The sequence below is a fragment of the Bos indicus x Bos taurus genome, chromosome 9 (assembly GCF_003369695.1).
Source record: "Bos indicus x Bos taurus breed Angus x Brahman F1 hybrid chromosome 9, Bos_hybrid_MaternalHap_v2.0, whole genome shotgun sequence".
Lineage (NCBI taxonomy): Eukaryota > Metazoa > Chordata > Mammalia > Artiodactyla > Bovidae > Bos > Bos indicus x Bos taurus.
Genome location: NC_040084.1, coordinates 22,091,902 through 22,236,080, shown reverse-complemented (window position 1 = coordinate 22,236,080; position 144,179 = coordinate 22,091,902). Strand labels below are relative to the sequence as shown.

General features: G+C 37.7%; 1 protein-coding gene across 3 annotated transcripts; it reads left to right on the top strand.

Annotated features, from left to right (window-relative positions):
* The first annotated feature begins 37,915 nt into the window (after nucleotides 1-37,915).
* On the top strand, nucleotides 37,916-132,919 carry IBTK (inhibitor of Bruton tyrosine kinase). 3 transcript variants are annotated; one of them, XM_027551000.1, is made up of 29 exons: nucleotides 37,919-38,284; nucleotides 50,971-51,661; nucleotides 56,566-56,662; nucleotides 59,852-59,976; nucleotides 64,070-64,180; nucleotides 65,786-65,956; nucleotides 67,821-67,938; nucleotides 68,028-68,208; nucleotides 70,212-70,335; nucleotides 72,805-72,982; nucleotides 75,797-75,971; nucleotides 77,199-77,798; nucleotides 78,770-78,856; nucleotides 79,671-79,753; nucleotides 79,836-79,873; nucleotides 80,310-80,406; nucleotides 88,690-88,791; nucleotides 91,237-91,354; nucleotides 94,149-94,209; nucleotides 102,009-102,130; nucleotides 103,991-104,103; nucleotides 106,281-106,429; nucleotides 108,370-108,533; nucleotides 109,579-109,671; nucleotides 110,211-110,354; nucleotides 120,630-120,779; nucleotides 130,286-130,357; nucleotides 130,753-130,885; nucleotides 131,632-132,919. In XM_027551000.1, exons 2-29 carry the CDS (start codon nucleotides 51,155-51,157, stop codon nucleotides 131,761-131,763), a joined length of 4,245 nt encoding a protein of 1,414 aa, XP_027406801.1. In that variant the 5' UTR covers nucleotides 37,919-38,284; nucleotides 50,971-51,154; the 3' UTR covers nucleotides 131,764-132,919. The 3 variants fall into 3 exon arrangements, with proteins under 3 accessions (XP_027406802.1, XP_027406801.1, XP_027406800.1); XM_027550999.1 differs by having other exon boundaries at nucleotides 75,794-75,971; XM_027551001.1 differs by lacking the exons at nucleotides 130,286-130,357; nucleotides 130,753-130,885; nucleotides 131,632-132,919 and adding an exon at nucleotides 126,943-128,018 and having other exon boundaries at nucleotides 37,916-38,284; nucleotides 75,794-75,971.
* Nucleotides 132,920-144,179: the final 11,260 nt, after the last annotated feature.

Genomic DNA, 144,179 nt, shown 5'->3' with positions numbered 1-144,179 from the left:
ATTTGTCATTATGTGACTGGCTTATTTCACTTCACATAATGTCTTCAAGATTCACCCATGCTGTAGCATTTCTTGTGACAAGATTTCTAGTGACAAGACTTCTTTCCTTTTTAAGACTAAATAATATTCAATTGCATGTGTATGCCACATTTTGTTTATCTGTTCATCCATCAATGGATGTTAGTGTTGCTTCAACTTCTTGACTGTTGTAAACAGAGCTGATACATACATGGATGTGCAAACTTCTCTTTGAGACCCTGCTTTCAATTATTTTGGAATTCTTTTGGATCTATACCTAGATTTCTGGAGCATATAATAGTTCTATGTTAAATGTTTTAAGGAACCACTGCTGTTTTCCAGCTGCACCATTCTACAATCTCACCAACTGTGCACAAATGTTCCAATCTCTGCATATCTTCACCAACACGTTCTATTTTTTCAGTTGTAGCCATCCTAATATGTGTGAGGTGATATTTCATTGTAGTTTTGATATGCATTTCTCTAATGATTAGTGATATTGAGCAACTTTTATATTCTTGTTGGTCATTTGTATATTATCTTTGTAAAAATGTCTCTTCAAGTCCTTTGCTTATTTTTTAAAGAGTTATTTGTTGTTGTTATTATTGTCATTGAGTTATAAGAGTTCTTTATATTAATGCCTTATTAGATGTACTATTTGCAAATATTTTCTCCCATTCTCTAGACTGCCTTTTTAACTGTATCCTTTGATGCACAGGAGTTTTAAAGTTTGATGTAGTCCCATTTGTCTGTTTTTTATTTTGTTGCTTGTGTTTTTGATATCACATCCAAGAAATCATTGCCAAATACATTGTTAGGAAGACTTTCCCCTATGTTCCCAAATTCTTCTGGGAATTTTATAGTTTGGGGTAATACATTTATTTTTTATTTATTTATTTGGCTGTCAGGTGTTAGTTGCAGCAGGCTGGACCTTCGTTGCATCATGCGGGATCTCTCATTACAGCACTCGGGCTCTCTAGTTATGGCACGCAGGCTCAGTCGTTACAGCAGGTAGGCTCTCTAGTTGTGGTACATGGGTTCAGCTGCCCCATGGCATGTGGGATCTTAGTTCCCCGACTAGGAATCGAACCTGCATCCCCTGTGTTACAAGGCAGATTCTTAACCACTAGATCACTAGCGGAGTGCCCAGGGTATTACATTTAGGTCTTTAATCCATTTTGAATTTATTTTTGCCTATGGTGTAAGATGATGCTTCAACATCATTCTTTTGTATGTGGATATCCAGTTTTCCCTGCACCGTTTGTTGAAGAGACAGTTTCTCATTGAGGGTTCTTGGTATCTTTGTCAAAGATCATTTGACCATATGCAAGGACTTATTCCTGCCCTGCAGTTCATTTTTTAATTCACTGAGGTGTCTATCATGATTACGTGACTTCTTTGTTCAGTTCAGTCACTCAGTCATGTCCGACTCTTTGTGACCCCCATGGACTGCAGCATACCAGTCTTCCCTGTCCATCACCAATTCCTGGAACTTGCTCAAACTTATGTCCATTGAATCAGTGTTGCCATCCAACCATCTCATCTTCTGTCTTCTCCTCCTGCCTTCAATCTTGTATAGACTTCTTTGTATAGAGGCTAAATAGATGCCTGGCCTCTTGTGTCAGTCTACCCTGAGTAGAAGTGCTCTACTATTTACTAAGTGTGTGATGCTAGACAATTTACCTTGCCTGTGCCTCACTTCTTTATCTGTAAAATAGGGATAATGGTAGAGTACCTCCCTCAGGATGGGATTGTGAGAATTAAATAAAATAAAGCCTGTAAGAAAATGTCTGATACATAGAAACTACTCAATAAATCTTAGCTATTATTATGTCTTAAATTTGCTTCTCTCATAATTTTACTAGAACACATTCAACAGAGTTATAGTTCCCTAAGGATATTCAGATCATAGCAACGCCCTCAATTCTAGATACCAATACTATTCATGCCTCCTGTGCATTTTCATGATGCACCAACATTCAGGGGCTTTTTTTTTTTTGGTTCACTGTGTGGCATGTGGTATCTAGTTCCCCAACTAGGGATCAAACACATGCTCCCCCACAGTGGAAGTGTAGAGTCTTAACCACTGGATAGCCAGGGAAGTCCCTTTCTTTCATTATTTTTTTTATTTTTTGGTGTGCCACACAACATGTGGGATCTTAGTTCCCCAACCAAAGATCAAACCCACATCCCCCCTGCATTAAAAGCATGGAGTCTTAACCATTGGACTACCAGGGAACTCTCCATTTTTGTTTTTTTGTGAATTCCACAGGACCACTTTTCTTGCAGCCTTCTACCTGTCCCATACTTTCCCTGAATATAGGAAATAAAGAATGATCAATATTGGAAAAATATAAAAGAAGGTAAAGGTCTCTGTGGCTTCTTAAAGTTGGTGTTCAGTGTGTATTGATCCATGTGCCTAAAATAGATCTGAAAAGGATCAGAGACTTTTCTTCCTATTCTGTGTCCACTGTGAAGTGATGGAGGTGAGGTCCCAGGTGGGAGGGGTAGAGGGGAACCGAAGCCCTTTGGTACAGCTGAGCTTGAAATTGACAGGAAGCTGCCACAAAAATCTGCCTGGTGGTTAGGAAGCTGCACTGGCCACTTCCTTACCTCACTGATAACTGCTGCGTGAATATGGAGGGAACAAATTTAGGTTAAATGAATGTATTAACCGTGCTAGCAGCAAAACAAGTCAGAGCAAAGAGGAAAGTCACATAAATCTAAGCAAAGGTGAGAGTTAACACTGATTCCCTCCCGTGTGGTTTGGCACAGCTTGAGTTAACTGGGTCTCTCTACCTTCCATTCTTTTCAGATTAGTTCTTTCTGTTAGAACCAATGTGCTTTCCATTATCTTTTGATCTCGTTCCCTTTCCATATTGAAGATCTCTGAAAATCCAGAGGTATAAATGTTGTTTATAAAAAATTTTCTTGTCCCAATATCAATGTAAATTAACCAGCTGTGCCTTTGATATCACTGTCAGCTAATCTCAATATTAGAAAACTCAGTTTTAATTAAATTGATAGCTATCTTTGATTTACATTATTTCATCCCAGAAGTCAAAGTGTCAAAAGTGGATATTAAACATTAAGAAAAACTTTTTTTCTCATTATACTTAATACAGTACATATCAGTATGTGATTATCAAATATATTAGAAGGTTAATACTTTTTAAAATGGAAACGGAAATGGAAGCCCACTCCAGTATTCTTGCCTGGAAAATTCCAAGGACAGGGGAGCCTGGCAGGCTAAAGTCCATGGGGTTGCAAAGAGTCGGACATGACTGAGCGTACAGGACTCTTTTTTACAACCTTGGAACATAATGATTGCATTGTCAGAGAAAACGTTCGTGGATATTTTAAAAGACTCTAAATATAATTGAATATTGTTTTTGAAATGGGTAAAACTTCCGGATTATTCTAGAGACTAGCAAGGCAAGATGTTTTCTTCACTTTTCAAAAGTTTTTCTTATAGAAATAAAGAACGTATATCCTTTATGAGAACTTTGAGAAAGTCATGTTTAATATCCCATCTAAAGGGAGCTTTGGAGCTGGTTGGTTCCACAAATTCTTTGTTTTTTTCTTTCAATATTTGTTTATTTATTTGGTTACACTGGGCCTTAGTTTCGGCATGCAAACTCTTAGTTGCAGTATGTGGGATCTATTCCCTGACCAGGGATCGAACCTGTACCCACTGCCTTGGGAGTGCGGAGTCTCAGCCACTGGACCGCCAGGGAAGTCCCCACAAATTCTTTTAGTCATAATGTATGTCCTTCTCAGCATGTCCTGTCCACCCCCATCCTTCATCACTAATATATACTGGAGGTAGTTTTTCAAACTCCTGCTTCCTTTGTCCACATCAAAAACCTCTGTCCCCAGATAAAAGCCGGTGAGATGAAATGGAACGTGAAACCAGCTTGGACTGTGCCTCTTGTGAACTCTGTGACTTTGGGCAATTACTTCATCTCTCTGACCTTTCATTTCCTCCTTCATGGGATGATTCAAACTTCATGAAGTTTGTTGTGAGGATTAAATACAATAATACAGAGTGCTTACTAAGTCTATGTTCTTATTATGAGCATCTCTTCATTAAATTCAGCACCTCTGATGTCTATGTCAGTCTGATGAAATTCTTGTGAATGAATTCCTCTTTATTTCCAACATTTTCTTTTGTTCCTTTATTGCTCACCTACTATGGACCAGATACAATGATAGCTTCTGGTGATCCATGAATGAATAAGAGACAGACAATTCAAGATGCCGTTAGAGCAATAAATTAGGAGTTTGGGATTAACATATATATACTACTATATATGTACAAGGATATGTTGTACAGCACATGGAACTATACTCAATATCTTGTAATAACCTATAATGGAAAAAAATCTGAAAAAGTATATATATATATACACACACATATAACTGAATCACTTTGCTGTACACTTGAAACAGACACAAAATTGTCAATTAACTGTACCTCAATTTTTAAAAAGTGCCCTCAGAGCCTCCCAGCTGGTGATAGTAGTAAAGAACCTGCCTGCCAATGAAGGAGACATGAGATGTGTGTTTGATCTCTGGGATGGGAAGATCTCTTGGAGGAGGGCATGGCAACACACTCCAGTATTCATGCCTGGAGAATCCCAGGGACAGAGGAACCTGAAGGGCTACAGTCCATAGGGTTGCAAAGAGTCAGACACGACTGAAGCAATTTAGCACACACACACACTTTCAGAGCAGTAGAGGAGACAAATAAATGCTATAAAAGCCCCAGAATGGAAAGCCAGAGAGTAAAAGAATTCTTTTTAAAAGAGAAAATGCTTGAGCTGCACATAAAGGGGAGAGAATGGGCAGCTCATGGTGTCTCCTTGGGTCTCTTTCTTATGAAGAGAGTGCCCAAGTTATCCAGGAATTTCTGGGCTTCAGTTGAAACCCTGCCTTCTTCTGATGGCCTCCTTTCTCTGAAAACCTTCTGTAAGGGCTTCCCTTCCAGGTGGCTCAGCTGTAGAGTCTGCCGGCAATGCAGAAGACCTGGGTTTGATCCCTGGATTAGGAAGATCCCCTGGAGAAGGGAATGGCAACCCACTCCAGTGTTCTTGCCTGGAAAATCCCATGGACAGAGGAGCCTGGTGGGCTACAGTCCATGGGGTCACAAAGAGTCAGATGTGACTGAGCATGAGCACTTCTATAATAGGACTGCAACACAGAAAGGATAAGTGTCTCCTCTTCATGGGGAAATAAAGAAAGAAAAATGTTGTCATTCTCTCCATACATTTCTCCATTTGTCTAAGTGTGCAACAAACATTTGTGTCAGTGAAGTACTGGGCCCTGTGCTAGATGCTGGGGATTCAAAGAGACAAGAAACTCAGCCTAGAGAGAGAGAGAAGTGAGGTTGTTGCTCAGTTGTGTGAAATTCTTTGCAATCCCTTGCAATCCCATGGACTGTAGCTTCCCAGGCTCCTCCATCCATGGAATTTTCCAGGCAAGAGTACTGGAGTGGCTTGCTATTTCCTTCTCCAGGGGATCTTCCCAACCCAGGATTCGAACCCGGGTCTCCCACGTTGCAGGCAGACACTTTACCCTCTGAGCCAGAGAGAGAGAGAGAGAAAAAATCAAAATGGTAGTCTGTCTATAAGAGCTCTATTGGAAGTGTACTCGGGGGCGGGGGGAGCAGTGCTGGGGTGACCGGTTTTCCCAGTTTATCTGCTACTGTTCCCATTTTGGCACTGTAAATCCTACATCCTAAGAAGCTGCTCAGTCCTGGACAAACTGGGACAACTGGTCAACCAAGCTCCTAGCCACAGAATAGGGCCCCCTGATGCAGCCTGGGGTAGGGCTGGGAGCATAGTCACGTTAGAATTTGATGCCGAGCATAAACTTAATGAAATACCAGATGAACAAGGACACAGGGAACATTTGTGAAGGGAATGAATTTAGCATGTAGGAACCAGATGACACTGGATTATGCTCAGGAAAACCCCAGCAATGTGCAAACAGTCCACGTGAAACCATCCCCAGTACGTTTATTAACCATAAAATTTATTTTTTAAGCTGAATCTGAATAATTGACAGGAAAATCTAAGTTCCCTGATTTCTTTTTTCCAGTTGCTTGTGCCCTGTAAATGCTAGATCAGTTCAATCGTATTCAACTCTTTGCAACCGCATGGACTGTAGCCCTCCAGGCTCCTCTGTCCATGGGACTCTCCACGCAAGAATACTGGAGTGGGTTGCCATGCCCTCCTCCAGGGGTCTTCCTGACCCAGGGATCGAACCTTCATCTCCTGCAGCTCCTGCATCAGGCAGAGCCACTGGGGGCAGAACTTCATAAATTCAACCCCACTGTTTGTTCATCCCTGTGCCTCTCTCTGCTCCCCTCATCCAATTTGTGTTCCCATAAAATGCAATGTTCACATCTCACTTCTCAGCAAAAATATGAGATGTGTTGAGTGAATTCACATTAATAATATTTTAGCTAACAACACTGCAAAGAGCTCCACAGACCATTTACCAAGGAAACTAAATTATTTCAAATGCTTGTGTCAAAATAAATGAACCAAGGCTTTTCTGATGTAGCAGCCTAACATTGTATTGTGGGTATAATAAACACAGCTCCCCCCTCTCCAAAATTCAGCAATTCTTTATTAGGTTCTTTCTTCATTAGGGCAAATAAAACATGTTCTCCTATGGATTTTTCCATAACTTCTAGTGGTGGAATAGGGCATCTCTTTACTAAAGTAATTTAGACTAACATGAAGCTCTTTTCTAATAATAAAAAAGTGTCTTTAGAATAACTTAGAATTATTGCAAATGATAAGCAGAATTTATTAAGGTTATGAATCAAAGAGAAATGCTGTGTTGTTGTTGTAATTAAAGAAAAAAACTTTTAGAGGTTAATCTTTTCCCCCATATTTTGGCTTAGTGATTGAGTTCAGGTTTCCCCCCCCCACCCCGCCCTCCTAATGGGTTCTCTTTGGTTCCAAGGTATTCCCAGCTGCTGAGAGTCACAAATTCTGCCTGAATAGCAGGGTGACCTTTTCAGAGAGCAGCCAATGTTTGTAAGCTCAAGTACAAAGAATACCAAGTTTACTGACTCTATCCTAGAGGAAGAAGAAAGCTCATTCAAACCAGCTCTCTATCACCCCCTACTCCCATCCCTACCAGTCTTCCAACTCCTGCATCTTCATCCTGCCTGACCTTACTGGACCAGTAGAGCAGCCAGCTCCAGGGATGCCATAATTCACTCAGGCTCTTTGATGTCTTTAAAATTCTGTCTCAGTTTCCACTTGTCTTTTTTGGGCAAAGAAGCAGCATCTGGCACCTCCACTCTGTGGAATGTGGCTGTCTGCTCCTGGGAAAGGGGATCAAGAAGTAGCCATCCCGGGTTAGGAAGGCAGGTGACCTGGGTTATGCCTGTCCACTGCCAGTCTAGTCTCCCAGGTTACTTTTGGTCTGTATCTGGCCAGATGTCCTCAATTCCCCAGGCCTGAATACACTTAACCTTGCTTCTCCAAACTGCTTTGCATTCCTCACCCACCCCTAGATCCTCTCCATTCTCAGCTCCTAAAAAAAAAAAAAAGAAAGAAATCACAGACACTGCAGTTATCACACATCTTTTGACTGTTCATCACAGCTTTGCATGCTCCTTTCAAATTGTCTCTTCCTTTTTTCCCCTTCTTTTTAACCTCCCAATTCTGCTTTTTGGCAAACAACCAAAGATTTCTCTGTGCAACTTAAAAGAAATATTACAAGACAAACCTTCTCTCGGTAGAGAGCAATGGAATGATTTGCATACATAATCTCTTCCTGTGTCTCCTGCTAGCTAGCATGGGCCTTTTCGTCTCCAATCCTCATGGTCTAACAAAAGAATACATTACAGCACTACTGATGGAACATTACCCTGACAATCTTCTGAGGCACTGGGAGTTTTAATGGAAACCAAAGAGAAGTCAAGATTAGACAATTTCTTGTAAATGTATTTCTTTTTTCCTATATGCCCTCTCACGTATTATCAATTTTCTGACCTTCTTATTATTCAGTTTCCTAGCTGCCAAATAACACATCTAAAGCTGCTTTTGAGCCAATCTCTCATCAATGGAACTGTACTTGCTGTTAGAGAATTAAACTATTGGCAAATTGGTTATAAGGTGTTTAGGCTTATGATTTAAAGATTTAGTTAAATTAATAAACGATAGCAATTTCAAGGACTGAATGGATGCCCTTACTTAATATTTTGCCTCCTTCCGATTTCGTTGAGATGGGAAAAGTGAAAATGAAGGTGTCTATATAGTGCCATCTAGTGGCATAGATGTTTAAAAGGTCTGGAGAAGGAAACGGCAACCCACTCCAGTGTTCTTGCCTGGAGAATCCCAGGGACGGCGGAGCCTGGTGGGCTGCCGTCTATGGGGTCGCGCAGAGTTGGACACAACTGAAGCAACTTAGCAGCAGCAGCAGGAGCCTGGAGGGCTACAGTGCATGGAGTGGCAAAGAGTTGGACACGACTGAGCAACTAACACACACTTTCATTGAGGGACTGTTTAAATGAACCTAGAAAACAATTGCTGCTATTAGTATTAGGGTCTGATTTTTAGAAACTCCACACTTGATTCTAGTTTTGTTTTACCTCCTTTGGGGATATCCAATCATGGGGGCCCTTTTTGGCGTCATTGAGAAAGTTTTAATCGGCTTAGTGGAGAGCCAGAAAAACGCTGGAAATCCACAGGAACTGCTGCTCCACTGCTGGTTAAACTTTCTTGCCACTCCACTTCTGATTGCAAAACAGATTCTGCTGAGAAGAGAAAAATGTTAATAATCTAAGAAAACAGCAATGATCATACCACTGAAAATACAAAGATGCTCTTCTCTTCCAACTCTCCTCACTTAAACCTATTGTTCTTAAATGCTAACTATGTGAATATATACAAAGGTTTAATCAGTTATATTTATGAAAGAGATACGCTTTTACGCAGATAAGACCAGAGTTTGAAAAGCTGGCCTCCGCTAGCAAAGTTCAAAATTAATAAATATATTGAAAGAAACATATATAGAAAGAAAGTAAAAATTAGAAAAATGAAGCCAAATCAGAAACTATGGTCTAATTTATTTGTGTTTCCAAGCATCTGCATGCCCTTTTGAAGACTAATCTTGCATTTGGAATTGAGGCGGGCTTTGGTTTGTGGGCTTCTTCCAAGACCAGAATTCTGTCTTGACCCAAAGTACTTCTGGCTTTCTCAGAGGGCTCTCCTCTGGTACCAGCACTGAGAAGCTGATCAAATCTGCATGTGTCAGTCATCACGTGCTTCTTAGCTGCTGACCGAGGTTGGTTCTTACCATGCTGACCTCAGAGACCTCAGATGTGTTTCTCAGGCCCTCTTCCTGTTGTGCTTGCTTTCTTTCTGTCTTGATCTTGTGGATAAACTGACGAACACGAATGTAAACTGAAATATAAGACAAGCTGTGCAAGTCTAAAATGTTTTGAATAGGAGGTACTTGAACGGATGACTCAGCCCTCATAGAATGTCTGCTGAGATGCATATCTGTTGAATCAGGGTCAAGATCCCTAATTTCCCCAAATATCCCATTATCGGGGCATTTCTTCTTAAAGAAGTTCGGTCTACATCTCATTGTTCCCTGACATTTACAAAAGGACATCTTTGGTCTTAATCTTTTATTTTTTTATTAATTTATTTTTAATTGGAGGACAATTGCTTGACAATGTTGTGTTGGTTTCTGCCATACATCAACATGAATCAGCCAGAGTTTGTACATATGTCCCTTCTCTCTTGAATCTCCCTCCCACCTCCCACTTAATCTTTTCTTCATTGACGTACTGTTAACTGTGAAAATGAATATGACGAAAATGAATGTTTCAGGATAGAGGCTTTTAGAACACGGATTTTACTATCATTTTGCCATGTTAATTAGAAAGAGCTTAACTAAATGAGGTACACCTGTCTAAATTAGTTTTCAGTTAAAAAGGACTCAAAACCTCTGTTCTGAATTTTGGCTAAACTACTATCGAATTTGCCTTTTCAGAAACAGGATGCTGGTCTCTTGATCTCTGTGGTTTTAGAATCCCTCTACTCCCCTAACTCAAAGGTTCCCCTTTGTTGATGGCATTAGCAGCAGTCTCATAATTGCTGGTTAGAATTGACATGCGGTGAAGTTGAAGTGGTTGTTGGGCAAGTTGCTGTTAAAGAGTTTTAAATTAAATACCAGTTTGGTATCTGGTATTCTTTGAAAGGGCCAACCTTCCACAGCAGGAATTTTAGTGTAAGAATGCCAAGCCATGCTCACTTTTTGTCTCCCTTCCAACTCTCTCCAGTGGTGCCAAGTTTATTATGGGTTAGAAACTGAGCAGGATCAAGGGCTTCGTTTCTAAAATGTAATCATTTAATGTGCATATAATTTTATGAGGGCAGTTGAATTATTTCATAATTACATAACCAGAACATGGCACGATGCAAAGTTGTGATGAATGCCCTATCTTACAACCCTAAATATACCTCCCCATCCTCCACCCCCACCACCCCTGCTTCAGAAGTCTTAATCAAATCACATAGGGAGATTCAATTAAACTAATAATAGTCTGTGTTGGCCTCTCTTTCTCTTCTCTCTGTGGGCATTAACTCAGAGTTTTCCTGGGCATATAGGAAGAAAAGCCTTCCTCCTGTGTCCTTTTGGTTTCTCTTAGTGCTTGAACTTTCCGGTAACCTATTAGACACTATTTTATGCTGCTCTTAAAAGTAGAATCATGAGGGACTTCCCTGATGGTCCAGTGGTTGAGACGCCCCCTGTCAATGCAGAGGGTGTGGGTTCAATCCCCGGTCAGGGAACTAACATCTCATAGGCCGATGGGTGCAGTCAAAAGGCTGAAAAAAAAGTTAAATCCTGAGACTCAGTAGTAAGATGCTCCTCTAGGAATCTCTCTCTCTCTCATGTGACTGGAGGAGACATAGATGCTAAGCTGTGGGCTTCATGCCCTCCCTGTGAAATAACTTTTCTCATGGAAACTGTTTGGAACACAGTACTGGGGCCCTGATCTGTTTCTGGCACGTAATTTTATTAATGAAAAAAAAAAAAAGCACCTAAAACAAATTCTTGCTTGCAGTAGTAGAAGATATCTACTGAAGAGAGTGAGCTGGTTTAACCAGGAACTAGAGCCATTCTCATTAAGGTTGTTCCAGTTTCGTAAAACTAGAAACAAGTTGTGTTAGTTGCTCAGTCGTGTCTGACTGTTTGCAACCCCATGGACTGTCGCTCACCAGGCTCCTCTGTCCATGGGATTCTCCAGGCAAGAATACTGGAGTGGGTTGCCATGCCCTTCTCCAGGGGATCTTCCCTACCCAGGGATCAAACCTGGGTCTCCCACATGGCAGGCAGATTCTTTACTATCTGAGCCACCAGGGATCAGTTCAGTTCAGTCACTCAGTCATGTCTGACTCTTTGCGACCCCATGGAGTGCAGCATGCCAGGCTTCCCTGTCCATCACCAACTCCCGGAATTTACTCAAACTCATGTCCACTGAGTTGATGATACCATCCAACCATCTCATCCTCTGTCACCCCCTTCTCCTCCTGCCTTCAATCTTTCCCAGCATTAGGGTCTTTTCAAATGAGTCAGTTCTTCGCATCAGGTGGCCAAAGTATTGGAGTTTCAGCTTCAGCATCAGTCCTTCCAATGAATATTCAGGACTGATTTCCTTTAGGATGGACTGGTTGGATCTTCTTGCAGTCCAAGGGACTCTCGAGAGTCTTCTCCAACACCACAGTTCAAAAGCATCAATTCTTTGGCGCTCAGCTTTCTTTATGGTCCAACTCTGACATCCATACATGACTACTGGAAAAACCATAGCTTTGACTAGATGGACCTTTGTCAGCAAAGTAATGTCTCTGCTTTTTAATACACTGTCTAGCTTGGTCATAGCTTTTCTTCCAAGGAGCAAGCATCTTTTAATTTCTTGGCTGTAGTCACCATCTGCAGTGATTTTGGAGCCCCCACAAAAATAAAGTTTGTCACTGTTTCCATTGCTTCCCCATCTATTTGCCATGAAGTGATGGGACCAGATGCCATGATCTTAATTTTCTGAATATTGGGTTTTAAGCCAACTTTTTCACTCTCCTCTTTCACTTTCATCAAGAGGTTCTTTAGTTCTTCTTTGCTTTCTGCCATAAGGGTGGTGTCATCTGCATATCTGAGGTTATTGATATTTCTCTCTGCAATCTTGATTCCAGCTTGTGCTTCATCCAGCCCTGCATTTCTCATGATGTGCTCTGCATATAAGTTAAATAATCAGGGTGACAGTAAACAGCCTTGATGTTCTCCTTTCCCGATTTGGAACCAGTCTGTTGTTCCATGTCCAGTTCTAACTGTTTCTTCCTGACCTGCATACAGGTTTCTCAAGAGGCAGGTCAGGTGGTCTGGTATTCCCATCTCTTTCAGAATTTTCCACAGTTGATTGTGATCCACACAGTCAAAGGCTTTGGCATAGTCAATAAAGCAGAAGTAGATGTTTTTCTGGAACTCTCTTGCTTTTTCAATGATCCAACAGATGTTGGCAATAATCTCTGGTTCCTCTGCCTTTTCTAAATCCAACTTGAACATCTGCAAGTTCACAGTTCATGTACTGTTGAAGCCTAGTTTGGAGAATTTTGAGCATTACTTTGCTAGCATGTGAGATGAGTCCAATTGTGTGGTAGTTTGAACATTCTTTGGTGCTGCCTTTCTTTGGGATTGAAATGAAAATTGACCTTTTCCAGTCCTGTGGCCACTGCTGAGTTTTCCAGATTTGCTGGCATATTGAGTGCAGCACTTTCACAGCATCATCTTTTAGGATTTGAAATAGCTCAACTGGAATTCTGTCACCCCCACTAGCTTTGTTTGTAGTCATGCTTCCTAAGGCCCACTTGACTTCCAGGGATAGTAATGGTTTATTATTTATTTATTTGTTTGTTTGTTTTTGGCTTTGGGGGGCCTTCATTCCTGTGCGTAGACTTTCTCCAGTTACAGTGAGCGGGGTCTACTCTAGCTGTGGTGTGAGGGCTTCTCATTGTACTGGCTTCTCTTGTTGCAGAGCACAGGCTCTAGAGCTCTCAGGCTCCCTAGTTGTGGTGCACGGGCTTAGTTGCCCAGCGGCACGTGGGATCTTCCTGGACCAGGAATCAAACCCGTGTCCCCTGTGTTAGCAGGCAGAGTCTTATCCAGTGGACGACTGCTGCTGCTGCTGCTAAGTCGCTTCAGTCGTATCCAACTCTGTGCGACCCCATAGACAGCAGCCCACCAGGCTCCCCCGTCCCTGGGATTCTCCAGGCAAGAACACTGGAGTGGCTTGCCATTTCCTTCTCCAATGCATGAAAGTGAAAAGTGAAAGTGAAGTCGCTCAGTCGTGTCCGACTCTTAGCGACCCCATGGACTGCAGCCTACCAGGCCCCTCTGTCCATGGGATTTTCCAGGCAAGAATACTGGAGTGGGGTGCCATTGTCTTCTCCGAGTGGAACACTAAAGAAGTCCTATTAAGCATGTCTGTGATTCCAAACATATATTTCTAGAATGTCTAGGTTTCTTATTAAAATTTCCTGGGTTTTATGGACATAATTAGGAAATAAAAGGACATTTCATCTTACTAGACAGCTTCCTACTCTGAGAGCTCTCAGGAACCCATGACCCCATGTTATAGTTCTTATCCACAGGGGTAATTTTATGCTTCAGGTCCTAAAGAGAGGGCTTCCCTGGTGGCTCATTGGTAAAGAATCTGCCTGCCAATGCAGGAGACGTGGATTTGATCCTTGCGTCAGAAGATTCCATGAAAAAGAAAATGGCAACTCACTCTAATATTCTTGCCTGGAAATCCTGTGAACAAAGGAACATGGCAGGCCACAGTCCATGGGGTCTCTAAGAGACAGACATGACTCAGCGATTAAAACTACAAGTAAAGAGAGGGTGATGGATGGATAGGGAGGAACATAAACAGATATTTGTATCTTCACGGCACTAGACTAGAACCCAGTGTCTATGGTTGTATTGTCTTAAGAGACAATTTAGCTATGTATTTTTAAAAAGGGGGGAGACAGGGGGATTCCTGTATGTTGGGGACAGGAGTAAGGCAGATGTGTGGCCAGGAAATGAGAAGGAAGGACAGATATGATGGGCTCCACTGGGAAAGCCATCCAAGCCTGCTTTAGACATCAGTCTCTGCTGGAAGAGACCTCGGTGTGAGGCAGTATAAATGCTGCTGACAACCTGGGCCTGAGGACTCGGGCACCAGGAGTCTACATGAGGTGCCTACGCTGACTGTACGTAATGCTGGGGAACTAGACAATCCGCAAATGGATCCACCTGTCTGGGAACAAGAGCTCTCTGAGGTCTTGCTACCACTGTGTACAAATTACAGTGCTGTAAAATAGCTCAAAGACACTGAAAGGCCCAGGGACCCAGTGATATGAACTAATTCACCTAGTTTCTCATTGGTGTCACCCAGATCTTTTTGGTCCATTTCAACATCTTTCACAATTTTTTCCTACACTGGCAATCATGGAAATAAGAGATTGTTTTCTGATGCTCCCCTGAAGCCTATTCATCCTTCAATTCGTTTACAAATAACTCAATTTAGAAGTTTATTCTGATCTTCTCAATTGATTGTAGCTCTCTCTTATATTAATAGCTCCACAATTCCTTTGTCTCTTTCTCTCTGTTTTTCTTAAATATATATATTTTTAATTTTTTATTTGGCTACACCGACTCTTAGCTGTGGTGCTTAGGATCTTTAGTTGCAGAATGTGAAATCTTAGTTGCGGCTGTGGGATCTAGTTCCCAGGCAGTCAGTCAGTCAGTTCAGTCGCTCAGTCGTGTCCACCTCTTTGCCACCCCATGAATCACAGCACGCGGAACAGGGATCAAACTTAGGACCCCCTGCATGCGAGGGAGGTGGTGGAGTCTTAGCCACTGGACCACCAAAGAAGTCCCTCCCTTATTTCTTTTTTACGGCAATATTTCATTTTACCACCCGTAAATGAAAAAATTAAACCTTTGGAGTGTGGGCTTTATAATGATTTAAATGAACAGAAGTTCTTCATGGTCATCCCTATGAGAAGATGAGAAGATTTTACTATGATTTCCTCCAGTGAAATTAGAAGTTTAGAAAAGTTTTTCCATAAAAAATGTGAATAAAAGTTTTTTTTTAAGATTTTTAAGAATACCTTTTATTTTTTGAAGTTCAGGTTAGATCCTGATCATCAGTTAATCATTTATGGATTGGTATTACCTCAAAATCATTTTTAGGTCATTCAGTATATAAACAGAGTTTAAACACTGCCTTCAAAACTAGAAACTGGGACCCAGTTTCTAGTTTGCAATCTCAAACTGGGATTGCACTGGGACCCAGAAGCAGTTGGCATCCTTGCATAAAAGACACTGGGTACCAATCATTTATTCACTAAAGGGGTCTAGAATCCCAGATTAAATTATTCACAGTTTTGATTCAATTAGCTTTTGATTCAGTACCTGTGTCTTTAATGACAAAGTTATTCCAGAAAAAGTTGAGCCCTGGAAAAGTTTTACCTAGCTGAGATTCCCCTCAAGGGTTGATGTGAGTCACACAGTACTTACACTGGCAAATAAAACCACAGTGCATGTCTGCTCCCTGCGGATTTTAATTTGCAGCAACAATAAGCTGCAAGTAATGGGCCTTAGGTTAAATGGTTGAATATAAAGTTCAAATCAGAATTAAAACATCTTGTCTTGAAAAAGATGAGGTAAATGTCAGAGGCCAAATGTTCTGAGCAGCCTTACAAAAATGACAGCCCCCACCACAATCTAGATAGGGGCGTCCCAGGTGGCTCAGTGGTAAAGAATCTGCTTGCCAATGCAGAACACGCAGGTTCGATCCCTGGGTCAGAAAGATCCCCTGGAGAAGGAAATAGCAACCCACTCCAGCATTCTTGCCTGGAAAATTCCACAGACAGAGGAGCCTGGTGGGCTATAGTCCATGGGGTTCCAAAGAGTGGGACACAACTGAGCGACTGAGCACCAGCATCTTCTAGATAACCTGGGTTTATCTCCCCCCACAGATTATCTTCGTATGAATCTTTTCACTTGAATTAGTTCTTTCAATCCAGTTTGTACCTTGCACTCACAATCCCAGGGGAAAGGGACAGCAAATATGACCAGGAGAAAAAATTAAATTGTCAAAGCATGAATTTGCCAATCAAGTTCTCCCCTTGGGGGTACACTTGCATCTCCAATACAGTGATCCCTGCCTTTCTCCCTTTTATTTTTTCATGCTTATGTTGTTGTACTTATTCATTCATATTTATTTAGTCATTCCTTCAACCAACGAATACCTGTTGGTGAATCAAGGTATAGAATAGAATCTAGGCTGTTTCTTAGTGGAGATGCTATTGGCATTTTGGGAGAGAAAGATCTTTTTTTTTAATTTATTTGGCTGCACTGGATATTTGTTATGGCACACAGGATCTTTAGTTAGAGGATCTAGTTCCCTGACTAGGGATTGAACCTGGGCCCCTGCAGTAGGCACTCAGAGTCTTAACCACTGGACTGTCAGGGAAGTCCCTGGGGGAGATAAATCTCTGAGATAATTCTTGTGCTGGACTGTCCCATAAACTGCAAAACATTTGTCATCTCTCGGCTCCATCCACAAAGCAGTTTGTTCTCACTCCCTGAATATCCTAACCCCACTTCCCTTTCCAAACATTGCAGAAGAACCTGGGTATGATGTCTCATGGGAGGGGATCAGGATGAAGAAGACAAGGTCATGGTCCTCAAGAAGTTGGCAACCTCATAGAAAAACAGATGAGTAAATACGGTACAGCATGACACGTGATATGAGAAAAGTAAACACAGACCAGTGGCTCCCAGAGATATTCAAGAAGGCTTCCCAGAGGACAAAATGTTTGAGCCATGTCTTGAAACCAAATAAAATGCTCGAGAACAAATAAAAATGAGCTAGATGATTTCTAGGCATCACAAGAGGTCCAAAGATCATGCCAGAATTCAGAAAAGTGCTTTGAAAGAGCTACGAGCAAATTCGTCATGACTGGTGCATGGAATTGGAGTTGGAGAGGGCGTGACTAGTAGGAGGTGTGATTGCAAGGAGGGTGTCCCAGGCTAGGCTCCAATACTTAGACTTTATCATGGGAGTGACATCATTAGATCTGAATTTCAGAAAGGTCACCCTGGAAAGGACTCTGGGATATAGATTAGACGAAATAAGACTGGAAACAAGGAAAATCTTTTTTTTTTTTTTTTTTTTTTTGAGGCTGCTGGAGTAATTCAGGAGAGAAACGAAAGGTACTTAATGGATTTCGGTGAATACATCTATGGATACAGTAAGGGCTGCCAACACCCTCCAGCCAAAGACCACCAGGTACATATGTTTAGTTGAACAAGTTGGTTTTATTACTCACTGCAAAGGAATGTGAATGCTCACCATGAGGAACCAAGGGGTGTTTGCATAAGAGCATGTTAGAAGGAACCTATTTATTGGATTTGAGCTTTATTGGATTAATTGGGTAATTTGGGGGAGAGTGTAGGAAATGAGGGGTTTACTCACTACCAAAAAGTGGGGGCAATTCTATGCTTTGGGTATCTCAATAAATTATATCAGGAGGGTGGACTAGAGGGAAGATTGTAAGGAGGTAGTAGTCACTCTCATTAGCTGGAGGATGGTGATGATGGGTATCTTGTGTATTGCAGGGACCTTACTTTTGTCTCATTTTATTATGGTTTCCACTGTGTGAAGACTTCAAATGTTTGGCTGTGAGGGCAGATAAACAAGGTAATAGTTCAGTGGCATTAGTTGGGGTGAGTTTTGTTTGTTTTTTGAAGAAAGATACTTGATCAATAAGCCGAGGAGAACTGCTCAGTAGAGAGTGAATTGTGAAGGAGGGACAATAATGCAATGAGAATCCAGCAGACATTAGAGATCACACATTTTCATTTATGAATTATACATAATTATTTAATTTCTTCTAGTAACACCCATCAGTCAAGATAAAGGGCAGTGGAGGACACCTGCTAGTTACTTCTTTAGTATTATTTCCCTCTTTCTAGTAGCTACTGATTTCTAGTTGGGATCCATGAGATTCTAGGGAAACTAATTCCCTTTCCAGCACCAATATGGAAACACAGAACAGAGTTTAAGATTATCAGTTTATCTGAATTACCTGGCCAGAGTGACTGGCTCAGTAGTGGGCACACAACCTAGGACTTTTACCATGAATGCTGGGACACATATTTGTTTTTTCCCTGCTGGATATGATGGAAAAAAAGATTATTTCAAAATTTTAGAATTGTAAGGCTTAAGAGTACATCATGAGAAACGCTGGGCTGGAAGAAGTACAAGCTGGAATCAAGATTGCCAGGAGAAATATCAATAATCTCAGATATGCAGATGACACCACCCTTATGGCAGAAAGTGAAGAGGAACTAAAAAGCCTCTTGATGAAAGTGAAAGTGGAGAGTGAAAAAGTTGGCTTAAAGCTCAACATTCAGAAAATGAAGATCATGGCATCTGGTTCCATCACTTCATGGGAAATAGATGGGAAAAGAGTGGAAACAGTGTCAGACTTTATTTTTGGGGGGTCCAAAATCACTTGAGATGGTGACTGCAGCCATGAAATTAAAAGACGCTTACTCCTTGGAAGGAAAGTTATGACCAACCTAGATAGCATATTCAAAAGCAGAGACATTACTTTGCCAACAAAGGTCCGTCTAGTCAAGGCTATGGTTTTTCATGTGGTCATGTATGGATGTGAGAGTTGGACTGTGAAGAAGGCTGAGAGCCGAAGAACTGATACTTTTGAACTGTGGTATTGGAGAAGACTCTTGCAAGTCCCTTGGACTGCAAGGAGATCCAACCAGTCCATTCTGAAGGAGATCAGCCCTGGGATTTCTTTGGAAGGAATGATGCTAAAGCTGAAACTCCAGTACTTTGGCCACCTCATGCGAAGAGTTGACTCATTGGAAAAGACTCTGATGCTGGAAGGGATTGGGGGCAGGACGAGAAGGGGACGACAGAGGATGAGATGGCTGGATGGCATCACTGACTCGATGGATGTGAGTTTGAGTGAACTCCAGGAATTGGTGATGGACAGGGAGGCCTGGCATGCTTCAATTCATGGGGTTGCAAAGAGTCAGACACGACTGAGCAACTGAACTGAACTGAACCACTGAACATGTACAAGTGGGATAAAATAGATCACATACCAAGGAGCAGGAACAAGCATGACATCTGAATTCTCAGGAGCACTGCTGCACACCAGAAGGTGATGGAGCGGTGCCTGGCCTGAGAACAAAGGCAACCCCAAGGAAGGCAACCTGAAATGACAAAGAGAAGCTTGATGTTGCTCACATCATTTGCACTCTAAGATGAAGCCATGTTGGAAGGCAGTTTTACCTTCGGTCTTCTCAGTTCAGATACCCTTCATTATTTACACAAGTGTGTGTTCATCTTCCTGTTACTTGTTATCTTGTCTCCAGCATAACTAAGGTAAGGAGTGAAGAAGGCTGAGGTGTAGGTTGACCCAGGATTACCACTGAGTTTGAGGCAGGCATGTGCCCCAAGAATTCAGGGAATTAAAAGTCATGGCATCAGTTCTAATGAGGTGGATGAAACTGGAGCCTATTATGCAGAGTGAAGTAAGCCAGAAGGAAAAACAGAAATACAGTATACTAACGCATATATATGGAATTTATAAAGATGGTAACAATAACCCGGTGTACGAGACAGCAAAAGAGACACTGATGTATAGAACAGTCTTATGGACTCTGTGGGAGAGGGAGAGGGTGGGAAGATTTGGGAGAGTGACATTGAAACATGTAGAATATCATGTAAGAAACGAGTTGCCAGTCCAGGTTCGATGCGCGATACTGGATGCTTGGGGCTGGTGCACTGGGACGACCCAGAGGGATGGTGTGGGGAGGGAGGAGGGAAGAGGGTTCAGGATGGGGAACACATGTATGCCTGTGGCGGATTCATTTTGATATTTGGCAAAACTAATACAATTATGTAAAGTTTAAAAAATAAAATTAAAAAAAAAAAAAAGATTCCACGTATAAGTGAGATCATGTGGCATTTGTCTTTCTGACTTACTTCACTTAGCATAATGCCCTCAAGGTCTATCCAAGGTAGAAGTGTTGCAAATAGCAAGACTTCATTCTTTTTAAAAACAGAATAATATTCTACTGTATATTATACCACATTTTCAAAAAAAAAAAAAAAAAGTCATGGCAAGGGACTTCTTGGTGGTCCATTGGTTAAGCATCTGCCTTGCAGTGCTGGGGATGCTGGTTGAAAGATCCCCAAGTGCTGCAACTAAGACCCTACACAACCAAATAAATAAATACTAAAAAAAATTTAAGAATGAAAGAAATGAAACACATTTTCTTAAATGAAAATATTTAAGAAAGAATGATAAATGAATGTAGACTCCATAGTCTTAAAAATATCTGGTCTTCCTCCACTAAAATTTTCCTTTTTTCTGTCTTCTTAGGGCCAACGTCCATATTTCTCATGCTATTATCTAATTTAATTAAAGTCAAATAAAAACTATAAGTATTGCAGCATTAAATTTTGTGAGAATACAGGAGTCTAGTTTCCTGTTTCTAGTCCTTGTTTCTAACACCCCTATATAAAATAAGGGTGGTAACATACCCACAGGGCTTCCCAGGTGGCCCGAGTGGTAAAGAACCCACCTGCTTCGGCAGGGGATGTAAAAGGCACAGGTTCGATCCCTGGGTCAGGAGGGCATGGCAACCGACTCCAGTATTCTTGCCTGGAGAATCCTACAGATAGCCTGTAGAGCTACAGTCCATGGGGTCGAAAAGAGTCAAATGTGACTGAAGCGACTAAGCACAAAAACACACACACACACACACAGCACTCATCCATTCACTTATTCAACTTTTAAAAAGCAAGACAAGGCAAAATGCAAGAACGAGCTCAAGTGAATTTTACAGATGGCAAGTGCAATGGGATTTGAGAGGAAGTAGAAGGCAATCTGTGCAGTTCAGCTAATGTGGGATGATTAGAGGAAATTCCCCAGGGCTCCCTTTTCTCTCATGTAATCCGTTAGCATGACAGGAGGCAGCAAGCTTAGTCTGTTTCTGATGTGATGGATGAGGAATCTTTTACTGGCTCTGTGACCTTGAGCAAGTCACTTAACCCCTTAGAGCATCATCTTTTTTATTATAAACCTTTTGATTGTAAGTCCCTACTTCTTTCTCAGGATTTATTGCTGAGAAGCAAAATCATAATCAGAGACAAAGGATGTTAAAGTAACTTCCAAACTGGAAAACACCAAAGAAAAGTAGGCAATGATGATGATAATGAATGGTGGACCTCAGCTGGTCTAGAGGTACCGTGACTATGATACTATTCACTATGTTTTGCTTTGTTTTTGTCTTTGGTCAAAAATCTAAGTATCTAATGGTGGCAGTTTTAGAAGACTTAAAAAGAACAAAGCCATGAAGAAGAAATTGCTACACAAGTTGTAACATGTACCTCTCTGTCATCTCCATTTGGGGACAGGTCCATTGGGCAACGATGTAAATTTTTAGGAAGTGCTTATTCAGCTGCATTTTATCCACAAACCTAAAACTGGGATCAGGAAACAGATGGACACTGACAATGACCTTTTCTGTTTGGGACCAAAGAAAGCTTCCATTCAAATGAAGTTGTTCACATGGCTCTGCTCTTGTAAACTTCATAAGTTAATTTCTTCTTGCTCAGTTAAAGGCTGAGCAAATTAGGAGCCAATTGCCAACACCAGCAAGGATCCAAATCCACATGCACATTGAAGGTAAAGCAGTCATAAGGGTTATAGGGGAAATGAGGTCCTTAAGACCCTGGCTGTCTTCCTCCTTCTTTAACTTAGGCCAAGATAATTTCTCTGAGTCTTACTTCGGTTTTCTGAACTATGTGTTTCAGTCTGTTCTCTTGCTTTCTCCTCTGGTCCTGTGCCGGTCTTCTTGTCCACTCCTGATCTGCTTACAGTAGAGGGCAATTGTGCAGCTGCCTTTAATATCCCCCTTTCAGAGCCCTCACTTAACATTGTGCTTAAAGGCAGGAAGGAGCTTCCCAGGTGGTGCTAGTGTTTAAGAATCCATCTGCCAATGCAACAGATGCGGGTTTGATCCCTGGGTCGGGAAGATCCCCTAGAGTAGGAAGTGGTAACCCACTCCAGTATTCCTGCCTGGAGATTCCCGTGGACAGAGGAGCCTGATGGGCTACAGTCCATGAGGTTGCAAAGAGTCAGACACAACTGAGCAACTGAGCACAAAAGCAGGAAGTTTTCCAAGGCTTAGTCTTCCTTCCATCTGAGAACCAGGATGGGTCACTCAGGGGGTTTAGGGAGGACCGTGCCGCATAGCGTGATTGAGCTATAGAAGAAAAACCCACATTCTGGACATGGAAGACATGCCAAAATTCTGGTTTCTTTGGGATTTCAGAATAACAACCTCAGAAAGGGAGGGCCACCGACTATTACAAGTTCCAGTCCTCTCTGCTTCTAGAGGTAACCAAGCAGCTACATTCAGGCTCAAAACAAAGAAATTCTTGAGGGATATTGTGTAACCTTATTACATTATAGCCTGATATCAATTTCTCAGTGGTTTCAGTGGGTAGAGATATGCTTTAGGCTTTGTTGATCACCCTTTTAAATCTCTCAGAAAATTAAGATATGCAATTGAAACCCTCAGAATAAGAACCAGCCAGCATTCAAAAGTGCAAACAACAGAGCCTGCATTGTCTAGTTTAAGCCTAAAAGGAATGTATTAAGATGTTGGGCAACTTATAATTTCTGAGAGAACCTTTATAATCGGGTTTACAGGCTACAGGGCCTGTAATAATTAGGCTACTGGGTTATCCAGTGAAGACTGTATCTCTCTTGCTTCTGGACAGAGGAAAGGAAGCTTGTTCTTTTGCACTGTCAGTGCTGAATATGCAACTCAAGTTCTAGGACCTTCACCCTTTTACCTTTGAAATCTGAATGCTTTTTCTTTTTAAACTTTATTTCCATTTCTTTACTTTTTAGAAAAGATATTAATTTTTTATTTTTCAGTAATTATAGATTCCCAGGAAGCTGCAAAAATAGCTCAGGGAAGTCCCTATACCCTTCACCCAGTCCCCCCCACCCACCCCCGCCAATAACTACATTTTATAGAACTATGCTGTGCTGTGCTTAGTCCCTCAGTCATGTCTGACTCTATGACCCCATGGATTGTAGCCCACCAGGTTCCTCTGTCCATAGGGATCTCCGAGCAATATACTGGAATGGGTTGCCATGCCCTCCTCCAGGGGATCTTCCCAACCCAGGGATTGAACCCAGGTCTCTCTCATTGCAGGAGGATTCTTTACTAGCTGAGCTACCAGAAAAGCCCTTATATAACTATAGACTTGTGCACAGGTCTGTGCAAATGTATAGACTTTTTACTGTCTGAGCCACCAAGGAAGTCCAAGAATACTGGAGTGGGTAGCCTAACCCTTCTCCAGGGGATCTTCCTGACCCAGGAATTGAACCAGGGTCTCCTGCATTGCAGGTGGATTCTTTACTAACTGAGCTACCAGGAAAGCCCTTATATAACTATAGCACAAACCAAATAAGGAAACTCACTTGGTACCATCCATGGCCCTTATTCAGATTTTATCACTTTTATGTGTGAATTCATTTATGTGTACGTGTGTGAATGTGTCTGTGTGTACCGGTCTGTGCAAATGTATAGATTCGTATAACCATCACTGGAATCAAGGTACAAAACTGATCCATCACCATAGAAATTTTCTTTGTGCTATCCTTTCATAGTTATACCTACTTCTTCCTGTGGCTAACCCCTGGCAACTATGAATCTGTCTTCATCTCTATGTTTTCATCATTTCAAGAATGTTAAGTAAATGCAGTCATGTATGATATTTTAAGATTGACTTTTTTTCACTCTTTTCACTCATCTTATTGCCCTTCAGATCCATTTAGATTATTGTGTTAGTTAAGAATGAAAAGTTAGTTCCTTTCCATTGTTGAGTAGTATACCAGGGTATGGATATACCATAGCTTGGGATATACCATAGCTTATTGAACAATTCACCCACTGAAAGATATTGTGGTTGTTTCTGGTTTGGAACTTTTACAAATAAAGTTGCTTTGAATATTCACGTAGTTTCCCTGATCAACTTTTAAACCAAGGTCTTCCTCACATTGACCCATTGACCCATTGGAGGTAGATCTGCTTGATAGAACCCAGAACAGAGTTTGTGCCCAAGGTTCCTAACAGACCTGCCTTATCGTCATTAATCCCTATTGGTCATTTAGTACGATTAGTATAATTTCAAATATATACAGATCAGATCAGATCAGATCAGTCGCTCAGTCGTGTCTGACTCTTTGTGACCCCATGAATCGCAGCACGCCAGGCCTCCCTGTCCATCACCAACTCCTGGAGTTCACTGAGACTCATGTCCATCAAGTCAGTGATACCATCCAGCCATCTCATCCTCTGTCATCCCCTTCTCCTCCTGCCCCCAATCCCTCCCAGCATCAGAGTCTTTTCCAATGAGTCAACTCTTCACATGAGGTGGCCAAAGTACTGGAGTTTCAGCTTCAGCCTCAGTCCTGCCAAAGAAATCCCAGTGCTGATCTCCTTCAGAATGGACTGGTTGGATCTCCTTGCAGTCCAAGGGACTCTCAAGAGTCTTCTCCAACACCACAGTTCAAAAGCATCAATTCTTCGGCACTCAATGATTTTAACATATACAAACTAGAAATACATAGAGATTTTAACATACACAATAATTATGTACACATACAATTTCTAACATACACAAAGTAGACAGAAATGTAAAATGAATACCCATGCTCATCAATGAACTTCAACAATATCGTGATTCTGCCATGTCTTTCACTCATATCTCTACCCGCTCTCCCTACAAACACTCAATTATTTTGAAACAAATCCCCAAGCTATAATTTTATCTGTGAATATTTCAATATGTATCTCCAAAAATGAAGAACTTTGAAAAAACATAACTAAAATGTCATTATTCCAATGTCATACTCTGGGTTCCTCCAGAAACTCGTAATATACCACAGACTTGAATGCAAATAGTCTGAGAGGAGGAGCCCCAGTAGGGAAAAGGAGGAAGTGTAACGAAAAAGGGAAGGCTGTAAGTTAAACATGGATAGAAAGCTGCTCTGGTAAGCATTAACTCCTCAGCACCTGAGACAGTCAAGGGCTGGCCAAGACTTCAGCAAGCAGAGAAAGCCCTCAGGGAAGAAATGCAGATGCTGACAGCAAAATTCTGGAGAGCATGCACCTTACTAGTAAAGGTGAGTGACTATGGGACCTGGGAACTTATCCTACACAGGCATAAAAACAATTAACAAGTAATCAGCCAGTGTTCAGATTTCCCCTAGTGTCTCATCATTTTTAGCATCTTACGTGTTCAAATTATGATCCAAATCAAGTTCATACATTGTAACTGATTTATACAATTTGTTTGAAAATTCAGACTAACTAATTTAAAAGATTTCTTTATTTTTGGCTGTGTTGGATCTTTGTTGCTGCGTGCAGGCTTTCTCTAGTTGCAGTGAGCAGGGGCTACTCTCGTCGCAGGGCATGGGCTTCTCACTGCGGTGGCTTCTCTTGCTGCAGAGGTCAGGCTCTAGGACACTCGGGCTTCATTGGTGCTGCTTGTGGGCGCTAGAGCTCTGGCTCAGCAGTTGTGGTGCTTGAGCTTAGTTGCTCCGCAGCACGTGGGGCCTTCCCAGATCGGGGATGGGACCTGTGTCTCCTGTGTTGCTAGGCAAACTCTTAATCACCTACACCACCAGGGAAGCCCCTGAGTTATACAATTTTTAAGTCAATTTTCCTCTTTTTATTTTGAAAACTTTAAATCAACAAATTTGGAGGAGTTTTACTGTGAACAACAGTAAACATTTTTAATATACTTCCCTTATCATATATCATCCTTCATCTTTTTCTCCAAATTATATTTCTTGATACATAGTAAATAGCAGGCATTAATTTACACTTAAATATGTTGGCATAAAACATTGCTAAAGTTCATATTGTTTACTATTTTTTTTCCTCTTGAGGTAACTTTTAAACAATGAAATGCACAAATTTTAAGTGCCTATCTGTTGTCTTGACAATGCATACAATTTTGTAATCCACAGCCCTGTAAAGATACAAAATATTATTTTTTACCAACTTGGAAAGTTTTCTTGTACCCTTTCCCAGACAATATCTATCCCTAATTCCTCAAAGGCAGACACCCTAACCTAATGTTGTTTATAATGTTTTCTTATTTTTCCTTCTAATGTTTGTAGGATCTAGAGTGATGACTTCACTTTCATTCCTGATACTGGTAATTGGGGTTCTTATTGAGAGACAATTACCCATGGGTCTCTGTTACCTGAAAACTAGGTTTACTTCTTGGTGGATATTGAGTCAAAAGACACAACCAAGCCAACGAGTGGGAGAAAGAAGAATTTATTACTTGCACCAAGTAAGGAGAATACCAGGGATTGCCCCCGAAGCACTGTCTCCCTAAATAGCAAAATTGCCAAGGGTACATGTATATTCAACAAAGGGATTGGGATGGCATATTCATATTCCTGAAGGGGCTTGAGCAGAGGAGAATTCAGCATAGAACTGGGGCAGCGGTTAAGAGAGTCCAAGTTTGGCTGACTGAAGCAGTCAGGAGGATCAGAAAAGGTCAGCCTTTGTCATTCCCTAGGTTCCAGTTGATCTGGTGGTTGAAGGCTGGAGGGAGCTTGAATTCTGCAAAGGAGCTCAAGAATGCCTCAGGCTGCTGCTGCTGCTGCTGCTAAGTTGCTTCAGTCGTGTCTGACTCTCTGTGACCCCATAGACGGCAGCCCACCAGGCTCCCCCGTCCCTGCAATTCTCCAGGCAAGAACACTGGAGTGGGTTGCCATTTCCTTCTCTATGCCTCAGGCTAGTCATTACCATTAACTGGTAGTCTTTATAAGTGATTTATTATCTCTGCTATTTTCACTTCTCTTGCCTGATATTAGTCATTTAGGCCTGCATTCTTTCGTTCCTTAAAATAATCACTGAGCCCTGTTGAAGGATGAGCACTGTGCAGGCTTAGATCACAGAAGCTTAGGCCCCAAATGGCTTCTCTTGTGTCAAAAAAGCCTTACCTGGTTCTCTGTCTCCAGGAACCCCTACCCTATCTACTTATATGTCTTCATGTTTCTGCACATCTTGTGAGGAGGACACTGACAGCCTTTGTCCTCCACTGTCTTCTCAAGGTTGTTGTGTTGGTATAGCAAACAGCCTTGGTAAATAGCCATGGTGGCTTTCTCTGGAGCAGAGGACACAATTTTTTACTATTTAGTATAATAAAGGCAATTTCTGTTTCAGGGATAAAAACAGACAGGTCTACTTGCAATATATTTTAAAATACTGTTTTCCTTAGCTTGGAGTTCCTTAGCTGGGATGCTGACTCACTAACATTTGCAATATCTACCTGGGCCACTCTGTGTCATTCTTGACGGATTTGGGGGCCAAAGTGAAACCGTGTACCTCTGATTGGGAGTTGAAGCCACTCACCAGGACCTGAACCCAGCCGAAACCCAGACTGAGATTGAAACCCACAGTCTTTTAACTGAGACCACACCAGGTCTCAGGACTTAATGAAGCTCAGGTTCTTGGTGTCTCATTGCAAAAAGAATTCGGTGAGAGACAAAGTGATAGGTAAGAAGTGGATTTATTTAGAGACAGACACGCTATACAAACTGAGTGTAGGCCATCTCAGAAGGCAAGAGTGGCCCTGAAATATGGCATGGTTAATTTTTATGGGGGCTTCCCTGGTGGCTCAGACAGTAAAGAATCTGCCTACAATGCAGGAGACCTGGGTTGGGAAGATTCCCTGGAGGAGGGCATGCCAACCTATTCCAGTATTCTTGCCTGGAGACTTCCATGGACAGAGGACCCTTGCAGGCTACAGTCCGTGAGGTTGCAAAGAGTTGGACATGACTGAAGTGACTTAGCACAGCTTACAATCCTTCTACTCATTAGCCTATGAAATTACCCAGCCTATAAAAATGTGCTGTATACTGTGCTTAGTCACTCAGTTGTGTCCAACACTTTGCAACCTCATGTACTGTAGCCCACCAGGCTCCCCTATCCATGGACTTCTCCAAGCAAGAATACTGGAGTGGATTGCTATGCCCTCCTCCAGGGGATCTTCCCAGCCCAGGGGGCGAACCTGCATCTCTTATGTCTTCTGTGTTGACAGGAGGGTTCTTTACCACTAGCACCACATAGGAAGCCCATCATGGTGGGTATGTCACTTAGCTTATGCTGCTGCTGCTGCTGCTAAGTCGCTTCAGCTGTGTCCGACTCTGTGCGACCCCAAAGACGGCAGCCCACCAGGCTCCCCCGTCCATGGGATTCTCCAGGCAAGAACACTGGAGTGGGTTGCCATTTCCTTCTCCAATGCATGAAAGTGAAAAGTGAAAGTGAAGTCGCTCAGTCGTGTCCGACTCTTAGCGACCTCATGAACTGCAGCCTACCAGGCTCCTCGGTCCATGGGATTTTCCAGGCAAGAGTACTGGAGTGGGATGCCATTGCCTTCTCCGTAGCTTATGCTAATGTATTACTGCTGCTGCTGCTAAGTCGCTTCAGTCGTGTCCGACTCTGTGCGACCCCAGAGACGGCAGCGCACCAGGCTCCCCCGTCCCTGGGATTCTCCAGGCAAGAACATTGGGGTGGGTTGCCATTTCCTTCTCCAATGCATGAAAGTGAAAAGTGAAAGTGAAGTCGCTCAGTCATGTCCGACTCTTAGCGACCTCATGAACTGCAGCCTACCAGGCTCCTCCGTCCGTGAGATTTTCCAGGCAAGAGTATTGGAGTGGGGTGCCATTTACAATGAGTACATATTGAGGTTCAAGGTCCATCAAAAGTTAGATCTTCCACTATCTTGAATCTAGTTGGTTCTAACTAGTTTTTACCATGTCCTGCGGCTTTGTCATTCTTTTTTTTTTTTTGGTTGTCCTGGGTCTTCATTGCTGCACACAGGTTTTCTCTAGTTACAGCAAGTGGGGGCTACCGTCTAGTTGCAGTGCACGGGCCTCACATCGCTGTGGCTTCTCTTGTTGGGAGCACAGGCTCTAGGCACATGAGCTTCAGTAGTTGCAGCTTTGGGGCTCTAGAGCATGGGCTCAGTAGTTGTGGCACACGAGCTTAGTTGCTACATGGCACGTGGAATCTTCTTGGACCAGGGATCAAACCCATGTCGCCTGCACTGGCAGATGGATTCTTACCCACTGTACCACCAGGAAGTTTACTGTCTCATTCTTTGAAAGGTTGTGCCCTGCTTCCTTCCCTCCCATTTCAAAAGGAAGTGATGCAAACATAAAGCTCATTCCATTTGCTGTGCCATGAACAATAAAGTCTTATCTCTGGCCTAGGAATCCCATTAAGTGTGCCAGCAACCCTGAAACTGTGATAAGCTAAATAGTTAGCTTTCTAAGTACGGTATAATTTCAAGCCTTTGAAATTCTTGTCAGTTCTCAAATTTTACTTTTTTCTGGATAACTAACTCTGGGTAGGAGTTGGTCAATTTTGCTAATCTTTTCAAAGAGTAATTTTCAGCTTGCTACTTTTCTTTACTTTTTTATGTTTAATTGAATTCTGATGTTATTATTATTTTCTTCCCTTTCCTCACTTTGAATTCACATTGCTTTTCTTTTTCTAGCTTCTAAATATGGAACCATAAGTGACTGATTTTTTTTTTAATTTTTAATTGGAGGATAATTGCTTTACATTGTTGTTGGTTTTTTCCATAAAACGTGAATCAGCCATAAGTATACACGTGTCCCCTCCCTCTTGAACCTCCTTCCCACTCCCCACCCCACGCCACCCTATAGATTGTTATAGAGCACCAGCTTCAGCTCCCTGGGTTATACGACAACTTCCCACTAGCTATCTGTTTCACACATGGAAATGCATATGTTTCAATGCTACTCTCTCAATTTGTCCCACCCTCTCCTTCCCCTGCTCTGTCCAGAAGTCTGTTCTCTAGGTGCTTGATTTTTGGTTGCTCTTCTTTACTAACATAAGTATTAAAAGCTATAAATTTCTGTATATGAGCACTACTTTAGCTGCATCATACAAATGATATGTTGTATTTTTATTTTTGTTGTTCTGTTTAGTTACTGAGTTGTATCTGACTCTTTTGCCACCCCATGGACTGTAGCCCACCGGTCTCCTCTGTCCATGGGATTCTCCAGGCAAGAATACTGGAGTGGGTTGCCATTTCCTTCTCCAGGGGATCTTTCCAACCCGTGATCAAACCCAGATCTCTTGCATTAGAAGCAGATTCCTTTTTTATATGAGCTGAGTAATATTCTGCTCAGTATATATGTTCCACAGAGAAGGCAATGGCACCCCACTCCAGTACTCTTGCCTGGAAAATCCCATGGACGGAGAAGCCTGGTAGGCTGCAGTCCATGGGGTTGCTAAGAGTCCGGCACGACTGAGCGACTTCACTTTCACTTTTCACTTTCATGCATTGGAGAAGGAAATGGCAATCCACTCCAGTATTCTTGCCTGGAGAATCCCAGGGACAGAGGAGCCTAGTGGGCTGCCGTCTATGGGGTCGCACAGAGTCGGACACGACTGAAGCAACTTAGCAGCAACAGCAACAGCATATATGTTCCACACATCTATATCCATTCATCTGTTGATGGACATCTAGGTTGCTGCCATGTCCTAGCTATCGTAAATAGTGCTGCTATGAACATTGGGGGTCCATGTGTCTTTTTCAATTATAGTTTTCTCAGGGTATATGCCCAGTAGTGGGATTTCTGGGTCATGTTGTAGTTTTATAACTAGTTTTTTAAGGGATCTCCATACTGTTCTCCATAGTTGCTGTATCAATTTACATTCCTATCAACAGTGCAAGAGAGTTCTCTTTTCTCCACATCCTCTTCAGCATTTATTGTTTGTAAATTTTGTGATGATGGCCATTCTGACTGGTGTGAGGTGATACCTCATTGTAGTTTTGATTTGCATTTCTCTAATAATTAGTGATATTGAGCATCTTTTTATCTTCTTATTGGCCTTCTATATGTCTTCTTTGGAGAAATATCTGTTTAGGTCTTCTGCCCATTTTTTAATTGGGATGTTTGTTTTTCTGATATTGAACCATTTGAGCTATTTATATGTTTTGGAGATTAATCCTTTGTCAGTTGTTTCATTTGCAATTATTTTCTCCCATTCGGAAGAATCAATATTGTGAAAATGACTATACTACCCAAAGCAATCTACAGATTCAGTGCAATCCCTATCAAACTACCAATGGTATTTTTCATGGAACTAGAACAACAACAACAACAAAATCACAATTTGTATGGAAACAAACAAAAAAAAGCCCTGAATAGCCAATGTAATCTTGACAAAGAAAAATGGAGCTGGAAGAATCAACCTTTCTGACTTAAGACTATACAACAAAGCTACAGTCATCAAGACAATATCAAGACACCAAGACACAAAAACAGAAATACAGACCAATCGAACAAGATATGAAGTCCAGCGATAAACCCAAAAACTATGGGCACTGTATCTTTGACAAAGGAGGCAAGAATATACAATGGAGAGAAGACAGCCTCTTCAATAAGTGGTACTGGGAAAACTGTATCCAGTTTCCTAAGACCATACCCAAAAATAAACACAAAATAGATTAAAGACTTAAATTTAAGGCCCCAAACTACAAAGCTCTCAGAAGAAAACATAGGCAGTACACTATTTGACATAAATCACTGCAAGAGCTTCTTTGACACCTCCTGGAGTAATGGAAATAAAAACAAAAATAAACAATGGGATCTAATGAAACTTAAAAGGTTTTGCATAGCAAAGGAAATGATAACCAAGATTGAACTGCTTTTTTTTTTTTAACATTAAACTGATGGCCATGATAACTCATTCTTGAACAAAGCTGATCTAACACATGTATTTTCTGCTCAAAGCATCTTTACAGACTTCTTGGGCTTAGGAACACTTCAGCACTCCATTTGGGGGGCGCGGAGCACTTTAAAGAGCAAAATCATCCATAAAAAGCACAAGAATGCAAAAAACATGGCAATATATAAAGACACCTGTTTGCATCCTGAGAGTTAAAACAGGAAGGCAGAGCTTTGTCTCGTCTGATCCCATCTGGAACGTGCTGAGAACACCTGCAATAGGTGACTCAGAGCTTCCGCTGCCCTGAATCCCTGAATGGGTGTATCCCTGAATGACCGGGAAAGCTCTGAGTACTGATTTAGGGGTTACACATAAATTTTAGCCCATTGGTGAATTCACAAATACGAAAGCTGTGAAAACTGAGAGTTGACTATATTTCCTTGAACATTTTCTGTTTTTCATGTTCTTCCTTCCTTCCTAAAATTTTGTTTCCAATTGGCAGCATTCCCATTGAAGATCTTTAGCATCTCTTGTGGGCCAGTTCTGATGACAGTTACTTCTCTTACTTTTTGTTTCTCTAAAAATATCTTCATCTGCCTTCATTATTGAGGGACAATGTCCGGGTTAACAGTTTTCTTTCTTCTGCTCTTTAAAGATACTGACCTACTGTCATTGTCATAGGTGGCGCTGTGGTAAAGAAGCTGCCTGCCGATGCAGGAGACATGAGAGATGCTGGTTCGATCCCTGGGTCGGAAAGATCTCCTGGAGAAGGAAATGGTAACCCGCCTGGGAAATTCCATGGACAGAGGAGCTGGTCGGGCTATAGTCCATAGGGTCACAAAGAGTGGAACACAACTGAAGCGACTTAGGACACACACACATCATCTTCATGGTTTATGGTGTGAAATCCATGGTGATTCAAGTCATTCTTCCTTTTATATAATACTACATCTTTCTTGGAGTGCTTTCTCTTCATCTTTGGTTTTCAGCTATTGGACTATGATGTTTCTGGGCATAGCTATCTTTGAATTTATTCTGCCTAGGTTCTGCTGAGCTTCTTTCAATCTGTAAATGTATATTTCTCACAATGTTAGTTTTCCTTTAATATTTGATGATTCTTAGTTTTGTGCTCATCTGTGCACAAAAGAGATTAGAACAATATTGTTTGTGGAGGAAGCGCTGTCTGTTGTGGGGAGGAATAAGACCTGTAGCCACACCTGAATACCTGTCTTGCTTTAGGGGTATGAGGAGAGGATGGGTCATGTTGCTGAACAGGAAGAGCTAGTAGGTAGTGCTGAGGTATAAGTTTCCTGATTACTCCAGGTTTCACCTTCTGCATGGCCACTGTCCTCTCTTTTAAACTGAAGGCCCTATATTCTACCTGGACGCAAATATCCCAGCTGTGCTCATTGAAGAGGGAGGCTAAGGAAGATTCAGTTAGCTTATCTGCTCCTGCTGTGATAGTCCAGTTAATCACTTTGCGGCTTAGTATGAATTTCTTTCTGCTCCTGACAGCCACCCTGGATGTGGAACACTTTTGGCACTGCTGTTGTCTTTTGTAGCAGTCCTGTCTTGTTGTTTTGGGGCTGTTACTACTTTCTACTGTCCAATCCAGCCTCCTATCCATCTTTCAGAGAATCCTCCTAAGTTCTGGACCATCAAGAGCCAACGTTCTTATTTTCCAATGCACTCACTTGTGAATTTTAAAATTCAATTTTAAAGATGCTTTTCCTGCCAGGTCTAGAGATTTGTGGCATGCAGTATGTGCCCAGCCTGCATTTTAAATCCAACCTGTTTTTCTTCTCCTCCTCCCCAATCCCCTCTCCTCCTCTTCCTCCTCCTCCCACTCCCTCTTCCTCCTCCTCCCACTCCCTCTTCTTAAAGAAACAGTGGTGATAATCTGATTTAATCACATAGTTAGGCAAAGAAGGAACACAAGCAAATCTAAGTTAAGGTGGGCTGAGAAACGAGCACTACAAATTCTCGTAGTAAAGGGGGAATAGAGTTTGTCCTGATTATAAAAGAATGCTAAGCTTGACAAATCCATAGATTTGATTTCTCACAATTTTTGTTGCCTCATGTAGGCTGTGAAATGGTCTTGAATTTCTCCAGTATTTGCCTTGAATTTTTGGGTTTATTGGTGGACTCTGCTTTCAAGCTTATGTATTTCTAAAGTTATATTCAAACACTGCCATCTTGTGGGTCATTTCTTGGATCTCCCAATCCCACCTCTCAAACTCGCTCATGCAAATATATTCATCCAGAAGGTTTCAGGGACATCAACGTTTGTTAGGCCCACTAATAGCAGTACTGAGATATATATGAAGTCATTAAACTTCATAAGGCCTTTATGAAGGAGGTACTGCTAAGCCCGTCAGAGGTGAGGAAACTGAGGCCTAGAGTGGTTGTATAATTTGCCTTAGGTCTCAAAGCTGGTAATAAGAGAAGTAAATTTTTATATTCAGACAGTTTGCCTTCAGGACCTTTGCTTGTACTGCACCCACATATAAAACTAATAAATCTAAAAACAACCCAGTGTGACACAGTAATATGAATAAGCTATAAAACTAGTAGAGAAGCAAGGATAACTGTTAGGAAAGGGCATCAGGGAAGGCATCACATATTTGTGAGGAGGTTGCCTCCTCTAAGTGAGAATTAGAAGGATAATTTTACCATTGGGAGGACGCAGCAGAGTCCATAACCCCTGGATCTAATAGTATAGAAACACCCTCAGTTCAGTTCATTCGCTCCATCGTGTCCGACTGCGACCCCATGAACCGCAGCATGCCAGGCCTCTCTGTCCATCACCAACTCCCGGAGTTTACTCAACCTCATGTCCATTAAGTTGGTGATGACATCCAACCATCTCATCCTCTGTTGTCCCCTTCTCCTCCTGCCCTCAATCCTTCCCAGCATCAGGGTCTTTTCAAATGAGTCAGCTCTTCTTATCAGGTGGCCAAAGTATTGGGGTTTCAGCTTCAACATCAGTCCTTCCAATGAAGAGTTATATAATTTTATCTGCCACTGTACCCTGTCTTCTTTTGGGAAACTACTTGTCATTCTGCTTCAATTATTTGTTGTTTAGTTGCTAAGTCATGTCTGGCTCTTTGTGACTCCATGGACTGTAGCCAGCCCAGTTTCCTCTGTCCGCGGAACTTCCCAGGCAGGAATACTGGAGTGGATTGTCATTTGCTTCTCCAGGGGATCTTCCAGATTCAGGGACTGAACCCATGTGTCCTGCATTGGCAGGTGGATTCTTTACCACTGAGCCACTATAGAATTCTAATAAAAGCTGTCAGTCATGATGCCCTTATGGTTCACCTAATCTGAGACAATATCAGGGTACATCAGGGGCCCTGAGATTTTTGTGCTTGAGGCAGAGGGCTCAGTGCTGTCTTCCCCAGTGGCAAAGCTGAGGTGGGTGTCAGAAAGCTGCTTCCAGCCAAGCGTGCTTACCTGGAAGGCAGTTTGGAGTAAAAGAAAATCAGGTCAAACAAAAAAGTTCTCATCATCTGTAGGCCAGCTGCATTGCTGATCTCCCTGTAGTGATAACCACTCTTACAAAACCTGAGCAGGTCTGGGTTATGGTTCATTGCAACCATACAAATTCTGATATTCTTTTTTTCTGTCACCAGCTGAAGTAGGGGCAGTACTGTATTCCTTGTGTCTGTACAACTTCAATGGTAGCACAATACATTCTGATTATGAAGGATAGAACAATTAACATGAGAAAAATCGCATTTATGGAGTTTATTGGAAATGGTGTGGTTTAAACATCTCTGCAATGCTCTGTCTTGGTCTCATCTCAAGCTCCATTCCTGACGCATGGACTATTTTCCTACTTCTCTGCCTCTAAATCACTGTAATCTTCTAAAGCCATCCTTAGATTTCTTGCTTTAAGCCTAATTTAATTTTAAAAAATTGTTTCTTTTTTGGCCATACCATATGGGATCTGGGTTCTTAGTTTTCTCACTAGGAATTGAAACCAGGCCCTTGGCAGAGAAAGCACAGAGTCCTAACCACTGGACCACCAGGGAATTTCCTAACCCTACTTTGGAGATTCCAGTCAACTATTTTTCTAAACTTCCATTTTTTTTTTAACTTAATGAAGTAACTTTAATTATTGCAAATAAAAATGACAAATTCAAAATGATAGAAATTAACAATCACCAATAACCCACCACACAGATAATAATTGCTACTAGTATAGTTCTCTCTCTTCTTTCTTCTATGTGTCAGCACAAAAGAGAGTTTTTTTTTTTAATGGCTAATTTTGATCTCTTCCTTCACTAACCTCATCTCCAATGCATTTTTCATTTCATTTTCCTAATCATTGCAGTATTCCATCCTGCAAATTACCAGTATCTTTGAAGACATCTAATCTTCCAGGGAAATGGGGAGCAATCTCACATCCCTTGGCTTGCAGTGTTCTTTTTTTCCTGCTTCATCTTTTTATTATCTACTCATTCTTCCAATCTTAGTTCAAGTGTCACTTCTTTGGGAGCTTCAATTTATCATAATAATATTTGCAGTTTTTGTACAAGTTGCAAACAATTCTTATGTGTGGGATTATCTGGGTCTATGTAAGTGTTTTGTTCACTAATTGGATCCCTATTGTTTACAAGTGCCTGACACTGGCTATTGTTAAAATGAATGGAATAATTGCAACGGAACTAGAATAATTCCACTGCTAAGGAAATACTTATTTATAAAAAGTAACGTCTACCATTTAGGAAGTGTTATTGTGTTCCAGGCACTCTGCTAAGTGCAATATGTCTCTATATAATTACATTTTAACAATGGTAATTGCATTGTTGCTCCTATTTTACAAATGAGGAAATAGAGGCTTCCAAAAAGCCAATTAATTTGCCCAGAGACTGATAAAATATTTGATCTTTGGTCAGTGCATTTATTTACATTATTTTTCTTGCCATTGCTAGCTTTTTTGTGCATGAATATAAAAGTCATCATACATAGCTTATTTTCAAAATCACTTCAATGTTTACATTATAAACTAGTTTTTGTTACCTGTCAAAGAAGGGCACCTAGAATAAGGGGCAAAGAGACAGAACAGAGCTAGTTATTCTCTTCACGAACCAGCTGGATGTCTTTAGGCTTCCACAAGGCAGGCTCCTGAATGAGTTCAGCTGAATGGGCCGTCCCAAAGAAGACATTTAGTCCAACTCTGTCGTTTTACAGATGAGAGAGACTAAATGGCTTGTATAACTGACCAAGTGGCAGAGCCGCACAGCTACCTCCTGACTTCGAGTTGTTTGTTCTGAGTCACCCAGCCCTCCCCGAACAAACATTGAACGGGCGCCTACTGTATTAGGCATTCCCAGGCAGGGTGTTTCTTTTTCGCTACCCTAGTATCGATTATTGGCTGCTTGCTTTTCCTCCCTCATTTTTCACGCGACCATTTTAAAAAACAGCCCTTCCGTGCGGAGTTAAAGGGGGGCAAAAAGGATAGAGCCAGCCTGGCGTCAGGCAGAGTGGCGTGAGCTGGCGACTGGCGGGCCCCGGGTCGGCGGCTGGACCCGCAGAGCGAGGATCCAAGAAGTCCTTGACGCCTTCTGACCCAGGGAGTGACCCCCGCCCCGATCATCTGGGTGTGGGAGGGGCGATGCTGTCTCTCTGCCAGACCGCGCCCTGAGCTTTTCAGTGACCCCACTGGTAGGGCGTTGGGGAGGAAACTCAGGTGGCAGATGCCTACGCCTTTGATTTCTGTTGCGTGGTGACCAAGGTATCCGTCCAGGTTCCCAAAGTTCAGTCTCTACACCAGGGTTTATCGTGAACTGCTAAGTCTCCGGCTGTGGGGGCTAACAGGATTTCTCCTTGGGCGACAGCTGACGCGAGGCGGACATTTCCACCATCCCCCGTTGGTTTGAGTCCCCGACCGCGGCCTTCCCCAACCCCGCCGTCCCCCTCCGCACACCCCCACCCGCCAGCGCTGGCAGTCCCAAGGCCGGCGGGGTCAAGTTACTTTAGGGCGCCAGGGAAAGGCCACAGTTTTGGTGCTGCCACGCGAGGCCTTATGAGCAGACACTAGCCAATCCTCAAGAGGCATACATGAGCCCCAGCCAATCAGCGCCCGTCTTATTCCTAGGTCCCGCCCGCGCCGGCCTTTCCTCCCAGACCCACTTCCCACCCCTCTGCCAGGCGCCTGTAGACGCGGCTGTAGCTGCAGCCGCCTCCAGAGCTGACCCGGGCCTGGGGACCGGCCTCCACTGGCGCCCTTCACTTTCTTCTGCTGCCTTCACTGAGGATGAGTCCCTGCGCTGCCGTGCGTCCACCCCGCGGAGACCACTGGCGCATTTTCATCTAGCGACTGGTGAGGGAGGCTTCGGCCGCGACGGGACGGTGTGATCTTACCGCAGGGTGCGGGGGACAGCGGGCAGGGGACTCCGGGCGCCGAGGCCGCTGGGCTCCGCGCGAGGCGGCGCGAGGCCGGCGGTGTGGCCCGGGTCCCAGCGGCCACCTCCCCGCCTCCTCTCTGAGCTAATGAGTGGTGTGTGCGGGCAGCGCGCTACGTTGCGGTTCTCCTGCCACGCCTTCCAGCGACGTCGCGCTGCTCGTTTCTGGTGGTTGTCTCGTGTCACTGTCCCTTGAGCCTGAATGTGAAGCCATTCTTCGAGGCGTCCATATCCCTCAGCCCCTTCGTCGCGTCACAGAAGTTTTCGTTCACTCTGGGGATGCTAACGATGAAGTGCAGAGTGAATCGACTGTTCTGTGAAAGGGACCCGTTCTTTTCTTGGGGGATGGAGGAGACAGGATAGAGGCCTTCTGTTCTTGTATCATGTTGCGGATTTCTAAAAAAAAAAAGTTTTAGTTCAGTAGCGAAATAAGTAACCCAGGATATCCGTGATTCCGTATTTCCAGCGTAGGTAATAAAACGTAAAGGGTGTTCACCAGACAGGTCAGGAAGTAGAAATTGATGTGACACCTTTTTTTACCCCCCACGCATGGAAGGTAGTGGGTTTGAAAGTCAAAATTTATCAGAATTGATAAAAGAACCAGTGATGCTATGCCCGTGATGTCCAAATTCACATCCTGCCATAGATCCTTGATCTTTTCACTGTCCCCCCCTTTTTTTTTTAAAAGAAAACTTTTTAATTTTTATTTATTTATTTGGCTGCACCTGGTCTTAGTTGGGGCATCTGGGATCTAGCTCCCTGACCAGGGATGAAACCTGTACTCCCCGCACTGGGAGCCCAGCGTCCTAGCTACTGGACCACCGGGGAAGTTCCTGCCCTTTCTAATTTGAATTCCTTGATTTTTATGGATTTTAGAAACTGATATAGGGCAGAAAGAGCTGCTTTCTAAAAATAATTATATTATAGATACTTGGAGAAAGTACAGATATTTAGTCAAAGCAGCTTATTTCAAGGAATTTTAAAAAATGGCTCTTCTATTATTTAAATTTTTTTTTTTTAAAACTTGTGTCCAGGGCTTTCAGTATGCTAAATTATACATTATGCTTCAAGATCATAAAGTTCAATAGACCATATTACATAAGGAGCTCAGTGTTACTTGGTTAATTATTATAAATGATTTTGAAGTTAGCTTATTATTATTATTTTTAATCTTTTGGTTGTGTCCTGTGTCATGTGGGATCTTAGTTCCCCAACTAGGACCAGGGATCAAACCTGTACCCCCTGCAGTGGAGCACAGAATCTTAACCACTGGAGGGACCCCTAAGGAAATCCCTTTATTATCATTAATAGGGTGGTAATTCTTTGCCACCTCCAGAGATGTGCTTGCCCCCTAAAATTTGGGGAATTGTTCAATTGTGAAACTGGGTTTTGTGCTAATAAAATGTTGAATTTTTTTCTCTTGTACCCAGAGAATAATTTAGGAAACATTAGAATGAAATACAGTATTGATAAAGGTAAATTATTTCCTAAAGTAGTATGTCTCAACGTTTTAAAATTAGGTGAAATATTTTCAGGGCTTGCAGAAGGAATTTAAAATTTTAAACATTCTTTGATTATAAGTCACTATAATTTGTAACTTTGTAACAGTTAACATAGATACAAGTCTTTAGGGAAGATATTTTGATTTTAGAGAGCTCTTCAAAAAAAAAATAAACCTACTGGTTGAATACATATTATAATATTGTGAGAAATATAAGTTAGTATCGCATTCCCTTCCCTCCCTTCAGGAACTTAAAATTTTTGTAGGCAAGGTCTCCACTCATAAGGCAAGTTGTTTTCATTTTACAGATGAAGAAATTTGGATTAGGGAGATTAAGCTACTTGAACAGGGTTTTAGATGGTAGGAATCCAATTCTTTTTTTTTTTTTTTAAGTGAAACATTAGGCAGAAAAGAGTTGTGCTCTCATGGTAGTTTGAATTACTTTTTAGGAGCCTTTTCTTCCAGGTTTCATTTGGCCAGTCATTTTGATTTGCCTGGTTCTGAGTCTGTATTCAGTATAGCTTAGGAACTTCCCATGTGTGCCCGCTCATCTCTTAGCCAAGATGGATTCTAGTGCAGAGGCTTATGGGTAGTTGACATCACTTACTGTGAGGTGATGCCTCCTCCCTTTTTGACCTCTAAGGAGCCTTTCATGTGTAGTCTGCAAGGTCTCCTTGACTTTGAATGAGGAGTAAGTGGTCTTTTATCTCTTATCTGGGCAAGGCCCAGACTCTTCCATCGTCCTGCTTTTATGGAGTTTCTGGTATTTATGGAGTTTCTGTCCACAGGGGAGAAACTGTTCAGTTCAGCTCAGTTCAGTCAGTCAGTTGTGTCCGACTCTTTGTGACCCCATGAACCGCAGCACGCCAGGCCTCCCTCAGTTCAGTTCAGTTCAGTCGTTCAGTCGTGTCCGACTCTTTGCGACCCCATGAATCGCAGCACGCCAGGCCTCCCTGTCCATCACCAACTCCCGGAGTTCACCCAGACTCACGTCCATCAAGTCAGTGATGCCATCCAGCCATCTCATCCTCTGTCATCCCCTTCTCCTCCTGCCCCCAATCCCTCCCAGCATCAGAGTCTTTTCCAATGAGTCAACTCTTCGCATGAGGTGGCCAAAGTACTGGAGTTTCAGCTTTAGCATCATTCCTTCCAAAGAAATCCCAGGGCTGATCTCCTTCAGAATAGACTGTTTGGATCTCCTTGCAGTCCAAGGGACTCTCAAGAGTCTTCTCCAACACCAGAGTTCAAAAGCATCAATTCTTCGGCGCTCAGCCTTCTTCACAGTCCAATTCTCACATCCATACATGACCACAGGAAAAACCATAGCCTTGACTAGACGAACCTTTGTTGGCAAAGTAATGTCTCTGCTTTTGAATATGCTATTTAGGTTGGTCATAACTTTCCTTCCAAGGAGTAAGCGTCTTTTAATTTCATAGCTGCAGTCACCATCTGCAGTGATTTTGGAGCCCCCAAAAATCAAGTCTGACACTGTTTCCATGGTTTCCCCATCTATTTCCCATGAAGTGATGGGTCCAGATGCCATGATCTTCGTTTTCTGAATGTTGAGCTTTAAGCCAACTTTTTCACTCTCCTCTTTCACTTTCATCAAGAGGCTTTTTAGTTCCTCTTCACTTTCTGCCATAAGGGTGGTGTCATCTGCATATCTGAGGTTATTGATATTTCTCCTGGCCTCCCTGTCCATCACCAACTCCCGGAGTCCACCCAAACCCATGTCCATTGAGTCGGTGATGCCATCCAACCATCTTATCCTTTGACGTCCCCTTCTCCTCCTGCCGTCAATCTTTCTCAGCATCAGGGTCTTTTCAAATGAGTCAGCTCTTCGTATCACGTGGCCAAAGTATTGGAGTTTCAGCTTCAACATGAGTCCTTCCAGTGAACACCCAGGACTGATCTCCTTTACGAGGGACTGGTTGGATCTCCTTGCAGTCCAAGGGACTCTCAAGAGTCTTCTCCAACACCACAGTTCAAAAGCATCAATTCTTCAGCGCTCAGCTTTCTTTACAGTCCAACTCTCACATCCATACATGACCACTGGAAAAACCATAGCCTTGACTAGACGGACCTTTGTTGACAAAGTAATGTCTGCCTCAAATCCCCCCTGAGGGATATGAACCCCAAGAAATCTTTATTGGGAGGATGAAGGGCAAAGGTCTGTCTTCTCTAGCTTCTAGTTGGGGTCACAAAGCTCTTGTTCTGTCTCGGGGTGACTTCTGCTGTTATTTTGGCAGGATCGATTCCAAGGAGTGGCTGGTATCTCTCCATCACTATCATCTTAATGCAAAACTTAAAATTTGGAAGAGACAGACTTAATAATCTAGATTGGAAAAATCAGGGGCCAAATATCAATAAAAGAATTTTTTGTAACCAGGGGCCCAAGCAGGAGTAAGAACCAGGTTACATTTGGTAGCAGTTTTGATCCTGGTCTAGATAGAGTCAGAGCTTGGGTTACCCTGTCCAGGGAAATGGAGCTATTTGGTGTGGTCATACACATGTTCTTAGTCCTGTTAGCCTAGTATGATTGATGTAGGTGTCACAGACCCAGTTAGAAGTAGTTGGACAAGTGACAGTGTGAATGTTAATAGACAAAATTGGTCACATTTCTTTTCAGGAGAGTAAGTCAGAAACCCAGTCTGGCCCTGGTGCTTTGGGGAGACTTGTAGCCAAGTGGCCATTTGTCTTGTTTTATCTAGGTAGGTTTTAACTCTTGGTTTGGTTTTAACATATGGGTAATGAGTGCTATTGGTCCCTGCACATGTGTTTTCTCATCTTGTTAACATATGATTTAAAGCAAATTCATTGTCTAAAAATATAATAATTATAAGAGGAGGCCTTTAAAAAGTCAGGTTGTGGTCACCAGCTGCTAGCAGACATTCTTTTGAGACTGGTTGGTGGCATCCCAAGTTTGACACAGTTCAGAAAACTTAAGTTCTTAGTAATACAAGGACTTGTCTGAAATCTCATCCATAGTAGGAGCCCAATTCTTATGACTACAAGTAAGGGTAATTCTTTTCTGCCACACTATTCTAGTTCCTATTGAAGATTTCCTGACTGCATTTTGAAAGAGCAATTTGGGTAGAGAGAATAGGTAGAATCCACAGTTTTCTATCTGTGTGATTTTACATCAATTTACATCAAGCTTTTACATCAATTTCCTCTTTCTAAAGTAAAGGTAATATACAGGGCAATCAGTTCATTTATGTAAAGCACTATGCTTGTCCATATGAAAGTTCAAAGGGTGGTAGACGTAACGTTTGTAAACTGTGGACAAGTTGGCAGCCTTCTAAAGGTTTGAGTAAAAACGTTCCAAGCAGAAGGGACTTCAATATAGTTACTCCATTTTCTGATCTATATATATCACTATGTTTCTTTTTCCTTCATAACATTGTTTGGTACTTACATGTGCATGAATTGTCTCATTGATTTTTCAGAACAACTCAGGAGATAAATAGTTATTCCCTTTTTACAGGAAAGAGTTGAATCTTAGGTGATGGGTGATGTGCCCAGGGTAATTTATAACTTAATTAGTGGTGTATCTGAGTTACTAGCCCAGTGTTGTCTGAACTTTATGTGCTACATAATTGCCAGGTCTAACTGGCCTCCTCTTTCTGAGGTCACAAAGCTATTAATGCATGAAATATATTGTTTCATTTTGGTCTTAAGTATTTCAGAGACTAGCATGATCAGATTTGTGTTTTAGGAATATAACTGAACTCTTAACCAAGTGTATACATAGGATTATGAGCCATTGTTGAGGGCTCAACCTCTACTGACTGGCACCTTTATAGTGAAGCAGTCTTCAAGGTTAACCATTGCCTGTAGCTAGCTATACTCCTCCACTCAATTTCTCATCAACACTTCATCACATATAAAACAAATCTTCACCTTTAATTTGTTTGTTCCTTTTGTTTTAAATTTGTTTTCTCTGATTTCTAAAGTATTTACCCTTACTTTTCTTCCTGGCTGCCCAAGCCAGAAACCTAGAAGTTATCACCACATCTAATCAATTCAGGGTCCTAAATATGTTTTTGATTGCCCACTTTCGTTATCCCTAAAGAAAGGCACATAAGACTGTCTATAATCTAGTGTATCCAGTATATATATATTAGGCATTATGCATTTCTGTTTTCTGAATTTCTTGGAATTTTCAGAATGGACCAAGGTAATTTTAGTGCTTTTATATTTACTCTTACTTCTGCCTCAAATGCCCATTAACCCCAGGCTGACATGTGCTCATCTTAAGTCTTCGTTTATACATATCCTTTGGGAAATCTCTCTATCCCTCCTATTGACTCTACATTCCTGTGAGTCACTTGTTATATCTTTACCATAGATTTTTAATCATGAGTTTTTTTAGTACTTGCTTAAATTCATTCCCTTCTACTAAGCAGTTCATTCCCCGTACTAAACTGTGACCCACTGATGGTAGACTATGTACTAGATAATAAATCTTGTTCGGTCAATACAGTTGTTAAATGAGCTGTATTTTCACTCAAGTATTATCGATGAATATCGAGAATAGACTTTTTCGAATTATCTAGAGTAACAGTGAAAACTGTCAGTCGCTTAGTTGTGTCTGACTCTGCAATCCCACAACTGTAGCCCTCTCTAGGCTCCTCTGTCCATGGGATTTCTTAGGCAAGAATACTGGAGTGTGTAGCCATTCCCTTCTCCAGGGGATCTTCCCAACCTAGGGATTGAACCCGGGTCTCCTGCATTGTGGGCAGATTCTTGACCGTCTGATTCACCAGGGAAGCCCTTAAGCTCTTTGTATTTTTATTTTTGCAGTACCTTGTGACCTGTAGATGCACTGAGGAGGCAGCATAGTGTTGTAGAAATAGCTTGGACTTTACTGTGAAATAGATCTATGTTTGAATCCTGAATCCTAACTCTTTGCTGATAGTGTGATTTGGGTGGCCTACTTAACCTCTCTGATGTAAAATATCACATGCCTTCAATAAGTATTGTTCAAAGCATAGATAAGATTAACATTAGGCATTGGGCCAGGAATTTAGGGGAAACATGAGGACAGGAGGCAGGTTTGAGGATTATGAGCACATAGGTTAAAGTAACATGAAGACATTGAAACTATCCAAGGTGAGTGAGTATGAATTAGGAAAGGATAACTCAGTGGAACACTGAGAGAAGCCCAACACTTGAATGTCAGGGGAAGGGAAAATGCCTTTGGAGAAGTGGTAGGAGAGCGAGCCCATGCTGAAATGCTTCAGTGGTTCCCTGTCCTTTCAGTACTCCTTGGAGATGTGGATGTGGTGGTAATGATTCAACAGCAGGGACGTCAAGTAACATTATCCCCAAGTGATATTTGGCAATTTGGATGTCATTGGTAACCTTGGTATGTATGGTTTCCTTGGAGGAGAGTGCTCGGAAACCAGTGACAGAGATATTGCAAGAACAAATGTGAGCTCTGGGATAAAAGTTATCTTTTTGTTACTGAAGAAATGGTAGTAATAAAAACTACTATTTGTGGAATATACATTTGGTGGCAGATACCATGCTGAGCAGCTTCATTTATCATTATAGTAACTCTGTGAGGTAGGTGGCATTGTCTCTGCTTTCAGGTGAAGAAATGAAGGCTTGGAGAGATTATTGTACTTTGTAGTTACATAATTGGTAACAGCTGGCATTGCTATATTTGAATTCAAATATGTAGGATTCAGAGAAGTGCCAGCTCTTAGTCACTTCCATATTTATGTTCATAGTACTCTGTATGTGCCTCTCTTGTTACATATTGTATAGCATCACTTTTATTTAGATTTAATATTCTTTTTTCCCTTTAAGTTTTTGAGTTATGTATCATAACAAATTAGGGAATTCTTTGCTCTTGTACCTTAATTATTGCATGTAGGTTTGAGTGACTGATGTAAGTGGTTCTTTTCAGGTATTAGGAAGACACTGAAAACACAAAATTTTAGAGCCTCAAAGGAATTAAGTACTTGTGACTGCTTTGCCACCTATCATGTTTTCCAGTTTAACATTTTAAACTACTTGAGGCTTTGGTACTTTGTCTTCATGTCTGCTAACTACCGAACACTTTGTTAGCTTGTTTACATGTAGTCTAGTGGAAACAGAACTGGAGCTAGAAAGAACTAGGAGTTCTCTAGTTCTGTGCTATCATTTCCAAATGGGGAAATCGTAATAGTTAGGAACCAGTTAGGTTTAGAAATTTATGACTTAGTGTGATTTGAAATGGGAGTGGAAAATATGGATTTGGAATGTTTTATGTCTGCTGCACAGAAGTTTTTCCTGTACATACTTGTAAACTCACTTACGTCCCTCTAAATAGTCATGTAACTGTTTTTGCTCTGTCATTCCTATAAATACAGAAGTTCCTTGATATCAGTCGGGTATTGGTTCTAGGACTCCAGTGGTATAACAGAATCCGCAGATGCTTAGGTCCTGTATGTAAAATGCCTTAATATTTGCATACAAGTATACTTTGAATCATCTTTAGATATCTAAATACAATGCCAATGCTATGTAAATATGGTTAAACCTTGAACAGCATGGGTTTGAAGTGCATAGGTCGACTTATACTTGGGTTTTTGTTAATAAATGTGTACTGCAGTACTACCAAGATCTGCCTCTGAAACTGCAGATGTGAAGCTGTGACTAGGAGGGGCCTAGCATAGCGAAAGCTGGCTATGAGAGGGCCATTGTGTTGTTCAGGGTCAACTGTAGTTGAAAATGCCATGTAAATATAGTTGGTCAGCATGAGGCAAAATTAAGCTTTTGTTTTTGGAACTTCGTGGAATTTTTAAATACTTTCAATCCAAGCTTTGTTCGATTAACAGATGTGAAACTTGCAGATATGAAGGGCTGACTACATGTTTAAAATAAATTAAAATGAAATAAGTATTTTGGGAACTTAATTTGATACCTTGGAAAAGGTAATTTATGTAGAATTTCTCCTATAAAAGCTTTAAAATCTAGGCATTATAGATGGATTGACTACTCATTTAAAATCCAGAAGACAAAAATACTGAAAGGAGAAGATAATTAGGAGATGATAAATAAAAGGTGATGGAGAAATCCTTAGTGTGAAGTAGTGCACTCTAGATATAAAATTTCTAGTATATTATATTGGTGTTTAGTTTTCTAACACTGAAGAAACTGAAGATAAGTAGTTTATCAAGTGGCTGCTGCTGCTAAGTCGCTTCAGTCGTGTCCGACTCTGTGTGACCCCATAGACGGCAGCCCACCAGGCTCCCCTGTCCTTGGGATTCTCCAGGCAAGAACACTGGAGTGGGTTGCCATTTCCTTCTCCATCAAGTGGTTGACAAATAATATTTTATTTTTCCAGATCTGAAAGGGCAAAGCAAGAAACATTAGCATATTGGAAAAAGACTAGAGGCTCATGTATGATGGTTGAGTTTTCTTGACTTGCCTGTGGCCTCTCTAATCAACATATTAGCATTTATGTGTGTTTTTAAGATGTATGTTTATTTTAAAATGTGTACATGAACTTGGTAAAGCATTCAAAAGAGGTTTGTAGTAAAAAGTAAGTCTGCCTTGCATTTCTGTCTCCAGCCATGTGCTCTTCCCTGGAGCAACCACTATTAACCATTTTCTTGTATGTTCTTCTAAACATCTTTCATGCATATTTAAGCATAAACATGTGCTTACATATACATTTTCTCATAAGTAGTATTACACATGCATCTAGTTTTAAGAGACATTTTACAATTTATCTTGCAGGCTATTTCATATTAGAAAATATGTAGCTGCCTTTTTTTTTTTTGATACATGAACAATCTTTTGCATGGACATACCTGAACTATCTTAACTATGAAGATTTTTTTCATGCATTGATGCAGTGACCGTTCTTGTACTTATGCCGTTTCACACATAGATATATTTTTACAGGATAAACTCTTAGGAGTAAAATTGCTTGAGTCAGAAGGAATGTGCATTTTACATTTTGGCAAATATTACTGAATTGCTGTCTCTAATAACTGTACTGGTGTACACTCACCAACAATGGAGTAGAGTTTCTATTTCTCCACACCCTTGTCTATACATAGTGATATCAACCTTTTTGATCTTTGTCTTTTTGATAAAATTAATGTCTCATTGTAGCTTTAATTTACATTTCTTTTCTTTTGAATGAGATGAGTTCTTTTTAAAAATTCATTTAAATCCACCCCACACCCCCTTTTTGTGTGAGAAAGTTGGTCATATTCTTTGACTTTTATTCTGTTGGTCTCTTACTATTTTGTATAGATGATATATTAAAGGAAAAAGTTTCCCCTTTTTTGTCTTTAAAGTTTTTTATGTATGTTTTAAACTGATGGAATTTATTGGAGTTTTATAACTTTTGTATTTTAAATCACATTTAGAGAGACTTTTTGTGCTTTGAGATTATAAAAAAGAGTCTCTTTGTTTTTCATCTAGTATTTTAATGTGTTATATCTTATGTTTGACCCATCTGGAATGTATATTGGTGTAAGGTATGAAATAAGTATTTATAGATTTTTTTTCCTCCCAGATAGCTATCCAGTTGTTTGGTTACTTGTTGTTTGGCATATTTTTAAAAATACTTATTTATTTAGAACCAGCACTGGGTTCTAGTTAGGGCACGGAGGATCTTTTTGTTGTGGCATGCAGGGTCTTTAGTTACAAGATCAAGTTTCTTGACCAGGGGTTGAACCTTGGCCCCCTGAATTGGGAGCATGGAGTCTTGGCCACTAGACCACCAGGAAAGTTCCAATACCTGCTGTTTAATTAACATCTCCCTCTGTGGTGAAGAACCTTCCAGGCAGAGAAAACAATGTTAGCACGGTACCTGGCATTTAGTAAATACTGACTGAGAAGAGTGTTGGTTATTGTGGTGGTGGAGGTGCTAGTGATAATGACTATTTAAATTCTTTTTTTAATTGGCTGCTCTGGGTCTTCATTGGTGCACGTGGGCTTTCTCTAGTTGCAGCAAGCAGGGAGTGCCCTTTAGGGCACGTGGGCTTCAGTAGTTGTGGCTCGTGGACTCAACTGTCTGCTGGAGGGCTTCAGAGTGCAGGCCCAGGAGTTGTGGCACACTGGCTTTGTTGCTTTGAGGCTTGTGGGAGTTAAACCCTTGTCCTCTGCGTTGGCAAGCAGGTTCTTAACCACTGGACCACCAGGGAAGCCTGATCATTCAGTTTTAAGGGGTAAAGTTTTCAAATGGGTTTCCTATAAAGACAGTAGATTTAAGTGTGTTTATAGCTTGTGGAGGTATAACTGGTTAGAGTGTAGAAATACAGGAGAAAAGTAATGAGGGTTCTGGAAGAAAAGAGGCAGATTCCAGAGTAAGACACAGAAGTTAACCTTAAACATGAGACTGGAAAAACGCTGAGAGGATGACTGATACAGATACAGAATACTGTAGATGTGAAGGTGATGTCGATGCAAATAACCAGTGACCCATAGTAGGAATAAATGAGGGTTTTATTCCAACTCAGCTGCAGACTGTAGCCCAGGAAACAACATCTCAGTAACGTGGGAGGAGCCAGTATAAACATGAATTTTTTTTTGCTGGGAAATGCATACAGTCAAGCGTACATGTTGGTAAAAGAGTACTGCTAATCACAAATGACAGATACCTCAAGTAAATGATAGTAGTATTTCTCTGTGTGTGGGGAGGTGCGAGAATCTGGTCGTCTGACCTATCGTGGAGTCTGTAGATCCCCGGTGTAGATGCTTCATCCTGTTTTTCCCATCCTAAATTTTCCTCAGGATGTACTGTCAGTGGGTTACTGAAGTGGGTTGCGACTCAAGCTTTGTGTTACTGGATGGTGAGCCACACTCTTCTTTAATGGTAAAAGCAGATGTACAGTGTGTTTGACAGGCCATAAGACAGGCTGTTTTTAGTTAGCATAAATTTAAAGCCAAGTCATGTATAAGCAAGAATGACCTCTCCATATCTCAGTATGGGAAAATTTCTTCTATTAGTGAAAAGTTTTTGTTTTTTAAACCTGGTTAATTTTTTTTTTTTTTGGCAACCACAACAGAGCAGATAATGCAAAATGGTGGCCCCCTAAAAAACAATAATAAGGTGACCTCAAAATTCATTTCTTTGAAAGTTACATATGAAGTAGGGACAGGTGACTGCAGTTTCAGGGCTTGAAATCTCCTAAAATGCAGGAATAGCACAAAGTAATACCTCTCTCTTCCTTTCTGTCCTTTCTTCCCTTCCCTCATCTCTCTCACTCACACACACTCTCTCTCCTGTCAGATGACAAAATTAAAAAAAATTGGTAACAACTTCGCTGTTTTTTATTCAAGGGAAAATGACCCATGGATTGCTGGGAGTTCAATTCTCACTAGCAGTGAGGCAGGCTTCCAGGGGATTTTGGTCAAGAGAGAGAGAATTTTGCAGAATGTTGGAAGAGGCAACTCTGAAGGAGGGTGTGCTTGACTAGGAGGTGGGGGTTTCCTACTGAGGCGTGCAGGTCCTATTTTGTACAGGGAGGTGAGTGCACCAAAGCAGAGTTGGAGGATTGATTGGTGTTAGGTTTCCTGGATGGGTGTATCTGTAACTGTGGGCTGACGTAGGCTTGGGTTTGTGATACACACAGGGCCTGATTAAATGAATTAACTTAATCACTCCCCATATACATACCTACCCATAATGCCTGGATCCTGAAGTAAAGTTTGAGTGAAGTCAAAGAACTTAGGCATACCTCGGATGTGAGAGACCCTTCCAGTCATCTGTATGGTGACGTAGAATCCAGGCAAACAAGCTGGAAGGGGGCTGCCAGCTGGATCCACTTCCTTTCCTCCTCAACTTTCTCGGTGGGGGTGGATGGAGCCACCTTTCAGACAGGCTTATAGTCAAGCAGAACTCACCTCCCTCATCAAAACTGGGAGAGGAGGCCGAGCTTTTGTCGGTGAACCTCTTAACTTTGCCACAAATTCCATACGGAGAGTATCACAGGGGAGGAGGAGCAACTAAAGTCAGAGCCTGTCTTTGATTTGCTTGCTTGCTCTTGAAAGTAGGAATCAGAGGCACTTAAATAGGGGGATAGTTGTAAAATACTTGAGAAGAGTGAGAGAGATGCTGTATTTCTTACTTTGTTTCTCCTTCTCTTACAGGTCACCCTTGCAATTATGGATATTTAAAAGGATCAGACAGTGTGGAGGGGGAGTTCCCCTCCTCACTCCCCCTTGGTGCTTGACTTCAGGAATAATTTATAAACTGTGGAAAGTTTTCTTTTTTAAAGAAAGAACTTGTATTTGATATAAACTTTATAGAGCTATTTATAATTTTTTGATTTAAATGCCAAAATACATTGTACAAATCTATATAGTTTTATACTGTTGCCAGGAGGATTTAAATTATAACCCTAAGCAGGCCGTTTATTCTCTATCAGTCTTTCTGAATAGCAGCTTTGTGGCCTGGCTTTTTCATTTTTTAAAATTATCTGACTATTCTGAAGAAGGAAGCTGCATAAAAACAAATAGGATGAATTCCTCCATCCCTGACTGCACATCAAAGTGTCGCTCCCTGACGCATGCTTTGGATGTCCTTTCTGTGGTAACGAAGGGGAGTGAAAACCAGATTAAGGCCTTTCTCTCCAGTCATTGTCACAATGCTGCAACCATCAGGGATGCCTTTGGTCGGAATGCCCTCCACCTTGTTGCCTCCTGTGGGAAAAAAGGAGTGTTAGATTGGCTTATTGAGAAAGGAGTGGATCCCTCGGTGAAAGACAAGGAGTCAGGATGGACAGCTTTGCATAGAAGCATTTTTTATGGGCATATTGATTGTGTTTGGTCTCTACTGAAGGTAAGTGTCATTTGTTTTTTTAAAACTTTTCTGTCTGGCATGTGTTTTTCTTAATCTCCACGAAGAGATTGGCGTTCTTATCAATTGACAAGAACTTGATATCTTTTATTGTAACCATTTTTAGAATTCAAATCTCATATATCCTTTTAATTTGAACTTTTTACAATGTGAAATTCTAAACATATACTAAAGTTTATAATGTAAACTATTGGCTAATTTTGTGTTCCGTATTTAATATGTCTCCACTGACTTTCTCCACCCCATGTTATTTTAAAGTAAATCCCAGACATTTTGTCATTTACACAGTACTATATATCAGTATTTTTAAAAAGTATGGTTTCCTTTTCTATACTTATATTACTAGCTACTTTAAAAGGCACTAGTTATTGAAATCATATAAGGACTCTGATTTGGGTAGTGTGTTCATCTCTTGTTTGGCTAGGGATTAAGTTTTTCCTGTTATTTTTGTTCAGTCACTGAGTCGTGTCCAACTCTTTGTGACCCCGTGGACTGCAGCACACCAGGCTTCCCTGTCCTTCAGTATCTCCCGGAGTTTGCTCAAATTCATGTCCATTGAGTCAATGATGCTGTCTAACCATCTTGTGCCCTGCAGCCTCCTCCTCCTCCTCCTGTCCTCAATCTTTCCCAGCCGCAGGGTCTTTTCCAGTGAGTTGGCTCTTCGCTCGCATCAGGTAGCCAAAATATTGGGGCTTTAGCATCAGGTCTTCCATTGGATATTCAGGGTTGATTTCCTTTAGGATTGACTGGTTTGACCTCCTTGCTGTCCGTAAACAGTATGAAAAGGCACATTTTTTATAGTTGTTTAAAAAATTAATAATCAGAATCAGTTTTGCATGCGTGCTAGGGCGCTTCAGTCATGTCCGACTCTTTGCAACCCTGTGGGCTATAGCATACCAGGCTCCTTTGTCCTTGGGATTCTCCAGGCAAGAATACTGGAGTGGGTTGCCATTTCCTCCTCCAGGGAATTTTCCCAACCCAGGGACTGAACCCATGTCTCTGGCATCTCCTGCATTGGCAGGTGGGTTCTTTACCACTAGCACCACCTGGGAAGCCCAGAAAGTGTTAGTCGTTCAGTAGTGTCCGACTCTGCAATTCCATGGACTGTAGCCCGCCAGGCTCCTCTGTCCTTGGGATTTCCCAGAATCAGTTTATTTTAAATTTCCCATGAAGTAGATTAAATCTAGGCTTGTTGTACTGGTTAGACAAACAATGTTTTAAGATATACCCCGGTATCATTACATTAGTAAATGCAAGTTAAAAACTGTCAGAAATCATGAGTTTTAAATTGCATAGTTTTTTTTTTTTTAAAACTTTACATAACACAGTTTGTTTTTGTACCGGCATTCAGTCATGTTTGTGGAGGACCAGAGAAGAACAAAGCAGAACAAAGTTCCTGTCCTCAAGGAACTTGTGGTCACATTGTAAGACATTAGGGAGCTTATATTCTATTTTTGACTTCAAAACAATTGTTTGCATAGTGGTCTTTAGGTAGTAACATTTACTGATGAAAATTATTTTCCGTATATATTAATAGCAAAATGTCCTTTTTGGAGCTAAACTATCTAGGTCTACCACTTACCAAGTCATCTTGGATGAGTTACTGAATCTTGAACCTCAGTTTCAACTATAAAAAAAAGGATAATGATAGTACCATCCTCACTTTTTTTTCCCCAGTGAGTTTCAGTGAAGAAAAACTTTTCTTAAGTATTAATAGTACTATTAATTCCTATTATATCTAAAACCTTTGTATATCAGTTTAGTTCCCTTATTATAACCTCTTGTATAGGAAGAGTGAGGTTAGTAAGAGTTATAGCATCTGTCAGCTCTGCTTTGGCCTCTCCCTGTAGTTTCTGCTGGAAACTGGGTGACCACCGACCCTTTCAAGCCTGAGAATGGCCTTCGGGTTTCTGCTGTGCTAGGGTTTGCCATTCAGGTGTGAGGATTTGGGTCTTCAGTTTGAAATAGGTTCTGGTATGAATTTTGGACCTTCCCTCCCTTTGGCTTTCATTTACCTTTAGAAATCCTCTGTCATCCTTGCTGCCTTGGCCAGGAGAGGCCAGGACATTGTGCCTTGGGCCACCTTGCTCTTGGCTTGACTGTCTGATTTTCATCAAGCGTCCTTCTGATCAGTGATAGACATCCAACGTGGATACTTCCCACTGATAAAATATCCCATAGAAACGTCTTTCTTCCATGTTGCTGTAATCCATCTGCATTTGTTTGGTCCAGACTTCTTTCCTTTCCCCTTTTAACTCTTCTTTAATTGGAAGGGCTGCAATGATAGAGTTGTTTGTTGTCGATTTCGCTTCTGCTGGCAACTCTAGCATTTAAGGTGTTATGGATGAGCAGGAAGAGACTATACAGAAAAGCACATTTTAAATGAATTACATTTGATAAAAACTTTATAGTATGAAATTTTAAAATTAAGTGCTAAAATTGTACAGTAACTATACACCCATGCTGTCAGTTCCCAGTTGCCAAAGATGAAAAACCTCAGCAGAAACTTCTTATGGAAGAACTAGCTGAATCATAAGCGTGTGTGGACTAAATGATAACCTATTTGTAAAGTATTTGGAACAGAAATTTTTCTTTAGTGCCTGATGTGTGTTAGGCAGTGATCTCAGTGCTAGACATATTGTAATGAAAAAAAAAAGAATCCTTTTTTGCTTGTTTTTTTTCATTATGCTTAGATGCTGTTTAGTAAGCTGGTGAATTTATCTCCTCTTTGGGGGATATGTAAAGAGTTGATCTTTAAATAAATGAGATAGACTACACACTGGTCCTTTACCTTTAGAGTTTAAAGTAAGCATATTAAAAAGTATCAGAGACCACCATATCTAGGGAACTCCAAAGGTAAAAAAAAGTTCCTAGTCCTTTATGCGGTTGGTGCTACTTAAGAAGATGCACATAGGGTCCAGTAAAGTTTAGGATGAATTTATAAAACTGGTAAAGTAAAATCTGCAGGGATCTAAGTTTCTGGGATCCTATTTGTCAAATTCGTAACTTGGAACACTGCCCTGGAATCAGCCCTTTTTACTCTTATAAAAGTCAAAATTAGGTCTTTCTATGTGGATTTATTATATCTAACTTAGAAAATAGGCAACATACATTTTTAAATTTATTAAGATCTTATTAAAAGATCACTTCTGAATTTTGTTTTATTTGTTAGCTCACTATCTTGAGTAGTTTTTGTTCATTGACAGTCCTTGTGAAATCAGTTGTCATTACTGTCTGGAACACAATGAAGTTAGAATTGGTATTGCTGTTTACTTGCTAAATCATGTCCATCTCTTTTGCAATGCTATGGACTGGGTTTTCCTGGTGGCTCCGTGGTAAAGAATTGATTCTAGTTTATTAAAATTCATTGTTACAAGATAAGAGGAGAGTCCCTTTCTTAAGTAACCCAAAACAGTGTTCCAACATATTATGGTTAAAGTTTAAAAATTTCATGGTTCCATCTCAACCTATAACTCCAGTGTGTGTGGATAGGCAGGGATTACTCACATCAGTCAAAATAGTTGTTGAGGGCTTCCCTGTGTTAAGTGATTAAGAATCCACCCTCCAGTGCAGAGGTCATGGGTATGATCCCTGCTCTGAGAATATCCCATGTGCCACGGAGCGACTAAGTCATGCACCACTACTGCTGAGCCTGCCAGCCGCAACTGCTGAAGGCCATGCACCTAGAGTCCCTGCTGGGCAACAGGAGAAGCCGCCACAGTGAGAAGCACATGCACCACGACAGAGAGTAGCCCCTGCTCCCTGCGACTAGAGAAAGCCTGAGCACAGCAGCGAAGACCTAGCACAGCCCCAAATAAGTAATAAGTCTTAACAAAAAGAAACGTAGATTAAAAAATAATTGTTGAATGCCTTATTAAACTGTCAACAAATACTGTTATTTTTGAAAAGGAGTACATTTTGCATTTAAAAAGCTGTAATGTAATAGTAATATGAATTGAACATTGCACTTTCTCCTCTCCTCCCATTATATTTTAAAAGACAGTAAGTATGTACTAAGGATAGGGTATACTAACTGCCTTAAATAAATGGGATGGAAAATGTTCTATTTCATGTTTAAATTCTGGAGATATAAAACTATAGATTAAATTCATCCTTAAAACACACAAACGCACACTGTCACATTTATTTGTGGCCACACCACACATCTTATGGGATCTTAGTTCCCCAACCAGGGATTGAACCTGTGCCCTCAGCAGTGACTTAAGACACAGTCTAACTGTAAGTGATGAGACAATGCTCTGAAATTGCACGTAGAAAAGTTTAAGTGGAAAGATATAAATCACACAAATAGAAATAAAAAATATGATTGTCTTCATGTCAGTAGTAGATATAACAGAATTTAAGTCAAAAAGATGGAGCATAGGTGATCACATTATATACAGTAAGTTTGAAAAACATAGAAAAAGTAAAAACTGTTGTTTGCCTTCGTGTAGAAGTCTTTACACCCCTTATCTGGATGTGGAATTTGGTTCTTTAAATACCAAAAAAAAAAATGTGTATGTACATATACACACAGTCTCAGAGTTGGGCCCTCTAGGTAACTGACCTGTGTTACCATGGAAAACTTTCATATCTAGTTCATTTAGATTTTTGTTTCATTTTGGTTTTAAATGTTGCTTCTTTACATTTTATGGTTCTTCTTTATTCTACCAAGAATTGGATATTTGATTTGTCTTAGTTTTCTTCTGTGTGAGAAATAAATGTTTATGAGCATAGGAGATAATTGTTATTAGGTGTTTATTTTTAATGTTCTTTATAGTTTGATCATCTAACTTGATAAATATAAATGTTACTGATTATAGATAAATAGTTAAAAATATATGCATGTATGTCTATATCTATATGCACATTTTTTCCTTTTTTAGCATGGTGTTAATCTGTATATTCAAGATAAAGAAGGCTTGTCAGCTTTGGATCTTGTAATGAAGGATAGACCAACTCATGTAGTATTCAAAAATACTGGTAAGAAAATTCCATAAATATATTCCATTAAAGTAAAGTTTCGAAAATTTTAAAGAAATTTTATTGTTATAAAAATACCTGAGAAAATTTTTGTGTGGATATCTGCAAAGACTTTTACTCTAATATATATAGGTTGATAACTTTGATTTTCTTTCAGAACACTTAGGTTTATTTTATACTTTTTAATTTCAATCTACATTTATGTGTATAAGAGTGAAAACACAGCCTTGAAGAAAGTAGGGAAAACCACTAAGTCATTCAGGTATCACCTAAGTCAAACCCCTTATAATTACACAGTGGAAGTGACAAATAGATTCAAGGAATTAGATCTGACAGACAGAGTGCCTGAAAAACTGTGGACGGAGGTTTGTAACATTGTACAAGAGGCGGTGATCAAAACCATCCCCAAGAAAAAGAAATGCAAAAAGGCAAAATGGTTGTCTGAGGAGGCCTTACAAATAGCTGAGAAAAGAAGAGAAGCGAAAGTCAAAGGAAAAAAGGAAAGAGATACTCATCTAAATGCAGAGTTACAAAGGATAGCAAGGAGAGATAGGAAAGCCTTCCTCAGCGATCAATGCAAAGAAATAGAGGAAAACAATAGAATGGGAAAGACTAGAAATCTCTTCAAGAAAATTAGAGATACCAAGGGAACATTTCATGCAAAGATGGGCACAATAAAGGACAGAAATGGTATGGACTTAACAGAAGCAGAAGATATTAAGAAGAGGTGGCAAGAATACACAGATGAACTATACAAAAAGATCTTCATGATCCAGATAATCACGATGGTATGATCACTCACCTAGAGCTAGACATCTTGGAATGCAGAGTCAAGTGGGCCTTAGGAAGCATCACTACAAACAAAGCCTAGTGGAGGTGATGGAATTCCAGCTGAGCTACTTCAAATTTTAAAAGAAGATGCTGTTAAACTGCTGCCCTGAAGCAAATTTGGAAAACTCAGCAGTGGCCACAGGACTGGAAAAGGTCAGTTTTCATTGCAGTCCCAAAGAAAGGCAATGCCAAAGAATGTGCAAACTACTGCACAATTGCACTCATCTAACATGCTAGCAAAGTAATGCTCAAAATTCTCCAAGTTAGACTTCAACAGTATGTGAACTTCCAGATGTTCAAGCTAAATTTAGAAAACGCAGAGGAACCAGAGATCAAATTGCCAACATCCATTGAATCATAGAAAAGACAGTTCCAGAAGAACATCTACTTCTGCTTCATTGACTACACTAAAGCTTTTGACTATGTGAATGACAACAAACTGGAAAATTCTGAAAGAGATCGAAATACCAGACCATGTTGCCTGCCTCCTGAGAAACCTGTATGCAGGTCAAGAAGCAACAGTAAAAGCTGGACATGGAACAATGAACTGGTTCCAAATTGGGAAAGGAGCACATCAAGGCTGTATAGTGTCACCTTGCTTATTTAACTTCTGTGCAGAGTACATCATGTGAAATACCAGGCTGGATGAAGCACAAGTTGGAATCAAGATTGCAGAGAGAAATAACAATAACCTCAGATACGCAGATGACACCACCCTTAGGGCAGAAAGTGAAGAAGAACTAAAGAGCCTCTTGATGAAAGTGAAAGAGGAGAGTGAAAACGTTGGCTTAAAACTCAACATTCACAAAGCTAAGATCATTACATCTGGTCCCATCACTTCATGGCAAAAAAATGGGGAAACGATGGAAACAGTGACAGACTTTATTTTCTCAGGCTCCAAAATCACTGCAGATGGTGACTGCAGCCATGAAATGAAAAGACGCTTGCTCCTTGGAAGAAAAGCTATAACCAACCTAGACAGTGTATTAAAAAGCAGAGACATTACTTTGTCAGCAAAGGTCTGTACAGTCAGTGCTGTAGTTTTTCCAGTAGTCATGTATAGATGTGAGAGTTGGACTATAAAGAAAGCTGAGTGCCGAAGAATTGATGCTTTTGAACTGTGGTGTTGGAGAAGACCCTTGAGAGTCCCTTGGACTGCAAGGAGATCCAACCAGTCCATCCTAAAGGAAATCAGTCCTGAATATTCATTGGAAGGACTGATGCTGAAACTGAAGTTCCAGAACTTTTGGCTTCCTGATGCAAGGAGCTGACTGACTCATTAGAAAAGACTTTGCTACTGGGAAAGATTGAAGGCGTGAGGAGAAGGGGACGACAGAGAATGAGATGGTTGGATGGCGTCACCGACTTGATGGACATGAGTTTGAGCAAGCTTCAGGAGCTAGAGAAGGACAGGGAAGCCTGGTGTGCTGCAGTCCGTGGGGTCACAAAGAAGTCAGTCATGATTGTGATTGAACAACAAATAAAGGCAGCTAGAATTGTAGCTACTGTAAAGTGATTGATGTCCATTGAGAAAGGACAGCATTTAAGGTCGAAGGGAAAGGAAGTGATTCTTCTATCCACATGCTCATTCTTGTAATGGCACTTATCTTTTCAATTTTTGTGCCCTGTGAGCTTTGTGAATGTAAATTGATTGAAAAGAAGAAGAGATGTAAATGGGGGCACTAGTTAATTTGCATTTTAACTAATGAGCAATCTAGGTAAGGACATGTTCTTCATTTTATTTCTGTCTTGGACACTATATTGCAAGTTACAGTTATTATTCTATTCAAGAACTTGATAAGCATTCCAAAATAAAAATGAAGATTTATATCATAATTAGCTGTGATTTTTATCCCATTTTCATTTTTGTTGCCCTAATCCCTAGTGTGATTTTGCATCTATCAAGAGCAAAGTACTGGAAAATAATCCTTACGTAATAATAGAAACTAATACCATGTGCTTCATTTAGAACCTGTATATATGAAACGTTTTAATGATATTCTACATTTAAATAGTTATCTGTAATATTTTCCTGAGAGCTAAGTGAATATGGCAGGTGATATTTTACTCATTTGGCAGTTAAACCTTAGCTACTAAAGAAATAAGGGTTCAACATGTTAAATTGCCTTCATTGAGACAGGCCTGTGCTGATTTGGATCTTCTGATTTCTGTTTCTAGAGTGTTATAATAAATTAATAGATGGATAATTTAAAAGAAAATTTTAGTAGTATCTTTCTAAATACGGTAGTTTGGTTTTGGTAAAGAGTCATATTTGAAGTAAATTGATTTGTTCAGTATTAAACAACACTGATACTTGTTTGAAATGTGATAGAATATAAAAACTCATTTTCATTTTAGATCCTACAGATGTCTACACTTGGGGAGATAATACAAATTTCACCCTGGGTCATGGAAGCCAGAATAGCAAACATCATCCAGAGTTGGTGGATCTGTTCTCCAGGAGTGGGATTTATATCAAGCAGGTATTTACTAATTCTTTTAAGATTTTGTTAATCATAGTTAGACTGTGTAAAGTATCATAAAACAATGAGATGTTTGTGCGGTATTCTTGCCTGGAGTATTCCATGGACAGAGGTGCCTGGTGGGCTATAGTCCATGGGGTCGCAAGGAGTCAGACACGACTGAATGACTAACACATTGACGTTTGTATAAGGGGCATTAGAAGTTAGAAGGCGTTTTACAGATAGTTGGAGAAGGAAATGGCAACCCATTCCAGTGTTCTTGCCTGGAGAGTCCCAGGGACGGAGGAGCCTGGTGGGCTGCCGTCTATGGGGTCGCACAGAGTCGGACACGACTGAGGCGACTTAGCAGCAGCAGTAGCATACAGATAGTAGTTTTTTAAAGGTAGAACTTCTGTTGGATTTTCTAGCTTTTTTTTTCCATTTAAAGTTCTTCAAATTGTTTCTCAAGTGAATTTGTTGTTGAAACTCAATTTGTTATTAGTTTTAGGTAAGTGAACCTGAGTTGTTAAATATAAGTAACTGTAAAATTTTAATTGATAATTGTAAAGGTTTTGCCTTTGTCCTTATGTCATAATCCTGGCTGTCTCCCTCTTCAGTGGATTTTGGTACTATTAACCACTCATCTTTTTCTATAACGCTCTGTGTGTGTGTGTCTCTGTGTGTATAATGCATATCTAGCCTCAATGTTTCTTCCTCTTGAGCTTCATTTCTGTTGCACTCTGGATAGTCTTCAAAGTTTTTAAGTTTAACTAAAGTGTTAATTTTGCCACTAAACAACCTCTACTTAATAATTTTTAAAGCTATAAATCTCATTTTCTAAATCCGAAAATTACACCTCAGAATATGTCTGCTGAGTCCTTTTCTTCATTTTTTCCCCTGATGTAATCATAACTGTCATCCCCTTTTATTCCCCCAATTATTTGGATGATAAATTATATATTTAGGGTCTCAGGAACAGGGGAGCCTGGTGGGCTACCGTCTATGGGGTTTCACAGAGTTGGACACGACTGAAGTGACTTAGCAGCAGCAGCAGCAGCAGGACACTGTTTTTCACACCAGAAGTCACTAATGTATCACGATTAGCAATTTAAAAAACGTAATAGAGTTAAACCCAAGAGAATATTAAAATTTGAGAGGGCAAGAATAGGAGCCCACATGAGAATAAAGAGTGACGAAAGAAGTAGAGAGTAGAGTGGTGTCCTGAAAGCTTAGAAAGGCACCTGTTTTCCTTTTCTGACTTGGTACAAGATACAGTCAGATTGGGTGAGGGGAGGTTTTACAGGAGCAGAGATTTTTATGCAAATGTGAAGGAGCAATGGAGGCATCAGGGCTAATGGGGCTGTCTACATAACCAGGCACTCAGTAAATAGTGCCAAATACCACCTTCCTTCCTCTCAAACCTATCCAGTGTTTGTATTTCAACCCTTATTTTGTGGTTAAAAAAAAATCCTTTACATCCTTAATTTCTTCACAAAGTACTCAGTGTCCTTGTCTTAACTGAAATGAGCTGTGTCTTTGTATATACTGTTTCATCCTTTAACCCTACAAAGTGGAATATGCTCAATTCTTCAGATCAGGTGTCCTGATTCTGGCTAGCCATCTATTAATACAAAGACTTGGAAGGAATTGAGGATGCTGAAAGGACTTGGGACAGACCAGAGTCTTAAGCCTGGGGTCAGAGTCTCTAGAGAATGTGAGGGAAACTGTTAGAGCAGGGCTGGCTGTTCTTTCTCACCTACTTGAAAGCTTTTGGTAGACACTGCTGATCTGGCACCGCACTCCAGTACTCTTGCCTGGAAGATGCTATGGACGGAGGAGCCTGGTAGGCTGCAGTCCATGGGGTCACTAAGAGTCAGATACGACTGAGCGACTTCACTTTCACTTTTCACTTTCATGTATTGGAGAAGGAAATGGCAACCCACTCCAGTGTTCTTGCCTGAAGAATCCCAGGGACGGGGGAGCCTGGTGGGCTGCCATCTATGGGGTCACACAGAGTCAGACACGACTGAAGCGACTTAGCAGCAGCAGCTGATCAATCACAGCGCACACTTCCTCTCCCCTCCTCCTTCAGTCCCACTCTCTTCTTCCCCACCTCTCTGTTTTAAAGTAAATTGGGACAAGTCCTCAGAATTCACCTGTCAGCAGCCACGAATGATTGATCAGAGTTGAGGCACTTAGAAAGGCTCCTGTTTTCCGTTTCTGACTTGGTACAAGATACAGTCAGATTTGGTGAGGTAAGATTTTTCAGGAGCAGAGATTTTTACACAAATGTGCAGGAGTCATGGAGGTATCAGGAAATGGGCTGGTTGACTGTACCTTCTGATTCTAAAATACATAGAAGAATATAGAAGAATTGAGCATATTTCACTTGGTAGGGTTAAGGGTGAAACAGTGTACATGAAGACAAAGCTATATTTCAGTTAAGACGAGGACACTTAAGTATTTTGTGAAGAAATTAAGGACGTAAGGATTTTTTTGTTTTAACCACAAAATAAGGGTTGAAACACAAACACTGTGGATAGGTTTGAGAGGAAAGTAGTGTAAATTAGTAAGAAAAAAGGAAACAAGTGTTTGGCACTATTTACTGAGTGCCTGGTTATGTAGAGAGCTCCATTACTCACTGAAAAATAGCTGATTCTGTTGTACCAGATGAATTGACTGCTGTAGACAGAGATTATTGTTATTAGCATAATATATTCCTGATAATTAAGGTGAAAATCCATGATCAGTTGCCTCTTTAAAAAATTCAAAGGTTTTAAAGTTGAAGGTCTTATACTCTGGCGTTGGTTGTTTGATGTTGTTGTTAGTTGTTAAGCTGTGTGTGACTCTTTTGAGACCCTGTCAACCGTAGCCCGCCAGGTTCCTCTCTGTCCATGGGATTTGCCATACAAGAGTATTGGAGTGGGTTGCCATTTCCTTCTCCAGGGGTACTTTCTTACCCAGGGATTGAACCCTGCATTGGCAGGCAGATTCTTTGCCACTGAGCCACCAAGGAAGCTGAAGTTGGAAATTATAGAGGCGCTCTAATGTTGAATATAGGATTGAACAAAATGTATTCTAGTTTCATAAAATAATATTTCCTTTACAGATTTTAACTTTGTATTACAAATTTGAATACAATTTCCATAAAATAATATTTCCTTTACAGATTTTAATTTTGTATTACAAATTTGAATACAGTTCTTTATTTTTAGACTTTCTAGATGTTTGTGGTACAGCTAAATAAATGACTTTTTTGCTTTAATCAAAGACCCAGAGTCTTTGATAAACTTTCTTCTGTAAAAAACAAGTTCTATAAAAAAGTATTTACAGAACTTGCCAAGTGGTTAAGGATATGTGTAAATAGCACTTGCAGTTCAGCTTATAATATTCTTATAAACAATTCTAGGATTTTTAAATTTCTTAATCCTTTTTTAATGTCCTAAGTTAGAAATATTTATGGATAGCATAAGAAACACAAATGCAAATTTTTTAAAGATAAAAGGATTTTTAAATAGTATTTAGGTAAAATGAGTGTACTGATGATGCCTTGAAAAAAGCTTGAAAATCAGTATAAATTATTTAAAGCCTTATAATGATATTAAAGATATATTAAACATTTCAGAGATATGAAAAGGGCATACTGTTTACCCACCACTGCCTCCATATAGGTGATATTGAAAAAATATTCTTACAGCATTTCTACTATTTTCTTTAGTAGTGTATCAATATTTGGTAATCTTTATACTTCATATTTAATTCTGTTCACTTCTTGTTGTGTGGGATTTTATGAAATTGGAAAACAATTGGTTACTTTTTGTATTTTCCTTTGTTTAGTCTCTTCTTGGTTACACATGCTTAATTCCTTCTAAATTTATTTTTTTCCCCATCTTTCGGTGTTTTTAGACATAGTTTTTTAATATAGACCAGTATATATTTTAAATTTTTATTTCAGAAAATTTTAAACATGTACGGAGTAGAGATAATAGTATAATGAATTCTGATGTACCCATTATCTAGCTTAAACAATTAGTAATATTCTGTTATTTCTTTTTATAAAATAAAGGATATTTTATACAGAGACATTTAATAATATTCTCTTGTTTTCCTGTAGGTGGTGCTTTGTAAATTTCACTCAGTGTTTCTGTCTCAGAAAGGGCAGGTTTACACCTGTGGTCATGGTCCTGGAGGACGATTGGGCCATGGAGATGAGCAGACATGCTTGGTAATTGAAATGTCTCTATACAGTTTAGGTAACTTTGGTAAAATTTGATAGATTGGAAGCTTCACTTAACTAAATTTTTTTTTTTAACTAACTGAAAGGAGAAAATAGTATACCAACTGATAATTGATTTTAAAAGATCAGTTACTTTCCTGGTATATTGTGTTTAAAATAAAGATATTTATTTAAAATAAATATGTAAAATTCTAAAGCATCAAAAAATTTTTTCTTATAGGAAGTATTGAGTCAGGAGATATAGTATATAAATAAGCTTTAAAATATTTCCATAGTTGAAGTTTTAAAAGTAGTTTACTAATTGTAAAACATTTTTCCTGTTGTAGTCCAGGATTTATTCATTTTTAACTTCTCATTAAGGTATTTGTGGTCTAAAAATTGAGCCAATATTTTCATTATATAATCACAAAATTGAGTCAGCTACTGAAACTTAGTGCTAATTGGGAAAACCTAATAATCATTACATTCAGGAAAATACCTTACTAGTTTATTTTTAAGTAATTTTTTTTTTTGAGGGGATGGCTGGCATATTCATCGATTAAGAGGTCTTTAAAAAGGAGAGAGAGCTATAATAATTGCTTCTATTATTTGAAGGGTATATTATGTGCTAGGCATTGTTTATGCTTTCCATTTAGTATTGTTACCTTGATTTAAGCCTTAAACAGCCTTGTGAAGTTATAGCCTTATTATCCTCATTTTATACATAATGACAATAGTAATAATAGTACTCATTTATCAGTTGTTTACTCTGAGCCAGAGATGGTTGTTTTGCACTTACCAACTCATTTACTCCTTATATTGATCTTATTATCATCCAAAATACTATTATTATTTTGCATTCAGATGAAGAAAATGAGAGAAGTTAAGAGATTCCTTTGATATCAAATAGCTGGTAAATGCAGAGAAGGCAATGGCACCCCACTCCAGTACTTTTTCTTGCCTGGAAAATCCCACGGATAGAGGAGCCTGGTAGGCTGCAGTCCATGGGGTCGCTAAGAGTCGGACACGACTGAGCGACTTCACTTTCACTTTTCACTTTCATGCATTGGAGAAGGAAATGGCAAGCCACTCCAGTGTTCTTCCTGGAGAATCCCAGCGACAGAGGAGCTTGCTGGGCTTCCGTCTATGGGGTCGCACAGAGTCAGATATGACTGAAGTGACTTAGCAGTAGCAGCAGCACCTGGTAAATGGCTGGATTAAGATTTGAACCCAGAAGAGATGACTTTAAAGGAATATAATATTGTTTGGTTTTCATTGAAGGGCTGTGTTGATTCCTGTATTTTCATTTATTGCTTCACTCCACCAGTGAATACTTTGGTTAAAGAACACCCTTTGTTCAGACCAAACAAATTTGCACTTGGTGTACGATATATGATAAGGGCTCAAAATCATTTATCGAATCCAGTTGTTTTATTAAAATGTCTTACTGGGATTTTGTATTTTATTTATAAAGCAATGCCCATGTCCTATTAAATTTATCCCCCTCCTTCAGCCATATAGCAGTCATGTCATTTGGGATATATCCTCAGATTCTATTTGTATATTTTATATAAATGGTTAATGTAATATTTCAAAGTTAATTTTATTTTGTAGGTCCCTAGGCTTGTGGAAGGACTGAGTGGTCATAATTGTTCTCAAGTAGCGGCTGCTAAGGATCATACTGTTGTATTAACTGAAGATGGATGTGTTTATACATTTGGTCTAAATATTTTTCATCAATTAGGACTCATTCCTCCGCCTTCCAGTTGTAATGTACCCAGACAGGTAAACTTTTCTTTTTTAAACAATAATGTGACCATTGCCATAAAACCTATATGGACAAAAAGATAGAAGGTGTTGATAAGAGCAACTTATTTTACCTATAGTCAATGGTATATGTTTCTTCAGTGGTATATATTTTATTTTTCACAGGAGAAATTGAGCATAGTACAAATTAAAATTTGTTTGGAGTGAGAAAGAAGGAAAGCACTTGGGATATTAGGCAGCAAACTGCCTTTGATTCAAATTACAAGTGGTCACAAGCAGAGGGGGATCCAGATATTTTACAGAGGAGGATCCAGATATTTTGCGGAGGGGGATCCAGATATTTGGGGTTTGAAGCTTAATTTTGAGGTCCTCCTTAAAAAAAAAAAAACACACGAATTTTTTATAAGTTAAAAATGGGCCATGCACATGAGGTCCCCAGAAGCTTAAGCTTATTGGCTTCATGGTCAATCTGTCTCGGTGCAGAAGTCACACCTGGCAAGTCTATTTGAGGGAACATAAGCCTGAAAGCCACTGTTCTGTGTTCTGTTGTCCCTTTTTCTGTTGTACAACTACCAGCAGAAGGTGGCCTTTCCTCAGCTTCAGGGATCTAGTACACAGGACCTCAGGGCTGGGGCTTTAAATTAATATATTACTAGAATCATCTACTGGAGAAGGAAATGGCAGCCCACTCCAGTATTCTTGCCTGGAGAATCCCGTGGACAGAGGAGCCTGGTGGGCTGCTGTCCATAGCGTTGCACAGAGTCCGACACGACTGAAACAACTTAGCATGCATGCATGCGTTGGAGAAGGGATTGGCAACCCACTCTACTATTCTTGCCTGGAGAATCTCAGGGACAGAGGAGCCTAGTGGCTGCTGTCTATGGGGTCTCACAGAGTCGGACACGACTTAAGCGACTTAGCAGCAGCAGCAGCAGAATCATCTATAACGTGTGTTTTCAACTCATAAAATTTTGCATTCTGGTATTAAAATTCTTCATTGGTTTAATTCTCTGGATTTAAAATGATTATTAGATGATTAGATTAATAATAATCAATTATTAAATGATTATTTAAAATGATTATTAATAAAGCTTTAAAATCCAATGCTTTTACATTCTGGATGGCTAGTGAATCAATAGTAATTACTCCAAGATAATTAGAGGTAGTTTCCGATCTGTGGTACTTCTTAGAAGATCCATTTTCCTCAACCAACTATGGAATGTGTAGATATTTAATCATTTTTTAGACTTCTTTAGGAATGGTAGCTTTTACTCACAATTTCATTCTCTTTGTCTGGCTGTCTTGGAGCTCTGGGTTGTTACAGACATATCCAGTGTTCTTAAGTGAGGGCAGATTTGTGCCCCAGAGCCATTTGGCAATGTCTAGAGACAGTTTTAGTTGTTACAACTGGGGGGTAGGGGTGGGGTTAGTGGTACTGACATCTGGTGGACAGAGGCCAGGGATGCTGCCAAACCTCCTATGACACAGTCCCCCACAACAACCATCTGGTTCAAAATGTTAGCAGTGTTACTGTTAACAGACTCAGGATATGTCAAATGTAAAAGTACCATGTTTTCTAATAAGAACCAGAATGCCTGTTGTGTATATTGCTTGTTAACAAAAGTTTAATGGTTTGTGTAAAGTTTTTTATATGTTAAAACTGCTGATTTAAGGTGGCTGCATCAAAATGTCTTATGTTCTAAGAGGAGTTGGGGTCAGTATTAGTGCTGAGATCTATTGGTGATGACTGTCTTTAGTACATGAAGGGGTTACTGGCAGCAAGTATGCCCTGTATTTGCTACCCTGGTCTGCTAGATCTTGTGCAAAATTCCGTTAGTTTATAGATACATAATAAACTGAAGCCTTACTTGTCTTTGAATAGATGCAGGCAAAGTATCTGAAAGGAAGGACAATCATTGGAGTAGCAGCTGGCAGGTTTCATACCGTGCTGTGGACTAGAGAGGCTGTTTACACTATGGGACTAAATGGTGGACAACTGGGTAAGAAATCCAGGATGACAATATCTGAAAAATAAATTGTGTTCTTAAAACGGATATTTTGTGATTTGTTTGCTTATGTAATTTTTTAGGTTATTTACTAGATCCCAATGGAGAAAAGTGTGTAACTGCTCCTCGTCAAGTCTCTGCCCTTCATCATAAGGACATCACTCTGTCTTTGGTTGCTGCTAGTGATGGGGCTACTGTCTGTGTTACCACAAAGGGAGATATTTACTTACTTGCAGACTATCAGTGCAAGAAGCTGGCTTCTAAGTATGTATATTTCTGTGAAAGAAACATACCTTAATAATTCAGCTCTTCCAGCAAATATCTGAGTTTCAGCTTTATGTTATTCTCTGATGTGTCAAATGGGAACACTGAATGGTGGGAAAGTCAAGAGTTTTTGCCTAAGATGATAATCTTAATCTTTTGGCAAATGTTCAGTAAATATATGTAAAAGTTCTTTGTAGGGTTGTAAAGAGTATTTCTGAATTAAGATAACATATGGTTAAATATGACCTATAAGTTTCCCTTTTTTATGCTTTAGGTGCACAGAAATAGATTAATCATAATTCTTGGTTTGTGACGCAATCATCTTTGGTTCATGTATAGCCTTTATATATTACACATTTATTTTAAAACATTGTTAATCATATTCTGTACCCTCTACTCAGTCCAAGTATTTATACCTAATTGGTGTATTTTTATATTTTTGTATAGCCAGTTTTTATCTGATAACATTATAGTAGCATGTGGTAAACAAGTAGTTGGCTGTCTAATCAAAAAGTCAGTTAAAGCAGGGAATTATAAAACTTAAGGTTTAAGTATAAATGAGTCAGCTGGAGTTCTGTCTTTTGTGCATAAACCATATTTGCAGTATGTTATCTCTTCATTTTGAACGACTTAAGGAGCAAGTGCTTAAAAAACAATTATGAAGTAAGTTAAGGGCAGAATCCTATATTTTTCATACATTTTCAGTATTTAATATAGTTGCTTAATCTATATCTGATTTGACAGTAATTTTTTGCCTGTCATATTTGTTGCGTCATTTTAAAGTATTATGCTTTTATAGAAAGTGTTCTTCTCAGACTACTATTTTGTTGGTTTTACATATTTCATTATAAGTGTAGTAATAAATACAAGTAGGGAAATAGATCTTTGAACAGATACAGTAGCTCAGTTAGTGGGAGTAGGCGTGTGTAGGAATTCTAGAGAGTAGCCATCCAACTTTTAAAGTAATCAGGGATTTGAACTGAAATGCAACAGAATGTGCTTTTGCTAATGTCAGTGAGATGGTAACTTCATGAACAGATACCATTATGAACAGAAGATGTCAACCGTCAATACACACAACTTATCTTCTGTGTGTAACAGTTGGAAAGTTACCAATTGTAAGGTCATATTTCAGTTATAAAAATATGAAAATGTGATCAAACATGTTTCTTAGAACTGAGTTATGTAGGTTTCTTTCTGAGCCTGAGATGATTTATGGAATGTAAGAATTTGTTTTTGCTCTGCATTTATAAAACATAACCTGACAACATTAAGTTACATAAATATGTTACATCCAAGTTTTGCCTAAGAAAATTCTTTTGTTACAGAGTAGTAATTTTGAAAAGAAAAACATTTTAAAATATTTAAAAATTTTTATTTTATTTTTTAAAATAAAATATAAAAATATATTATAAGTTAAAATGTTAAAATAAAATATTTTTAAGCATTTAAAAATATCTGAAAGAGAGGACAGTCATTGGAGTAGTAGCAGCCGGGTTTCACACAGTGCCATAGGCATCATATGTGTACATATGATGAAATGTGTAATGAATTGACTAGTGGATGGGTTATTAAATTAGCAATACTAATTATTTTTATAGTAGCTGTATCTATTTAAAGTTGTCCATATTTGAAATAAGGATTTCTGTTTTGTTTTGAGGTTTAAATTTTTTCTGTTAAGAATGCAGATAATATATAGGAGCTTTTTCATTTTACCAGTTATTTAATCTGGGCAGAATGTGTATGTTAGCACATGGGGTTTTAGATATATAGGGTGTATATCTGAGTAGGTAGCAACTTGCCATAGAAAGAAATGGTCATTGTGTAGGGGAAACTCATAAAAGGAGGGACTAAGGATACCAAAGGTCAAATCACCTTACTTACTTTATCTTTCACAGCAATCACCCTAAATTATTGTTTGATAGTAATTTATTTAAAATTGAGCTTGTATAGTATAGCAAACATATTCATCTAGAATTTTTTTTTTTTTTTTTTTCATTCAGACAACTGAACTTGAAAAAGGTTCTTGTATCTGGGGGGCATATGGAATACAAAGTTGATCCTGAACATTTGGAAGAAAATGGGGGTCAGAAAATTTGCATTCTTGCAATGGATGGAGCTGGAAGGGTGAGTATATATTTATGCAAAAGCTTAGTAATCTTGTTCTCAGTTGACAGCTGTAGAGGACCTGATAATGTAAAACTGTGTTGGTATGATAGGGATTCCTGCTGACTTGTTTCCCTACTTGTTTTTGTCCCTACTTGTTTTTGATGTCCAATACTAATTGGTTTGAAATAGTAATTGGTATTTCAAAGAAAGTATGACATTTCAGGTCGCATAGTACTGCCTTGTTAAACTGTAGTTTAAAATTTCATTTGTTGTGTTTAAAATAGAAGTAAGGGATTTGATGAGTTATTTGATATATACACCAAGTATTCAAAAATGATATTGAATTATATAGATATGAGGTATATAACTACTCTTTTAAAAAGGTAAAAAACTAAGCTGGCAGTATTAAAAATACATAATCAGAAATTTTCTCTCAAATTTGATCTTAAATGTACACAAAATATTATATATACCGAGATTATAACTGTCATATAGAAAATATATGTATTTCTGGATCTCTATATAAAGAATCTCTGGGACTTCCCTGGCAGTCAAGTGGTTAAGACTCAACAGTCCCAGTGCTGGGAGCATAGGTTTGATCCCTGGTCAGGGAACTAATGGCACCCCACTCCAGTACTCTTGCCTGGAAAATCCCACGGACGGAGGAGCCTGGTAGGCTGCAGTCCATGGGGTCGATAAGTCGGACATGACTGAGCGACTTCACTTTCACTTTTCACTTTCATGCATTGGAGAAGGAAATGGCAACCCACTCCAGCGTTCTTGCCTGGAGAATCCCAGGGATTGGGGAGCCTGGTGGGCTGCTGTCTGTGGGGTCGCACAGAGTCAGACACGACTGAAGTGACTCAGCAGCAGGGAACTAAGATCCTGTGTGCCACCTAGTGCAGCCAAAAAAAAAAGCCTCTCGTCTCTTTTCATTTAAGTAAATAGAGTTGTAATTTTCATTTCTTTGATAAAATTGTCAATTAAAAATATGTATTATACATTAGCGGAGAAGGCAATGGCACCCCACTCCAGTACTCTTGCCTGGAAAATCCCATGGACGGAGGAGCCTGGTGGGCTACAGTCCATGGGGTCCCTGAGGTTCGGACACGACTGAGCGACTTCACTTTCACTTTTCACTTTCATGCATTGGAGAAGGAAATGGCAAGCCACTCCAGTGTTCTTGCCTGGAGAATCCCAGGGACGGGGGAGCCTGGTGGGCTGCCGTCTATGGGGTCGCACAGAGTCGGACACGACTGAAGTGACTTAGCATAGCATTATACATTAGAAACACTGAATAAGTTTTACACTGTGACTGGAAAAACCGATTGCTATCTGCTTTTTGTTTATAAAATAAAAATATACAATAAGTGTATTGAGGTTTTATAAATTGCTATAAAAATTGACATTTTAGAAACTGAAGAATTAATCATAAAACTCCACCTACTGGTACATTATAGGAATAAATCTTCTGTGATTGATCATTTTATTTGAGGGAACTATCTTTAAGAATTAGAGATCTAATTTGTAGTAAAAGAAGGAAGCAGAGGCATAGAATTACATTTAAAAAGTTGAATATTAAAAACATTTGACTTTGGGATATAGTTCATGTACAGTAATGGAGATCTAGCTTGTTTATACATGTGGATACTTACTTCCTGTAAAATTAATAACTTTAAAAATGACAGGACAAGCTCTGATAGTATCAGCTGATCAGTACAGTCTATATTTTGTGTACATAACTTGAGTGACCTTGGCAGATACCATTCTGTGCTTTAAGATTCTTAATTATGAGGAGATTGAGCTTTTCAAGATCAGTAGTATTAATTTTTCAAATGAAATCGTGCTTGGAATGCCTGTCTATGGTGTAGATGAAAAAAAGGTTTGCTGCTCTAGATAGAGCTGGATTGGAAAGCCCAGCGCCTGGTCTCTTGTCATTCTCAGTCCTCGAGTAGCAGCCCCTTGGCCATTTCTCGGGAGCACTAAGGCTGACAGAATGATGTGGAAGCTGCTGAATTCTGTGATGATTGTTCTGTCTCTGAGATTTTGTTTTACTTGAGTTGTGTAGACATCTTTTTTTGTTCCCCTTGAGAGTAAAGTTCGGATTTTTGTAGGGTGGTTTTCATTCTTCTTGTAAATATTACTCTTAAGTCTGACATTCAAGTTTTAGCATTAAGAATTTGGTTTTCTTTAGCATATTGTATGCTAAACATTGTAGTATATGTTTGCTCCACATGAGTAACACTGAACATTACTTCTTAAGAGAAGTGTCTTTGAAACATTTTTAATGCTTCATGTTTGCTTGATGTATTTTCTGAAAGATACACCATCATGGCTTTTATATATATATATCTTATACTATGGAAAAATGAACATTGGAGCATACTGAGAGCTCTTAGTTTTTGAGATAAGATCTGTTGATTTCATTTTTTGGTTGTTCAGATGCTATATTGCTTTCTATTCCACTGTAATTTGGTTTTATCTTAGGTATTTTGCTGGAGATCTGTCAACAGTTCTATGAAGCAGTGTCGATGGGCTTATCCACGCCAAGTCTTCATTTCTGATATTGCTTTAAGTAGAAATGAAATTCTTTTTGTCACACAAGATGGAGAGGGATTTAGAGGGAAATGGTTTGAAGAAAAAAGAAAGAGTTCTGAAAAGAAAGGTTAGTTCATATATGTAAATGGCATGTAAAAGTACCTTCTGGCTAATGTTTAATTTTGTACTTACTTATTATTAGGTTTAACTGACAAATGTTACTAGGTTTTACCTCTATATCTCTTCTTTTGATTTTTTGGTTTGTCTGTGTGCAGGTAAACAAAGGGAATTCAATCCACTTAAATCCTAAATTTTCAACCTTATATCTGTTAGTATGCCCTGAAATCATGGTACATTCCCATCAGTAACAGAGGCAGAGTATTGCTAATCTCTAGTCTTGGCTCTAGGGACAGGGCAGTATAAAATTAAAAACAAAAAACAACAAAAAACTTTGGTTTTTTGGTAGATTTGAACAATCTTCCAAATTCCTTTTTATCCCCCTCTCCCCAAAATGAGAATTGAGTGGCTTATGCTTCGGGGGTGTTTTGGGGGGTTTTTGTTTTGTTTTGTTTTTTGAATATATAAAATGAAACTTTTATAAGGTATTTTAGGATTTAGAGGAAGATTACAGGAAGAATAAGGTTTTTATATTCATTGAGAATTTTAAAACTTACAGGTCGCTTTATTAAACAATTACTGAATAATTGGAGGCAAGTTTTATTCATTTCTTGATGAATATAAAGGAGAGCTTTAAGATGCTAGCATGGAAAATAGGAGTTATTCATTACATTATATAGTTCATTTTTGATTTTCTGACTATGAATTTACAAACTTGTGGATTGCTTAACATTGTTTTTTTTTTAAACTCTAGTAGTAGCTTTTTTCTTTCATCCATAGTTAGTAATCTGTTGATTTTTTTTTTTTCCTTCCAGAAAAAGTAGAATTCATTGATCTCTTCACATCTCATTCCTTCCACCCTAGCCCAAGTCACATCAAATGGTCACTGGAAAAAATGTTTCCTTTTTTCAACTCGTTTCTTTTTATTTATTCTCTTACCAGAGTGAGCTTTTAAGATCTGATCCCAATTTACCTGTGTTTAAAAACTTTTTGATGGTTTCCTCACTTCTTGAACATGGCCTACAAGGCTCCTGCTCTGACCCTTGTCTGCATCTCTGAATTCCTCTTGAGTTCTCTCCCTCTCATTACCACTCTCCAGACACTCTGACCTTCAGGTATTCAGTCTTGTCCAGTTGTGGTTAGTCCCAGGGCCTTTTCTGATTTTCACATCTCAGCTTAATTTATGCTTCATCAGAGATGTTTTTACCAATTATTTAAACTTGGTTACCCTGTTTAACTTTTAATGTTCTCTTTGTATTTTTATCTTGTAGCTTATTTTTACTTGTTTTTATATATTTATCTTTGTGATTAATTTTTCTAATGTTGGTCTCCTATCATAAGATGGCAAGGACCATGATATATAGTCATTATATCCTCACAGTGAAATCAAGGTTTCTTTGTAATCATTAGCATTCAGCATATTTCCTTCCCTCATTAAGTCATCTATTGAGTGAACAAATCAGTTATTATATGCTAAAAGATACATAAAGAACATTTATAATTACTCAGGAAATTATAAACATTCTTCAAAATTATAAAGCCACAAAGGAATGATTTTTGGATAGTTAATTGATTTGTAGTATTTATTTCTTTATAGATTACACAAGTCTGTAAACATTTAAGGTATATTTACTATGTGCTGGATATAGGGCTAGGTTTTAATGATACAAAAATATGTAAGATGGGCCCCTGTTCTCAGACAGTCAGGAGTTTGTAGGGGCAATAGATACATTTACAAATATTTGCAGTTCATGGAGACAGATACTAATTTGCACATAATAAGTCTTTTAAGAACATAGAAATTGGAATAACTGAGTGTCAGGAAGATTAGTAAATCCCTGTGAATAAAAGAGAGTGAATTTGAGAGTAACCAGAGGCATTTTGACTTGTGTTGGAGTCCTTAGAATTGTGTCTTAGTAATAATTCGTGGTCTAAAACTGAATTCACGTTCTCATGCTTATGTGTCTGCTTTTCAGTGTTTTTTAAGTAAACGGCTATCTTTCACACCCCATTTTCCCTCACCCTCTATAGCTGATTGGTCACCAAGTTTTGTCACTTCCATCTCAAATATTTTTGAAATCTCCACTTTCTCTAGTTTCTTTGCTACAACCTCAGTCTTAACAGTGTTCATTCTTTTTCTCGACTCTTAGTTTTGTCAGTGATCTCTTTGTCTTTATTTACTTTAAACATTTTTCATACTACAGGCAGAAACATTTACTTGCACGCACATGCCATATTTTTCTTTCATATCCTTGATCTGACTTGTACTGATAAAATCATTTGTTTAACATCTGTCTTCTCTGCTTGATTGTATACTCCAAGAGTGTAGAGGCATGCTATCTATCTTGTTTACTACAGTATTACTAGGGCTACACTGAAAAACACTATGTCACCATAGCACATGTGGTCATTCAGATATCTGCTGAATAAATGGAAGGAAGGAGGAGAAGAAGGGAGGAAGCAAATGACATTTTTAATGGAAGCTGAGGAATTTTTAAAGGTAGTATAGACATTGTATTTGCCTTTTAGACAACTTTGGTTGCAGTGTGGAGGACAAAACCATGAGTAATTGAAAAAAAAAAAGAAAATTAAAAAAAAAATCATGAATAATTGAGAATTGACCCACCAAAATTTCTTCTCAGACAAATATATATAGGGTGTAAATTATGTTGGAGAGAGAGAAGATGTAGTTCTTCAAAAGGACTTAACGCAGACAAAAGATTTCTCTGTTCTAATTGTTTTTCTATTCCATTTACTCCTAAATCGTTTTAACAGTTTTAATAAAGCCTTGATTAATGAAAGCTTATTTTTTTCTTTTTAGCAGAGATTTTATCAAACCTTCATAATTCCTCACCAGATGTGTCTTGTGTCTCTGATATAAATAGTGTATATGAAAGAATTCGACTTGAGAAACTTACTTTTGCCCATAGAGCTGTTAGTGTCAGCACAGATCCAAGTGGATGCAACTTTGCAGTCTTGCAGTCAGATCCTAAAACAAGGTAAATGTACACTTGTCTATATTAAATTTCATTTTTAGAAGGAACAGTCATTGGGTTTTCTTTTGTTTTCATTAGCTCCTGGTACAAATCTAATTGAATAGCTGTTGTCAAGTCTTGTAGAGACTTCAGACATATAATCCTATTACTAGGTTAACTCAAAGGTGGAATTTGTTATATTGGAAGTTATGAGTGTTTGTTTTAGCTTGTAAATGGATATTTATTGAAAATATTGAAGGTAATATGTACATAGCACACAGAATTTATTCATGTCTTTGGTACTTCATGATGTCCTGTAGGTTCTCAGATTTTGAGAAATATAAATATTTGTTACATAGATTACAAAAATTTCTGACCATTGAGTACAGTGGGAAATGATAGACGAGTAGTGTAGAGTCATGTGGAGGGCATTGTGAATCTCAGTGCACATCTTCTGTCACATTAGTACAGAGATGACAGGTTTAAGATAAATATCAAGGATCTTACTGAAGAGGGTAAAAAGTCCTAGAGACAGGATTCCTCCTGGTTTGCCCAGGTCTGTCCCACCTTGAGCACTGAAAGTTTCCTCTCCTGGGAAACTGCTCAGTCCCAGGCAGACCAGGGGAGTTGGTCACCCTACCGAGAAGAGTGAAACGTACATTGGGAAGGTATGATTGCGTGCTTACAGTTCTGAAAGAACCAGGGGTATGGACTGATGTATGTGTGTATATTTATCTTTATTTCCTTGAGTTGCTAACTTATTCTGGGATCTGGGACCTAAAGTATTTATTTGCTGTTCTGTATATATTCTCCACTTGTGACATGAAAGAATATAAAACAGGAAAAGGTTGAATACTGTACTGTACTCTTTTTGAATGTTTTTAGTAATACTTTTAAAAATACATTTAAAAAATTTCTCCAAAAGTCATTCCAATTTATGTTCTAGTATTTCCCTATAGAGACAGAAAACTCTCCTTTCAAAGGAAAACTTAATTCTTATCATGTTAGTTGAGGGGAAATAAAATACATAAAGGAACAGAAAATATTTAAAGGGTATCTAAAATTATTCTTATTGGAATAAGATGCAATATTCTTATTGGAAATGTCAAATGAAAGATTTTCTAAGTTTAATAAGTAAAAATGAAATTATACTTTAAGGAGAATTGCCTAGGGATGCTCTTGGTTTTTTGTGTTTTCTTTTTTTTTTTTTCATTATTTTGAAGGTAAAAATAATTTTTGTTTCATTTCTAGCCTTTATGAAATTCCAACTGTGTCCTCCTCATCCTTTTTTGAGGAGTTTGGCAAGCTGTTGAGGGAAACGGATGAAATGGACAACATCCATGATGTGACATTTCAAGTTGGCAGTAGACTCTTCCCTGCACATAAATATATTTTGGCAGTGCGTTCTGACTTTTTCCAGAAATTGTTTCTTTCGGATGGTACCACATTAGACTTCACAGATGTTTACCGGAAAGATGAAGATTCTACAGGCTGCCATCTCTTTGTGGTAGAGAAGGTTCATCCTGACCTGTTTGAATACCTTTTGCAGTTTATATACACAGATACTTGTGACTTTTTAACTCATGGCTTCAAACCAAGACTAAATTTAAACAGAAAACCAGAAGGATATCCAAGCACTCCAAACTGTCATTCGAATAAAATGAATTCCCATGAAGATAATCAGAAGTCAGCATTTGAAGCTTACAAAAGTAATCAAGCTCATACAATTAGTGAAAAGCAGAAGAGTAAATCCAAATCTTCCAAAAAAGTAAAAAGTGTTGGGGAAGATGATCCTGTAAAAATGTTGCAAAATATCGCAAAGAAATTTGGTTTCAGTAATTTAAGTAGTAGGTATGACTCCTCCTTAGTATCTATTCATGTACCTCATTATGCCTTCCTTTTAGAAATTCTGCTTCTTTTTTTTTTTTTTCCCTGCTCAGCTTTGCTTTGCTCCTGCTGCTGATCTTGGTCCTTCTCTTCCCCTCCCCACCCATCTCCATCCCCTCCTCCATCCTCTCCTCATCTTCCTTTTCTTTTCTCTTTCCTTCACTTTCCCTCTCTCTCTCCTTTTCTCTCCCCCTCCCCTTTCTGTTTGGATCTGTTTCTTTCTTTTCAGGGACCTGTTTCTCTGTTTTCTACTAAAGCTATCTCTAGGATTCCCTGGATTAAAACATTAAAGGATAGAAAGGCTGTTCATGGATTTGAACTCTCATGGTGTCTCTGTAACAGGAATCTGGAGTGGCAGGCAGTGTGGTATTCTAGAAAGAGTACTGTCTTTGGAGTTAGACCTATATGTGCCTCTTAGCTCCACTGTAACCAGCCTAGGGCAAATTTCTTACTTCGTGAACCTCAGTTTCTCAGTAAATAAAATGAGAGGGATAATATTTACCTTATGTTATTGGTGTAGTTTGGTCATAAAGCGTGTGTACAATGCCTGACAATATTTGTCATATTAACAAACCAGATTTTTTGGAGTTCTCTATTTTTAAGGTATTTATGTTGCCTGTGGCAGTATAACCTTAGTTGTGGGGCAGGAGCCAAGGGAGGAGAGTTTATCATGTTTTCTAATTGAAACCATGAAGGGTTTTGTGTTGTAGCTTTCACTTGTTTTTTTGTCAGTAATGATGTTTAACACATTTTAAATACTAAGTAAAATTGAAGGACACTGTATGACTTCTTTATCACAGAGTAGGGGTTTGCTGAGATACTCTTCTAGGTGATACAAATTACATAATCACGTTTAGATGTGGGCTCATTTGTTGGATTTTTGTTGTTTTGGTAGGGGAATATAGTCACCAATTGTTACTTTTTATCCTTGATAGGTTAGATGGAGTCAGATATGAAAATGAAGAAATTAGTATCATTGCCAAGAAAACTGGTAGTAAACCAAAGCTAAATCAGAAAAAATGGTAAGTTAGGAAATGAAGATAAACTTTTCATCTCTAGATTTTGGGGCCCTAACTGGAAATAGAGCTCTCTTTATTTACACATGTATGCAGCAAAATGTGTATGTGGATACCCTGTTACCTTTATTAATCTTTTTCATGTCTGGAAATGCTGGAGAATTGTTGAGGCAAATGGATAAAATGTTAACTGCTCAGTAAGACACAGAGTTAATTTTTTTTTCCTGATTACTCTCTAATAAAGAATTTAAAAAAAATTTCCTAAATTTTGTATTTTTTTAATAAATAGGTAATGATGTTAACCCAGAAACCAAAATAATTATGCCTCTTCTCTTCATCATTATGAAGATTATTTCCTTTAGTATAATTTTGTTCCGTAATAAGTATATTATTCTAAATATGTTTATTATTAAAAGTTTTTATTTTTAGGTGTTTGTCTCTTGTAGGTAGAAAATTTTAGAGAAAAACCTGGTTGTATATAGACTGTGCTTAGCACAAAATAGGTTGTACAAATAAGTGAATTGATGACCTTTGACTGTCATGCCGCTTAGTGTCATATTAATCAGCACCTGGTCTGTATTGAAAAAGGAAAATTAGAAGGAAGACTTTTTTGAATATTTGTCTGTACACAGTTCCTTTTACAAATACTATCTTCGTTATAAGGCCTTATTTTTTTCCCTAAAGTGGAAGGAGATAAAATATTTTATTTGTATGTATACCCTCAAGTTGTTTGTTATATGCCACCTTTAATTAGGAGAAAATCAAAAGTTAAGACAAATCCTAAAATTGCTTTTGCTTCAATTAAACTTTTTTTTTCCAGTTCATTTTTATGTGATGTGACCATGAAATCAGTGGATGGAAAGGAATTTCCTTGTCATAAATGTGTTCTTTGTGCTAGACTTGGTAGGTGTACTTTTTGTTGGTTGCAGATTTATTTGTTTTGGTATTGTTGCCTATTCTTAATTGAATTTTTTTTTTCTTTCAGAATATTTTCATAGTATGCTGAGTAGCTCATGGATTGAGGTAAGATTTAAGTAGAAACCACATAGGCTGCTAATTATGCTTTATATTTTTGGGAAATTATTTACTAAAGAAATTTTAAAATATTTTTAACTCAGTTTTTCTTTTGTATTGACTTTATTTATGCTTAAACTGGCTGGAAAATAGCAGTGTTTTGAAATTAAAGTTGTTGCAAAATAATTACTTAAATGAATTCTCCATTATTGTTTGGAGTTATATTTGCAATACCAGTTTGTTTCTTTTTTCTCAGATTTTCTTGATTCTTTTTCATCTTACAAGGCATTTTAAAATTAAATGTATCTCATTTTAGCTTTGTGTTTTAACATTATATTTTTTTGCATTTGATGTGATTCCTGTTGAAAGTTTTTCATAGTGATCACCTCAATCAGATTGTAGTGTTATTTTGTAGTTGAAAATTAATTGTTTTACTTTTATTTAGGCTTCCAGTTGTGCAGCTCTGGAAATGCCAATACATTCTGACATACTGAAAGTTATTTTGGACTACCTCTATACTGATGAAGCTGTTGTGATAAAAGGTATTAATAAAAGTTAGGACATTTTAGATATTTAAGATACAGTTTAAAAATGATAAAATTACACAAATCTTATTTTCTGCTTTAATTGAATTAATCAACAAAGGCTTAAATTTAGAATAAGCTATACAGATGATTACTAACAGTGAAGGAATGGAATAGAAAATTTTCATTACCTACATGGAAATGAACTCTATAAGAACTGTTAATAATGGTTGAGATTAGATTTAACATTTTCATACCCAGCTACTTTTACATGATTGAGATGAAAAATTGACAACAGAGAGTATATATAGTCTTGATAGATAGTCTACAAAAGTTCTTGTCTGTTTTTCCCCTCATGTGAATGTGTCTGAAGTATAGACTAATAATTGAACTGAAATTTATAAAGAGATGCATTTATATACTTTGTCAGGAACACACCTGTGTTTTATTTACCAGGTGTCTTTAGTCATAGGAGTGATACACTATGTGTTCTGTATTTTGTATATACCAAGTTTTCTTAATCAGTTTGTTGATGGACATTTAGGTATTTCTGTACTTTAACTATTGTGAATAATTTTGCAGTGAACATGGGAATGCAGGTGTATCTTCAAAATCCAGATTTCAGTTCCTTTGGCTAAATACTCAAGATTGGGATTACTATATCATATGATAATTCTAGTTTTAATTTTTTGAGAAACTTCCATACTCTTTACATAGTGGCTTTACCAGTTTACACTCCTCTCAACAGAGCACAAGAGTAACCTTTTCTCCATATCTTCACTTGTTACCTTGGTTTTGTTTTTGATAATAGCCTTCCTAACAGGTATAAGGTGACATCTTCTTGTGGTTTTGATTTGCATTTCTCTGATAAAAAGTGATATTGAGCACCTTTTCATTTACCTTTTGGCCATTTGTATGTCTTCCGTGGACAAATGTCTAAGATCTTTTGCCCATTAAAAATAAAGTTTTTATTTTATATTGTACCATCGTTGATTTATAATGTTGTATTAGTGTCAGGTATACAGCAAACTGAATCAATTATGCATATATATGCATCCTTTTTCAAATTCTTTTCCCATTTAGGTTATTACAGAATATTGAGCAAGATTCCCTGTGCTATACAGTAGGTTCTTGTTGGTTATCTATTTTGAATATGGTAGTATGTATATGTCAATCCCAAACTCCCAATTTATCCTTCACCCCAGTTTTTCCCCTTTGGTAACCAGAAGTTTGTCTTCTAGGTCTGTAGTTTTGTTTTGTTTTGTTTTTGCTATTGAATTTATATGAGTTCCTTATATATTTTGGACATTAATCTCTCATGCTTTGCAGTTGTTTTCTCCCATTCCAAGGTTGCCTTTTCTGTTGACTCTTTGGTGTGATTTTTGGTTTCATGGAACACCACTTGTTTATTTTTGCTTTTGTTACATGTGGTTTTGGTGTTACATCTAAAAAATCATTGCCAAGGCCAGTGTCTAGGAGCTTTTCCTGTTTCTTCTTCTAGGATTTTTTTGGTTTCAGGTCTTAGATTTAAATCTTTAATCCATTTTGAGTTGATTTTTGTCCAGTTTCATTATTTTGCATGTGGATATTAGTTTTTCTCATATCCTTAACTGAAGAGACTGTCTTTCCCTGTTTTGTATTCTTGACGTTCTTGTCAGAGGTTAATTGGCTGTATACATGAAGGTTTATTTCTGGCCTATTTTGTCTCATTGGTCTACGTGTCTCTTTTTATGCCAGGGTGTTCCTGTATTGATTACTCTAGCTTCGTAATAGGACTCAGAATTTCTGTAATAGAAATCATAAAATATGACAACTCCAGTTTTGTTGAATTTTTTCATATTGCTTTGGCCATTTATGGTCTTCTGTGGTTCCATGTAAATTTTAGGATTACTTTTTCTGTTTCTATGAAAGGTACCATTGGAACTTTTATAGGATTTCATTGAATATGTAGATTGCTTTGGGTAGAATGGGCATTTTAACAATATCAGTTCTTCTAGCCCATGAACATGAAATATCTTTCCATTTATTTGTATCTTCTTTAATTTGTTTTTTCAATGTTTTGTAGTTTTCAGTATGCAGATCTTTCATTTCCTTGGTTAAATTTATTCCTAAGTCTTTTATTCTTTTTTGATGTGATTGTAAAGTGGATTGATTCTGTAATTTCTCTTTCTCTTATCTCAATGTTAGTGTATAGAAATGCAACAGGTTTTTGTATATTGATTTTTTTACCCTGCAACTTTATTCATTTATTATTTCTAGTAGTAAAAAATGCCACCAAAATACTATTAGAAATAATAAATGAACAAATTTACAGGGTTAAAAACAAATATACAAAAGCCTGTTGCATTTCTAATTTGTTGTCAGTTTTTATTATGAATGTATACTGACTTGCAAAGAGTCGGACACGATTGAGCAACTGAACTGATGTTGAATTTTGTCATGTGCATTTTCTGCAACTATTGAGATGATCATATGATTTTTAACCTCTGTTCTGTTAATGTTGTGTATCATCTTTATTGATTTGCACATTTTGAACTATCCGTGCATCACAGGTATAAATCCCACTTGATCATGGTGTATGGTCCTTTTAATATGCTGTTTAATTATGTTTATTGGTACTTTATTGAGGGTTTTTATATATACACTCATCAGGGGTATTGTTCTGTAATTTTCTTGTAGTGAACTTGTCTGTCTTTGGTAGCAGGATAAGGTTGGCCTCATAAAGTGAGTTTGCAAGTGTTCCCCCCCTTTGGTTTTTGGGATTAGTTTAAGAAGGATTTGTGTGTTAATTTTTCTTTAAATATTTGGTAGAATTCACTGATGACGCATTCTGTTTTTGAACTTTCTGATTGCTGATTCATTCTCCTTATTCTGTTATTAGTCTGTTCAGATTTTCTATTTTATTATTCAGTTTTGCTGTGTTTCATGTTTCTAGGAACTGATCCATTTCTTCTAGGTTGTCCAGTTCATTAGCATATAGTTATCCATTATAGTCTCTTATGAGCCTTTATATTTCTGTGATATCATTGGTAATGTTTCCTCTTTCATTTGCAATTTTGAGGTTTTTTTTTTTTAGTCTACTTAAAGGTGTGTTAATTTTCTCTTTTCAAATAAACAACTCTTTGTTGGTCTTTTCTCTTGTTTTTCTAGTGTCTGAATCATTGGTTTCTGCTCTATCTTTAGTATTTCCTTCCTTCTGCCAAGTTTGGGCTTTTTTATTCTTTTTATAGTTCTTTGTTGTGTAAAAACCTTCAAAGGTTGTTCTTTTGAGATCTTTTTTTTAGGGCATTTATCAGTATAACCGTCTTTCTTAGAAATTCTTTTGTCCTTTAAATTTTGATATGTTGTGTTTCCCATTTTCCTTTGACTCAAGGTATTTTCTTTGCTTTCTCTTTCATCTTTGACTTCCTGATTATTCAAGACCATTTGTGAATTTTCCAGTTTCTTTCCTATTTTTCTAATTTTATGCCCTTGTAGTTGGAGATGATACTTAATATGATTACAGTCTTAAATTGTTGTTTTGTGGGTCTGCACATGGTCTCTCCTGCAGGGTGTTCTGTGCACACTTGAGAAGAATGTCTGTTTTGCTGCTGTTGGATGGAGTGTTATATATATGTCTGTTAGGGTGATTTGGTCTATAGTGTTGGTCATATCTGCTGTTTCTTTATTAATTTTGTCTGGGTTATTTATTCATATTGAATGTAGAGTATTGAAGTCCTCTATTATTTTAAAAAATATTTATTTACTTATTTATTTTTGGCTATGCTGGGTCTTTGTTGCTGCACATGGGCTTTCTGTAGTTGTGAGTGGGGATTACTCTAGTTGCAGGGCGTGGGCTTCTCATTACAGTGGCTCCTCTTGTTGCAGAGCACAGGCTCTCGGAGCATGGGCTCAGCAGTTGTGGCTTGTGGGCTCTTGAGTGCAGGCTCAGTAGTTCTGGTACATGGGCTTAGCTGCCCTGCAGCATGTGGGACCTTACCAGACCAAGGATCAAACCTGTGTTCCGTGCATTGGGAGGCATATTCTTAACCACTGGACTACCAGGGATGCCCAAAGTCCTTTCTGTTATTGTATTCATGTCCATTTCTGCCTTCAGCTTTTAATATTTCCTTTATATAAGTGCTCCAATGTATCTAATATAGTTTTTTCTTTGTTGTTACAATGAGGCTTACATGTAATGCAATCATGGAACTGGAAGTGTTAGTGGCTCAGTCATGTCTGACTTTCTGATTGCATGGACTGTAGCCCACCAGGCTCCTCTGTCCGTGGGATTCTCCAGGCAAGAATACTGGAGTGGGTTGCCGTATTCCCTTCTCCAGGGGGATCTTCCCAACCCAGGGATCAAACCCAGGTCTTCTGCATTGCAGGCAGATTCTTTATCATATGAGTCACCAGGGAAGCCCTAATGTAATTATAACAATCACAACTTTTTTCTTTATTTCTTTTAATTGATGTATGGTTGATTTACAATATTAGTTTCAGGTGTACAGCATTGTGGCTCAATATTTTTATTGATTATGCTTCATGTAAAGTTGTTAAAAAAACAATGTCTTTATTTTTCTGTACTATACAATATATCCTGTTGCCTTCTCATTTTATACATAGTAGTTTTTAACTCTTAATCCCATAACGTTATCTTGCCTCTCCCCTTTCCCTCTCCCCAATGGTAACTACTGCTTTGTTCTCATTATCTGTTTTTGTCTTTTTTATTTACATTTGTGTTCTTTAAATTCCATGATTCCACATAGAAGTGATAACATGAAGTATTTGTCTCTCTGACTTATTTCGTTAAGCATCAGAGAAGGCAATGGCAACCCACTCCAGTACTCTTGCCTGACAAATCCCATGGGTGGAGGAGCCTGGTAGGCTACAGTCCATGGGATCACTAAGAGGCAGACATGACTGAGCAACTTCACTTTCAGTTTTCACTTTCATGCCTTGGAGAAGGAAATGGCAACCCACTTCAGTGTTCTTGCCTGGAGAATCCCAGGGACGGTGGAGCCTGGTGGGCTGCCATCTATGGGGTTGCACAGAGTCAGACACGACTGAAGTGACTTAGCAGCAGCAGCAGCATTAAACATAATAGCCTCTAGGTTCATTATTGAAAATGACAGAATTTCATTCTTTTTTATGGCCAAGTAGTATTACACTGTATGTCACACACACACACACACACACACACACACACAGATACATGTATGTATACATACCATATAAACACCACATCTCCTTTATCCATTCATTGGTTGATGGTTTTTTGGGTTGTTCCCTTTCTTGGAAGGGGACGACAGAGGTGAAATGGATGGATGGCATCACCAACTCAGTGGACGTGAGCTTGATCAAACTCTGGGAGATGGTGAAGTACAGGAAAGCCTGGTGTGCTGCAGTGCCTGGGATTGCAAAGAGTTAGGCACAACTTAGTGACTGAACTACACCTATCTTGGCTGTCATTTACTGCTTAATTTTGCATTCAGATTTTCTTCACTCTTAGTTTCCTCCCCCTCTGATATTATTTATTTTTTTCCAGGTTACCACTGATTTTATTTTTTTTTTTATATACTACTAAAGCATTTATTTGTTGAATTACTGGAATATACTTGATTTACAATGTTGTGTTAGTTTGAATCAGTTATACATATACATGTATCCACCCTTTTTTAGATTCTTTTCCCATGTAGGCCATTACGGAGTATTGAGTAGAGTTCCCTGTATTAATAGGAGGTCCTTATTAGTTATCCATTTTATATATAGTAGTGTATATATGTCAATTCATATCTTCCAGTTCCATTATTTCTTCAAATATTTTGTCCTTTCTTATTTGCTTCTGTGAGTCCCCTATGTATCTTTTTATAGTATTCCAGAAATCCTGTATGCTGTTTATTTTTATTCAGTTTTTTTTTTTTTTTCCTGTTCTTCATATTGGATCATCTCTGTTAACCTATAGTTTCTGTCTTTATTGATAGTCTTCATTTCTTGAGATGTTATTCTCATACTTTCTTTTAAATTTTTAGACATGATTTTTTAAATTTGTTTTTGGACATATTTAAAATAATTGATTTAAACTCTTTGTAATAGTTCAGGATCTTGGCATTCTTAGGGACATTCTCTTGACTTTTTTTGTTTTTTTGCCTATAGGCCACACTTCACGTTTCTCTTTTCATCTTTCATAATTGCTGGATCTTAGTTCCCTGACCAGGGCTTGGCAGTGCAATTGCACTAACCACTGAGCCATCAGGGAATTCCCATAATGTAGCAACTCTTGAAATCAGATTCTCTTTCTTCAGGGGTTATTTATTTTATTTATTTATTTTTTCCTGTTTATTTAGTGACTTTTTGAAGCTAATTCTGTCAGATGGATATTCTTTGTCATATGTGACCACGGAGGTCTCTGCTTATTCAGCTAATAGACAGAATTTTCCTGAAATGTCTAAACCAGTAAATTTCCCAGCCTATGCCTTGGAGTTCTTTGTGTGTGTTGTGGCATGGCTTCAACTCTTAGGCAGGCAGCCTACAATTCTGCCTTAGCTTTTATTTCCTGCTTTTGCAGAATCTGAAGTTCAGACAGAGGTAAGAGTTTGGGGCCTTCCTAAGTGTTTTCTGGGCATGTCCACAGTCCTCCACGTTTGTATGGCCTTCTAGATTCACAGGAATATGTTAAAACTTTTGAAAGCCCCTTATGGATACTTGTATTAGTCAGCTTAGACTGCTATAACAAAATAACAGACTGAAATTTATTATTCATAGGTCTGGAGGCTAGAAGTCTCAGACCAAGGTCTGGCAGGATTCTCTTCCTGTCTTATACACAGGTTATGTGTATTACCTTGCTATTATGTCCTTACTTGTGTTGTGTAACAAGCCTCTTGTTATGTCCTTACTTGGCTTTTCCTCAGTGCTTGTGAGTGTATTTGGAGAAAGAGTGAGAGAGCACACACACGTGGAACAGCTTGTTGGGGAAGTATGGATAGATCTCTGTCTCATAGAAAGAGACTAATCTTGTCAGAGCAGGGCCCTACCCTTACGACTGCACCATGTGAATTTTCAGGGGACACAAACACTCAGTCTTGACAACATCTTTTCCCTGAGCTATTCTTTTTAAGTTTTGACCTGCCTCTTGTTTGCTCTGCCCCTTATCATTGTCTTGGACAGCTTCAGTGTTAAACAATTGCTATTTGTTTTTAATAAATACCCTTTTCTGAGGCTGTTCACACTGGGTAAGCTTTGAGTCAGGTCAAATAAACCCCTACTAGTGGGGTTCCAGGAAACTGCCAGATGGGTTAAATAATAACAGTTATTTGATAATGTTGCCCCACAACTGTTCTGTCACCTCCAGTGTCTGTACCTGCTTATTTCAGCCCATGGTTGCAGGAGTGATGGCTTTCAGGACTACTGTTGAGAATGGAGGAGAGTAGGATCTATGTAGGAGGAGCCAGGGTGTCCCAAAGCTCACTGTTGTTAGCAAGATTCAGCCAAGTTTTTGGAGTCAGTGCTCCCTGATTATTGTGAGCCTTTGGCTAATTTCTAGAATTCTGAAAGAGTTGATTTTTGATCATCTTTTTGTAATAATTCTCATTGCTTTGGTAGAAGAGAAGAATTTTTGAAGTAGTCCTTAGTCTGCCATTTACAGTGACTTCACCTCTCATTTAATGTTTTTTCTACTTTAATTTTTTTTCTTTTTAACCATTTTTCTCTTCCTATGGTGGTGTTTTTTTTTTTTTCCTATTTATATTGCTATTCTGGCAGTGACTCGGGGGCATTGCTTAAGGTCATTAATAGTACACTGGACCAAGGTTATGTTAAATTAAGGAACTTCTCTATAGTTTACAAGTACTCTTAGATGACCAGATCCATTTTAAATAAACCTAGGAGCTTTATTCACCTCCGTCGTCCCTCACTGTGTGTGTGTGTGTGTGTTTTAACATATACCTGTATATTATCTTTGATGATGAGAATTGACTTTCCCCCCTATTAGTGTAACAATAATGAGAGATTTTAAATAAGGCAGGCATTCTAGCCCTTTAAGACGAAAAGAGATCTACTCAAGTTGCCCATTTTATGGTCTTAATGTAAACCAGGGCATTTTGGTGTTTTTTTTTTTTTTTTTTTTTTTAAACAGTTTTCTACCTATGAGATAGAAATATTTTGATGTTATTACTGTTTATCATATTTACAATTTCAACATTTAGAAACTAATCATCTTAACTCTCTTTTGAAGTGTTTTGTAGTATCTTAATTACTTGGACTTTTTTCCCAGGTATAATGTTTACAGAATAGTATGAGTGACACTTTTTTATTTTTTTTTAGAATCTCAAAACGTGGATTTTGTTTGTAGTGTTCTTGTGGTGGCTGATCAGCTTCTCATATCTCGATTGAAAGAAATTTGTGAAGTAGCATTAACTGAAAAACGTAAGTAATTTTGAATTAGAATCATAGTGTTTTCTCAGGTTAATTCAGGATTTACGGTATTTTATTGACTTTATGATGCAATTTAAGTAAAATGCCTGTTTTTATATCATGAAAAATGTCAAGACAGTTAAAATTATTTCTTGTCATCATTTGTAAGCACATCAGAGATGTTAATATGTGAATACATGTAAATCTTATAATTGAAATATGTTAATTTTTTGAAATATCATAAAACTTGAATAATAAAGATGGCATGAAATTATTTTGCAATCTGAAGGATGGGAGTTTGAAAGTGGAAATTCTTTGCACTTGCCCTGGTCTGTAAGTCTACACTTAACTACCCTGTTATTTGCTGCAATTTTTTTTTTTTTTGAGCCACATTGTGCAGCTTACGGGATCTTATTTCCCCATCAGGGATGAACTTGCGTCCTTAGCTATGCAAGTACAGAGTCCAAGCCCATGGACTGCCAGAGAATTGTATTTGTTGGAATTTTTATGTAACCATCCCATCAATGTATTTGATCAAAAGTATCTCTTTTTCTGAAGCTCTTAATTCTCTCTCTGCTTATTTCAGTTATTTGCAGGACTGTCATTCTAACACTAAACTTTGAAAGCCAAAGTTATTTTTTTATTATTTTGTGCCTTACATTCAAATTGCAGCTGTCAAAACTGATCAGTCTCTTAACTATGTTAATCACATTTCCCTACCTTTTTATTCCCACTGTCACTGTGCTAGTTGAGATCACTGTTACTCGTCCCTTCTGTGTAGTGTCATAGTAGTCTTTTAAGTCCTCTTTCTCTCTTCTGACTTTTCTTTCTTTAATCTTCCTATAGGAAGTGGTTAGTGTCTTCTCCTATTCATATGTTTTTAATTGCTTCCTCTAAGATAATGGTTAAATTTCCTTAGCCTGATACAAAAGTTTCTTGGCTTTCTAATCTTATTCTTGTTCTCCTTCTTTGCCTCTTAAGAAAGTGTGATTTTTCTGATTTGTACTTGCTAATAGTTAATCTTAGTTCAGGTATCTTATTTACTCACTTAAGCTCTGTGGAGTATCTTCTTCTTGGTTATCAAAAAGAGAGCAACAGCTATGATCTTAAAAACCAGAAAAAGGAAATACAGTTGTCCCTAAGTGTCACAGGGGATTGACTCTAGGAGTCTCTGCAGATACCAAAATCTGTGGATGCTCAGGTCCCTTATATAAAATAGCATAGTATTAACACAGTGAATACAGCTGGTCCTCTGTGTGTGGAACTTGCTGGTATGGAGGACCAGCTCTGTATTAAATAAAGGATACAACATGCAGTAGGTATAAAATATACAAATTGAGGATATTTTCAGTTGTTCAGTCGACTTTCCTGGCATCCTTTGGATATTCTTTCTTGGCTCCTGCTGCACAATTGTCCCTGTTAATGAATTTCTTGATCATCTTAGAATCTAGCAAGAGAAGGATTCAACAGAACTTTGGTGTCTGTTTATTGGGCAGCCCTTGAAACCAGCTGAACAACTCTTTATAAAGTTTTTATATGATTCATTTTTATTTCTGTGAAGTGGGAGACTTTGGGTTCATCATTAGTTGAGACTTTGGGTCAGTCCAGAGTGAGGCAGAGATCATTATTGTCTGCATATAACTTTTGACTGAGTTACAAGAGAGAAAGAGAAAGGAAATGGAGGAAGCCAGGTGTAGAAAATAGTTGTGTTTTTCTGTTGGCTGGGGCTCAGAGTAAATAAGAAAAGGGGATTTCAGAAGCCAAGTTACATGTTAGGTAAGCAGAATATTCTTGGACAGTCTCCAGTAAAACATACTTCATATATACAGTTACAAGAATTATAACAAAATCTAACATCTTTTGTGCAGTATGTCAGATTGTGCACTGGCATGAGTGATAATACAGTAATATTTAAATGTACTTATTTTCTAAATATATAGTATGTGTTTATATATGTAAATATACTCACATAAAGTCTGATAGTTGATTTAACATAAAAATATTTTATAGAATGATTCCTTTACTTTCTCTTAATCATAAGTATATTGTTTTAGTTTTATAGAAGAGGAAATAACTATTCTGTGATATGTAAGTGAAAAGGAATGTTGTTTATCAGTGAAAGTTAAAAATATTCCAAAATATTTAGGTGGAAGATTGTTGATTCTTATGTGTTTGCTTTTAGATGACACTGAAATGCACCTTTTCTATTTTCTTTTGCTTAAAATTTTGTGTGTATTTATTTTTCCTCATAACGAATCATTTAAAATTACTTTGGCATATCGGGTTGGAAAATAAATTCTATATTTGCCCTAGTATAACTTTTTTTTAGCAGAACAGTACTTTCAGTTTTCCTTCTTCTAAATGTTCAAACCTGACAAGTTAATAAATAAATATATTTCATTTGCAATAGTTAAAATGCCTTTCATCTTGTTTTATAGATCTTTTCTTCCTTTGTAGTTACCCTTAAGAATGCTGCTATGCTACTGGAATTTGCAGCAATGTATAATGCTGAACAGTTGAAACTCTCTTGTTTACAGTTTATTGGACTGAATATGGCAGCTTTACTTGAAGCAAGGTAGGTTGAGTATTATATACAGACTGTCGCAAAAACACTTATTTATATATAATAGCAAATATGTTAGTAATTTGAAACTAAATAACAATAAATCCTAACTTTGTAGAAAAAGTGAAAATGTAAGACATTTAATCATTTCATCAGTATTTGGATGCATAATATATGCCAGCCATTGCTACAATACTACAGTGAACAAATGGAGAATATCCTTGCTCTCAGTGTTATAGGAGCTTACATTCTGGTTGGAAGGTCATGGGACAATATTACCACAAGTATATTTGTATATATATTCGTATCACTCTGCTTGTTTAGGCTAATTTGTAATTATGTAGTTGTTACCTGGGTTTTGGAGACTATTTGTAATACTAATTAAGTCAGCATTTAATTACTTCACATATATTTATGCATATGATTTGTTACTGGTTGATTTCTGTTTTCTCTTTGTATTTATTCTCTTTTAAGATTTTCCCTATACTACGTATTGATTCTTTGGTCAAACTTAGTGTGCAGCAGATGGCCTGAAAAATTTAGTTGGTCTGGTTTATTGCAAGGTGGTACATGTGTTCAAGTTTTGATGGTAATAGAATATTCATTATGAAAAATGACACATGTTACATGAAAAAATAAGTTAAATATTATATCCTATGTTATAAGCTAATATTTCACAATATTGATGTTTACCTGGATGAAAAGATTTTGATAAATGCTAATGATTTAGGAGTCATGGACATATTAGAATTAGAGGAATCTTAGGAAATTTAATCTCATTCTTTTCAACTATTTTAGCAGTGAAATTTTTTAATGAAATAAATTTACAGATTCATTTTTTAGTGTAAGGTCAAGATTTTATTACATTTATTCACTATAAAGTCAGTGATAAGAAGATGAGTCTTTTTGGTGAATACAGAAATTTCACATTAGAATTTTTGGTGTCAGTTGCATTTTTAAAGTCAGTCTCCAAAAAAAAAAAAAATAAAGTCAGTCTCCAGTATAATTCTGTATTTTGCTTTAATTGTAATAATAGGTAACACTTATTGCCATAATAATAGTTATTAATAATAATAATAGTAATATAATAGTAGTTACATAATAATAGTTATAATAATACTACCATGTGCCAGGCAGCATTCTAGAAGTGTTGTATGGATGCTCATAATTTTCATGAAAACCTTATAAAGTAGATTTTTTATATCCTCATATGAGGATGAAAAAAACCCATGAAACTTCTTTTGCAAATAATCAAGAAAAACCTTGATTCATATAATTAGAAGTAGTAACAGTTGTTTGATAAGTAACTTTTCAAAGTCAGGATGATTTTTAATAAAACTAATTTCAAAACATGTTTGAAATAAAAGTTTTCTACCTTTTTATAAAGATGAATCACTAAGATATTCTTAATAATTGACATTTAGGGTTCTATTTAGAAAAAATTCTTATGGGCGTTTAATCTTTGTTACTTGGTGAAAAATGCTTTCTAAATACAAATTAATAGTATGGGATGTTAGACAATGTCATTTAAAATGCCTCTGGTATTTTAGTGGCAGAACAAAGGTTTCAGAATAAATTCATTTATTTTTGCTGACATTAGTAATTCTAATCATAGCAATTTTTTCTCATTATTGCCAAATTAAGCTCTTTTAATATGTGAGATAAGAATCAACCACAGTGTGAAATGAACACCATATCTAAAATATGATGTTGGAAAATGATGTGTCACACTGTTTTTCAAGTATTACGTTGTGACAGATTTGTCAGCTGAAGTATTAAGGGTGGCACATGTGCTATGTTGAATAATTTTACGTAAGTAGACTTGCATAAGTTTCATTTAAATAAAGATTTGTTTGTATAAATGTAAACATTTATAGTCAAATACGTGTTTTTCAGAAGTGTAAATAAACATGCAAATAGATGTTAAGAAAGGAGAGCTGCATCCAAATTGATGTAGCATCAGAAGTTAATTATCTTCAAATCCTAAAAAAACTGGAATGGTACAGATTTGAATGTGCTTGTTCCATATTGTTGTTTAGTTGCTAAGTCATGTCTGACTCTGCGATCCCGTGGACTGTAGCCCACCAGGCTCCTCTGTCCATGGGATTCTCTAGTTAGGAATACTGGAGTGGGTTGCCATTTCCTTCTCCATGTTTTCATGTTAGTTGTAAAATAGTTTGAAGTATACTTTGGAATGAAAACTGATTTAAAATTTTACTGATCCCTCAAAGTATCAGTAAAATTCCTGACAACCTCTTTGAATTCAGTTGAGCTAGTCCAAATGTCATTTTATACATGAAGATCTTAAAACCTAGAGAGATGAAGTGAGTTGCTCAAGGTCATGTAGATAATTAGGAACAATGATAATTCTAGATAGAATTCAGGTACCTGATAGGCCATTGTTCTAGCAATATAATACTCTTTTGTAGGATTATAATTAATTAATTATACTAATTAATTATATATTACATATGATTATAATATATAATATTAATTATTACTCTTTAAGGATTTTAATTTGTAGAAAATGAAAGTTGAAAATTTATATTTTATTATGATAGAAAATATTTTTCTATTATTCGTAAGAGTTGCTTGAGCTTTATTCAGTATGTTTGTCTAATATGTTTGCTATATATTTGAAATATATAATCACACATACTTCCCAAAAGAGTTTGTTACTGTTGACATATTAAAAGAAATAAATGTTACTTATTCAACAATATAAAATGTCTCTATATATTTGAAAATCTTACCAGGTGTTAAATTACTTGAGTCTTAAGATAGAATTTTATAATTTATTTTTTAGATCTCTTGATGTTTTAAGTGATGGTGTTTTGAAGGACCTTTCTGTGTTTTACCGGAAAATGGTAAGGTTTATGTTTTTTTTCAGTTACAGTATCAAGTAAAGCAGTATATTTCGCCCAGCTTCTCAGCAGAACAAATTCCTAATGAATTCTGATTCATTAGGATCTTTTAAAAATGAGGACATAAGACTTAGGTACCCACTGTACAGGAAAACATGATAATCAAAATTAAAGATTTTCAATGATAAAATTAATGTCTATTTAAATTGCTTTATAAACGGAATTTATGGAAAGCTTCAGAGTCTTGTTATTTTTTATTTAGCAAAGATCCAGAAATTATAAAAACATGGGCTTTTAATGGTTTTATTTATTTTTATTCAGGTGACATTGATTTATAATACTGTATAAGTTTCATGTGTACAGCATTATATTTCTGTTTCTGTATACTCTATAGGTTGCTTCCAACCAAAAATTTAACTTCTGTCTGTTAGCATATGGTTGATCCCTTTTACCTATTTCAACACCTGCTTTTCCCTCTCATAATCACTACTCTGTTCTCTGTACAAAGGGAATTTTGGGGTTTAGTTTGTTCATTTATTTTGTTTTTGTTTATTAGTGTTTCATATTCCATCTATGAGTGAAATCATGCAATATTTGTCTATCTCCATCTGACTTATTTCACTTAGCATAATACCCTCATGGTCTGTCTGTGTCATTGCAAATGGCAAGAGTTCATCTTTTCTCATGGTTGAGTAGTGTTCCATTGTGTGTATATATATATGTGTGTGTGTGTGTATGTGTATTTATATGTGCAAATGCATATAACACAGGTTCTTTATTCATCCCTTGATGGGCACATACATTGCTTCCATATCTTGGCTATTATAAATAATGCTGCAGTGAATATAGGGGAGCATATATCTTTACTAATAAGTGTTTTTGTATTCTTTGGATGAATACCCAGAAGTGGAGTACCTGGCTATAATATGCTTCAATTCAGTTCAGTTCAGTTCAGTCACTCAGTCAGGTCCAACTCTCTGCTACCCCATGAACCGCAGCACACCAGGCCTCCCTGTCCATCATCAACTCCCGGAGTCCACCCAAACCCATGTCCATTGAGTCGGTGATGCCATCCAGCCGTCTCATCCTCTGTCATCCCCTTCTCCTCCTACCCTCAATCTTTCCCAGCATCAGGGTCTTTCCAAATGAGTCAGCTCTTCGCATCAGGTGGCCAAAGTATTGGAGTTTCAGCTTCAGCATCAGTCCTTCTAGTGAACACCCAGGACTGATCTCTAGGATGGACTGGTTGGATCTCCTTGCTCTCCAAGGGACTTTCAAAAGTCTTCTCCAATACCACAGTTCAAAAGCATCAATTCTTTGGCACTCAGCTTTCTTAATGGTCCAACTCTCACATCCATACATGACTACTGGAAAAACCATAGCCTTGACTAGATGGACCTTTGTTGGTAAAGTAATGTCTCTGCTTATTAATATATTATCTAAGTTGGTCATAACTTTCCTTCCAAGGAGTAAGTGTCTTTTAATTTCATGGCTGCAATCACCATCTGCAGTGATTTTGGAGCCCAGAAAAAGTCAGCCACTGTTTCCACTGTTTCCCCATCTATCTGCCATGAAGTGATGGGACCGGATACTGTGATCTTAGTTTTCTGAATGTTGAGCTTTAAGCCAACTTTTTCACTCTCCTCTTTCACTTTCATCAAGAGGCTTTTTAGTTCCTCTTCACTTTCTGCCATAAGGGTGGTGTCATCTGCATATCTGAGGTTATTGATATTTCTCCCAGCAATCTTGATTCCAGCTTGTGCTTCTTCCAGCCCAGCATTTCTCATAATGTACTCTGCATATAAGTTAAATAAGCAGGGTGACAATATACAGCCTTGACGTACTCCTTTTCCTATTTGGAACCAGTCTGTTGTTCAATGTCCAGTTATGGTAGTCTGTTCTTAATTTTTTAGGAATCTCCATCCTTCTTCTCTAGTGACTCTACCAATTTAAAGTCTCATTAACAGTGTATGAGGGTTCCCTTTTCTCCACATCCTTGCCAACACATGATATTGTGTTGTCATTTTGACCCTAGCTTTCTGATAGGTATACAGTGATATCTCAGTGGAGTCTTGATTTGCATTTCCCTAATAATTAATGATGCTGAACATTTTTCCATATGCTTGTTGGCCATCTACATGTCTTCTTTGGAAAAATATGTATTCAACTCCTGTCTATTTTTTAATCAGATAGTTTTCTTGTTAAATATACCATTGAATTCATACATATGAGTTGTTTTTTGATATATCATTTGCAAATATCTCTTCCCATTTGGTAGGTTGTCTTTTCATTTTACTGATGATTTCCTTTGCTCTGTAGAAACTAGTTTGATGTAATCCACTTTGTTTATGTTTTTGTTTTCCTTGACTGAGAAAACATATCTAAAAAGATACTGGGAGACTCATATCACAGTGCCTGCCACCTATGTTTTCTTTTTTAGGACTGTTATGGTTTCAGGTCTTACACTAAAGCCTTTAATCCACTGTGAATTAATTTTTGTCTGTGGTGTGATAGTGGTCTAGTTTAATTTGTTTTGCATGTGGCTGTCCAGTTTTCCTAGCACTGTTTATTTATTGGAGATTGTCCTTTCTCCATTTGCTCCTTTGTTATAAATTAATAGTCCATATATGCAAGCGTTTATTTCTGAGCTTTAATTCTGTTTGGAGATCTTTGCATTTATTTTTCTGCCAATACCATGCTGTTTTGATTACTATGGGTTTGTAATATAGTTTGAAATCAGGGCGTGTGATACCTCCAGCTTTGTTCTTTTTAATCAGTGTTGCTTTGACTCTTCAGCATCTATTTTGGTTCCATATAAATTTTAGAACTTTCTGTGAAAAATGTTCTTGGGATTTTGATAGGGATTTTATTGAGTTGGACTGCTTTAGGTAATATGGTAATTCTTCCATTCCATGAGACTGGAATATCTTTCTGTTTATTTGTATTTTCTTGAATTTCTTCTGACAGTGTCTTAGAGTTTTCAACATACAGATTTTCCACCTTCCTGTTTAAATCTTTTCTTAGGTGTTTTATTCTTTTTGTTGTGATTGTAAATGTGATTGTTTTCTTAATTTCTTTTTCTGATACTTATTCTTAGTGTATAGAAATGCAACAGATTTTTGTATGTTGATTTTTGCATCCTTTGCTTTGCTGTACTCATTTGTTATTTCTAACAGATTTTTGGTGGAATGTGTAGAGTATCTATGTATGTGTAAAATCATGTCATCTGCAAATAGTGACAGTTTTACTTCGTTCTTTCCAATTTGGATGTCTTTTATTTTTTCTTACCTAATTGCTCTGACTAGCACTTCTAATACTGTGTTGAATAAGAGTGTTGAGAGTCAGCATCCTTGTCTTATTCCTGATGTTAGAGGATAGCTTTTAATACTTTTCCACTGAGTATGTAACTTGTGGATTTTTCATAAATTATACCCACTTTATTGAAAGTCGTTATCCTAAATGGGTGTTGAATTTTGTCAGATGCTTTTTCTGCGTCTGTTGAGAAGATCTCGTGATTTGGGCTTTATTTTGCTAACGTGGTGTATCACACTGATCCATCTGAGGAAGTTGACCATTCTTCCATCCCTGGTATGAACCCCACTTGGTCACGTGGTATAATTCTCTTGATGTGTCATTCAGTTCAGGTTGCCAATATTTTGTTGAGGATTTTTATATCTGTTCAGCAGAGATAAGGGCATGTGATTTTCTTTCTCTGTGTTGTCTTTGTCTGGTTTTGGTATCAGGGTGATATTGGCCTTATAGAAGGAGTTAGGAAGCATTCCCTCCTTTTCAGTTCATTGAAAGAGTTTTAGGATAGGTACTAAATCTTTGAATATTTTGTAGAATTCACCTGTGAAGCAGTCTGGTCCTGGATCTGTGTTTTTAGGTGCTTTTGGATCACTGTCTCAATCTCTATACTCATGATTCATCAATTCAGATTTTCTGTCTCTTCATGATTCAGTCTTGGAATGTTTTATGATTCTAAGAATTTGTCCATTTCTTCTTGGTTTTCAATTTTTGTATTCTCTTATATTCTTTTACATTTCTTGGTGTCATTTTTTCTTTCATTTATTTTATTTTATTTATCAGGCCTTCTCTTTTTTCTTTGTCTAGCTAATGATTTGTCAATTTTGTTATCTTTTCAAAGAATCAGCTCTTACTTTATCTTTTCTACTGTCCTTATATTTCCTTCCTTCTAGAAGGTCTTCATTTCCTTTGGTCTTCATTTGTTCTTCTAGTACCTCTAGGTGTAAGTTTTTCTTGTTTCTTGAGGTAAGCCTTTATTGCTACAAATCCTTAGTACTGCTTTTGCTGTTTATAGATTTTGCTATATCATATTTCCATTTGTCTTCAGGTAGAATTTTGTTTCTCCTTTGATTTCTTCAGTAACCCAGTTGTTCTGTAGCATGTTGTTTTTTACATATTTGTAATTTTTCTATTGTTCTTGTTCTTGATTTCTATTTTCTTATACCATTGTAATCAGAAAAGATATTTGATAGGATTTGGGGTTTCTTAAATCTGTTCAGACTTTTGTGTCCCAACATGTAGCTTATCCTTAATTAACTTTCATGAGCATTTGAGAAGAATGTATATTCTGCTACATTTGGATGGAATGTTCTTGTTCAAATCTGATTTGTCAAATATATTGGGTCTGATGTTTCAGTTAAGGCCACTGTTTCCTTGTAGACTTTCTTTCTAGACTGATCTGTCTGTTGATGTATATGTGAAAATCGCTCAGACATGTCTGGCTCTTTGTGACCCCCATGGACTATACAGTCCATGGAATTCTCCAGGCCAGAATACTGGAGTGGGTAGCCTTTCCCTTCTCCAGGAGATCTTCCCAACCCAGGGATCGAACCCAGGTCTCCCACATTGCAGGCGGATTCTTTACCAGCTGAGCCACAGGGAAGCCCATTTCTTGATGTAAGTGGGTGGTAAATACTCCCTACAATTATTTTGTCACTGTCATTTCTCTCCTTTTGGGTTGGTTAATAATTGTTTTATATATTTTATAGTTCTTAGGTTAGGTACACATACATTAGTAACTTCAATGTCTTCTTGATGAGTTGTCCTCTTTATAACTGTATACGGACCATTTTTTGTCTGTTACATTTTTCCGCGTGAAGTCTATTTTGTCTGGTATGAGGATGGCTATACGTGCTTCCTTTTTGCTGCCATTTGCTTGGAGTATAATATTCCATCTCTTCACTTTGAGCTTGTGTTTGTCCTTACAGCTGAGGTGTGTCTGCTGGAGGTAGCATATAGTTGAGTCCTATTTTTTGGTGCATTCACCTAGTCTCTGTCTTCTGATTCATGAATTCAATCCATTACATTTAGGGTGATTATTGATAGATAAGAACTTCAGTTCAGTTCAGTTCAGTCACTTAGTCGTGTCTGACTCTTTGCGACCCCATGTATCACAGCACGCCAGGCCTCCCTGTCCATCACCAACTCCTGGAGTTCACTGAGACTCACGTCCATTGAGTCAGTGATGCCATCCAGCCATCTCATCCTCTGTCGTCCCCTTCTCCTCCTGCCCTCAATCCCTCCCAGCATCACAGTCTTTTCCAATGAGTCAGCTCTTTGCATGAGGTGGCCAAGGTACTGGAGTTTCAGCTTTAGCATCATTCCTGAAATTTTATGTTTTGTTTTTTGGTTGCTTGACATCTCCATTGTTTCTTTTTCCTTGTGTTTTTGTCATTTTGGTGTGGAGGTTTCTTTGGTCTTTTTCTCAGTGTTTTCTTTTTTTATGTTTCATCTCTCTGCTCTGTAACATAAAGTTTTGTGGTTGTCCTGAGCTTTGTAAAAAACGTCTCATAGAAAAACAGTCTTTTCTCTGCTGATAGTATGTTACCTTGCTTTACCTGTTCAGTTTTTCTCATCTTCTTTTTTGTTTTTGCTTTCTCAAATTGTCCCTTTTTATGTTGTGAGTTTGCTACCAAACAGCAATGGCTTATAGTTTTTTTTTCTTTTTTTCTCCGTTTAACCTTTATGCTCTATAGTTTCCTGGTTCTATTTATCATCTTGCTCAAAGTTTTATTTACTTTTGTCTCTATTAAAGTACTGCTTTCAACATGTCTTATTATGCAGGTCTAATGTTGATGAACTCCCTCAGCTTGTTCATTGGAGAAAGCCTTCTCTCTCTGTCATATTTAAATGATATCTTTCCCAGATAGAATATTCTTGGCTCACAGTTTTTGGTCTTTTAATATTTTGAGACTGTCATTTCACTCCCTCCTCGCCTGTAGAGTTTCTGCTGAGACATCTGTTGATAGCCTAGTGGAGGTTCCTTTATAGGCCACTGTCCTTTTTACACTGCCTGCCTTTAAAAATCTTTGCTATTGACTCTTAGCAATTTTATTTTTTATTAGTTGTCTTGGAGAAGGTCATTTTGTATGAGGTAATTTGGTGTTCTCTTAATTTTATGTACTTGTTTATCCAGTTCCTTCCCCAGATTTGGGACTTTCTCAGCTGTTATTTCTTTAAATAAACGCTCTGCTGCCTTCTCCCTCTTCTCCTTTTGGGTTACTGATTACCTTAGTGTCATCCTTCCTAAAAGAGATAGGTCTTGAGGAATTTCCTCATTTTTAAATATTTTGTTCCTCATTTTTCTTATACTTGTATCATTTCAAGATTTCTATCTTTGAGCTTGCTATTCTTTCTTCCATATATTAACTCTATTTCTATTTCTTTCTAATGCATTCTTTATGTTATTTGTTGGATTCCTCAGTTCCAATGTTTGTTTGGTTCTTTTTTTAGAGTTTCTATCTTTTTGGTAAAGTATTTCTTCTGTTCATTAATTTTATTCCTGAGCTCATTAAACTACCTTTCTGACTTTTCTTGTAGCTCCTTGAGTTAGCGGCTATTTAGAATTATCTTTCAGTTATATTGAAACACTCTGTGATTCAGTTTGGTTTCTGGAGAAATATTTTCTTTTTTGTGATATAGTGTTATAGTGCTTGTATACGGTGCTTGATGAATTATTCCTTTGCAGGTGCATTTGAAGTTAAGGATAGGTTGGAAGTTAGAGTCCTTACTTTTGTTTTCCAGAAGGTGGCATTATAACACTAGGTTTTGGTTTCTTCCCTGTGTTGCGTCCGATTACATTTTCTAGCTGGCACTTTTCAGCTTCCGCTGGCTCTGGGAGAAGTGTGCCTCAGTGCCGTCACGATTCCTTCTGTGCCTCCCTGATCCTTACTGCCTTTCTTCGGCCAGAGCTGCTGTCATCATTGGGATGTTGGGCCCTCCCCAGTGTCTGGGACTCTTTGTGACGGTCTCCTCTGCATAGGGGGAGGAGGAGCATGAGAGTGGCAGGAGGCACAGTTTCACAGGCATCTCTGCTGTGTCTGCTGTCGTATAAGGTTTCTGGGCTCCTCCACAGTGGGAGGTGGGGGTTGAGGGCTGGGTTCCAGGACCCACTGCCACTGCTACCTAGCAGCCTGTGGTTGTGAGTGCCACCACTCCTTTCAGGAGGCTAGAGATGTGTGTGCCACCTCGCCTGCTGCTCCTCGGGTCTCTGAAGCTGTGGACTCAGCTGCCGTGGTTAGAGGCCCAGGATCACAGGCACAGACTCCACTCCTAGTGGTTCTGCCTCCTTCCTCTGTGTGTTCCAACCTACACCTTTAGATGTACAGATGTGTGGAAATCTCTGGTGTCCTAGTGTGTTGGAAAGGAGCACCTTTCTTGAGCTCTGGCTCTTTTACTGGTTGTAGATTGAAGGGGCGAGAGAAAGGTAGGTGATGTCATTCCTCTACACATTTTGTAGAATTTATAAGAAAAAAGTAACATCTTTTTTCTTATAGATTCCAGCAATGGAGAGAAGAGTCATTACACCATATCAAGATGGACCAGATATTAGCTATTTGGATGTAGAAGATGGAGATATCTTTTTGAAAGAAGAAGTAAATATGGAACAGAATTACTCGTAAGCTTTAGATTTGGGTTTTTGTTTTTTTTTTCCGTTTCTTTTCTCCTTCCCCCATTCCCAATCTTGGACACTGTTGGCACTTTTGTATTGACACTGAAAGAAGATGTGAAAATTAACATAGAAAATAGGTATTTATGTTCATTCTTAGCTTTGATATAAATGCATAATTAATATTTGCAGATATGACAAAATTAAGCATAAAGGAATATACCCTTCCAGTTTAATATGTTGGGTTGAATAAGTGCAGTTATCTTCGGTACCTTTCCAAACCCTGCAGAGAGCATAGTAAAGAAATGAAAAAGGCATATTGTGCTAGAGTAGAGAGAACGGGAAAGGAGTAAATGGCAGTCAGGAGATGTTAATGTTTTGGAAGTTGGAAAGTGGTTGTTGAGCAATAATGACTTAGAACAGAAAAGACTAAAACAGAATTCTTGACAGGCTTAAGAATTAGAGGCACTAAGTTTATGAGTGCACATGGTTGGATTTCAAAAAGCATTGTTAGAGAATTTTTCAAAAAGCATTCATCTATTCCTGAACCAAATAAGTGCCTCTTCTCCATCTTGATAGAAGAGAAAAGGTTTGCCTTCTGGGGAGGGTGAACCAAGGGGATTCATCAGCCATTCCTCTAGATCCCTCAGTATAGAGAACCCTACTAGTTCAAGAGACATGACCTATAGTGCCTGGCATTTGGGAGTCCTCTGATAAAATATTCCAGGTTCTACATAATCTCCCTGTTGACTGTTTGACAAGTCAGGTTTAGAATTTCCAGTCTGTGTTTCAGGCTAGTTTATCAGCTGATTATAGAATTACTTTCCCTTTACTTGGTAAATGACCTCTTAAAATTTTGGGATGTTCAAGTAATTTACTACATGTAAGTATGAGTGTATATATATGTAAGTATATAATAATCTGGAGAAGGCAATGGCACCCCACTCCAGAACCCTTGTCTGGAAAATCCCATGGATGGAGGAGCCTGGTGCTGCAGTCCATGGGGTCACTAGGAGTCGGACATGACTGAGTGACTTCACTTGCACTTTTCACTTTCATGCACTGGAGAAGGAAATGGCAACCCACTCCAGTGTGCTTGCTGGAGAATCCCAGGGATGGGGGAGCCTGGTGGGCTGCCGTCTATAGGGTCGCACAGAGTCGGACACAACTGAAGTGACTTAGCAGCAGCAGTATAATAATCAACTATGTTGCTCTCTGAAAAGTTCTTCTTGGTTCCAGGAATTTTTTTTAACCTCTTTTCTGGAGTTTGATGGTAGCTGTTGGGATACTTGATATTTATAAATATCTGACATGGATGTATGATGTGTTTCCACATTAAAAGTTATCATAAAATTAACATTGACTTAAATATATTATCCTTTACAAAATAATAGTATTCATAGCTGACCTGTGTTAACTGGGGATAAATTATATAATGAGATTTAATATTTTTGGATGAGATAAGATACTTATATCCTCATAGATAGTGTTATTTTCCCTTTCCTGGTTAATAATGCTTAATTCAAAGAATTAAGCAGCCCCTGAAATGCTTTAAAAATTATCACCAAATATTTCTAGTTCCAGATAGTTTGTATGTGAACATGTACAGTATTTTACTTCTTGAAGTATTTTCATATATACCACCTTGTTTCTGACTTCCACAGAAATACTAGAGCTACAGTGTGATAGGATTATATTGAAGTTTAGTGGAACTCTGGGCCATGTAGATAAATGGGACTCTAGAGCGTGTGTATTCTTCTGTTTTCTGTTTGACCAAAATGCTGTATTCCATTGCTCAAAATTTCATTGTTCTGTTTTACCTCTAACGTAACTTTTTAAAAATGACTTTTATGTTTGCTTCCTTCCTAGGGAAAGTATGGTCAAGAAGACAAAAACAAAAGCAAAAAAGAAGCCACGTAAACGATCAGATAGTTCTGGAGGTTATAATCTTTCAGATATTATTCAGAGTCCACCATCTACAGGTGAGTGGAACCTATTTGAGGGTGTATTTTCTGATCTAATCTTTCAAGACTCTATTCCTTATCTAATTCATTTAACATGTGTTGAATACTATTACATGCTGTCTGCTGGGTCTACAGAAACAGATAATCCTTGTCTCAGGGATGCCACAGAAAATGGTGTGTGTTGTGGTTGAGTACTCTGATATCTGCTCTGTGAGCACAAGAGAGGCACACAAAGCAGTCTGAGAAGATCTGTTAGAGGATACATCTGTTAGAGGAAAGTGATAGCTGAGCTGGCTCTTGCAGAGTAGAGAGGTTAGTTAAGAAGAAGAGGCAGGTTGACATGGTAAGAGAATAGGGCAGTGTTTCAAGCCTAGAGACAGTAGAAAGATTGCACATATCTTATGCATACAGTTCAGCTTGGCTCAGCCATATCAGATCTCTGCAGATAGGAGATAGGTTGGAGAGAGTCGGACTTTGGAAGACATTAATTAATAATACTATCTAGTATTACAGATGGAGAAGGCAATGGCACCCCACTCCAGTACTCTTGCCTGGAAAGTTCCATGGACGGAGGAGACTGGTAGGCTACAGTCCATGGGGTCGTTGAGAGTCAGACACGACTGAGCGGCTTCACTTTGATTTTCCACTTTCCACTTTCATGCATTGGAGAAGGAAATGGCAACCCACTCCAGTGTTCTTGCCTGGGGAATCCCAGGGACGGGGGAGCCTGGTGGGCTGCCGTCTATGGTGTCGCACAGGGTCAGACATGACAGAAGCGACTTAGCAGCAGCAGTATTACAGTCTACACCCAACTTTCCCTACCTGTCCAAAAATGTTTTGATAGCCTTTTTTGTTTTAATGTAAAAGAAAATCTAATGTCTTACTAAGATTGACATTGCCTTTGCTTATTAATGTTTTTTTAGTGTTTTTAAACTAGAGTAGCACCCCCTCACAGCGTTTTGTTCTGTTTTCAGAAGTTGAGGCCAGTGGTGGTATAGACTGCCCTATATTCTAGATTCATCTGATTAGATCTAAATTAAGCTACCTAAATTTTAAGTTTCTTTAGATAAAACTTTGAAGTGTAAACAAATAATGACACTACAATATGGCTTCAAGGAATTGTAGGTGTATCTATAGCAGTAAGACAAACTGGTGCAATTTCTATCCACAGTATATTCTTTCATAGTCAGCTTTATACAAACAACTTAAGTACAAATGAGGTATTTGATATGTTTGATAAATAATGCAAAGAATAATTGTTTTAGGTAATATAAAAGATATTTTAAAAGATAGCTAATATAAAGGTATTTCTCATTTACTACATATCTTGATTCCTATTTTAGGATCTTTTCAAGTTTAAAATTCTGTGATTTTTCATTCTCTGTGTTACATGAATTACCTCACATCCTTAGAAGGAAGCATAGGTACATTGATGGGAAGATATTTAAATGGATAGACAATCATGGAACTAGTGATTTTCCAAATACCTAAAGGTTTATGGAAAAAGCAGACATTTGGTTTGTTTTAAACGATGTTATTGTTAGCACATGTGTTAGAGTCATAGCATTTCAGAGTTGGAAGAGACATTAGTAATGAACTAATTTATGCCCCTTCCTTTAAACTTGAAGCAAGGTCAGAAAACGTTTACGTGATTTCAGGTAGTAACAGAAGTAAAATTTTTTTTCTTGATTTCCCTTTGGTATTCTTCCTGCTATAGTACTCTTTCTGTAGCCAAAGCAAATAATGATTGAAAGGTTAAATTTAATGGCCAAAAAAAAGACCTATTCTTGAAGAAATTTTGAGTTTGAGGCTAATTTCATCAAGGATAGTTGTGTGAACGCTTAATTTTTGTGTTGATCCTTAAAGTTAGAAGACATTATTTATTAGATTAATTTATATTTGAATTTTGGGAACATTCCACTAGTAAATTATACACTTTCTTATAAAAAGAGTAGAGTTTACTTATTTTTGTCTTCCTTTTTTATCTTTATGGGGGAAAATATTCTGAGTCACTTCTTAAATTAGATACCAAATAACAATCTTCCTTATAATTAATATGTAATTGAAATGAATAAAACTTGTTTTAAAACCTCCATTTCAGTTTTTTTACTTCATTAAATTATTTGGTTCTTTAAATGTAATTCATGTGTTTAATGTATATGTGTTTAAATGTTTAAAAACTTTTTACCTTTTAGGATTGTTAAAGTCTGGTAAGACCAATTCTGTGGAGTCTCTTCCAGAACTGTTGACATCAGACTCTGAAGGAAGCTATGCAGGAGTGGGTAGTCCTAGAGATTTACAGTCTCCTGACTTCACAACAGGATTTCATTCAGATAAGTCTGAGGTTTGTCTTTGTTTTTTAATGCACTATTTTCTTCAAATTCTAGTCTAGAGACAGTTTAGTCTCTCATTGTTTTTACTCTAAAGTGAAAGTCGCTCAGTTGTGTTCAACTCTGCTACCCCATGGACGATACAGTCCATGGAATTCTGCAGGCCAGAATACTGGAGTGGGTAACTGTTCCCTTCTCCAGAGGATCTTCCAGCCCAGGGATTGAATCCGGATCTACCGCATTGTAGGCAGATTCTTTACCAGCTGAGCCACCAGGTAAACCCAAGAACACTGGAGTGGATAACCTATCCCTTCTCCAGCAGATCTTCCTGACCCAGGAATTGAAACGGGGTCTCCTGCATTGCCGGCGGATTCTTTACCAGCTGAGCTACTAAGAACCCAGCTTTTTTTTACTGGGCTTTTTAACAAGTGTTTTACTCTAAGACACTCCTCTAACTGGTTTATAAAATATATATATATATATAAAATTAGTGACATAATACCTGTAGTATTAATTTTCTCAAATTTGCCTAATGTTTCTACTCTTAAAGATTTTAATGGCAGTGTTGAGCTCTTTATGATGTTATATTTCTAATCTTTCTATATTAAATATAATATTGATGTAAAGTATAACAATACTGTATAGGCAGTTGAAATATATGTGTATATGTAGTTGCTCAGTCATGTCTGACTCTTTGCAACCCCATAGACTGTAGCCCACCAGGCTCCTTTGTTCATGGAATTTTCCAGGCAAGAATACTGGAGTGGGTTGCCATTTCCTACTCCAGAGATCTTCCTGATGCAGGAATTGAACCCATGTCTCTTGTGTCTCCTGCGTTAGCAGGCACATTCCTTACCAGTAGCACCACCTGTATATTCATGGCTGGATTACTTGAAATTTATTTTGTGGAATGTCAGTTAACACCAGCTAAAAACTAAGGAAAATGATTTTAAAAATGAGCTGAATTACAATTACAATTTAGTATCTTTTCTCCATGATATTTAAGAACAATGCAATCTGAAATAGAGTTCTTCTAGTCTAGCATAATTGACACCAAGCTGCTGAATTCCTAGTCGGGTCAACTCTGGGGAGGCCATATTTTAGACATCTCTTAACATTTTATTCCATAGTTGTTAATCTGTAAGGAATGAAAACCTCTAACTTACCAGATATTTTTTTCTAACCTCTGTGCTTTCACAAAACATATCAGAATATCTAGAAATTTGTGAGACCTCAGAAAATGTACCCTTTATTAAGAGTCTTCTAGGCCTCAAGGATTGATACAAAACAAATTTTTATTAAATTTTTTTATGTAGAGTAAAAGTTTGGGGGCAATTCATATTACACTAAGGTTGGTCTGGAAGACAGTTGAGGTTTAAATGAAGGTTGAAGTGCCTTTCTAGCAGTAATAGAAGAATCTATCCTGGCAGTGGAAATAACTATTTCAATAACTTCCTTGACCTCTTTTAATAGCAATAGTTTTAGCATCCCTTTTGAAGTGACAATATTATTTGGCTTTCATTTTATTCAGAGTCCTTTAAGTATATTCAGAGTGAATTGTGTGACATTTATACGAAACTTTAATTTTTTTTCTTCTTCAAATCATGGACATTAATTTTAAAGTTACTGCTTCATATCTTATTTGAACCACTTATATTTATTAACATTTTTCCTTAATGCTCATGTAAATAGGGCTTTAATATGCAGATTTATTTCCCTAAAAATTACTCCCAAAGCTTCCAGTAATTAGGTTATAGCCACTGAGGATTTGAAAACTGATCAAGATACTAACCTATAGAAGAAGTGAATTAAAAGTGCTAGATGATTATTGTCATAAAATTTTATTCTTTAATATAGTTTAACCAGTATTTACTGAGTACCAACTGTGTGTAAACTGCTATGCTAGGGGTACCTGTTATTACTCAATTAAAAAAAATTTTTTTTTTTCCTCCAGGGGAAAATTAAATCGTATGTTAATGGTACACCTCCTGCATATTTTAGGGAAGATTTAAAACCATGGGAAAAATCACCAGTACTTAAAATAACTGCTCCACAGCCCATTCCCAGTAACAGAATTGATACTACAAGCTCTTCCAATTGGGTGTCTGGCTCTTTCAGGTAGGATTTTTATTTTGTTCTGTACTGTACTTGTTAGTCAGCAAAATATCGTTCATTTTTAGTCAAATGAAAATTTTTAATGGAGCTCATCTAAAAACATTAATATAAATTTCTAATATAGAGAAAATGATCTAACTGCATACAAATTACTAATCAGCTAAAATAGGCTTTTTTTCCAGACAAAATATAGTTGCCTTTGTAGTGTCATTAATGAATACTAGTAAATCCTCCGTAACAAAGACATACATGCACACAGTGCCTTGATATCACCATTTTTTTTCTAATGAATAGTGTATATTAGTAAAAACACCCACTCAGGAAGACCATTTTGTCTTTTATAGGCTTACTTTATCTTTTCTTTAGCACATTAAAGGATATTTAAGGTCTCATAAAATGTGTTGTTATTCACGGTTATTGTCAGAAGATACTCATTTAATGTTATACTGTAGTGTTAATTTGCCTATATATTCTATCCATAATTTTATTTAGAAAGTGCAATTTTTAAAACTGAAGGAGTAAATATAATTAAAATACAGTATTCTTTCAAAATGCTTATTGAGGTTGTTCTTCATCTTTATTACCTAGTATGGTTTATTATAGGCCTAAAACTGTTAATTGCCTTACTAGTTATACTATCATCTGGACCATTTGTGTAAATATTTTGAAATATGCTCTATTGCACAGTTGGAATAAAGATTATGATGTCCTGGTTTATGATGGTTCATGGTCTAAAGATAGTCAGAAAGTAGTTGCAAATTTTTTTGCCTAAGTAAACATACTTGTGGGAACACTTGGAAGCATCTTCTAATCATTAATGTTAGACTTACTTGTTAAACATGTATCACTTAACATTTGACTTTAGATACATTTTAATTATTACTTATGTATGTATATATAAAAGTAGCTTTCATTTATGAATTTGACCACAGCTGACAAAATGGACCTAAACTGTCCTCTCATTAATAATCTTATATATAATTTACAGTTTCAGTAATATTTGGGTAGTAATGAGCGGGTTGTAAAGTAACTTTTATATGTCTTTTAGTCCTGTCAGCCCTCCTGTCATGGATCTCAGAACCATCATGCAAATTGAAGAAAGCAGACAAAAATGTGGAACTACACCAAAGACAAATTTGGGGTTGGTTACAAAATCATAAAAAGGAAAGAACATGTTGTATTATAGTTTTGCCCTAAAGAATTAGAAAGACCTACTGGACCTTTCCTGTTATTTTTCTGCATTTGATGTTAAAGTTAGTTCTAAGCTCTTTTCTATTAATAGGTAATTTAACCTCCATAACATTATTTCTTAAGTATGTGCTAAAGATTGAGTTGGGTTGATAGTCCAGCTCTTGTGGAATACAATATTATATGCCAGAAATTGGCCTCTAAAATAATCAGTATAGGCTATTTCTGATACAAGTATGATGCACACTATTGCAAGGGCTCATTGTAGCTATTACTTTATCCTTGGTAGTATAAACTGATTTTATATATATACATATGGTCACTGTTGAAACTTGTGGTCATTTTGATCTACTAATAGTAAAATTTCATCCAATAAACACAAAGCAATATAATTACCTGTATTCTTAAGCAGAAATTTCTAGCAAAATTAGTTTTTATGGAATTAAACTTTCTCAGAAGCAGTAAAACTGATTGGTTTAATTTAATTTCTAGAAAAATGATTTCTCATGGAGTTAAACTTTCTCAGAAGCAACGAAAAATGATTGCATTGACTACCAAAGATAATAATTCAGGAATGAATAACATGGAAACAGCTTTAAGTGCGCCTTCAAAAATCCCCAAGCCAGCGAATGCATGGTATGCTCTAATTTTTATTAAAATAAGCTTTGTACATTAGCTTTTAAGGTGGTTCTTGGCTTTGGGTTTTTTTTTCCCCTCCTGTTTTTTCAAATATTTTGTTTCCCCTTTGCTTTTATGTTATGAATCAGACCTTGGGAAATACTTTATTTTTTTGTTTGTTTTGACAAGTATATCATGATTTTCAAATTTTTTTCATATGTGTAGATAAAATTTCTTCTTGGTATTTTAATGTTTATTGCTAAAGTAATTTGAGAGCATTATTTTTTCATTGTTTTATAAAAATAATATATATCATGGAGAAGTTTGATAAATCTCTTCTAGCACCCTAATTTCTTTGCACATTCCCTGTATGTATCATGTTATTGTAGCTTGTCATTGTCACTTTTAAGCAGGGCTGTTTACTTAACAATATGTTATATAGTTTTCTCCATTAGAATTTAACCATAAATGCAGCATTAATAGGAATCATTTCCAAAGAGTTCAGATGGCAATTTTGAGATATGTAAAATAGATTGTACTTCCTGCTTCCCTTGCATCCTCCTTTTTTGGTAACTAATATCATAATAGACTTTAAAAAAAAAAAGTCTATTTTTGGCTGCACTGGTCCTCCTCGGTATGCACGGGCATTCTCTGGTTGTGGCATGTGGGCTCAGTGGTTGTGGCCTGCAGACTCCAGGGTGTGCAGGCTCAGTAGTTGTGTTACTTGGGCCCCGCTGCTCTGTGGCATGTGGAGTCTTCCTGGACCAGGGATCAAATCTATGTCCATGGGATTGGTAGGCAGATCCCCAGCCTCCATACCACCAGGAAAGTCTACTAATAGAATATGTGGAAACCAGTTTTAGAGGAAAAATACATGGAAATATGAAGGGCAGGAAAAAACCCTGTTGCTGTCCCAAGCATAGAAGAGGGTACTAGAGATTACCCTTGACTGGGGGGAGGGGAGGGGCGTGGGGAGATCCTTTCATTGCTTCTAATGCCACTTTTTTCCTATTTGTAAGAAGAAATATTTTTTCCCAATTAAAATGCAAATTATTTTGAAGAGAGTGGCAACTCATTTTGATTGCCATCAGGAAGACTACATGTCAGAACCACTAGTAAATATAAAACTTGATCACAGAAAAAAAAAGACATGAGAAAACCCAAGTGAAAAAGAAAAGAGTAAAACTTGAGGGAATGGGTTTAATAGAATGTTTCGATTCATTGGTATTTGTTGTGTAGCTTCTACATGCAAGGCATGTTCTAGTTTCTGATAAGGCAATATACAAAAGTGATTTGATCACTGCCTCTGTTAGGTTTATGGAGTAGATGGTAACAATAACCCTGTATACGAGACAGCAAAAGGGACACTGATGTATAGAACAGTCTTTTGGACTCTGTGGGAGAGGGAGAGGGTGGGATGATTTGGGAGAATGGCATTGAAACATGTATAATATCATATATGAAACGAGTCGCCAGTCCAGGTTCGATGCACGATACTGGATGCTTGGGGCTGGTGCACTGGGACGACCCAGAGGGATGGTATGGGGAGGGAGGAGGGAGGAGGGTTCAGGATGGGGAACACAGGTATACCTGTGGTGGATTCATTTTGATATTTGGCAAAACCAATACAATATTGTAAAGTTAAAAAAAAAAACAGAGTTACTGTTTTTCCTAAACAAAAGTATGGAAAGACCAGGAAAAAAAAAAAAACTTCTTAAATTAGTTCTCAAGATACTAAACATATTGCAATTTGAGCCAGTTAACTAAGCACATGTGGAAGCTTTCTGCTGTCGTGTCAGTCATATCTGATTCTGTGACCCCACAGACCAAAGCCCACCAAGCTCCTCTGTCCATGGGATTCTCCAGGCAAGAATCCTGGAGTGGGTTGCCATTCCCTTTCCAGGGGATCTTCCCAACCCAGGGATGAAACCTGTGTCTCTTATGTTTCCTGCATTGGCAGGCGGGTTCTTTACAACTAGTGCCACCTAGGAAGCCTGAGGAAGCTTTGGGCTTAGTAAATACAATTTCAGCCATGCCATAAACCAGTTTCCTTATTAAAAAACAAAAAGTAAATGAACAGAAAGAGGAACAAAACAGTGATCACTCAAGTTGGGAAATCCAACTAATAGACTTAATCCAACTCTTGTTTAGAGCCTATTTCAAACACCAGAGTTCATTCCAACCCCAATAAAGAAATTCTCTTTTGACTGGTTAAGATTCACAACAGAACCATTGTATGATTGTAGTTCCTTTTTTACGCTTTTATTTTTTCCCTGGAATAACTAATAAATAATAATAATTCCCTTACTGGGAAACATCCCAGATTACTTATGACTTTTGTTTTTTATTGGAAACATTTTCATTTAGAACTCTTGAGTTCTCTGGTCTGAACTAGGCCTTTTTCAGGCATGCTTAATACCATGATCTTGAGACTTCTCTTAATTGTCATCCTGGGGATTTCCTTTGCTTCCCTCCAGTGTTTGATCCCCAGTTTCTTAGAGGCTGTGTTTTTTTATTTCTTGGCTTACTCTTTGATTGAGGTAGCACACTCCACATCAAAACCGGTAGTTTTCTGATAAAGAAAGTATAGGATGTACATTTTTGGAGCTCTTATAACTTTGAATTTGTTTTTATTCTCACCACCCTTGACTGATAGGTGGGAACAGAATTCTGAGTTGGAAATCATTCGTAGAGTTCCTTTTTCTTATTTCTGTTGGGAAGTCTAATGCCATTCCAATTCCTAACTCTTAATATGTTACCAGTTTCTTTCCCCGCTTCCCCCTTTTTATCTCTGGTGTTCTTAAATTTCATAGTGAAGTGCCTTGATGTGGGTTTTTTTTTTTTTTTTTTTTTGGATACATTATACTGGCTACTTGGTGGGCTCTTTTATTAATTGTGAAAAGCTTGTCTAGGAACATCCAAGTCTAGGAACAACTTGTATACTATTTGATACTTTCTTCCTTACTATTTTCTCTAGAAATCATATTAGAAAAAAAAGGAATAGATTTGTTTTTCTGAGGATGTCTCTTGTAAATGTTGGTCTTTGTTTTTCTGAGGATATCTCTTGTAAATGTTGGTCTAAATAAAGTTGGTAGAATTTAAAGTTTGCTCAGCTTTGAAAAAAGTAGAAAATTAATACAAAATTAGCATTTTAATTTGATTTGATTTACAGATTGTATATATGGAATATATTCATTGCTATAGTGATTTTTTCCAACTACTTCTCAAAGGGACATCTTCATCTCCTGATGAATCATCTAATGTGATTTTTCTTAATTATTAAAGGATGTTTTTATTGTTTTTTTATCTTAATAACGGGCTTCCCTGGTAACTCAGCAGTAAAGAATCCACCTCCAATATAGGAGGTGTGGGTTTTGACCCCTGGGTTGGGAAAATCCCCTGGAGGAGGAAATTGCAACCCACTCCAGTATTCTTGCCTGGGAAATTCCAAGAACAGAGGAGCTTGGCGGGCTACATACAGTCCATGGGGTTGTAAAAGAGTCAGACACAACTTAGCAACTAAACAACAACTTCTTAATAATAAGCTTAATGTGCAATTAATTAGCAAATCACAAATTAGCCCTTTAAGTCTACCGGTTGTGGTAGGGAATTTACTTAGTTTGTTCACCCATTCATTCACCTAGTCTGTATGATGACTTCCAGTATGTAACAGTACTCCTGCTGCATGCAATTAGGTGTGACAGTGTTAAATATGAAAAATAACTGGTTTTTGCATTACAATGAAATTCTAACCAGTTGACTTTTAAATCTGTTGTGAAAACACCAAGTGTATATGGGAGTTGATCACTTTTCATTATCCTTTATTTTACTTGGAGAAATAAAACTACATTTCTTACCAGCCATCTTGAGTGAAAGAATGCACGATCTTTGTGGCCTGGCTGTATGAATGTAACTTCTTCCAAATTCCATTTTGAGCTAACCTATAAACTAAGTTCAGTTGCTTAACTTTTTAGCTAGAAATTTTGCTCATTAAAGCACAATTTTTAGAGCTTCCTTAGTTGAGAAAAAAAATGTTGATTAATTTTTTATGTGGGTACAAATGCTTCTTAAGTTTTTCTGTCTGCTAAAATGGAAAAGAGCCAGAGCCTTTGAGTTAGGAAAGTAAAATTGTGGGAAATCAGACATCAGACACTGTTTCAAATTATGGCATGATCAGTGGAAAGAATAATAGAATTCATTTAAAGAAGTCTGCATAAGACATTTTATAAGTGACCACTATGCATGATTAATAAACATGCAAATATAAGATATCTTGTAAGTAAGCATTGCTACCTACACTTATTCTTAAGGAGATGGTATAAAATAGCTATGAAAGAAAGAATTTTTTTTAGGGTGTACATTATTTATTACATCTAGAAGTTTGCAAATTACCACTAAGGTGAATCTGACGTCTTGTGGTTTTTACACAGATGATGGTGAAGTTTTTGTATTTAGAGACATGAATTACTTACAAAAGACATTCATCAGATTTTTTTGGCAGAGTATTTGCCAGCAGTGTTCCCCGTGACTAATAATACAAAGTACTTTATAGCATAGTTGTGTTGTTTGCCAGTAGAAACTTTCAGGTATGTGTACTTTGGGGAGGAGAAGAGAGTTGGTAAGGAAATGGGGTGTGGTTCTTTGTGTTTAATTTTTTAACGTTCTGCCCATGTATGTCCTTTGAAGAAAATTTTGTGATAAAGTCAAAGTCAGGTAAGTTCCTTTTGAAGAAATATCTTTAACATGAATGCCTTGGTAGGTCATATTTCTGATAAATCTGTAAAGAAAATCTCTTTCTTATGATTAAAGGACTTTGCATAGGGTGAATGATTTTCTGTGAACATAGTAGTACAGTGATTAAGCCTGGTAATCAGGAGTCAGCCTTGCCTGAACTTTAAAATGTGGATCTGTTGCCTAGCAGTGTGAATTCAGATTAAGTCTTTAATCTGACTTTCCAGTCTTTCTCTGTCAGAACAATTTTTTTTTAAATTTTATTTTATTTTTAAACTTTACATAATTGTATTAGTTTTGCCAAATATCAAAATGAATCCATCACAGGTGTACATGTGCTCCCCATCCTGAACCCTCCTCCCTCCCCATACCATCCCTCTGGGTCGTCCCAGTGCACTAGCCCCAAGCATCCAGTATCGTGCATTGAACCTGGACTGGCATCTCGTTTCATACATGATATTTTACATGTTTCAATGCCATTGTCCCAAATCTTCCCACCCTCTCCCTCTCCCACAGAGTCCATAAGATCAGAACAATTTTTTAATCTTTCTCTGTTTTCTTGTTCATAAATAGACTAAAAACAGGACCTATTTCACAGGGGTATTGTGAAGAGTAAACAGAGTTAATGAAACACATTTAGAACAGCACCTTAAGCATTATATAATATAAGTATTAACCATTAGTGTATAAATAAAATGTAATTTTATTTGTAATATTTTCACATGATTGATTTCTTTAGCATGTATTGAGTTATTGGTGAGTTTTTTCCTTAGAAAAACCTTATGTGAGGCAGTCCTATTTAATTATTGAGCAGATAGAAATTTGATAGAAGGTTTCAGCTGATTTTGTTATGAATAGATGCTTATTAGCTCATACCAACAAAACTAAGTGTGAATCATCATTTTCCTTCCATCTTTGGCACTTTATAAGGAGTATTATTTTGATTCTTTTTGAAGCCGGTGATAGACTAGATGGCCAAGCATGAGTTTTGTGATCATTAAGAACTGGGTTTGGATCCCAGTTCTGCTTATCTCTGGTGATTTGAGGGTCATTCAAATGCCTCAGCTTTGGTTGTGCTCTTTTAAATTTAGGTTGTGATGAAAATACTTAAAGGATTATTGTTGTAAAGATTAAATGAAATGATGCATATAAAAGTGTTTTGGTGGTTAGGCCAGAATCAGATATATATTAATTATTCACATAAGAACGTTTCATGCAAAGATGGGCATAATAAAGGACAGATAATGGTATGGGCCTAAGAGAAGCAGAAGATATAAGAAGAGGTGGTAAGAATACACAGAGGAACTATAGAAAAAAGATCTTCATGACCCAGATAACCACGATGCTGTGATCACTCACCAAGAGCCAGACATCCTGGAATGTGAAGTCAAGTGGGCCTTAGGAAGCATCGCTATGAACAAAGCTAGTGGAGGTGATGGAATTCCAGTTCAGCTATTTCAAATCCTAAAAGATGATGCTGTGAAAGTGCTGCACTCAATATGCCAGCAAATTTGGAAATTTCAGCAGTGGCTACAGTACTGGAAAAGTTCAGTTTTCATTCCAATCCCAAAGAAAGGCAATGCCAAAGAATGTTCAAACTACCACATAATTGCAGTCATTTCACATGCTAGCAAAGTAATGGTCAAAATTCTTCAAGCCAGGCTTCAAAAGTACGTGAACCATGAACTTCCAGATGTTCAAGATGGATTTAGAAAAGGCAGAGGAAACCAGATACCAAATTGCCAACATCCGTTGGGTCATTGAAAAAGCAAGAGAGTTCCAGAAAAACATCTACTTCTGCTTTATTGACCATGCCAAAGCCTTTGTGTAGATCACGACAAACTGGAAAATTCTGAAAGAGATGGAAATACCAGACCACCTTACCCACCTCCTGAGAAATCTGTATGCAGGTCAAGAAGCAACAGTTAGAACCGGACATGGAACAACAGACTGGTTCCAGATTGGGAAAGGAGTATGTCAAGGCTGTATATTGTCACCCTGTTTATTTAACTTATATGCAGAGTACATCATGCGAAATGCCAGGCTAGATGAAGCACAAGCTGTAATCAAAATTGCCGGGAGAAATGTCAATAACCTCAGATACGCAGATGACACCACCCTTATGGCAGAAAGTGAAGAGGAATGGAAGAGCCTCTTGAAAGTGAAAGAGGAGGGTGAAAAAGCTGGCTTAAAACTCAACATTCAGAAAACTAAAATCATGGCATCTGGTCCCATCACTTCATGGGGAAACAGTGGAAACAGAGACTTTATTTTCTTGGGCTCCAAAATCACTGCAGATGGTGACTGCAGCCATGAAATTAAAAGATGCTTGCTCCTTGGAAAAAAAGCTATGACCAACCTAGACAGCATATTAAAAAGCAGAGACATTACTTTGCCGACTAAGATCTGTCTAGTCAGAGCTATGTTTTTTCCAGTGGTCATGTATGGATGTGAGAGTGAGAGTTCATAAAGAAAGCTGAGTGCTGAAGAATTGATGCTTTTGAAGTGTGGTGTTGGAGAAGACTCTTGAGTCCCTTGGACTGCAAGGAGATCCAGCCAGTCCATCCTAAAGGAAATCAGTCTTGAATATTTATTGGAAAGACTGATGCTGAAGCTGAAACTCCAATACTTTGGCCACCTGATTCAAAGAACTGACTCATTTGAAAATACCCTGATGCTGGGAAGGATTGAAGGCAGGAGGAGAAGGGGATGACAGAGGATGAGATGGTTGGATGATATCACTGACTCAATAAATATGAGTTTGAGTAAGCTCTGGGAGTTGGTGATGGACAGGGAAGCCTGGTGTGCTACAGTCCATGGGGTCGAAAAGAGTTGGACATGCCTGAGCGACTAAACTGAATCCCTGAATTCAGATAAGATAATAGATTTTAGAAGGCTTTGCTGATCTTTTATGGGGAACCCCAAATAGTTTATGAATTTAGTCTGGTGTGGATTTTATGGTTTCTTCAAAGTATGAATTTAGTTTTGGGAGGAATTAACTGGTTAGCATTTGTATTCACTTTGTTTTCTGAGGAAATAAAATAGATGAAATTAATATCCGACTCAAATTTTTTATATTGTTATTTGTAATATTGACTTAAGGATTTCTGAAAATGATGTTCAGGATTAATAGCAAAAAAGTTACATTTCTGGATTAATTTTTCTAAATCAGACTTTAGGAAGGAAGGATATTATGCCTGTTAATTGACTATATTTCTTCATATCAGAATTTGTGTTCTCATTGTCTTGTTTTCTTTAAGCAAATTTTGTTAAATGCTGTGAAAACTGTGGATAGTAACATACTTACATAGCATTTCTGTGTATCAGGTACTGTTAAATATTTTACCATAAATTAACATTCAATCCACATAGCAACCTTTATAAGGAGGGAGATGGTAGTAGTATCTCCATGTCTTTGACTAAGGTTACAAACATTTTTTGTTTTGATGTAGATGTTTCCTTAGTTTAGCTTTTGTGATTAAGTGTCTCTTTGTATGTGGGTAAGGTACAGGGCAAGGTTTTTGTTTATTTCCCCATGCAGATACCTAGTTGTTCCAGCAGAACTTACTGAAAAGATCATCCTTGCTCTATTTTATTACTTGGCAGTTTTGGTGGAACTCAGTTGACCATGTGTGTGTGGGTCTAGTTCTGGACTCTACTCAGTTCCATGTGACTTACATACACGTGTTTATGCCCATATAGACTGACTTGTTGATGATAACTTTTTATAAATATTAAAATCAGATAGTGCAGTTTCTCTGATTTTGTTCTTTTTATTCAGAATTATTTTTTTCTATTTTTAATTTTGACCACATTTATATAAATCTTAGATTTGGCTTGTCCAAAGAAAAAAAGTTCTTTGTCAGATGTATGTTTTACAGATATTTTTTATTATCTTAATGATATCTTCTAATGAGCAGAAGTTTTTGATTTGGTTAAGTCTAATTTATCATTCCTTGATTTGATGGTTATTGCTGCTTATGTCCAAAGAAACCTTTGCTTGCCACCAAGTTACAAAGATAATCTGTTTTCTTTTGGGGCATTTAGCTTTTATGTTAAGTCTGTAATTCAATTTTCTTCCAGGACATTTAGCTTTTACATTAGGTCTGTAATTCATCTTGAAATAATTTGGGGGGTATGGTGTGAAATAAAGGTCTTTTTATTTTCTTCTATAAAAAAACACTTTTCCCACTTGTTTGCTTTGGCAATTCCATTATTGAAAGTAAAGTAACTATCACATGGGGTCTGTTACTGAGTTCTCTAATCTGTTCCATTGATCTGTTAATAATTATGTCAATACCACACTGTCTTGATTACAGTAACTTGTTTTATCTTCTTCCAGTTTTGTATTTCTTTTTTAAGACAGCATTGGCTAATCTAGGTTTTTGTATTCTCATATAAATTTTAGAATCAATTTGTTAGTTTCTACAATAAAAAGCTGGTGGGATTAATTCAGTTTTTTAGATGCAGGTCTATACAAATTTTCTATTTTATTTTTTGTTATCTTTGATAAGGTATGTCCATTTCTTATAAATTGTCAAATTTATTTGCATAGTTATTTATAATATTTCTTTATTGTCCTTTGAAATTGTTATCTTGTATTATCTATTGCTTTGTAACCAATTGCCTTAAACAGTAGCTTAAAACAACCAGTGTTTATGGTCCTTTGGGTCAGGAATCCATTATGGCTTAGCTTGGTTAATGCTTTTTTTAATGTAATTAAGTGGGGGGACCCCCCCCCCCATCACATTAAAGATGTCTCTCTTTTGACTTTCATTTCTGGTAAATAACCAGGTGTTTTCATACTGTGTTGGATTTCTGCAGCTGCTTTTAAGATTTCTTTTTTGATCTCTGGTTTTTAGCAGTTTGCCCACTGTGTGTATAAGTATGTTCTTTTTTATGTTTTTCTTCTTTGGGGTTGGCTAAAATTCTTGAGTCTGTCACATTATGGATTTCACCAGATTTGGAGATGGCCAAATTAAATATTAAATATCCAAATATTCTTTGGATATTTTTATCTGCCCTATCTCCTTTTCTTCTGGGTGTCCAATTACATTTAATATTACTGTAAGTCACCATGGCTGATTTAAATCAATAAAACTTTTTTAATCAGAAGAAAAGATTGAAAACATTTATCTTCAAGTTTAGACTTTTCCAGGCTTGCTGTTTCACCCCTCCAGTGAATTTTGTTGTTGAATATTAAAGTCTTTGAATTTCTGTTTTCTTCTTTTTCATAGACACTTTTCCTCTGCTGAGCTTACTTATTTATTCTTACCATATTTTTTGTTGTTATCTGAAGCATAGTTATAATGCTGTTTTTAAAAGCATTGCTAATTTCAATATCTGGGCTATCACCCATGTTTATCTCCATTGATTATTTTTTCTTATCACAGTTTTGATTAGTCTGTAATTGACAGCAAAAAGCCAACATCACATTGAAAACTGTAATTATATTGCTAAAATTTTTGGTATGTATTCACTTCATTGTCCCCTCACCACTTCCAGCAACAGCCTTTTAAGAAAAATGAGTATTTTTCCATGATCTTTGTTGTCTTTCTACAGGGCATCTTCTCAACATTCAGTTTCATCCAAGTCATTCCGGGATTTCTTAGTAGAAGAAAAGAAATCTGTTACTGGCCAGAGATCAGGAGATCATGTCAAAAAAGTTTGTTTTAAAGGGATTGAAAATTCCCAGTCTCCAAAAGTTGTAAGGTAATAAACATTTTCCTACCTTTAAATGTTCTTATAGTGGTTCTATGTTCTAAAATAATCTTTAAAAATTTATAAGGCAGGTTTTATACATTCTTTTTACATTCAAAATTAACATGTTTATTTTTAAGATATATTTGGATAGTTGGCTTAAACAATATATATATTTAAAGTATATAATTTGAAGTTTGGCATATATATACCTTTGTGAAACCAGCATCACCAGTTCTTCAGGTCGCTGACTATTAACCACCATTCACAGAAGTTTCTCCATGCCCCTTTACAGTCCTTCCCCATCCTGTCTTGCAGCTCTAATCTGAATTCTGTCATTACGGATTAACTTTTATATTCTGTTGTTTTATTATATCAGTGGAATCATTCAGCACACGCTTTTAAAAAAATCTCTTTCACTTAGCATACATTTTGAGATGCATCCAAGGTTTTTTGAGCCTGTTTAGGTATTTCCATCTTTTTCTGTAGCTGTTTGTGATACTGGTTGTCAAAGTCCAATGTATTTTGAAAAGATGTTTCATATTATAAATGCCTACATGAAAACCTAGATTAAAAGTGGTATTTTTAAAAAGTTTCCCCACCATGATTAAATTCTCTTTTAATTATTGTTCAAAAGAGAACAAACATTCTTGGGGCATTAGATAGGACAATGTTGGTAGGAAAAACTGTTTCAAGTAGGTTGACTAAATGGAGTTTTCTTTTTTCCCTTATTTCTGCTAATATGACATCTCCTATATATTATACTCCCTAGAATGTTTTAGACAAAATAAAAATGTAATTAAAAATATTAGTTGTGACCAGATTAATAATTTTGTTTTTCATAATGATTAAGCAGTTTTTCACTGTCAGATTCCCCTCCCACCCCAATTCCTTTTTAAAAATCAGATCTTTCATCCAATTATAACATATCAAACAGGTAATATAAACTTCCCTGACCCGAGCGAAGAGGGGTCTAGAACCATACTACTTTACTGTCACCTTACCTGTCCTGTGAGCAGCTCCTGAGGAATGTCAGAGTCTTCTAACAACACTGGAAAGTGCAGGTTTAGATGAACTGTTTAAACATAGTTTTATTGTTTTTGTAACTGGCTTTCTTGTTACAGATATGTATATTTATGACTGTAGTTTTTGAGCCTTTTACTTATAGTACAGAAAATCAGATTAGAAAGGATCTAAAGAAGCCATGATCTGTCTCTAACTTTTCAAATACTTTTGGCAGTGTAATGTTATTTTAAAACAAAAATCTTAAATCGAACTCTAATGTGTAAAACAGATGCACCTTTTTATATAATGTTTACCTATGATTAAGGGAGAATATTAAAGCTATTGTGATAGGCTTATAAATACAAATTGGGTGCAGTGTAAGATGTCTTAATATTAACAAATATTAGCTGATGTGTATCAGACATTATAGTAGATACTGCAGTTACAATGGTGAACAAAATTAACATAGCCCCTGCTCATACAGAAGAGACCAACCTTACACAAAAGTGACAACACATTATGAAGAGGAAGTTTATCAGCCTCGATATTCAATTTATGTCTCATATTTTAATTGTATAGTATTTATTTTCACTGTTGTCCGGTTCCTAAATCATGTCTGACTCTTGCGACCCCATGGCCTGTATGTAGTCTGCCAGGGAGGAATACTGGAGTGGATTGCCACGCTCTCCTCCAGAGGGTCTTCCCGACCCACGGATTGAACCCACATCTCCTGCATTGGCAGCCGGATTCTTTACCACTGAACCACCAGGGAAGCCCATTTATTTCAATTAGGATCTTCTAATAAGTCATTATGGGCTTCCCTGGTGGCTCAGCAGTAAAGAATCTGCCTGCTAATGCAGGAGACATGAGAGACACGGGTTCGATTTATACCTGTACTTGTATCTTAACCCAGTTCCACTAATGAAGGCTTAAATTATTAACTGTCTTTCTTTTTCTTATGGATCAATGTTTTCCTTTTAAGTAGATTCTTCCCATTTGGTTTTGAATATGCACAGGTGTCTCACATGTGGAGTGGCGGGGGGTGGGGGGTGGCGAGGGAAGTCAAATCCCTCACTCAGCCTCCTCACTTTCTTCTAGAATTGTCCTGTTGTTCCCAATTCCCTGCTTCCTTCACAGCCAGATTTCTCAAAAGAGCTGTCATCGCCCACTTCTTTTTATTCTGGCTTCCAGTCCCACAACTAAACTGAAACAGTTCAGGATAAATTCAGAAGTAGCCTCCATATTGCCAACACCATGGGTTTTTTATATGACTCATCATACTTGAAGTTCACTTATAGGTTATCTTTTCATTTCACTTATGTTCTGTGTTGTTTCATGAGTTTCACTGTTCAATTATCAGCTATACATGAAAGACTGAAATTGCCTGTCCACATCTGGCATCTGAGCTTCAGACTTAGGTCTCCATCTGCCTTGTTTGATATTGCCATCCTATTTGAATGTTCAGAAATACCTTAAACTTTTATGTCCCAAACCAAATTGAACATTTTCCTCATAGCCTTCTCATAAAAGCAAAAATACAGCCAAAACACAAACCCAGCCTATTCTTGATTTCCTCAGTAAATGTCATTCACAAGTTTTACATGACCATCGTCCTCAGCTATATCCAGTCTGTCAGGACATGCCAGTTATATCTCTTTAGTATTATATCCATTTGTGTATTAAACTATCTCCACTGCCACTACCCTTATTTAGACTACTTTAATCTTTTACCTGGGCTGTCTGAGTAAGCCTGCTAACAAGTCTTGCCATAGCCTTTTATCCTTCTCTATAGCATATTTGGCTAGTGTTTGTGTATTTTTAAATGCAAATCTTACCTTGCAGGATAAAAGCTAGAATTCTTATATGGCCTTCAAGGCTTGATACAGTCTAGCTCCTGTCAACCTCTTTAGCTTTTAACATGATCTCTGTATTTTAGCCTTGACCTTGTAGTTTCTCAAATGCCAGTTACTTCTTCCCACTTAACTGCCTTTTGACTTGTTGACTTGCTTCTTGCAGTCTCTGTTCAGTCAAATTCTTTGAAGAAGCCTGACTTCTTTTACTGGGTCAGTTTCCTGTTATATGCCTTCATGGCTCTTGTCACTTATCACATTTACCACAGTTTGAGTAGTACCCCCTTGTCTGTGGTTTTCTTTACATGGTTTTGGTTACCTGCTGTGAGCTATAGTGTGAAAATATTAAATGGAAAATTTCAGAAGTAAACAATGTTTTCAGTTTTAAATTCTGCACTGTTCTGAGTAGTGTGACGACATCTCTCCCCATCCTGACCGTTTCCGCTGATCCATTTTACCTGGACAGGAACCGTCCCTTTGTCCAGTGTACCCTGCCTGCCAGCCATTCAGTAGCCGTCTCAGTTATCAGATCAGTTGTTGGGGTTTCAGGATGCTTATGTCCAAGGAATCTTTATTTTACTTAATACCAGCCCCAAAGCACAGGAGTAGTGATGTTGACAATTCAAATATGCCAAAGAGAAGCCATTTAAATGAAAGCTTCAAGTGGGGGGGGTGGGAAAGTGGAAAGTTCTCAACCTAATAAGGAGAGGGGGAAAAAATAATTGTATCTTTAGGGTGCTAAGATTATGTTATAAATGAGTCTTCTACCCATGAAATTATAAAGAAGCAAAAACTCATGCTAGTTTTGCTATCATACTTTAGAACATAGAAGTAAAAGGCATTATGTTCCTGTAAGATATTTTGAAAGAGCCATAGACCACATTCACATAACTTCTATTACACTATATTGTTATATAATTGTTCTCTTATGGTTGTAAGTTTCTTACTGTGCCTAATTCAGAAATTAAACTTTACCATAGGTATGTATGTATAGGGAAAAAACATAGTGTGCACAGGCTCAGTACCATCCGCAGTTTCAGGCATCCACTCTAGGGGACTAGGAATGTATTCCTGTGGATAACATGAGAACTGTTGTAAACTTACTGTTGGGGTGATTCTTTGTTTACTGTTTTTGAATCGTTGTTTAGTCGCTAATTCGTGTCTGACTCTTTTGTGACCCCATGGATTGTAGCCCACCAGGCTCCTGTGTCCATGGGATTTCCCAGGCAAGAATATTGGAGTGGGTTGCCATTTCCTTCTCTAGGGGATCTTCCTGACCCAGGGATCAAACTGTCTCTTATGTCTCCTGTATTGGCAGGCGGATTCTTTACCACTGAGCCACCAGGGAAGCCCAGTGTTTTCAAATACTAGTCTTTTAATGTCTGTGTTCAGCTGTATGTTTAGTGGGAGCAAGGAAGATTGACCTTTGCTTATCACTGATTAGAATGTTTCCTAGTGTGTAGTAGGTGTTCAGTGAGCATCTGGTGAATGAGGGCAAGAATAAATGAAACAAAATTGCTCTTATTTCAAGTAGCATTTGTTTTTAATGTAATGAGCTGTATTGTTTGCCTTGGATGTATAAATGTCAAGGTGTGAATGTTAAGATTGTTTTGTAACATTTTTACATTTTAAGTATTGAATGTATTTTTTAAATTTTCTAATTTTCTCTATCTTTTAAAATATTAAGGATGTGTGGTTTCATAGTTGATCGCTAGGGTGTGCTATAACACCAGGCTATTAATTGTGAAAAGTGGTTTGTGATGTTATAGTGCTTTAGACATTTTAGTTACAGGAGTGTATGATATAGTATCTTGCTATCCATTGCTTGGGTGTTTGGCAAGTGGAAGTTAATGTTTTAAATAGTTTTTTGTCTTCTGGTCACTGAGAAAGAAAACAGCTTTGATTTCATTTTTAATTTCATCATAGAAAATATGTTACTATAAGAGAGCGGTATTTAAGGAAATGATAAAATATAATAAAGTAGAATATTTATTAATTCAACAGATTATGGGACACTTGATATACATATTCTGCTGGCATCTCTGGGTGTATATATAAAAGTATAATACACAGACCCTGGGTGTATATATAAAAGTATAATACACAGACCCAGCCTGAAATATGTTTGAAATCTGGTTGGTAAATCTAAATACGCATACATGGAAGTTAACTGACAGAACAAAAATACAGTGTAATATAACAGTGTTAAAGAAGTCACACAGCAGTATATGACTATGTGCTGTATGAGTGGTTCAGAGAAGGGAAAACGACCATGGGCTAGAGCTGTCCAGAAAAACTTCATTGAAGAGGAAAAGTTTGAGCGTTAGTTCATAAACACTTTTCCTATTCAATCTCAAATATTTTGATCATTATATTTATGGCTATATATTTAAATGATTATTTATATTAACGTAACATAATGATCAAATGGCCATATATTTATGGGATTTTTAAGAGAGGAGAAAGGGCAGTATAAACAGAGGAAATAGTGGGAATTAGAGCAAGAAGCCAGGAATACTTTAGGGACTCAGTGGCAGGGATGCAGGGCTCATCTCAGGACGTTCCACAAAAAATACATTCTTGTCTTCATTCTTGTCTTAATTGTAGAAAATGTGATCATTCCGCAGCCCCAGGCTAGGGAGCTAATAAAAGAATGGCAAAGTTACTTACTGACGTGAAAAGAGAGGTTTATGCACTTTGTGTTTATTGTTACTTCCGTGTTCTTTTTCATTTTAATGTGTTTTCCTTCATTTTCCTTTCACTTATAAATACCCCCTTACGTGCTTCTAGGCAGAAAATATGATCTTGCATTTCTAATTAGTAAGGAAAACTACATGTGAGATAAAATTATATCAGCTCTAATTTTATATAAAATCTCTGTAATTGCAATAATACAAAATTATTTTTAATAATTGTCAACCATGTGAGCAAAAAGTAAGTTTTTCTCTTGAAGTCTAAATTTGGCAAGATTAATGTTCTTCACTTTGAACAAAAATCTTTGAAAGGTTTTAGCCAGCCCTTTTATGTTGCTTTTATTTCCAGAAGGCTAAATTTTAAAGATTATCTGTTGGGATGTCTGTTTCTATGCTGCAAATACCTGAGGCTTAATAATGCTGTTATTTATTATTGGAAAGCTTATACTCATTTTGTATTTGTTTAGTCATAGCTCTATTTAGCAGTTTTACTTCATTCTAAGATGAAATTTTGATAAAGATGTTTGAGTAAATTTATAATTAATGATGTTATCCATTGGAAAATCATTAATGAAAACAATTCTAACATCGTATGAAACAGATATGAGTTGGGTATAATTCTTACAGCAGTCCACTGTGAACCTTTCTGAAATGAGAACAGTAATGCCTATCATATGGATTTGTTACAAGGATTATATCAGGTAATTCATGATAGTACTTTATAAATTATATAATGTTAAGTAAGTTCTGATTGCTTGGCTTTAACAAGACCTATACAAGATACTTTAGTCCTTATATTCAGTTCTGTTTGCAGAGAGAAAAGGTGATATTTGAACCAATCCTTGAAGAATTAGAAGATCCTTGTAATGGACTGTGCTACAGTGTATGGAAAATACTTTGTATTTTGAGTGAAAAAAGCCTGGATTTGAGTTCTGTCTTTACCATTTACCCAGCTTGCTAATCAGTCAAATTATTGAATATTCTTTGAGTATTTTTAATAGTTTCCTAATCAATATAATAGGAACAATAGGTGCGTTCTTCAGAGTATTAGAAAGATTAAATGAGATAATGTGTACGAAAATAGACTCAGTAAATTTGTTTGCCCACACACACATCAGGTTTAAACATTTTAATTCTTAGTGCATTTGTACTCGGACCCTTCTGTTTCATTTTAACTTTATTTCCCTCTTAATCTCTTAACCCAGTCATTCAGTTCATTGAAGAGACCAACCTACCTTTACTTAAGCCAACAGTCTTGAAGTGTTCCTGGTATTTGTATGACCAAGCCCCTTCTCGGTGCCACTCTCCTCAGCTTTAACGTCATTTCCTCAGTGAAGCCAGTAGTGTATATACCCTTTTCCATATTATGTAATTTCTCCTGTGAATTCATAGTACTTGGTACATATTGATGTAAATATCAATTATCTACTCTCACATTTCTTTATCATTATTTAAATACCTTTAAAAAAATCTTTTACCAGAGTGAAGAGAACTAGGTTTTAACCTGATTTTCAGTACGGTAGTCTGATATATACCCAATAAATGTGCATAAATGAATCAGAAAGTCAGTATTTTAGGCCCCATTTATTCTTGCTCTATTTGACTTTCTGTTGTAAAGCCCGTCTAGACCTACATTTGATTATTGTTGAAAGAGGGCAATCGATTAATCTAAGTAATTTCTATGTATCTTTCTAAGCATAAAATTCCACAACTAGGGCTCTCTCATCGTTTCTTCGTTCATTTTTCTCCTTACAGGAATGCTTCTCACCTCCCTCATTCTATACCCTTTTTATTGTCTTCTCTGTGAGGCCTTCTCAGATGACCAAATCTATTTGGTTGTTTAGTCTTTACAGTCAGTAGATCTTTAAGTTTGTTTTCTTAAATTCTTTTCTGTTATGTCATTTTACATCTTGGTTCCTCATCTAGTTTGTGAGTTCTTAGTGTGTTTTAAATTTCTGTTCTATCAGCCACATGTGAATCAGTGAAGTTAGAACACACCCTCTCACCATATACAAAAATACACAAAAATAAACTCAAAATGACTTAAAGACTTGAACATAAGACATTATACCATAAAACTCCTAGAAGACAACTTAGGCAAGACATTCTCTGACATAAACATACCAATGTTTTCTTAGGTCAGTCTCCCAAAGCAGTAGAAATAAAAACAAAAATAAACCTTGTGCACAGCAAAGAAAACCATAAACAAAATGAAAAGATCACCTATGAAATGGGAGAAAATATTTGCAAACTATGTAACTGACAAGGGCTTAATTTCCAAAATATATAAAAAACTCATAAAACTCAACAAGATAAAAATGGGCAAGATATACAGATGGCCAGTAGGCACACAAAAGGATGCTCAATACTGCTAATTATTAGAGAAATACAAATAAAAACTGTAATGAGGTGCCACATCATACCAGCCAGAATGGCCTTCATTAAAAAGTCTACAAATAACAAATGCTGGAGAGGGTGTGGAATAAAGGAAATCCTCCTACACTTTTGGTGGGAATATAAATTGGTGTGGCCACTGTATTGAGATTGCTCAGCAAACTGAAAGTAGAATTACCACAGCAATCCCACTCCTGGGCACATATCTGAACAAAACTGTAATTCAAAAAAATACATGCCACCCCTCTGCTCCTAGCAGCACTCTGCACAATAGCCGAGACATGGAAGCAACCTAAATGTCCATCTACAGAGGAAAGGGTAAAGAAGATGAGGTACGTAGATGCAACCGAATTCTACTCACCATAAAAAAGAAGGGAATAATACCATTTGCGGTAACATGGATGGACCTAGAGATTATCATAAAGTAAATCAGACAGAGGAGAAATACCATGGTATCACTTACAGTGGAATCTAAACTATTACAGAAACAAACCTATCCATGAAATAGAAACAGACTCTCAGACAGAAGACAACAAACTTGTGGTTCCCAAGGAGAAAGGGGATGGGGGAAGGATGGTGTGGGAGGTTGGGGTTAGCAAATGTAAGCTATCACATATGAAATGGATAAACAAGGGCCTGCTGTATAGCACAGAAAACTATTCAGTGTCCTCTGAAAAACCATAATGGAAACAGTGTTTTTAAAGAATGGAATGTATAGATACGTATAACTGAGTCAGTTTGCTGAACAGCAGTAAGCAGTAATTAACATTGAATGTCATCTGTACTTGAATAAAACAAATTTCTGTCGTATCTATAATCTCTGGGGTATCAAAGCATTTTCTGTATTTTTGTTGCTCACAGTATTTATACTATTATAGTCACACAAAATTTGGCTACTGACTATCGTGTTTTTATATGTTTTGAAACTTGGTGCTAATCTGTCACTTTTGTTCATAAAATGTTATTAATGTAAAACATTCTTCATAGAGTTGTCTATTTTCTAATGTTTGGTTTTTTATAATAAATTGGCTATATGAATGTTATTAGAAAGAAACAGACCTTTTTTGGGGAGTGTAGTTGATTTAGTGTTGTGTTAGTTCAGGTATACAGCAAAGTGAATCAGTTGTACATACACCCACTCTTTTAGATTCCTTTCCCATATAGGTCATTACAAAGTATTGAGTAAAGCTCCTTGTGCTGCACAGTAAGTCCTTCTTGGTTATCTCTTTTATATACAGTAGTGTAGATATCAATCCTGATCTCCCAGTTTGTCCCTCACCCACTCCATTTCCCCCCTGCTAACCATAAAGTTTGTTTTCTACATCTGTGACTCTGTTTCTGAAGAACAGACCTCATATCTTGTAAGATCTTCCCCCATGGTATTTTATACACATAATTTTATAGTTATCTAGAGATTTTTGTTGTTTTATTTACAATTTCAAAGGTAAATCTGACTTCATAAATTAATTAGTCTCGAGTCAGAGCCTTGCAATTCCTCCCCTGTATTTCTATTAATAAGCAGTTTTACTCATGTTACTAAAAGCTTTAATCTCCAGTTTTGGCATTTGTTTTGCAGATGTTCTGCTCATGGTTCCCCAGGACGAGAAGGCAACCACATTTCAGATGTACCACTTCCGGACAGTCCCAAGTAAGGTTAATTGATCAGCTTTGGGACCTCCAAGCTAGACTTGGTTTGGCACTGGGAGAGAACACTAAGAATTGAAAATAGTATCAAATAGAAATATATCATGTGAATACTCTCTGCTCTACAGTTTGAGTCATCTTTCAGTTATATTGCTTTGCTCTATTCCACTTTTTGGTGTCTCCAAACCTTACAGCACTGATTCAAATAAAATATCAGTTCTCCTTGTTTCTCTTTCTCACCTTGTCATTCTGTTAAGTTTAAATGCAGAAGCTTCCAGGTCCCCTTATGTTATAGGTCACAAGGAGACAATGCGACGCTGGTAAAGAGTATTTCAGGGGAGATTTTATGTGCAAAAATTTGGCAAGCTGACTGAAAGCTAATTATTCCTGTTCTTTCAGTCCCTGGCTGTCTTCTTCACTGACCGCTCCTTCCGTGGTAGCACCAGTCACTTTTGCATCTATCGTAGAAGAAGAGCTACAGCAGGAAGCAGCTCTTATCAGAAGCCGAGAGAAACCCTTGGCTTTGATTCAGGTAAGTAACGTACCTTTTTGGGTTTAATTCAGGGTAAGATAACCTTTTTGGGTTTAATTCAGGGTAAGAACTAGTTACTTTATTTCATTCTTAGGTCTTAAGAAAATTGTTTGCTTTGCAGAGGTGCATGTATTTAGCACATTAAAATGTAAATGCAATGTAAAACAAAACTGAAGCATTCAGCAAATATTAATTGAAGGTATTCAGGATAATAAATTTAGAATAAAATTATGTAAAGCTAATATTTTTAGCACTGGTGATGCTTTGGACTGTTTTAGTTTTTGAAAGTGACTGGTAGAGAAGTGGCCTTACCTAGCTCTCCACCTGGCTTCTGTATCAGTCAGAGTTCATAGGTTGTAAGCCACAGACACCCAGCCAGGCTAACTTAAGGAGAACAGAACTTATTCGAGAGACACTAAGATTCCATAGACTTAGCTGAAAACCAGAGAGCCAGGCTTAGGAAACAAAGACTCGTGGTTGTCCTGAAGAGCTCAAAGAGCTAGACAACCCGTACAATAACAGGAAGTATCTCACGGGGTGAGAGACTGCAGTGAATGGATTCCATCAGCTATCTTCAGTTTCTTTTTCCTTCTGCTCAAGATTAAAGTCAAGGAAAGATGGGTATCTGATTATTCTAGCTCAGGCGTCAGCCCTTCTCCTTGCAGGATACCTATTGTGCTGTATTGCAGGCATAGAAAGTGGTAATTCAAAGAGTAAAGCAAGTTTTCTTCCCTTCCTCCTTTCAGATTGAGGAGCGTGCAATACAGGATTTGTTGGTTTTCTATGAAGCATTTGGAAACCCTGATGAGTTTGTCATTGTTGAAAGGACACCACAGGGACCACTGGCAGTACCTATGTGGAATAAGCATGGCTGCTAGTTCACCGTGGAGTTGAGATACAAGTTTCATAAATCGTGATTGTTACAAGTAAATGCTGTGGAAAAAGAGTTCATACAAATTTGGTAACCGATCATTCTGGATAGGATATGAAAGGATATAATTTCTTTACTGAATTTTAAGTATATAATGTTTGTATGATTAAAAAAGAAATTCTTCAGAATTGTGATTTTAGTAACTTTTATGTAAAAATGTGTGAGGAAAAACTTATTAGCTTAAGTTTAAGTAGAACTATTTCTTCTGAATAGTCTTAAAAGGAAAACATGAGTGATTGAAGTGTAAAATGTAAGAGTGATGGATTAAAAATAATTAAAAATTCATTTGGGATGAATAATTTAGAAGAGTTTTGCCAAATACCTTTTTTTTTTTTTAGTGTGACATTGATGAGCTTCAAGTAGGAGCATCAGCCATTACTTCTGATCTGTTAATGGTCAAAATTTTGTGTTTGCTATAGTAGTTTTATGTCTCCATTCTTGTGTCTTTTTTCATCAGGCTTTGGGTGTTAGCCTGATTTTTAAAGCTTGAGCTTTTTGAATGCCATATTATTTCAGTTTGAACAGAACATTCTCCATTTTACATTAATCTGTGGAGTACTGTAGAAAGGAAATAAAACTATTCTGAGCAGCTTAGTCTAAGATAAAATTAGGAGTCATTGTGGGGATTGTTTTTGATAGGGAGAGGAGACCTTATAAAAAGCCTAATTGTGAAAGAATCAGTTCCTAAAGGTGTTAAAATTTTCTAAAATAAATGCTTAATTATACATACAAGAATTGAATAGTGTGGAAAAAGTTTGGTTTATAGTTACCTTTGCACTGTTACATAATCAAATTTTCTGAGCCTGGATTATATGAACAGACAGAAACATTGTTTTCTTTACAGTATGCTGTTTGGGTTGTTTTTGAGTGGTTAAAATTTTAAAACAACAAATGTTAAATCTGCTCCGGCGCCTAGACAAATTGCAAAGGTTAATGTTTCTGGGAAATAATAAGCCTCGGGGAACATACAGGCAAATCACTGTTGTAATTAGATTGATGAAATATGGCTGAAATTAACAACACTTGAGCTTTTTAGCTCTGCCCAAAGCAGCAAACTTGTAAGCAAATGTGCAATAAAAAATAATCTTGATCCATTTCACTGTGGATGTGTGTTTGATATCTTGTACTCTACTGACATCTATTATAGGAGGAATTACCAGTGATTCTTCCTAATATCATGTATTGTAGCCACTAATTGAAAGGGCAGTTTTCCTGAAATGCATCTGTGAAAAGTTTTATATTATATACGTTTGAGTAAATTGAGAAAAAACAACTTTTGTAATGTGTTATTGATGTTGCTGTAAAGAGATTTTCTGAAGTAATTTTACTGCATTTGAACCTCTGATTCTTCCATGCATTGTGGCATCTTTAAAGATTGCATAAAGCGATGATTTTCCTGGTGTGCTCCATGCTGCCTGGGAAGCACCCTAAGAGCCTTTAGTGGATGGGATGTGAAGGAGGGGCAGGGGCTGACCAAGTCTGTGGAGTTTTAGGTCTTTACCAACCTCGCTGAGGGTAATTGCACTTTATGACCTGTTTTATATAGTTGCTGCTGCTGCTGCTAAGTCGCTTCAGTCGTGTGTGCGACTCTGTGCGTCCCCAGAGATGGCAGCCCACCAGGCTCTCCCATCCCTGGGATTCTCCAGGCAAGAACACTGGAGTGGGTTGCCATTTCCTTCTCCATTTCTATAGTAGAGTAGTATATAAAACTTCATTTGGCGGGAGTGGAAAGAGTTCTTTTGCTATTGAAATGAAAGGTAAGCACTGCTATAAACTGATTCGTAAATGATTGCATGAAAGCAACCTGATACATTGTGACCAAAAAGCCAAGGGAAGTAACGGGTTTTTTCCCCTAACATTATTCAGCCTACAATAATTAATTCATCTTTAATCTTATTAATTGGAGAAAGTCTTAAAACTCCAGAAGTGGGCAAGTTAAGGGATGGGTGGGATGAAGAGGTTTTTAAGATTGATGACAACACTTGTAGAACTCCTTAGCCTGGAAAGTTGTTGACTGGATGGAGAATTGCTGGGGATAGAAGTGTCAAAGCAGCATATGCTTAAAATTTGCAAAATCAAGAAGTCTACGAGTTAGATAAAGTCATATTTTTGGACAAAATACTAGGAGTTAGGACTTACTGTAAAGAGCAGCAACAGTAGATACAGTCAATTGAGAAAGGTATTGCTACTTAATAGCTAATATCTGGGTTTGTTCTATAACTCTTCTGGAAGCTGGGGTATATGTTTTAGTTCATGAGAAGGGGGTTGATAGCCGATTCATATAATTTTAGATTTGAAGAAGCCTAATAGATCAACCCTATATATCTTTTTATTGTATAAATTAAAGAGTGTGAACTCCAGAGAAAATGAGTAATGAGAATTCTATCTTTTCAGTCTGGTCCGCTTACAGCTACAGCAGACTGCCTCTTTCTAATTGTCTATAGTAATTTAGCCAAGACTAAGAAAATATTAAAAGACAGTAAAAATAATCTGGAAGCTTCCAGAATTATCAGTTTAAGAGCTATTTTCAGAAGCTACCACAACCTTCCACCAAGGAACTGGGGACAAGTGATCCAAGATATTCATGGTAATGTTTATGTGTATCTTTTGCTTGAAAATGACCATCAAACTATATCTTAGACCCTATACTTAGTTCATTTTCTTACATGTTGTTACTTGGCAAAGCTGAATTTGTTTCACCTTTCCCAAACTTTCTGATCTTTTTTATTTCCTTCTCTTAATCTGTCATCCTCCTAAGTCATAAACTTCTGAATTCTTTGTCTCTTTCACCGTTTTGCCCCTACATTTACTGTCCAACTCCTATCAGTTCTGTCTCTGCAAATCTTTTATCTAATATTTTTCACTTCATTCTTACCAGTACTGCTCTGTTGTATGTCCTTAAATCTCCCTGAAAGTTCTGAAACTTTTTGGTGTTAGGATCCCTTTATAATGATTAAAACTTTTGAGGACCCCAAACAACTTTCACTTACATTGATTACATATCTATCATGTATAATGTATTGCAAGTTACAACAGACTGTAAAATTTTAATTCATTAAAAAATCATAAACCAACACATGCGAACATAAATAACATTTCTAATGAAAATGTAACTGTTTTACAAAAACAAAATTACACGAGTGAACTTGTTTTATATTTTCATATATAAAAATATGTAACTCAGTATTTCAGGTTTAGGTCTTTACCACCTGGTTTAATAGAGGACCCCTAGACTCTCTTATCTATTTCCACATTTAATCTGGTATGAAAACAAAAGTCATATAGTGTCTGGAAACTTGAGAGATTGAGATTGAAAAAGGCAAATAACATGAATAGTTTTGACCTCGCCAACTCCTGAAAGGTTGAGAAAGTGGTCCAGTTAACTGCCAGAGTCCCTTAACTGCCACCCTATTCTCTTTCTCCTGGCTCAAGACATTCAACTCTTTAACTTTCAAAATAATATCCCTCCCCAAAGCATATTTTCCTGCTCTGAAAACTTAAGTTACTCCCTCTATACTTTGCTCGCCTTGGGCTTCCAGTGATTTTTTTTTTTAATCTATATGTATATATAGTGGTGGAGCCAAACCTGGCCTCGTGTTTCTCCCAGATAGGCTTAAAGTTTTTCCATGCATATTTCTACCTAAATTTTTCTTTCTCTTCACCTATTGACATTCTACCCATCCATGGTAAATGCAACCCCAGTTCTATTTTTCTTATAAAGTTTTTGTTTTTTCCTTCTCATACCACCTCAAAAAGTAAAATAGAGTAGCATACATGGATCAATTATGTTCCCATCTCCTCTGAACACTTTAATTTGTCATATTCTGCCATTATTTTTGTTTTTCTGTTAGTCCTTATCTTTTACTGTTACTTATAGTTTGAATGCATAGAACTAGGCACTCTTTTCTTTCTTGTGTGTATTTAAATCATTAAACTTGAACCATTACACAGACATAAGTGCACAAGAGAAAAATACTGAGTTCAGTGATTTACCAGGAGGTCAAGAAATGGACCATTAACAGCCCCTTGGAAAAGAGGTGCTGGATTTGATTTGCGAGTATTTCATGGAGGATTTTTGTTTCTGTAATTCATGATACTGGTCTGTGGTTTTCTTTTCCTCTTTTTTCTACCTTTAGTTTAATGATGGCCTCATAGATTGTTTTCAGTAGTCCTTTTTTCCTGGTGTCCTGGAATTTGGATATGGATTTTGTGGAAAGGTTTTAAGTTACTAATTCAGTTTCTCTTTACATGTTATACACCTATTGAGATTTTCTATATCTTGAGTCAGTTTCAATAATTTGTATGTTTAGGAATTTTTCTAATTCATCTAAATCGTCTAGTTTGTTGTTATAGAGTTGTTGATAGCATTTACTTCTAATCCTTTTAATTTATGTAAAGTTGGTGGTGAGGTCCCCACTTTCATTCTTGATTTTGGTAGTCTTTTTCTTTTTTTCCTTGATCATATTAATTTTATTGTTTTGTTCAAAGAACCAACTTTGTGGTTCCTTTAGATCTTTCCCTGTTGTGCCTGCATCATCCTTGGTCTCAACCCTGATCTTTATTATTTCTCTTTTTCTGCTTGCTTTAGGTTTAATTTGCTGTTCTTTTTCTAGATGTTTAAGCTTAGATTATTGATTTAAGGTCTTTCTTCTTTCTAAAACATAGGCATTTAAAGCTATAAATTTGCCAGTAAGCACTGCTGTAGCTGCATTCCATAATTTTTTATATGTTTTAATTTTCATTCAGTTCAAAATATTTTCTGATTTCTTCTTGATTTCATTTTTGAAACAAGGATTATTTAAAGTATATTGTTTAATTTCAAAATATTTGGGAATTTCCCCCCAATATCCTTTTATTGTTGATTTCTAATTTGTTAAATTTGGATCTTGTATTGTTTCAGTCTTTTAAATTTATTGAAACCTGTCTTACCATCTAACATATGTATAATCTATCCTGGAGAAAGTTCCATTGTATTCATGAGAAGAGTATGACTAAATTGATATCAGCCTCTTATGAAATGATAGCTTCAGGACTCTGTATGATTCTTACATTGAGAACATAAATTTGTTGCCTAAATAAAGGACAAGGATATATGCTGAAGAACAAAAGGGATGGATGATTCTAGATGTATATTCTATTTGTACCTCAGACCCATTCTCTGTTCTTTTCCTCACTACTGTGTCTTAATAGGGTTGAACTCTAGGATTTTACCAGCCAGGATTAGGGAACCTCTGGTTTCTGGTTATATTAGCCAGTTTGGAACACTAGGCAAATACTGGTATATTGACAGGAAGAAAAGTTTTTTTTTCCCCCTGCCCTTTACCTCCATGGTATTGCTATGGGCTGTATGTCTCTCACGCAGCTTACAGCTCCTCAGGTAGCTCACTCTCCACACAGCACTTTCCCTCCAGATTTGGTTTCCCTTCACCCATTCCGTTCTAGGACTGGCAGAAGATCTCCCATTGTTTCCAGCCCAGGTTACTGCTAGTATCCATTGCGACCACACTTTTATAAAGAGTCCTTCAATAGTTTCCCAAGTTGAGAGTGCTGTTTCTTGCTAGGACTCTTAACTAATTCAGAGATGATTTAAGTAATGGAGAAAAGTAACAGAATGTAGAGGTTTTGATTCCAGCATGTCATTTAGAAACTTGGCAGTGAATAGATAGATGCGTGAGACACAGAAATAATGGTTAGATGGGGCACTTGTTTTGTGTTTTAAAAAATGGGAGTCTCTGCATCCAGACAACAGGAGGTGGGAAGTCAGTGCTTATAGAAGGTGCTGGGAAAAGAGGAAATAATTACAGAATGGGGATGAAGATGGAAGCAGCAATACAAAGTAAAGCTTGTGGGAAAGGAGAGAAGTGCTATCTGTTTCTCCTAAACTGCAGGGAAGAAACTGGATAATCTCTAATCAGTGGTTCTCAGATTGTCTTCACATCAGCAACATCAGCATCACTGGGAATTTAAGAGAAATGCAAAGTATCGGGCTCCACTCGAATTCTATGGAATCCAAAATGTGTAGAGTGAATCCCCACATCAGTGCTTCAGCAAGGCCTCCAGGTGAATCTTATGCGTGCCATGTTACTTTAACACTAAAACCAAGCAAAGATGCCACAATAAAAGGAAGCTACAGGCCAATATCCCTGATGAACATAAAGACAAAAATCCTCGACAAAACATTATGAAACTGAATTCAGAAATACATGAAGAGGATCATTCACTATGATGAGGTGGAATTTATTTCAGGGATGCAAGGATGATTCAATATCTAATCAATGTGATCTACCACAAAGTGAAGAATAAAAATCATCATCTCAGTAGATGCAGAAAACATTTGACAATCCAACATTCATTTGTGATGACTCAACAAAGTGGGTTTAGAGGAAAAGTACTACATGACAAACTCACAGCCAGTGTCATACTCAACACTGAAAGGCTAAAAGCTTTTCGTCTAAGATCAGAAGCAAAACAAAGATGCCAATTTTCACTACTTTTATTTAACAGAGTTTTGGAAGCCCCAGAGCAATTAGGCTAAATAAATAAAAGGCACTGAAATTGGAAAGGAAAAAGTAAAATTTCACTATTTGCAGGTAACATGATATTATTTACAGAAAACACTGAAGACTCCACCGAAAAGCTATTAGAATAAATGAATTTAGTATACTTGTAGTGTAAGAAATCAACATATAAAAGTCTGTTGTGCTTCTACACATTAATAAAGAACTGTCAGAGAAATTAAGGCAATCCCATTTATAATTGCACCAAGAGGAATAAAATACTTCAGGATAAATATAACCAAGGAGGTGAAACACCTGTTAAAACTAAAATACTGATGAAAGAAATTGAAGAAGATACAAGTGAAAAAATATTTTGTGCACATGAATTGGAAGAATTATTGTTAAAATATTCACATTACTCAAAGTATCTACAGATTCAACGCAATCCCTATCAAAATTTCCATGGCATTTTTCACAAAAATAGAACAAACCTAAAATTTCAATGGAACCACAAAGAACTCAAATAGCTAAAGCCATATTGAGCTGGTGGCACCACACTTCTGATTTTAAAGCTATAGTCATCAAAAGTAGATACACAGGTCAACGGAACAGAATAGAAACCTACACATATATGGCCAATTAATTTATGACAAAGGAACCAAGATCATACAATAAGACGTGTTGGGGAAACTGGACAGCATATGCATGAGAATGAAATGACTACTGTCTTATATAAAAAATGACAACGGATTAGATTTAAATGAAATATGTGAAACTATAAAATTGGAAGGGGGGAAGGTGGTAGGTAGTCTTAGATTTGTCACCAGGAGCAAGGGTCGTGGAAGCAAAAACAAAGAAGTGGGACTACATCAAACTAAAAAGCTTCTGCACAGAAAAATAAACCAACAAAATCAAAAGGCAACCTACTAAATTAGAGAAGATATTTTCAACTTATATATCTGATAAGGGAATAATAGCCAAAACGTATAAAGAACAAATGTATAAGAACATACAACTCAGTAGCAACACAAAGACACAAACTGATTAAAAAATAGGCAGAGCACCTGAACAGACACTTTTTCAAAAAATACTTAACAGATGGCCATGAACAGGTCTCAACACTATTAATCATCAGTGAAATGCAAATCAAGATCATAATGAGACATCACCCTATACCTGTTAGAATGGCTATTATCAAATAAACATTTTGGCAAGAGTGTGGAGATGGAGCCCTTGTGAGCTGTTGGCATGAGTGAAACTGGTGCAGCCACTATGCAAAATAGGATGGAAGTTCCTCAAAACACTTTAAAAGTTACCATATGATCCAGTAATTCTGCTTCTGGGTATTTACCTGAAGAAAATGAAAATACGCAGCATTATTTCCAGTAGTGAAAGTAAGGAAATAAACTAAGTGTCCACTGACGGATAAAGAAACTGTGATACACACACATACACACACACACACACACACACACAGAGTGGACTATTCAGTCATAAAAAGAAGGAAATTTGCCATTTGCAACAATATGGATAAACCATGAGGGCATTATGTTAAGTGAAATAAGTCAGATGGGGAAGGCATATACTGTTATATGTAATTTAGAAAAACCTAAAAAAAACCTGAGCTCAGAGAACAGATTGGTGATTGCCAGAGGTAGGAGGTGAGGGTTGGGCAAAAGGGGTGAAGGGATCCAAAAGGTACTAATTTCCAGTTATAAAAAAAATAAGTCATGGGGTGTCATGTACAGCACTGTACAAAATTTTTGTGACTAGGTATGGTGACAGATGTTAATTAAGTTCATCCGTGGTAATCATTTCACAGTATATGCGAATGCTGAGTCATTTGGTTGTACACCTGAAACTAATGTTTATGTCAGTTATATCTCAATAAAAAATTTCCTAGTGCCATTATTTTTTGCTTGAAAATAAAAAATACCAGCTTGGGGTTGGTGCACTGGGACGACCCAGAGGGATGGTACGGGGAGGGAAGAGGGAGGAGGGTTCAGGATGGGGATCACGTGTATACCTGTGGTGGATTCATGTTGATATATGGCAAAACCAATACAATATTGTAAAGTTAAAAAATAAAATTAAATTAAAAAAAAATATATATATATATAAATGGCTCAGGCTAAGACTGGAAAAAATTATAGGGCTGAACTCAATTTCAAATATTCAAGATAGACCATGACTTCTTAAGTAATCAGATACTCTGTTTTACAGTCTCTCTTCACCCATGTTTTATATATGTTTATGTGCATATAGAAATAAAGATATAGAGGGAAACAATAGAATGGAAAGACTGGAGATCTCTTCACGAAAATTTGAGATATCAAGGAAACAATTCATGCAAAGATGGGCACAATAAAGGACAAAAATGGTAAGGATCTAACAAGCAGAAGAGATTAAGAAGAGGTGGCAAGAATATACAGAACTGTACAAAAAAAGGTCTCAGTGACCCGGGTAACCATGATGGTGTGGCCACTCTCCTAGAGGCAGACATCCTGGAGTGTGACGTCAACTGGGCCTTAGGAAGCATTGCAACAAACAAAGCTAGTGGAGGTGATGAAATTCCAGCTGAGCTATTTCAAATCCTAAAAGATGATGCTGTTGAAGTGCTGCACTTAATATGTTAGCAGATTTGGAAAACAGGGGCCAAAGGATTGGAAAAGGTCACTTTTCATTCCAATTCCAAGGAAGGATAATGCCAAAGAATGTTCAAACCACCGTACAATTGTGCTCATTTCATATCCTAGCAAGGTAATACTCAAAATCCTTCAAGTTAGGCTTCAGCAATACATGAACCCAGAATTTCCAGATGCATATATAAACTGGGTTTAGAAAAGGCAGAGGAACAAGAGATCAAATTGTCAACATTGATTAGATAATAGAAAAAGCAAGGGAATTCCAGAACAAACATCTGCTTCACTGACTATGCTAAAGCCTTTGACTGTGTGGATCACAAGAAACTGTAGAAAATTCTTAAAGAGATGGGAATACCAGACCACCTTACCACAGAAACCTGTATGCAGGTTAAGAAGCAACAGACATGGAACAATGGACTGGTTCAAAACTGGGAAAGGAGTACAATAAGGCTGTATACTGTCACCCTGGTTATTTAACTTTATGCAGAGTGTATCATGTGAAATGCCAGGCTGGATGAATCACAAGCTGGAATCAAGATTGCTGGGAGAAATATCAACAACCTCAGATATTAGAGTGGTAACTAATGGCAGAAAGTAAAGAGGAACTAAAGAGCCTCTTGATGAGAGTGAAAGGAGAATGAAAAGCTTGCTTAAACTCAACATTCAAAAAACTATGGCAAAAAAAGGGGGAAGAAGTAGGAAGAGTGACAGATTTCATTTCCTTGGGCTCCAAAATCACCGTGAATAGTGGATGGCCATGAAATTAAAAGATGCTTGCTCCTTGGAAGGAAAGCTGTGACAAATCTAGACAGCATATTAAAAAGCAGAGACATTACTTTGCCAACAAAGGTCCACCTGGTCAAAGCTACGGTTTTTCCATTAGTCATGTAGGGAGGTGAGAGTTGGACCATAAAGAAGGCTGAGTGCAGAAGAATTGTTGCTTTCAAATTGTAGTGCTGGAAAAGACTCTTGAGAGTCCCTTGGACAGCAAGATTAAACCAGTCAGTCCTAAAGGAAATCAACCCTGAATATTCATTAGAAGGACTGTTGATGAAGCTGAAGCTCCAGTACATTGGGTCACCTGATGCGAAGAGCTGACTCATTGGAAAAGACCCTGATGCTGGGAAAGATTGAAGGCAGGAGGAGAAGGGGATGATAGAGGATGAGATGGCTGGATGCCATCACCAACTCAATGGACATGAGTCTGAGCAACCTCTGGGAGATAGTGAAGGACAGAGAAGCCTGGTGTGTTGCAGTCCATGGGGTCACAAAGAGTCGAATATGACATAAGGACTGAACAACAAATGTCCATAGAAGCTTTTTAGATTCTGTGTGTGTGTGGTGTGCATGTGCCCAGTGATCCCATGGACTGCAGCCTTCCAGGCTCTTCTGTCTATGGAATTTTCCAGGCAAGAACACTGGAGTGGGTTGCCATCCATTTCCTACTCTAGGGGATCTTCCCAACCCAGGGATCGAACCCATGTCCCTAGAGTGCCTGCTTTGGCAGGCAGATTCTTTACCACTGTGCCTCCTGGGAAGTCCTTAGATTCCATACCTAGTATAATTATCTTTAAATTTGAAGTTAATTTGTATAGATAATGAAGAAGTGGATACATTTTAAATGGTTGTTAATAATGCAAATGATTTTCCAAATGCTTAAAATTTTTCTTTAGCTATGGAGCTTAATGTAGTATTTTTGTATTTGAAGCTCCTAAAATATAAAATCCTGTAAACATAGTCCTTTTAAAATAGATGGTATTTGAAATAGATGGCAAATATATTGTCCCTTTTAAAAGATTCAGCCAGGAACTTCCCTGGTGGTCCAGTGGCTAAGAATCCGCCTACACTGGGTTCAGTCCCTGGTCTGGGAGGATTCCACATGCTGTGAGGCAGCTAAGCTGGTGCACCACAACAAGAGAAGCTATTGCAATGAGTAGCCCACGCTCTGCAACTGGAGAGTAGCCCCTGCTCACCACAACTAGAGAAAGTGCCCTCGCAGCAACAAAGACCCAGCACAGCCAAAAATAAAACTAGTTTTTAAAGATTCAGCTAAAAATATTAAAAGAATCTATAATCCTTTCATCTCAATGTGAGATGATGGAAAAAAAGAAAAGGTGATGTAAACTTTTACTTACAGCAACTTTGTAGGCAAAATTTAGTGTGTACTAGAATTTCTAGTTTTAGGATAGAGGAAAGACATCTTCCCCTGTCTCTTGAAAATCACCTCTAAATGCTAAGAAAAGCAAGAAGCAAACACACAGTTCATTTTTGATCAAATCAGGAGATATCTCTAAGACTGCCCCACAGTGTAGGAAGACAGAATGAGTGTGGGCCCATCAGACTTGTAGTAGAATGGCCTCCACTTTTATTAGTTGATTATAACTCCATAAAGCCCCTGTTCTTTTAAGCATTTTCTCCTTTTTTAGTTGGTTCTGATTTGAGTTCTTCTGGGTCCAATGTATCTATCCTGAGTTTTTAAAAAGTTTCCCCCGAAGAGTAGGCTTGGTCATCCAGTTTGGTAAGTTTCAGTAATTGTGGGTCAGCCAATAGAACTGACTTGTAATAAACATCAGTATGCTGCGTGCTCATGGCCCAAGCCATCTCAATATCAGGCTGACCGCAAAACAGCATCTCGCTGGCTCATCACCAGTTCCACTAACTGCTGCCATGTTGCAACCCACAAAGCACAGCCTCACTTTCCCTGGAGTGATTGTGTGTGTGTGTGTTCTTTCCCCAGTGGACTGGAAAGGGCCAGAACTAACTTACCTTGCAAAAATAAGTACTGGAGATCTACTATTTTAGCACAGTGCCTATAGCTAACAGTATGATTATATACTGAAAACATGCAGATCATGTATTCTCAAAGACACATGCAAAATACTATTTAGGGGGTGGGAGGAAACTGGGGCATGACGGGGGATTTGTCAGTGACCTCGATGGTGGTGGTGCTTTCACGGTGTCTTCTCATTTCCAAACTCTTCAAGTTGTATAAATATGTACAGCTTTTTATGTATCAATCATACCTCAGTAAAGTGGTTTTTTAAAATAAGTGGAATTAAAAAAGGAACAGGAGAGCTGAAAGTGATACCTCTGAGCTGGGGTCGGGAGCCGCTTGGCACACATCTTTTCAGCAGGGTTTGACTTCTAAGCTCTGCAAGTGTATGTTAGTGATAAAATTTAAAGATTGTAAAGTTAACTATAAACTCAAAAATGTAGTAAGT

Coding starts and splice junctions, on each gene's coding strand:
- IBTK (XM_027550999.1), top strand. CDS start 51,155: ATGCCAAAATACATTGTACAAATCTATATAGTTTTATACTGTTGCCAG. Junction 68,209..70,211: donor TGCAAGAAGCTGGCTTCTAA/GTATGTATATTT, acceptor TTTTTCATTCAG/ACAACTGAACTTGAAAAAGG. Junction 75,972..77,198: donor CAGTCAGATCCTAAAACAAG/GTAAATGTACAC, acceptor TTTCATTTCTAG/CCTTTATGAAATTCCAACTG.